General features: G+C 49.4%; 7 protein-coding genes across 11 annotated transcripts; 5 read left to right on the forward strand and 2 right to left on the reverse strand.

Annotated features, from left to right (window-relative positions):
* The first annotated feature begins 8,856 nt into the window (after window positions 1-8,856).
* Fbxo27 (F-box protein 27) lies at window positions 8,857-14,947 on the forward strand. 3 transcript variants are annotated; one of them, XM_041653241.1, is made up of 6 exons: window positions 8,857-8,984; window positions 9,325-9,705; window positions 10,826-10,937; window positions 11,021-11,116; window positions 12,530-12,665; window positions 13,913-14,947. In XM_041653241.1, the coding sequence occupies exons 2-6, from the start codon at window positions 9,351-9,353 to the stop codon at window positions 14,054-14,056; spliced, it is 843 nt and encodes a 280-aa protein (XP_041509175.1). In that variant the 5' UTR covers window positions 8,857-8,984; window positions 9,325-9,350; the 3' UTR covers window positions 14,057-14,947. The 3 variants fall into 3 exon arrangements, with proteins under 3 accessions (XP_041509175.1, XP_041509176.1, XP_041509174.1); XM_041653242.1 differs by lacking the exon at window positions 13,913-14,947 and adding an exon at window positions 13,785-13,879 and having other exon boundaries at window positions 8,911-9,126; XM_041653240.1 differs by having other exon boundaries at window positions 8,915-9,126.
* Window positions 14,948-53,360: 38,413 nt separating this feature from the next.
* Mrps12 (mitochondrial ribosomal protein S12) lies at window positions 53,361-55,650 on the reverse strand. Of its 2 annotated transcripts, none has more exons than XM_041653910.1 (3): window positions 55,579-55,650; window positions 55,299-55,366; window positions 53,361-53,974 (listed from the first exon to the last, which is right to left on the reverse strand). In XM_041653910.1, exons 2-3 carry the CDS (start codon window positions 55,345-55,347, stop codon window positions 53,607-53,609), a joined length of 417 nt encoding a protein of 138 aa, XP_041509844.1. In that variant the 5' UTR covers window positions 55,348-55,366; window positions 55,579-55,650; the 3' UTR covers window positions 53,361-53,606. The 2 variants fall into 2 exon arrangements, with proteins under 2 accessions (XP_041509844.1, XP_041509845.1); XM_041653911.1 differs by having other exon boundaries at window positions 55,588-55,606.
* Window positions 55,651-55,674: 24 nt separating this feature from the next.
* On the forward strand, window positions 55,675-67,625 carry Sars2 (seryl-tRNA synthetase 2, mitochondrial). Its single transcript, XM_041653908.1, has 16 exons — window positions 55,675-56,097; window positions 57,540-57,635; window positions 59,445-59,474; window positions 60,860-61,000; window positions 61,079-61,133; window positions 61,588-61,651; window positions 61,903-62,008; window positions 62,451-62,498; window positions 62,677-62,785; window positions 62,995-63,040; window positions 63,123-63,210; window positions 63,293-63,402; window positions 64,752-64,845; window positions 64,936-65,028; window positions 65,130-65,195; window positions 65,720-67,625. Exons 1-16 carry the CDS (start codon window positions 55,831-55,833, stop codon window positions 65,861-65,863), a joined length of 1,557 nt encoding a protein of 518 aa, XP_041509842.1. The 5' UTR covers window positions 55,675-55,830; the 3' UTR covers window positions 65,864-67,625.
* An 8,570-nt stretch (window positions 67,626-76,195) lies between these two features.
* Ccer2 (coiled-coil glutamate rich protein 2) lies at window positions 76,196-78,947 on the forward strand. The gene is made up of 5 exons (XM_041654614.1): window positions 76,196-76,268; window positions 76,450-76,490; window positions 76,647-76,734; window positions 77,040-77,560; window positions 78,858-78,947. The coding sequence occupies exons 1-5, from the start codon at window positions 76,196-76,198 to the stop codon at window positions 78,945-78,947; spliced, it is 813 nt and encodes a 270-aa protein (XP_041510548.1).
* Window positions 78,948-79,206: 259 nt separating this feature from the next.
* Window positions 79,207-86,565, reverse strand: Nfkbib (NFKB inhibitor beta). The gene is made up of 6 exons (XM_041653972.1): window positions 86,281-86,565; window positions 82,004-82,109; window positions 81,587-81,920; window positions 80,413-80,501; window positions 80,059-80,331; window positions 79,207-79,379 (listed from the first exon to the last, which is right to left on the reverse strand). The coding sequence occupies exons 1-6, from the start codon at window positions 86,457-86,459 to the stop codon at window positions 79,278-79,280; spliced, it is 1,083 nt and encodes a 360-aa protein (XP_041509906.1). The 5' UTR covers window positions 86,460-86,565; the 3' UTR covers window positions 79,207-79,277.
* Window positions 86,566-86,787: 222 nt separating this feature from the next.
* Sirt2 (sirtuin 2) lies at window positions 86,788-113,137 on the forward strand. 2 transcript variants are annotated; one of them, XM_041653836.1, is made up of 16 exons: window positions 86,825-86,900; window positions 87,656-87,702; window positions 91,545-91,593; window positions 91,795-91,908; window positions 97,004-97,045; window positions 97,147-97,253; window positions 97,340-97,396; window positions 102,684-102,752; window positions 107,079-107,208; window positions 109,706-109,765; window positions 109,989-110,044; window positions 110,157-110,233; window positions 110,314-110,365; window positions 112,122-112,192; window positions 112,294-112,360; window positions 112,453-113,137. In XM_041653836.1, the coding sequence occupies exons 1-16, from the start codon at window positions 86,885-86,887 to the stop codon at window positions 112,606-112,608; spliced, it is 1,170 nt and encodes a 389-aa protein (XP_041509770.1). In that variant the 5' UTR covers window positions 86,825-86,884; the 3' UTR covers window positions 112,609-113,137. The 2 variants fall into 2 exon arrangements, with proteins under 2 accessions (XP_041509771.1, XP_041509770.1); XM_041653837.1 differs by lacking the exon at window positions 87,656-87,702 and having other exon boundaries at window positions 86,788-86,900.
* Window positions 113,138-114,781: 1,644 nt separating this feature from the next.
* On the forward strand, window positions 114,782-121,033 carry Rinl (Ras and Rab interactor like). The gene is made up of 11 exons (XM_041654280.1): window positions 114,782-114,953; window positions 115,057-115,216; window positions 116,688-116,790; window positions 118,022-118,094; window positions 118,177-118,241; window positions 118,742-118,891; window positions 118,978-119,436; window positions 119,740-120,033; window positions 120,153-120,284; window positions 120,425-120,588; window positions 120,674-121,033. The coding sequence occupies exons 1-11, from the start codon at window positions 114,898-114,900 to the stop codon at window positions 120,716-120,718; spliced, it is 1,701 nt and encodes a 566-aa protein (XP_041510214.1). The 5' UTR covers window positions 114,782-114,897; the 3' UTR covers window positions 120,719-121,033.
* Window positions 121,034-132,155: the final 11,122 nt, after the last annotated feature.

Here is a 132,155-nt window from a genome sequence, read left to right on the forward strand (position 1 = left end):
CATGATCAAACACATCTAGACCCAGAGGGCATGAACCCAGCCGGCCTGAACCAGTTCTAGGGTCATGCGTGTGCTAGGTGAGAAAAGTCTCTACTGATCATCTCATGCCTAGACATGACTAAGTGTATGCATGACCAAAATTATTTACACCTGGGAAGAAGGCAGAAGTTTCTGTGTTCTGATCAAAACAAAGCAAAAAAACAAACAAACAAAATAAATAAATAAAACCCACCCATGCCATTGCCCTAGCAAGCAACAACTCTACAGAATGGTCCCATAGAGAACTTGGGCTTCTAGCTGCCCGCTTGCTCTCTTTTGTTCACGCTACACTTCTTGAAGCAGGAAACTGAGAACAAAGGCCACAACTGTAGCAGGGCAGTGGTGACGCATGCCTTTAATCCCAGGTAGAAGCAGGCAGATCTCTGTGGGTTCGAGGACCAGGCTGATCTATACAGTGAGTTCCAGGACTGCCAGGGCTACAAAGACAAACTCTGTCTTGAAAAATTAAACCAAAAAAAGAAAAAGTCCACAATTGTTGTGAATGTTCTAAACATGCAATGCATTGGTAAACATGCAATACAGCGATAAACGTGCAATGCAGCAGCAAACATGCATTGCAGCAATGAATGTGCAATGCATTGGTAAACACCGGTGAGTGGGAGGGGCTGTGGGAGGAGGCTGGCCAAGGGGTTATAGAAACCTTCTTCTGCATTACCTGACACTAAGTGTGTTCTGAACCTACCTACTTGCATTGCATTTACCACGTAGACATATGGAAAGTGGGGAATTCAGAAGAGCATGATGGCCTGTGCCTTTAATCCCAGCATTCAGGAAGCAGAGGCCAATGGATCTCTGGGAGTTCAAGGTCAGCCTGGTCTGTATAGTGAGCCAGCACTCCTCACCCCATGGGGAACTGTAACTGTCCTGACAAGAATAAAAATATTCTAATGAGACCCTTGTGTCTCTCAGTCTATCAGAGGAATGAGCATTTCCTCAGGAATCTCGTGCTGGAAGAAAGAAAACGCCCCAGGCAGAGGGTGCCTTGTCTCCTGGGAAGACTTCACGGACCCCAAAGCCTTCTCAGAAGGAGCCTGAAGCACAGGCTGGGCCACACCCTGACACAGACTGCTAGACAGTGCACGTCCCTGGCCTCCATTTGAATTTTAATCTCACTTTAGGATCCCGAAGACAGATTTGGGGTTCACTGGGTCTTTGGTTCGTCTCCCTAATGCGGCTACACCGATTACATCCCCTTTCTGCTTTTCATTAATAAAAAGAGAAACGATAAAACTATCAGGAGGGGACTGAGGGACAGGGTCACAGGGGCCTGTTGTGGGGTATCCCGGTGAAGAGTGCTCGGACACAGATCTAGGTCAATAGAAAGTCTGTATTAGCCGGCCAGCAACTACACCGGTGTTCAGGATTCACTGTAGCCCCGACCCTTTCTCAGGATGAGCTTTTAAGCACAAAAACCAGGTTCTGGGTTGACATACCTCAGTTAGCAAGGGCTGTTAGCCAGAGGCAGAACTAGAGAAGTGCAAAGGTTAATACATTTAGAGACTTTCCCAGTACTATGGACTTTGAAGACTTAGGCCTTTGTTTTTATTTTGACCTGTGGTGCTGTCTGCATGTTGAGTCTTATGGCCTGAATGGCACTTCCATCTTGGAGTTAGCTGTGCTAAGGTCTGGGGCCTTACAGCACCCAGGTGAAAGGGTTAGGGGAGGGACCGCCCAGGAGCTGCAGGGGGATTACTGGAATTTGTATACAACTCATTTATTTTTCTTTTGAGACAATCGTCCACTACAGCCCTAGTTGGCCTTGAATTCACAGCAATCCTGCTGCCTCAGATTCCTCGCTGCTGTGGAATTACCTGTGGAATTAATCTTGATAATGTTTTAATTATTTATTTATTATGTATACAGTGTTCTGCCTGCATGTACGTCTATGCGCCAGAAGGGGGCTCCAGATCTCATTACAGATGGTTGTGGGCAGCCACCATGTGCTTGCTGGGAATTGAACTCAAGACCTCTTGAGGGACAGCCGGTGCTCTTAATCTCTGAGCCATCTCTCTAGCCCCTAAGTTTGATTATTTAACAGAATTCTGAGAAAAACGGATCTGAGAAGAAGGTGGGGATGAAGGCTTGGTGGTGAGAGAAACTTACAAATGGTGTCTGGGGTCCCCTGCAGACCTGCTTGGTTTCAGGTAAAAACCCGATTCCCCCAAGGGCCAGAGCCCTTGCAGAGAAAGCCTCCCTGTTCTCAGGACTCCTCTCCCACCTTCCTAGATGGTGTTGCCAGGAGCAGGTCATGGACCTGCACAAGAAGGGTCTGTGGCCAGATGTGCTGGACAGTAATGGTGTAAAGGTTGCTGCCCCTGACTGGTGAGTGCCGTGACAGGGATCGCTGGGTCCTTAGTTTATCTAGCATGAAGAAGGACCTGAGTTCAATCCCCAGCAGTGGAAAAAAAAAAAAACAACTTTTTCCCAACTTTTTCTACACAACACCCAGGGAGATTGCAAAGTTCTGATATGCAAGGTTCATAGCATACCCATTAAATCCACGTGTCCAGCCAGTGCAATGTGGCCCATGCCTGCAATCCCAGCATTCAGGCCATGGAACAGATGTACTGGGAATTCTTGAGCACTTAGCCACACATGAAGACCCTCTTTTTAAAACCAAAAGTCCTATACAGACCCCGGTGTGTGTAGTAGATCTGTGTTCCACAGTGCCCCTGGAGCCCTCCTCCCCACTCCCTGCCCCTGGAGACCTCCTTCCCCCCACTCCCCACCCCTGGAGACCTCCCTCCCCACTCTCTGCCCCTGGAGCCCTCCCCCCCCACTCCCCACCTCTGGAGACCTCCCTCCCCCACTCTCCCTCCCACTCCTGGAGCCCTCCCTCCCCCACTACCCACCCCTGGAGCCCTCCCTCCCCCACTCCCCGCCCCTGGAGCCCTCCCTCCCCACTCACCTGGAGACACCCCTCCCTACTCCATTCACCTAGCAGTGATGATCCTGCTTCTTGACCCTGTGTTAAGTTTTCAGAAGATCTACCTCCTGGGGAATGCTGGCTTGGAGATATCCCCTCCCTGCCAGCTGCCTCTGGTTCAGCTCAAGACCTCACCTCCCTGTCCCTAACATGGTCCCTTGTCATCTCCTGCTTCTGTTTCAGTTCCTCTGGTGATGACTTCCTCTTTAAAGTCTGTCACTGACCATCAAGGGACTTCTCTGGGGAAAAAAAAACGACTTTGAGCACAGTCATGATTCTCAAGGGCCTCTGTGATTATGGAATGTTTTAAAATATCTCTTCATGCTGGGCGGTGGTGGCGCACGCCTTTAATCCCAGCACTTGGGAGGCAGAGACAGGCGGATCTCTGTGAGTTCGAGACCAGCCTGGTCTACAAGAGCTAGTTCCAGGACAGGCTCCAAAACCACAGAAAAACCCTGTCTGGAAAAACCAAATAAATAAATAAATAAATAAATAAATAAAATAAAAAATAAAATATCTCTTCATTTTGGGGCCCGAAGACTCAGCAGTTAAGACTGAGTGTTGCTCTTGCAGAGCTTGGTTTCCAGCTCACAGCCACCTGCAACTCCAGCTTCAAGAACTCTGACTCCCTCTTCTGGCCTCTGCAGGCACTGCACTCACCTGCACATACCCATACAGAGAGTAAAAATAAATCTTTTGGGGGAAACATGGGAAGGATATGGCCTCACTAGGTATTCATAGCTGTCTTGAAACTCACCAAGTAGACCAGGCTGCCTTGAACCCATAGAATCTGTCTACCCCGCCTCTGCTTCTCAAGTGCTGTGATTGTTTAATAATAGGTTTATTATTAAACTTCATTATTAAAAACAACTTTAACTTATTTTTAAATGTTGCAAATAAAAAATCACCACATTTTGAAATTAACCAGACCAACTCTTTAAAAAAATATTTTCATTGTAACAAACATTGAGAAAATACTATGTCAGCAATTCATATGTATCAGTAATGTTATAATAACTGTACTATTTTGTCTGAACTATTCCCAATGTTGTTTCATTTTTGGTCTTTTTTGAGGCAGGCTCTCACTGCTTATTTACCATCCTGCCTCTCCCTTTCTAGTCTAAAATTATAAGCACGGGCAGCTGTACTCATCTTGTTTCAGACTGTGGAATCCCTCCAGGCCTTCTGGACCACAGACTGATTCAAAGATAGTAGAGAGTTTAAAATGTTGCAAATCCAGACCTGATTATCTTGTGTTGTAATACGAGTGGCAAGGCTGCGTCCCCAGCACCCTGGCTGCCTGGCTAGCTTATGCCCCGAAATAACAACACACAAATTGTTTTCATTTAAACACTGCTTGACCCATTAACTCTAGCCTTTACAGGCTAATTCTCACATCCCGATCAACCCATCTCTAATAATCTGAGTAGCATCAGTTTTACCGGGAAAGATTCTAGCCTACGTCCATCCTGGGTCGGCGCGTCTACCGGGGAGAGGGGAGCATGGCGTCTCTCTGAGCTCACTTCCTCTTTCTCCCAGCATTCTGTTCTGTTTACTCCTCCCACCTATGTTTTAACCTATGAGGCCAAGCAGTTTCTTTATTACTTAACCAATGACCTTCCTTCATCAATCTTGAACCAATCTTTAACCTCCATTGCCATTTATGGCCACCCAGGTGTGTGACCTATCATCTTTGTGACTCTTAGGTAAATATTTAGGGATGTAAAACTAGCTTCCACTAACCCAAAGGCCGAGACGTCGGGCAGCACCTGAGGCCTGTGACTGAGACTCACTTTCCTGGACTCTACTTACCTAATGTATCCATCAAGATATTTTAGGGGTGTCTTGATTTATGGTTTCCTTTGTTCTCTGCTTTTTTAGTTTTTCGAGACAGGGTTTCTCTGTGTAGCCCCAGCTGTCCTGGAACTAGCTCTGTAGACCAGGTTGGACTTGAACTCACAAAGACCCACCTGCCTCTGCCTCCCAAGTGCTGGAATTAAAGGTGTGTACCGCCACTGCCCAGCTTCTTTTGTTCTCATTTATAAAACTTCATGGAAGATCTGGCAAGACAAAGCCAGGCGAATCTTGATGAGTTTGAGGCCAGCCTGGTTTACAGAGCAATTTCCAGGACAGCCAGGGCTACACAGAGAAGTCAACCAACCATCCAACAAACAAACAAAAACTTCACGGATCTCTCATGGTATCAGAACACGCATTTATGCAAAGCCTGGATCTGAATCTGTGTCCCCAGTCAGGGACACTCGAATTTGGCTCCAGAATAAACAGTGAGAAGTGTTTTTGAATTGACTAAATTGTGTACTGGTTTGTTTTGTTTTTGAGACAGGGTCTCATGAAGCCCAATGTGCCTTGGAACTCCCTCCATAGCCAGCCAAGGACAGTCCTGAACCTGTGATCCCACTGCCTCCACCGCCCCAGAGCTGGGATTACAGGCACACACGACCACGCCCATGGGGTGCTGGAGAAGGATCCCAGGCCTTCTTGCATGCCTGGCAAGTACTCTCCCATTTCCGGCACCTACATGGCAGTTCACAACTGTCTAAAACTCCAGTTCCAGGGGATCCAACACCCTCTTCTGGCCTCTGCAGGTGCTAGGCATGCACACAGTGCATGGACAGACATGCAGGTAAAACATAACATACAGAAAAAATAAACCCCAGCACGTGGGAGGCAGTGGCAGGCGATTTCTGAGTTCTGAGTTCAGGGCCAGCCAGACCAGGTCTACAAAGCAAGTTCCAGGACAGCTAGGGCTCCATAGGGAAACCCTGTCTTAAAAAACAAAAACAAACAAATTAACTAATTAACCTCAAAAATGAAGTAATTTTTTTTTTGTTTTGGTTTTTCGAGGCAGGGTTTCTCTGTGGTTTTGGAGCCTGTCCTGGAACTAGCTCTTGTCGACCAGGCTGGTCTCGAACTCAAAAAATGAAGTAATTTAAGAGAGAGAGAGACTGCTAGTTTGGGCCGAGCTCTGTAGTAAGCTCTATGCGCCAAACCAAATGGGTCACTAAGGCTAAGGTTCCAAGACACCAAATTGAAAGTCACTTTCTTTAAATCTGGTGAGGAACCATAGGCCAGATCCCCAGTAGGCCTGTGTGAGCCAGAAGTCTCCTCTGCATTTTCATTCCAAGGAAAGCCATTGTGAACCCGCCGGTCTGTTTTCTGTCCTCTTGGCTGCGTTCCCCAGCCTCTTCCATCTCTCTGCTCAGCCCCTCGGACATCCTCTCTGCATTGTTGAGTGAGGTGTCACTGGGCTCTAGAGTTGGAAATAAAAGCCAATGAAGATCTGTACACTAGATCTGTCAGGATGGTGGCTTTCTACACATTCTCTCTGAGACGTGGAATAGGGGAAACTGAGTCAGCTATTTAGCCAAGACCTTTTGTGGGTGTGAATTCCCGAACTACACTCCCCACCAAGTTCTGGAAATTTCCCAAAGGGCCCTAGGCTGCTGCTTCTTTTTTTCCCACTCTTCGTTTTGGTTCTTGTTTCATTTCATCTTTCTAAAAAAGACACTATGTAGCCCAGGTTGGCCTGAAACTCTCATGTGCTCCAGAAAGGTTGAAGCCAACATCCTCCTGCCTCATCCTCTGATGGGATTGCAGGTGTGAGTCACCATACCCGGCTCTACCCATTATGTTCTCAACTCTGTATATTTCTTTTCTCCAGAAGAGAACCCAGGAAATAATTGCAGAAGTAACAAGGACTGTTTCTGAGAAGAGAACTGGGAAATTAGAAAGGGAAACTGGCCAGTGTTTACACTTTGCTACTATTTGTTTTATTTTATACAAAAAATTTAAGATTTTTCTTTTGACATAGGATCTCACTATGTAGCCTTGGCTGCCCTGGAACTCATTTTATAGACCAGGCTGGCCTCAGACTCATAGGGATCCACTTGCTTCTGCCTCCTGAGTTCTGGGATTAAAAAGCCCTGAGTCATCACAACTAGCTAAAATTTGTTTTGTGAGTGCAGTGCCTGAAGAGGCCAAAAGAGGGCGTCAGATCCCCAAGAGCTGGACTCACAGGTAGTTCTAAGCCCTTAGAGATGGACATGGGTGCTGGGAATTGAACTGCAGTCTTCTGCAAGAGCTGTACATGCTCTTAACGCCTGAGCCAGCTCTCTACCCACCTGCTCTTTAAAGATGGGGTTTCATGGAGCCTGAACTGGCCTTGAATTACATATTTACAGCAGTGGATGAATTTGAACTTCTGACCCTCACGCTTCGACCTCCAAAGTGTTGGCATTGCCGATGTACACCACCACAGCTGGGCCATGAAGTTGCCTTCCCTACACCCTGGACATGGCATGAAAAGTACTGCATTGTTATGAACAGGAAGTCTCATGTCTGACCTTTGCCTCAAACAGCCCAAGGAGAAAGAGTGGGTGGAAGCAGAGAAAAAAACAGCCTGGCAGGAGGTTAGCTGTTCAAACTGAGTGGTCGATACACTGATCTTCTCTTAAATGCCTTTGAATGTCTCAAGGGGAAAGTGTTTCTTGACGATGGACGCACAAAGATTGGTGGGAATAGATGGGTGGGTGAAGGTGCTTGCTGCCAAGCCTAAAGACCGGAGTACAAGCCCCAGGTCCCACAAAAGCATGGAGAAGAGAATCAGCTCCCACAAGCCATCAGGGGCCTCCACAAGTTTGTGTTTGGGGTACAGTGAGACCACAAAACTAGACTGGTATCCTGGAGGTCAGCAGGGTGGAGCCTTTGAGGTGGCACAAGCTGTTTGGGTTGGCCGAGCACTGGAAGCCCTTGACAAGGTAGTTGTCCTTTGGGAGGATTAAAGGAGTCTCTTGGTGGTCTAAGTGGGGCTCCTGGTTATCTTCTGTTTAGGACATTGTCACCAGCACGGCCACTTTGGACATAACAATGTTGCCATGAACACACACACAGACACACAGGCTGTCTATTGTGTCTACTTATTTTGTTGGTCATGCCTCTCCCTCCACAAAGCAAGCTCAGTGTGTGCAGGAAGCCAGGTTCAGTTTTATTTATTGACATTCACTAGGGAGCACATGACTCATATATATCTGCATACATCTGCATTCCACAGAGCTGATAGACTGATGGGAAGAAGAGATTCTGCTAGCAGGGTCTGGGGCGCTTGCCTCGAGCTCCCCAGCCTTCCAGAGGCAGAGGTTCAGAGTCAACGCTCACTCTGCTACAAAGTGAGCTCCAGGACAGCATGGGCCCTACCTGGGACTCAGCTGCAAACCAGGGCTGGCGTGGTGACTTTGGCTGTTCTTCCAAGAGGAGCTGGGTTCTATGCATTCACATAGGAGCTCACAGGCACCCAAGTCCAGGGTGTCCCGATGACGTCCCCGCTAGCCTCCCCAGGCACCAGGCACAAAAGTGGCAGAGACGTAACTGCAGGCAAAACACCCATACAAATACAAAAAAATGAAAAGGAATTTTTAAAAAGCCGGTCATACATGCCTTTAGTTCCAGTACTCCTGAAGCAGAGGCAGGCAGATCTCTCTGTGAGTTTGCCACAGTGAGTTCCAGGCCAGCCAGGCCTACAAAGCGAGACACTGTCTCAAAGGAAAAAAACCATCTGCACCTACTAGCTGGGCGGTCACTTCTCGAGGACACTTGGCCTCTGCGAGCCTCAGCGTTCTCTCCTGTGATGTGAGGGCAGAGATGCACTAACTTGGCAAAGGGAAACAGAAAACTTTATCTGATGCTTTCGGTTGGGGGGGGGGGGTTATTTTCGTCCTCTAAAGCCTGCCTTTTCCTGTAAATCACGAATGATTATGTTTGACATTAAAGGTGACTGGCTCAAGGCGTTTAGGGGTGGAGCCTCCCACTAGGAAGCCTAGCCAAAATAATAGTTATTGCCAGATGCCAGATGCCAGGCATCTACTGCGGATTTAGGGTCATTCCAAGTGGAGGATTGTTGCAGGCTCGCTAGAACTACCCCAGAGCCCCGGCACAGTCTGTGTCATCAGTTGGATTCCCACGGTTCCTCAGCAGGAAGGAGGTGGGGTCTGGAAGGGCTGGGACTTTAGGAAATGAGAGACCGGCGAGTCTCAGAGAGGTCCCACCTGGCAACAACGGCGGCGTTAGCAGGGCTAGGGCTATGCGGTCCTCCAGGCCGCGGAGGGGAGCTGGCAGGGGTGCTGGTGAGCGTCAGCGGGCTCGGATGGGGCGGCAGCTGCGGGGTGGGGGTAGGCTTGGGGACAGCGAGGCGGCGAGGGGACGTGGGAGGCAGCGGATGGCTTTGGGGCGTCTCGGGGCGCGCGGCTGCAAAGCAGGGCAGCAGAAGCTGCGCGTCGCGGAGGCTTCTGGTCACTGACATCTGACCCCCTCCTCTCCTGCAGTCCCAACCAGGCGGGGCGCGGGGACCATGGGTTCCTGGACTTCCAGGGCCCGGGTCCCCACGCCGGAGCTCAATCCCCGGGAGACGCTGGACCTGAGCCGTCTGCCCCCGGAGCTGCTCCTGCTGGTGCTGAGCCACGTGCCCCCGCGTGCACTGCTGCTGCACTGTCGCCGGGTGTGCCGTGCCTGGCGTGCCCTGGTGGACGGCCAGGCCCTGTGGCTCATGGTGCTGGCCCGGGACCGCAGCGCTGCCGGCCGCGCCCTGTTGACGCTAGCCCGCCGCTGCCTGCCCCCGGCCCGCGAAGACAGGCCCTGTCCGCTGGCTCAGTTCTGCTTGCGAGGACCGCTCGGACGTAACCTCATCAGCAACCCCTGCGGTCAAGGTGAGGAGACCCGAAAGTGCTGCTAGGGCGGGGCCAAGAGAGAACCGTTGCGCAAGGTGAATGGCGGGGCCACGAGGAAGCCAATGGGCGGGGCCACGAGAGAATCCACCGGAAGTGATGAAGGGCGGAGTCACAAGATAATCGATGGGCGGGCATGAGAGGGCGGCTCCACGAAGGATAGGATGAGGAGCGGAGTCACAGGATAACTGTGGATGGGGTGAGGGCGTGGTCATAAGGGAACCAATGGGAAAGGATGGGGGCGGGATCACAGTGGGCCAGGTGGGGGAGTACGCAGGGCAGGGCCCCAAGAGAACCTATAGGAGGTGCGGAGGAGTGAGCCACAAGGGTACCAGTGAAAGGGGCTAGGGCGGAGTCACAAGATATGTAATGGGCGGGGCCTAAGGGACAGGTAGGGCAAGAAAGCAGAGGGAGGGGCTAGAAGTGAGGTCACACTTGACCCAGTTAGAGTGACTGGAAGGATCTGACCAACCATAAGGGAGCTTGGGAGGGGAGCGAACTCCTTATCCTGGGAGCCAATGATGAGCAATTAAAATTGGTACATAAATATATTTTGTTTGACTTTTGCATTTATTAAATGTATTTTTATTAACGTATATGTGTACTTGTTGGAGGTCAAAAGAAAAACATTTCCACTGGAATTGGGAGCTGGGAATGTATTTTAGGTCCTCTGGCAACTCCTACCTTTGAATGTTTTTAGTAGGTTTTGTTGTTGTTATTTGTGGGCTGGACAGATGGCGGTTAAGAGTACTGGTTGTCCCTCTGCAGGACCTGAATTCAGTTCTTAACACTCACCTGGAGGCTCACAACCATTTGTAACTCCAGGAGTCCAAGAGAGGTCCCACTTCCTCTTCTGGCCTCTGTTTTGGGCTCCCGAGGTACCAAGCATATACATGGTACACAGACATACATTTTTAACTTCTTAAAATTATTGTAGTGTGTACGAAAGGGCTCAACTCAAGGGTCACAGCACAGGTAGTCATAGGCCAAGCTTGTGCAGTCATGAATTCTTAATCCATTTCAGACTGTGACTGATGGGGGGCGCTTGAATTTGACACCAGTCCTAATGCCTCAGTTTCCCTGGTTCTGCTTTACTTTACAGAAGGCCTGCGCAAGTGGATGGTGCAGCATGGCGGGGATGGCTGGGTGGTGGAGAAGAACATGAAGCCTGTGCCTGGAGCCCCCTCGCAGACCTGCTTCGTGACTTCCTTCAGGTAGAAGCCCCATACCCCAAGGGCCAGAGCCCTCATTGAGAAAGGCCTGCCTGTTCTCATGATCTCTCTCTCCCCCTTCCTAGTTGGTGTCGCAAGAAGCAGGTCGTGGACCTGGAGGAGAAGGGTCTGTGGCCAGAGCTGCTGGACAGTGGCGGTGTGGAGATTGCGGTCTCTGACTGGTGAGTCTGGGAACAGCAAGAGTCATTCGCTAAACCCTGGGGTCCCATGGCACACTCTTGTAATCCCAGTAGTTGGGACAATGAAGCAAAAGGACCGTGGTCAATCCCAGGGTGGCACAGGTGAACTTAAGACCAGCATAGGCTAAATAACAACACCTTGTCTAATAAATAAATAACAACAACCAAAAAGACCTGAAATAAAATGAGTTCACATGAAACACAGCTAGGGCCTTGTAAGTGTGAAAGTGTGGGTACCCTTGTGGAGCCCTGATCACATGGCCTCTTTCCCAGGGGTCAAGTGTTACCAGCCTGATAATCCTGTGTCTCAAGATGCCTGGAACAGGGCCAACTCCCTGTACACAATTTTTATTGGTGCTTCATGGAATGCCTGACCAATTGACTGCTTGCCCACGTGGTTAACCACAGCCCCTGAGTGAAGTGACATTCACAGGCAGCTCTAAATTGCCTTATGGATCTTTCTAAGGTGGCAGCTCTCACCCACGCCTAGCCATGGCAGGACTAACCTTTATCCTGTCTGGTGGACTGTTTGGTAGGTCTGGAGTCTCCAACAAAGACACAACCCAGGGCCTCGTGCGTGCCAGGAGACGCCTCCAACACTAAGCCATGTGTACCAGGTCTCTTTTTTAGTTTAATTTTGAGGCGCAGTCTCACCAAGGTGCCCAGGCTGGTCTTAGCCTCAGTAACAACTGGAATTACTCGCCTAAGTCAGCAGGCGCATCTCATAAGATCTGGACTCAGAGCAGATTCCATATGTGTGCCTTTGGTGGAGGGGAGAGGCCAGCCTAGTAGCATTCCTTAAGAGTGGTCCACCTGCCTCTGCCTGTCCTACGCTGGGGTTAGAAGCTTAGATCACTCTTTCTAGCTTTTCGGCTTTTTTTTTTCTTCTGAGACAGGGTCTCCCTATGTACCCCTGGCTGACCTGGAGTTCTCTGTAGGCCAGGCTGGCCTCAAACTCACAGAGATCCACTTACTTCTGCATCCAGAGAGTTTAAATCTGTGTGCCAACATATCTGGCAACACCCGGCTTTTTTTGGTGGGGGGGAGGGGGTTCATGACAGGGTTTCTCCATGTAGCCCTGGCTATCTTGAAACTTGCTGTGTAAACCAGGCTAGCCTTATACTTGAAAATCTGCCTGCCTCTGCCTCCCAAGTGCTGGGATTAAAGGCAAATGCTGGGATTAAGGGCACGCAACACCACCGCCTGGTTTAACACCCAGCTCTTCCATGATTTCTGGGGTTCAAACCCAGGTCCTCAGCCCCCTGTGGCAAGCACTTTCCTGATTTAGCCGTCTTGCCAGCCCCCAAAGACCCCTTTGAGGAACTTAATTTGTACCCACAGGGAGGCCAGCTACCCCAAAAAGAGGTGACACATTCAGACCTCCCCTTCCCACAGGTGGGGAGCTCGACACGACAGTGGCTGTAGGTATCGTCTCCTTGTTAAGCTTCTTGATGCTCACCAGAACGTCCTAGATAAGTTCTCGGCTGTGCCAGACCCCATTGAACAATGGAACAACAATATCTACCTGCAGGTGAGCCTCTGCCCAAAGACGAGCCGCTCACTGGGTGGGGAAAGGGGTGGTGGGGACTGGGATGGTCCCATCGCGACAGTTGGAGCTGCATGACCAGTTGCAGTCATTTTACAGTCTCTCGTCTTTGTGTTTTAGTGTGTGTGTGTGGGGGGGGGTGGCTATGCCTGTCTGTGTCCTTGATATGTGGAAGGCAGAGAGATGGATGTCATATGTCTTTCTAGAATCCTCCACCTTAGTTTTTGAGACACTATCACTCACTGAACGAGGAGTTCATTGATTGGCTAGCTGACTGGCTGACAAGCTGGAGCCGCCTGTCTACCCCCGGCACTAGAATCATAGCTAATGCCAGCACAGCCAGCATGGACGTGGGTGCTGGGGATCTGAACTCAGATCCCTTATGCTTGTGTACCAGGCCCTTTATCAACGGAACCATTTCCCTAGCCCTGCCCTGGCAGGACGTGGAGAAAGCTGGGCTGGGCAGGTCTGGCTGAAGTGTCTCTTGGCCCAACAATAGCTCTCAGACCGTGACATGAGCTGAAGAGCCGGCTGGTGGCGGTGGGTGACCATGACAACCAGCAGTCTGCAGGCCTGGGGCAGCCATGATGTGAAGAATCCCCTCCATGAGATCTCTGGGCCAGTTTACACTGAGACTCCTCACATCATGGCTGCCCCAGGGCAGGCAGACTTCTTCTATGGCGGTTAGGGGGCCAGGAGACATAAGCTTCAGGCACTTGGCCTGTTCTGATCTATTTGGGAGGTCACTCAATAAGCCCACTCAAGGTCACTTCTGTAACTCTCTTTTTGAGACATGGCCTTATGTAGCCCAGGCTGGCCTCAAACTCACTATGTAGCTGAGGCTAGCCTTGTGCTCCTCCCGTATCTCAAATGCTGGGAATAATGGCCGATGTGCACAGCCACACCTAGAATTTCTGCCACGTTCTTGCTGATAAAACCTCTTTTATTTGGTTGGGTTTTTGTTTGTTTCTTTTTGTTACTGTTTCTTGCTATATAACCCAACTGTCCAGGACCCCACTGTGCAGCCTAGGCCATCCTCTAACTTTCCATCCTCCTGCCTCAGTCACCCATGATGACAGGGGCTTGTCACACACCTACCCTTAGATTCCACCTGTTAATGAGAGCATGGCAAGATTTCAGAAGAAGAGGACTAGGCAGTGACATGGCCGCCATCTGGGAAAGCGCTGTGGCCAGGACTGTGACACAGACTGATTGTCTCCTTCTGCCTCCAGGTCAGCCATGTGTTCTCCAACATCAGGAGGGGTGTCCGTTTTGTGTCTTTCGAACACTGGGGCCAGGACACACAGTTCTGGGCTGGCCACTATGGGGCCAGAGTGACCAACTCCAGCGTGATTGTACAAGTCTGTCAGTCCTAGTCAAAGGCCACCACCATTTTGACAAGACAGCCTGACTGTGCCTTCCAGGAGCTGGGGCTGCTGACTGGAATCCTTCACGAATCAAGCGCTCAAACCTTCCTGGCACATGTCACTCTGGGATCAGTGGGGGCTCCTGCTTGGCCACGCTCAGAGTCTCGAACACTGGAGTCCTCCATCAGCTCTGCCCACTGCTGCTGCTTGTAGAGCGGGGGGTGCCGGGCGCATGCTCGTCTCAAGGAGGTCACAAGCTGCCTCTGTTTCAGTCTGCTTGGGTAGAGCGGGGTGCTAGGCGCATGCTCGTCTCAAGGAGGTCACAAGCTGCTCTGTTTCGGTTCAGTCTCTCTCTGCCCTGTCCTCAGTACTGATCCCCAGCCCTTTTCTGAGGCAGGGTCTCGGGTATCCCAGATGAAAACCAAGGATGACGTTAGCCTCCTGTCCTTGTCAATCAGTGCTGGGAGTGCAGGTATGCACCAGGACCTCCCAGGCTGGTGCGGTGCTGGGGCGAGCAGGGGCTTAGTGCAAGCCAAGTGTATATTCTACCAACCAAGAAGCATCCCCAGCATTGCCTCCTTGTCCCTCTGTTTCTGCCTCAGGGACTTTCGTTGTCCCTTCACTGATGCCCTCCGCTCGTGTCTGAACTTAACAGCTAGCAAAATTCCAACTCCCGTGTGAACCCAGGCGCACATGGCTACACCCAGATCTTCTCATTGAAGGGGGTATCTGCCCACAGATTGTCCCCCCAAACAATGAGGAAGGGCCTAGAGCCCCAGCCCTGATCCTCAGGGACCTCTGTAATTGTGTAATATTTAAAGTTATTTATCATTTTCTCAAACAGTGAGAGAATAATATACTGGCAATATATGCCTGCCAACTGCACTGTAATAAATTGATTATTTTACCTAAACTGGTTCATATTTTTTTCTTTGTTGTGGTCTTTTTTATGCTTTGTTCTGTTGTTATTGCTGTTTTGAGACATGGTCTCACTATGTAGCCCTAGCTAGCCTGGAACTCACTGTGTAGGTCAGCCTGGCCTCAGCTGCGTTCACCTGCCTCTGCTGCGTATGTGTGTGTGTGTGTGTGTGTGTGTGTGTGTGTGTGTGTGTGTGTGTGTGTGTACGTGTGTGGTGTGTGTGTGTGTGTGTGGTGTGTATGTGTGTGTGTGGTGTATATGTGTGTATGTGTGCGTGTGCATGCCCATGAGCACGCATGCTTTCTGTGCTTGGTGGAGGTGCATGTTCACCGCAGCAAGCACGTAGAGCTCAGAGGAGCTTGAAGGAACCAGTTCTTCCCACTCTGTACACCCCAGGGACCCAACTCAGGCTCTCTGGCCTGGTGGCTGGCATCTTTACCCACAGAGCCATATAGGCAGCCAATTATTTTGATCCTTTTATCAGACAGAGTCTTGCTATGGTATGGCTGGCCTGGAACTCATGACAATCCTTCTTCCCAAATGGTAGCATTATAGGTCACACATACCCAGCTTCTTTCAGGTCTTGGTTTTGTTTTTGAGGCAAGATCTTGCGTAGCCTACCCTGGCTTCAAACCTCTGTCTAGCCAACCATGACCTTGAACTTCTGATCCTCCTGCCTCCACCTCCTGCTAGGAACTGAATTCAGGTCCTCTATAAGAACAGCACTCAGTTTTAATCATGGATATATCTCTGCAACCCCCAAATTTTCTTTTTAGGTAGGAGATTTGTTTATTTATTTGTTGTTGTTTGGGTTTTTTTGTTTGTTTGTTTTTCAAGATAGGGTTTCTCTATGTGATAGCCCTAGCTATCATGGAACTCACTTTGTAAACCAGGCTAGCCTCAAACTCATTAAGATCTTCTGCCTCCTGAGTGCTGGGATTAAAGGCGTGCACCACCACTGCCCAGCGAGATTTATTAATTTATTGTCTTTGTTTTGTTTTTCAGAACAGGGTTTCCCTGTATAGCTTTGAAGCCTGTCCTGGAACTTGCTATGTAGACCAGGCTGGCCTTGAATTCATTTTCTTTTAATTTTATGTGTATGAGTATTTTGTGTGTATGTCTGTGCATCGTGTGTGTGCAGTACCTGCAGAGACCAGAAGAGGGCATCAGATCTAGAACTGCAGTTAGATACAGCTGGAAGCCACTCTGGAAGAGTAGCAAGTGCCCTTAACCTCTCACCCATCTCTCCAACCCCAGGTATATTACAGAAGTTGTTAATGTCACAGACAAACAACAGCCTGATGGGGGCTCTGAGGACAGCACAGGTCCATGTGGCTAAGTTTGGGTTCCTTCTTAAGGGCTTCACAGGAAAGGGGAGGTTCTGGACCATGTAACTGATGAGTACCCACAGTCTGGATTGTCAGTCAGGCTGTCTACATAAGCAATGAGGGTGGGTCCATCAGAATCTGGAAGCCAAGCTATTGTAGCTTCAGAAACTGGCAAAAGTTTAACCAAATGAAGGGGCTTTACAAACTAGCCTGCCCCTTGTAAGAGGAACCACAGTGAATCCACCAAACCAGATCATCCCGGGGTCGTTTACTGGAGATCAAGCTGCCAAGGCTGTTTCCCTCCCAGGCTGGGAGTGGGCAGAGGTGAAAAGCAAGCGGATTCTACATGACCGCAGGGTGGAATCTCTGAGTGGGTCCAGGTCTTTCAGGACTGACCCGGAGCCAGATGCCCTAGCCACAGGCAGACCTTGGAGGGTAGAGTAAGGGAGGTTCCTGTTAAACAAGCCCACCTTTAGGCTTCTCTTTACCCAATAGCAGTCCTTCTGTTTACCTGGTCAAAGCCCTTCTGTTTAGGATATTGTCACCAGCACTGTCATGGGGGGGGGGGTGGTATTTTGGCCCTTACACACCTGGGTAACAGTGATCAGGTCCACGTCTATATGGGAGATAATTATACTTTACAGCATTGGGACGGTTTCACTATGTCGTGACGTCCAGTCCATTAAACTCAATGCATTTTGAATTATGTTTTAGATCAGCCTCATCACAGTATTTGAAGAGTGTGTGTTTTGGAGAGCGTGGTTAAGGCAGCACCCAGGTGAGGTGGGATCTGCAAGGGGCCAGAACACTGCAGAGGGAAAGAACCTGGGACTTAATCCCTGTGTTTAGAAACAGGAGAATGAGAGCCAAGATCATCCTTGAGAGATTGGGGCCAGCCTGCACTACATGAGAACCTGTCTCAAAAACATATCAAAACATTTCAACCAGGACACGAAGTTCCCACCATTGTGCCTGTGTTGTGAGCGCCCCAGAGACCACTAGGAGTCAGAGTTTGTACGCCAAAGCAAAGAGCCCTTATTGCTAGCTCGAGCTTGGGTTCTTCTGTTCCAACACAGTGGCTGGGTCAGGGAGAGCACTGAGCTCAGCTGGTCAGGGGGAGCACTAAGGGAGAGCACTGAGCTCAGCTGGTCAGGGGGAGCACTGAGCTCAGCTGTGGCAGGGCTTTTAAGGAGCAAAGGATGGGGGATGCGCTGTAGAGAAAATCCGGATTCCTGACTGGGCAGGAGCGGGGGGTAGCAGGAGTCTTGTCAAACAGAGATTGGTGCTGGCATTGCTGTAAGGAAATTGGCAACTTATGTACAAGTTAGGGAAGCTGTTCTTGATGTTCTGGAGCATCTAGTACTTGCTTATCTCAATTCTGATTAGTCCCCCTCAGGGTGCAGTTTGTAGCTTTTCCTGGTTATTGTAAGGGTGAGGCCAAGTCCCAGTATTGCTAGTCTGCAGCCTGTCATGGCTGCACTGATGCTAAGTTAGGTCTCTTCACCCACCACCCAGCATGAGGATAGGGGATTGATCTCCAGTTGTTAGAAGTAAGTTTGGGGGGCTGGAGAGATGGCTCAACGGTTAAGAGCATTGCCTCTTCTTCCAAAGGTCCTGAGTTCAATACCCAGCAACCACATGGTGGCTCACAACCATCTGTAATGAGGTCTGGTACCCTCTTCTGGCCTGCAGGCATACGTGTAGGCAGAATATTGTATACATAATAAATAAACAATTTAAAAAAAAAGAAGTAAGTTTGGGGTCACAAAATAAGAGAGCACAGCTCCAGCTGAAGTAACTGGACAAGCAAACTTTACTCTTGACCAAGAGAGCTTGCTCCGAAGGTCGACACAGAAACAGGAAGTCCCTTTGGTTTTTGTTGTAATTCGGGGAGTGGCTGTGTCTTTTCCCCATTGGCTGAGTCTTACTCAGTCTTCGTTCGGTTGAGTAGTCTGAAAAGAATTGGTGAGCAGAAGACCAGGGAAAGGGATCACAGGAAAAGGTGGTCCTGACCACCAGATCCCTGGAATGCAGCCGTGAGCTAGCTTTTGTGTAGAATTAAGATATTAGCATAGAAGTCTTACAAGGTATTGGGGGCACAATTTTAAATTCCATATCCTAAACACAAGTTTCATAGTACTTGATAGAAAAGACTCATGTTTGATATTTCTTACACTGTGACCCAGGAAATAATAAAAAAATAACCATTCTAAGTATGGACTGGTCATGGTAGCATACACACAAGCCTTTAATCCTAGCACGTAAGAGACAGGTGGATCTCTGAGTTTCAGGCCAGCCAAAGCTACATACTAAGACCTTGTCAAAGAGAACAACAACAAAAAATTTAATCCAAATCTGACTTCTACTAAATGCATATTCTTTTCCTACCATCATCAAGTCAAACTAAGGTAGGCAAGCATAGGGAATAGCTTAGCAACGTAGGACTCCACTTGGCCTGGACTATACACAATCTCCTTTTCTAATGATGCATTTGGCAGCCGGGCTTCTTTACCTGCATGTACGATGCCCGCGCACCCATCTCGAAACCTCGCTGTTTTGGAATTCCACCTCTGTCCAGCTCCATGAAAGCCCCTCTGAAAAATGGGATGAGTTTTCCCCTCCCCTAACCACCAAATCTAGTCAGATATTATTATGTTTGGGTGGAAGAATAGAAAAGTTGGTCTAGCCTGGACTACTTCTGAGTGTGTGTAAAATAAGACAAAACTCGTGTTCTTAGAGAGAATATTCTATCTTAAGCATGCAGAGGCCAGAGGACAACTCTGAGTTGGGTTCCTCTAGAGCCCCTGCCTAGAATCCCCCAGTGAGGGGCTGGGGTGTGGCTCAGTGGTAGAGCCCCTGCCTAGAATCCCCCAGTGAGGGGTTGGGGTGTGGCTCAGTGGTAGAGCCCCTGCCTAGAATCCCCCAGTGAGGGGCTGGGGTGTGGCTCAGTGGTAGAGCCCCTGCCTAGAATCCCCCAGTGAAGGGCTGGGGTGTGGCTCAGTGGTAGAGCCCCTGCCTAGAATCCCCCAGTGAGGGGCTGGGGTCGTGACTTGGTTATCCGTAGATTCAATCCCTAGAATTGATGAGGGGGAGTGAACCCTGATTAGCTATGGCCTTTTTGATAATGATGGGCCCAACAGCACCAAATGCAGCGTCCTAGTGAGACGTATCAATAATGGGGACAGTTACTGGTGTGGCAGCAGGGGTAGGTGGGAACTTAGCACAAACCTGAAATTGCTCTGAAACAATGACGTCTAAGACGCATTAGAATGTTAGAGATGAACACAGGCAAAGTGCGCTCTCCGACGAAACAAAACATGGAAGGGTGAAGGGCCGGGCCCATTACCTAGCTCCATGCTGCTTTTCAGAACTACCGAAGTGATTTTCACGTGGAGACTGTCTCCCTGGCCCCTCAGACTCCAGACCACAATCATAGTAAAAGCCACGTTATGGAGACGTACACGTTCTGCCTTTTCAAGTGCCATGCTCTGGTTCCGGTGGCAGCGGAGAGCGAAGGTGGCTTTTACCCAGGTTATAATTTCACAGCTGTCTCTGACCAGATGGTCTCTAATGCACATTCAAGGTGGTTTCTGCATGTTTGTTTGTTCTGCGTTTTAGTTCAGAGGGCTGGAGAGATGGCTCAGTAGTCCAGATCACTGCCTGCACTTCCAGAGGCCCTGGATTTGATTCCCAGCACCCACATCTATCCACGACCCCAGTTCTAGGCAAACTGAAGGCCTGAGGCCCTCTTCTGACCTCTGCAGGCACCCATGACTCACAGACACGTGTGTAGGCAAAGCACCCATAAACATAAAATAGAAATCCACCCTTTCCCCTCTAATTGCGAGTGTGTTGCCATAAATTCAGCTAATGTAAACCGCACAGCTGCGGCAGAGAGTGGGACTGTGGCCACAGCCGGCGGGCTGGTGCTTGGACCCTCCTCCTCCAGTCCATTCAACCTCACCAAAGGCTTTGCACAGAGGTCCTTAGCCTTTTCAGCCCCTAGGGAGAAACAATCAGATGAGGGAAGAATGAAAACTGGCTCAGCCCAATTTAGATGACTGGTACTGCGCCAAGACTCATTTCTTTTTGCCACACTAAACACAATGTTGGGAAAAGAAGCTTTCAGATAGCAATTAACTCAGCCCCGTGAGTACTACAGAGCTGAAGACATGTTTCTGTGGAAGCGCTTTACAAAGTCATCCCTAAAATGGCTTCTTGCTGACTTAGAAACTGTTACGCCCAGATCTGCGAAGTCCCCAAAAACCAACAAGAAGACTGAGTCCCGTATGTAAAAGCAAAGAGCCTTTATTTAATATAAGTTTGCAAACTCGGTCTCTCTGCAAGTCCAATGTATTGGAATAATCAGAGAGCCCTGAACTCAGTTAGAGTTGGGTTTTTATAGTAGTAAAGGTGGGGATGAGGGATTACTAAGGCTTAGGACCCCTGATTGGCTGACATTTGTCTAGGGGTGTCCTGATGAGTATGTGCTGGCAGGTGATCCTATCTACAGTGGTTGGAACATTAGGCATTTCCTTTGGATGGTCTGTTCTTGGGTGGTGCTCAGGTAATCTCAGTTTGTGGTTCTTCCTGCAACCAGGTATTGCTTCAGGGTAAAATACTGAGACTCAGGCCTCCATTAAACTTATCAATGGCTGAGTCCTATTCTGGCTGGTGATAATGGTTGGGAATAAAGAACTTCCTTTGGGTGGTCTTTTCTATTTAGACTATCACGGCTGGTTCCTACAGAACAGTGCTCAAGTTAAAGTTCTAGGGAGAATGACCAAGGTAAACAGAACGCCTGCGGGTGTCAGGATTGGTCTGACCCTCAGATAGCACCGAAGCCACTGGGGCACTGAAAAGTACAAAAGCACAAATGGCATCTCTCACAAGGATGAGCTTTAGCACTGCTCAAAGTTTTAGGGCATGTCTGGGAGGAGCAAAACATAAATCCTGGGAAATACAGGTGGAGCCTGACTCAACAGGCAGCAAAAGTTTACCAAGTTGTGAACTTCATTCCGGGAAAACAGCCAAATACCTTCTCCATTTGGAGAGAGGAATCAGCTCCGCGGTTCCACTCTTCCTGGCTTCTCCAGTGCCTATCTGTGTGCGCAGGACCTTTGTGCCCTCGGCAGCTTTGCTCCTTGGAAACAGAGTGAACCGTGCTGAGGACTCCCTGGATGTGAGCAGCACCGTGGTGTATGCATCTTGCATGTGGTTCTCTTCCAAGCAAAACCCATCTGTTCCAAACCTCGTCTCTGAGTTTCTTTTTTAGTCTGAGGAGGAAGTAATGGAAACAGCTCCTCTGAAACTCACGTGACGCTTTGGGCTTCCTTCCCACCTGGGCACAGGGCAGCTATAAGGTAGAAGGTCTTTCCTGGGCCTGGTGGAGCCCCATGCAATGCCAGCATTCAGGAAGCCGAGGTCTGTAGAAGGATGGGAAGTTCTAGGCCAGCCTGGACTGTGTAGCCAGACCCAATCTCAGAAAACACAGCACTGCTTTTGATCCACCGCACTCAGTTTTGGAATTTCTGGGCCTTTGTCATCTCCTTCCAAGGTAAGAAAGGAAAGAATGAAAGTGCTACCACCCAGCTCTGTAAATTCTGTCGCACTGACCTCCAGCAGTAGCCAGAGGCTCAGCCAGACTTTCAGGCCACTGCAAAAGCTGCAGGTACAAGATGGAGTCATGCCTGTCCACCTCTAACAATATGGAGGTGAAAACATCGCTTGTGTGGGGTGCAGGGGAGATATTGGGGGTTGGAATTAAGACTTGTATGTTAGGCAGAGGCTCTACCACTGAGCCACACCCCAGCCCCTCACTGGGGGATTCTAGACAGGGGCTCTACCACTGAGCCACACCCCAGCCCCTCACTGGGGGATTCTAGCCAATGCTCTAAGTCATGATCCCAGCCCCTGGCTGCTGAATTCTAGTAAGAGTTCTTCTGCTGAACACCAGTACTTCACTCTGGACTCCAGGCCAGTGCTCCACCACTGATGCACAGCCTCAGCCCTTGGTGTTTTGAGAGGAGGGCCTACCAGCTGGCTCAGGCTGGCTTTGAAGTCTCAATGATCTTCTGGCCTCAGCTTTCAAGGGCTTGAATTACAAGCGTGTGCCGCTGGACCTGGCTTGGCTCTTCTCAAGCTTTCTAGCTTATCCTTGCCAGATCTGCAGGTGTTCAGGTTGTGACATAGCACATCACGGGCTGTGACATCCGGGCCACACCTGACAGACGGGACTCTGAAACTCCCAATGACTTTTCCCACTTCTGTTGCTGTAGTCACGTATACTGGTTACGGCTGTGACAGTGGCCTCGTTCGGCCTGCTCCAGGATGGCACTTTAGGAAGACGTTTTGAGTCCCTGCGAGTGACTGATAATTTCCAGGCTGCTTGCTGGGTGTCTGAGCCAGCGGAGCACGACACGACACCACTCTGAAATCATCGACAATCCAAGATTTTATTGTGGCTCTTCCCTCGACAGCCTCTGAGTTTCTATTTAACTTAGAGAAATGTGCCTCCCACCCGGATGGCTTTTGTCTCTTTTGTACCTAAACCTTAGAGACAAAAAAGTTTGGCTAAGACTATGAAAACGATGAGGTAGGCGGCCTGGAGAGATGGCTCCCTGGGTAAGAGCACCTGCTACCTTTCCAGAGGACCCAAGTTCAGTTCCCAGCACCCACCTCAGGTGGCTCACAATTCCCTGTAACTGTAGCTCTAGGGGATGTGACACCCTCTTCTGTGTTCATGGGTTCATGCACACCTGGTGTGTCCCCCACATACACAAAAATACAAATAAATATTCTTAAATAATGGGATGAGGCCAAGGAGATTATGTGTTGTTAAAGCCCTTTTTGTTCTCACAGAGGACCTGGGTTTGGTTCCCAGTACACACACTGAAAGACCCCCGGTGTGGAGACTCTCACTCAAGTCTCAGGATAACACGACCCCTCCCCACCCCCAGTAACTCATAAGAGACCGTCCTTGCTGCAATCACATGAGGTTTATTGACAGGCCCCAGTGCACTGGGGCCGAAACTCATAACCCTTGCAGGCGAGGAGTTTGACCTTGAGTAACTGGGAGAAGGGGTTTTTAAGGGAAGAAACCACAGCCCAGTAATCCGAAGGGGGTAAGGAGGGCATCATAGAAAATTCCGAAAATACCAGTGATGATCACAAGGGAGCAACTCCCTGTTTCTCAAGATTACTCTCAAGATTACAATCTAACTTTATTTTCAGCTAGTTCCTGAAACACAGTCACTGAACCGGCTAATCCTAGATTTCTGATTCTTCCCTCCCTGCTTAGATTTTTGGCTCTATTTTTTCCTGCTAGGGGGTGTCTGGATTTATTCAGTTCTTTCAACACTGCACAGTTTATGACTTCCTATGACCCCAGTTGCAGGCGATCTGGTGCCCTCTGCTGGCCTCTGCAGGCACTTGCACATACACATGGTGCACACACATATACTTATGTGAACACGGACACATAAAATAAAACAGACAATAAAGTATTTTATTTTTATTTATTTATTTATTTGGTTTTTCGAGACAGGGTTTCTCTGTAGCTTTGGTGCCTGTCCCGGAACTAGCTCTTGTAGACCAGGCTGGCCTCGAACTCACAGAGATCTGCCTGTCTCTGCCTCCTGAGTGCTGGGATTAAAGGAGTGCGCCACCACCACCACGCACAATAAAGTATTTTAAAGTGACAGAGGGAGACTGGGCATATAGGTACACAACTGTAATCCCAGCACTTGGGTTAGAGAAACAGGAGGATTAGGAGCTTGTGGCTGGCCTCTGCTACACAGAGATCTTGAGGCTGGCCTGGGATACATGAAAATTGTGTCAACTTATTTTTCCCCACCTACCCCAAAAAATTGTGTGATTGGGACACAGTTCAGTGGTAGAGTCCCGGCCTAGAGTCCCCCAGTGAGGGGCTGGGGGTGTGGCTCAGTGGTAGAGCCCCTGCCTAGAATTCCCCAGGTTGGCTCAGTTGCAGTGTTGCCTGTGCTGGAATGATTGTTGATAAAGCATGTTCCAGACCCAAATTTTCATCTCCAGCATGGAGGGATATAAAAAAATGTTGGGCTGGGGACTTTCAGACTGTGAACTCTGCTGACAGATGATGCAAAATGATCCATCCTAGGGACAACTCTCCATGCCCAAGGGACCCTCCAAGATCTGACCATCTACCATGATCTCCAATTTCAGCTGGCCCAGGCGCAGAGCCAGACAAAGGGCTTGAGACACACCATCAGCACACTGCGTGCCTTTCTGCTGTCTACAGGGGCTTTGGTCAGGCAGGGATGCAGAGGAGAGCTGAGCAGTGCTCACACCGCCCACACCAATGCGAGCTGTGCAAACAGCTCCCAACACTAGTCACTGGCTGGAAAACCGAGAAGCTAGGACCCCAGAACCTGAGATGCAGGCCCTTGTAGGCCGTGACAGGGTGTTAGGGAGATTGCTGATGAAGCGCTCAGGGGTTGCTCGAAACTGGATATCAAAGCATCCACCCCCACATTTCTAGCCAGGACGGCTGACTTCTGCTCACTAGGAATTGTGATTCCCCTCGCCTGTGTGTGTGCGTGTGTGCTGTCTGCCTATCTGTCTTTGAGTCTCACCATGTAGCCCAGGCTAGCCAAAACCTGAGAAGTTTTTCATCTTCCTTAGTGTTGTGATCACAGATGTTCACCACCACGCCCAGCTGTGACAATGTTTTGGTAGGAGTAAGATCTCCTGACGCCCAGGCTTACTCTGAACTGGCTATGTAGTTGAGAATGACCCCGACCTTCTAATCCTCCTGCCTCTGTCTTCTGACTGTTCAGACTGCGGGCATGTACCACCACTTTGGGTTTTAGCACTCCTGGGAATTGAAGCCAGGAAGGCCCTTGGCAAACCAGACCTATCCTCAGTCCGTTTAATGTGTCTCGTCTTTGTAAGCATCTTTTCAGGTCAAGCCCGGAAGGCTTGTGAGTGAGCAGAGGAAGCAAAGGGCCAACCCCAGAGGTAACACTTCTGTGTGCTATCTAAGGATCGCTGGCTGGGGCTAGTGGGAGGGCTCAGTGGGCAAAGGTACTTGTTGTGCCCGGCAGTGGTGGCACATGCTTTTAATCCTAGCACTCAGAAGGCAGAGGCAGGCCAATCTCTGTGAGTTTGAGGCCAGCCTGGTTTACAAAGCAACTTCCAGGACAGCCTGGGCTACACAGAGAAACCCTGTCTCAAAAAAACAAAAAACAAAAAAAAAAAAGAAAGAAAGAAAGAAAAAGAAAGTTGTCTTCTGACCACCACACACGTGCTATGACATGCACCTGTGTACATGTATGTACAACAAACACACAAATAAATAAACAAATGTCTTTCAAAGTACTTTTAAAAATAATTAGAGCCAGGCATGGTAGCATGTGGCTATAATCCCAGACAGAACTCAGAAGCTGAAGGCAAGAGAATTCAAGCTTGCAGTCTACCTAATTATACAAAGAAAGGAGAAAAAAACTAGGCACTGTGGTGCACATCTTTAATCCCAGCACAGGAGGCAGAGGCAGGCAGATTTTTGTGAATTCCAGGCCAGCCAGAACTATTTTGTGAGACCCTGTTTCAAAAAAAAAGGAAAGGAAAGAAAGAAAAAAGTGAAAGAGGGATCCTCAGTCTCAATAAATAAAATCATAACACGACTCCTGCACATAAGGCTCAGGCAATGTCTCGGAAGGGGAAGCGGAAGACTATGATAGTCAAAGGACCCGGAAATTTCTAGCTGTGACGGGAAACCTCAACAGCATGGCGACCTAAACAAGACCTGACCAATTTCAGCACCATTCTGAGTTAGATGGGGAAACCGCATAGGCCCAGGCCCCTAGATGAAGAGCCGCAGTCAGTTAACAGCAGAGAGGGGGAAAATTAGTCTCCCCCAGGGACGGCTGCCCATTGGTTATCCAGCAGCAAATGGTCAGCGCTGGGTACACACGCAGGTTGGAGTTACATGTTTGTTCATATATATGGCTATAACAGCAATGGTGAGCGAGGAGAAGGCAATGGGAGAGAGTAGGGAAGAGACGCATGAGAGGACAGGGAAATTATGAAATTGTATTTTAATTAAATTTTAAGAGAGAGAGGAAGGGGAGAAAGGGAGGGAAAAAGAAAAGAAAGGAAGAGAATGAACCATGAGGAAATAATTGTAGTTAGCATTTAACACCTGATTATTAAGATTTTGTTTGTTTGCTTTTTTTTTTTTTTGAGACAGGGTTTCTCTGTGGCTTTGGAGCCTGTCCTGGAACTAGCTCTGTAGACCCAGCTGGTCTCGAACTCACAGAGATCCACCTGCCTCTGCCTCCCGAGTTCTGGGATTAAAGGCGTGTGCCACCATCGCCCGGCTGTTTGTTTGCTTTTTGAGACAGGGTTCCCTGTGTAGCCTTGGCTGACCTGGAACTCACTTCATAGACCAGGCTGGCCTGGAACTCACAGAGATCCACCTGCCTCTGCCTCCTGAGTGCTGGGATTAAAGGTGTGTACCGCCACACCCAGCTGTTTTCATCATTTTCAGTTGTGTGTGCATGTGTACCTGTGTGTGTGTTTAGACCACAGACACATGGCTGCCCTTGGGGGCCAGAGGAGGGTGTCTTCTGGAGCTGGGTTACAGGCAGTTGTGAGCCACCAGATGTGGGTGCTGGCAACTGAACTCAGGTCTTTTGCATGAACAGCAAATACTGTTAACTGCTGAGCCATCTTCCAGCCCCCGGCTAATTGCTTTTTAATGTTGAAAGAATCCAGCGTTTAGAAGGTATGACAAACGGGTCCAACACAGATCGTGTCATTGAGTAATTCGTTGTTTTTCACTGAACTGCGGGGCAAGAAGGAGTGTTCCCAACCGACTCTGTAGTAGTGGGCTCTTTAAAGATCGCACTGTGTTTAATCTATTACAAATGCTAAGAGCTGGAGCTCCTTGCGCTTCTATTGAACTTCTGAAGAAAATCGAACAGTTTAAATGTGTAAAAGCAGAATATTTAGAGAATTTAATTAACTTCCATTCTAAGTGGGTCATAAAGTTGTTGAGACTGGATTTGGCAGAACATTAATCAAACAAGTCTAGAAAGTGGATGTTACAATTTCCTAGGTTTGTAGATACAATTAATACTTGTAAGTAGAACTCTGGAAACTAAGGAAGACAAAGTTTCTTTTTCTTTCTTTTCTTTCTTTAAACTCTGGGCCTTCCTGCCTCTGGGGGTGCCTGTACCCAAATGCACAAACCCACACACATATACTCATAAATTCTTTTTTAAATTATTTAAATTTATTTTATGTGTATGGGTGTTTTGCCTGCATGTGTGTATATACACCATGAGCATGCAGTGCCCACTGTGTCCAGAAGAGGGCATTATATCTCTGAACTGGAGTTACAGGTAAGATTTTTGGCAGCTGTGTGGATGCTGGGAATGGATCCTCTAGAAGAGCAACCGGTGCCACTAACTGCCAAGCCATCTCTCCAGCCTCAGCATACATATACATTTTAAAAAAAAAAAAGGAAAAGAAAAGCAGTAATCCTTTTTTATTTTCTCAATACAAAGCTATGGGTGAGCCGGGCGGTGGTGGCGCACGCCTTTAATCCCAGCACTTGGGAGGCAGAGGCAGGCGGATCTCTGTGAGTTCGAGACCCGCCTGGTCTACAGAGCTAGTTCCAGGACAGGCTCCAAAGCCACAGAGAAACCCTGTCTCAAAAAACAAACAAACAAAAAAAAAAAAAAAGCTATGGGTGGCATCCCTAGCACCCCAAAACAACAACAATAGAGGAATGAATAAAATTAAACAGAAAGCAAACATCAGTTGGGTTTCATGATAACATCTTCCTAATGTCCTAATGCATTGTTTGTACAAAAAAAAGGCTACTTCAAGAGCTGCAAACACCAGTTTGGGCACCCCTCACACTGCCTTTATGGGGGCAGTACACCCAAGTCACAAGATCCTTCACCAAGCACTTATGGAAATCCCAAACATAAGTCAATAATGCAACAAGGTTTGGTTCATGATGTGGGAGTGATTTCTTATTAATAAAGAAACTGCCTAGACCCATTTGATAGGCCAACCCTTAGGTAGGTGGAGAAAACAGAACAGAATGCTGGGAGAAAGAAGCTGAATCAGAGAGTCGCCATGATTCTCCCACTCCAGACAGACGCAGGTTAAGATCTTCCCTGGTAAGCCACCTCGTGGGCTACACAGATTATTAGAAATGGGTTAGGTCAATATGTAAGAGCTAGCCAATAAGAGGCCAGGCAGTGTTTAAAAGAATACAGTTTCCGTGTAATTATTTCGGGGCATAAGCTAGCCATGTGGGCGGCCAGGTGCCGGGGACGTAGCCCACTGCTCCTAATACAACAGGTTCACCCAGAGGTGTATTGGCTAACATCTCCCTGATCCCTAGGGATAATCTTGGTAGATAACTGGAACGTGGGTACCCCAGGGTGATTGCTGAGAACCATGCTGAACTCCTAGGATCCTGGAGTTGTTGAGTGCCCATGGTTATAGGGAAGCACTGTTTTTTTTGTTTTTTTTTTTTGTTTTTTTTATCCCTGACACTGCTTCATTTTACACCTTGCTCCAACCGGATGACAATCTGTAATCTTAAACACTCAGGTGGTGGAGGCAGGAGGATGACTCCCTGTACCGGAAGTTCAAGGCCAAGTTGGGTTCCTGGAGACCCTGTCTCAAATGAGAAAAGAAGAGGAGGGGGAGAAGATGAGGAGGAGAAGGGGGAGAAAGAAAACAGTTGTAGAGGAAAAAAGGAAGGATAACCACCGGCTAACACAAAGACGGGAAGGTGGAGGTAGCAGAGCTTTGTTGAGGTCATCAAAAGAAGACCAATTTGGGGCCACAAGAGGGCTCAGTGGGTAAGAGTGCTTGCTGACAAGGCTGAGGACCCAAGTTTGATCCCTGACATCCACACAGTGAAAGGAGAGCTATTGGGGACTGTGGACCCCCAGACCCTGAGTTTCTTATAAACAGCTTGTTTTCCTATGCTTGCAGCTGCTCTGAGCACGAGACCAGGGAGTGGTTTCTGGTGGGCTTGCAGCTGAGAGTTGGGTGCGACCATTGATCAAGGAGACTCTGTATAAGCTGCCCTGGAACACAATAAAGTTGGCATTCTTGATTCAAGGGGACATTCTTGGCATTCTTGTTTCAGGGATGACCCATGTCTCTGTCTCTGTGTGTTTCAATCTCCAACCCCTTGCTGGCTTGCAAACTGTACCTTACCATAGCATGTAGAGCAGTCAGTGTTTTACAGAGAGAACCAACCATTGTTTTCTGATCTCCACCTATAACCGTGGTGTGTGCCAGCCCCAAAATAAAAGTGTTTACAAGTTTTTAAATGACTGCGACCCCTGAGTATTTCTATTTATAGATTACTTTTATATTCTCCTTTCTTTTAATTCTTTCTAATCTACTCCAGTTCCTGATTTCTGGTCACAGGAATGAACAGAGGACTGGAGAGAGGCCTCAGCAGTTAAGAGCAGCTGCTGTGCTTGCCGAGAACAAGAGTTTGCTCCCAGAAGCTGACGCCCGTACCTGCAGCTCCAGATGGTTTGTCTTACTTCCTTTTCCCACTTCCAAAGGCACACACACATATGAACATACACACACAGACACAAATCAGGCCATCTGGGTCTACAGAGTGAGTTCCAGGACAACCTGGAACTACACAGAGAAATCCTGTCTTGAAAACCATAAATAATAATAATAATAATAATAATAATAATAATAATAATAATGATAATGATAATAATAAAGTCCAACCTGCTTGGGTGATATAGCTCAGTGGCAGAGCACTTGACCAGAATTCTTAGGGTTATAGGTTCAATTCCTGGTAGTGGCAATAAACAAATAAAGGCCACCTAAGCGTGTAGTTTGACACAGTTGTCTTTCTGGTCACTGGCCACTCTGATTGAGTTGGCATCTGTCCTCTGCAATGGTCTCTTGTTTGACCAGGGAGGCCAAAGGCTGAGAGGTAATGGTACCAGATCACTTGCATTCTGTTATTCTTTCTTTGAGAGGCAGCGTTTTCTGTATCGGGCTGGCCTCGAACTTGAAATGATGCTCCTGCCTCAGATCTGCTGAGATCTGTGATCACAGGCGGAGCCACCATGGCCTGTTTGTTTATTCAGTGTTGGGATGGAAGCCAGGGTTTTGTGCGTGAGGAGCGGGCACTCTTCCAAATGAGCCACACGCCAGCCTTCTGTGTCTTTTCCTTTTTTCCACTTCAGCACTTTTCTCTCACAGACCAGATGTCTCCCCTCTGGCTCCTTCCTCAGTTCCCCGCTCTCCAGCCTTTTTTGACTTTCTCCATGTTTCTGCAGACTAGTGCCTGTGTAGCCGGCTGTTCTCTGTAGAGCCCATACAGCCCGCCGCGATAGAAAGTTTCTTTTACTCGTCATGTATGGTAAGTTCACACGCTCTGCTCTTTACTCGTCATGTATGGTAAGTTCACACGCTCTGCTCCACAGAGAGGGGGCCCGTGGGCTGGGGCAGAGACCTGGAGGGGAAGTCCCTGTTCCATTGCCGTCTACAGACACCATCCACCTTGCCCTCTCTAGACCTGGCACTGCAGAACATACTGCACGCTCGGCTTAAGCAGTGCTGGGGCCTGAACCCTGGGCCTTGTGCATGCCAGCCAGGCACTCTGCCCACTGAGCCATATCCACAGCCCCGGCTGGTTTGACAGGGTAAGGTTTCATGTAACTCAGGCTGGCCTGAGACCCACTGTGCAAGTCCAGCTAGCCTCAAATTCAGTATCCCCCTGCCTCCACCTCCACAACGCTGGGATCATAGACATGCAGCACCACGCCCAATCGTTCTAGCCTATTTATAACTTCCATGCACAGCGTGAGCACCGCCCCTGCACTGCTGGAAACACGTCCTAACTTACACTGCGCTCTTCCTCCTCTCCCTTATGTTAGCTATATTGTGTTTCTAGTGTTTGCAGTCCAGTGGATTTTACACCACTTAACTCACTACCTTTTGAATGACAGTCGTGACTTATCCTCCCCAAAGGTTCCCCTGGACGATTCCGTAGAATCCCAGGAGTTGGCAGTGAGTGAGCCACAGGCACAAGTTCCATTTGTATCCTTAGAAACACACACACAAGCCGGGCGGTGGTGGCGCACGCCTTTAATCCCAGCACTCGGGAGGCAGAGGCAGGCGGATCTCTGTGAGTTCGAGACCAGCCTGGTTTACAGAGCTAGTTCCAGGACAGGCTCCAAAAACCACAGAGAAACCCTGTCTCGAAAAACCAAAAAAAAAAAAAAAACACACACACACACACACACAGACACACACACACACACAGCCGGGCATGGTGGCACAAGCCTGAAACCAGAACGTTCCGAAGGCAGAGGCAGGAGAGTGGCATGTTTGAGGCAGCCTGGGCTACAGAGGGTGAGCAGTGTTTCAAAATAAAAAAAAGGGGCTAACACTGTAGCTCAGTGGGTAAAGCGCCTGCTGTACAGGAATGAGGACCTGGGTTCGGCTCCCCAGCACCATGTACAAAGACAGTGTGGCAGCCCCTGTTGCTACAGTCCTGCCGGGGTGGAAGACGGAAGGATCTAATAAGCCAGCTCCAGACTAATTGAGAGATTCTGTCCCGAAAATAAGGTGTAGGCTTAGCAAGACAGTTCAGTGTGTAAAAGAGCCTGTTACCGAGCCTGGCAAAGCCTGAGTTCAGCCTTCGGAATCCACTGCTTGAAAGAAAGAACCAACTTTTGAAAGTTGTCCACTGACCTTCACAGGTGCAGCGACACACACACGTGTTTGCGCTCACTCACACACAATAAATAAACGTAAAAAAGGAGATAAATGAGTAGATAGAAAGGTGGAACGTGATCTAGAAAGTCACCAGAAGAGGCTGGAGAGGCTCGGTGGTTAAAGGCACTGGCTACTCTACACAGGCCGCAATGACGGCTCACAGCCATCTGTAACTCCAGGTTCAAGATCCCACTTTCCATAGTCTCTGTGGGCACTGCAGGCACGTGGTACATGCAGGGAGGCAAACACTCATATACATAAAATAAAAATAATCGATCTAAAGAAATAATAGTAGCCAAGAGATAGTGTCTGCCTTGGAGTCTATCACTCAAGAGGCAGAGGCAGGTGGGTTTCTGAGTTCCAGGCCAGCCTGATCTACATAGCAAGTTCCAGGGCAGCCATGGCTACATAATAAGATGATGATAAAAATAATAATAAATATATGCTTAATGGAATCGTAGTCATATAGCCCGCCCGGGTCTGAAGGATGCTACTCCTCACGAAGGGGAGAAGCTTGCTAAAGCTAAAAAGCAGAGTGGCAATTGCTGCAGCGGAGCCCACTTGCTGGGCGGTTCTGCTGCGGACAGACAGAGCGGGCTTCGGAGAACTGCACCAACAGAAGTCAATCCTGGCTTGGCTTTCATCCTCGGGTTTCAAATCCGGCTGCGGTCAGAATCAAGCAGAACCGTTTCCTAGCGACAGGAGGACGTGCCCAGGCGTCCTTGTTAGGAAAGGCGGGCTGGGGCAGAGGGAGCAAGACCCGGGGGGGGGGGGGGGGGGGGGGGGTGAAGGGAGGTGCCCCGGTTGTGACCAGGAGGGTGGGAGATGAGGCACGGAGGGATTTGGCTCAGCGGCCTTGCGCCGGGCCCACTCTGGCTGGAACCTTGCCCGGCGTCCCCCTCCTTCCTCACGGGAGAAGCCAGGATTCCAGGTCCCAGTGCTCCCTGGACAGCGGAAAACCCTTCGATTGCCTTCAACAGCACCGGCGGCGACTGGATCCCCTGCCACCTCCCAGCAGGCTACCAGGTGAGCGCAAGGACGAGTAGAGCCTGAGGTTGGTACCCTTGGGTCACGTCCACACTGCAGCTGGGGCAATCCGGAGAATGGAGGAGTCTCTCCACTGGCTCCATGCCTCTGGCGGGGTCTCCTGAAGTCCCTAATTCCCGTCCCAGACTCTCTCGCTATGCAGAACTTACGCTCCGCTGTACACACACAAGGGACAAAGCTACAAGTCTCAATGAAAAGACTTTATTTTATGTGTGTGCTTAATTTTTTGTTGTTGTTTATTTTATTTATAGGAGACAGAGTTTCTCTGTGTAGCTTTGGAGCCTGTCCTGGAACTCACTCTGTTGATCCGGCTGGCCTAGAACTCACAAAGTTCCACCTGCCTCTGCCTCCTGAGTCCTGGGATTAAAGGCGTGCGCCACACCTTGCTATTTTTTTCTTTAATTAATATTTTATTTTATTTTTGGTTTTTCGAGACAGCGTTTCTTGGTGTAACAGCCCTAGCTGGCCTTGAATTCAGAGATCCTCCTGGCCCTGGCTCCCAAGCGCTGGGCTGTAAGGCGTGCGACACCACCGCCAGATTTTTAATATTTTAGAATAGCATACACGGGGGCGTGGTGGTGCATGCCTTTAATCCCAGCACTCGGGAGGCAGAAGCAGGCGGATCTCTGGGAGTTTGAAGTCATTCTGGTCTACAATTGAGTTCCAGGCCAGCCAGGACTACACAGAGAAACCTTGTCTCAAAAAACAAAAACAAACAAAATCAGAAAAGAAGCAAGCAATTCGTTTCTCAAGTTTTATACTTCGTTTTCATGGAAATGGATCTACGGGGGGCGTAGGTGGCTAAGCAGGTAAAAGAGCCTGGCTTCAAGCCTGTGGTGACCCTCAAGACTCAGAGTAGAAAGGGAGAGAACCCACTCCCACATTGTCCTCTGACCTCCACACCCTACCACACAGACTCATCAAACACGTACGCAACCATAACACCTAATTTTTTTTTTTACTTAAATTAAGGAAGAAGAAAGAGCTCTTCCCACACCCGTTCTTGCCCCCCTACCTGTGCCATCCCACCAGGAAAAGACAATCCCGCCCAGCCTGGACCTCGGAATCTTTCCTCTGCAGCCACCAGAAACCACGCCCCTGCCATCAGGGTCTCCTGCTCAGAGCAGCTGCAAACACAACAAGTTGTTGACAAGAAATTCAACACAGCCCCCAACAGAACTTAGTCTGTCTTTACTCTAAGATGGTTTTTAAGTCTAAAATGGAGGCAGGTTAGTTCTACACTACCAAGCCAGATGACCGGGGTTCAATCCCTGGGCCCCACATAGTAGAAAAGGAGCTCATGTTCACACAGTCACGTACACACGCACACACACACACACACCAATCTCACAACAATGTTTCTGTTTTTTTTTTATATTTGTTTTTGTTTTTTCAGGACAGTATAGTGATATTTTGTGTTTTAATAGATAAAGCTTGCCTGAAGATCAGAGTGCAGAGCTAGGCCGCTAAAGTCCACGCAGTGGTGACACACACCTTTTATCCCAGGACTTGTAAGACAGAGATAGGCAGATCTCTGAGTTCAAAGCCATCTTGGGCTACATGAAATTGACCCAGTCTAAAAGAGAAACAGCACCCACACAAAGGTGATGGCAGCACTAGGGAGGTGGAGACAGGAGAGATATGGCTGGGCAGAGAGAGGAATATAAGGTGGGAGGAGACAGGAGCTCAGTGTAGTCTGAAGATGCAGTCTCAGGAATACTAGAGACAGGCAGATCTCTGTGAAATTTCAGCCTGCGCCTTGGTAGAGGTAAGAACTAGTGGCTGGCCGCTTTGCTTCCCTGATCTTTCAGCTTTCGCCCCCAAAAACTGACTCTGAGTTTTTATTATTAAGGCCAATTAGAATTCATGTTACAAGGCAGGGTTTCTCTGTGTAGCCCTTGCTGTCCTGGAACTCACTCTGTAGACCAGGTTGTCCTCAAATTCACAGAGATCTGCCTGCCTCTGCCTCCCAAGTGCTGGGATTAAAGGCGTGCACAATGTATTATTTTTTCATTTAAGGAAGATTGTATATGGCACAATATGGAATGGGTCCAGTAGCCCAAACTCTGGAGTTCTGAGCACCAGGTTTTACATCCTAGCTATGGAGTGACATCACGGGAGGCCTCTATAGCCATTCCAGCCGGAAGCCACATAAGCCATGAAAGCATTGGGGAAGCCACCAAATGACAAATTTCCAGAAACAGTACACCTGGGTCATCATTAAAGAAGTCTTACCTCACTGGTGGTGGCGCACGCCTTTAAGGCCAACACTCGGGAGGCAGAGGCAGGCAGATCTCTGTGAGTTCGAGGCCAGCCTGGTCTACAAGAGCTAGTTCCAGGACAGGCTCCAAAGCTACAGAGAAACCCTGTCTCGAAAAACCAAAAAAAAAAAAAAAAAAAGAAAAAAAGAAAGAAAGAAAGAAAAGAAAAGAAAAAGAAAAAAGAAGTTCTCTATTTCCTGCAGTAGGAAACCAGATGGAACTGGGTTTTAACTGGTCAGTTTTTCCCCACTTCTGTTTCTGGGATGGCCTCTTATGAAGCCTGCCAACTGCTCGCTGTCTTGATTTCGAGTCCTCCATCAAAACCCATCAGATCCGAGGCCAGACATGGCGGTGCCTCCCTGCCATCTCAGCACTCCGGAGGTTAGGGCAGAGGGTCACGAGTTCAAGCTCAGCTTGGGCTAAACAGTAAGCGCTTGTCTCACAATGAAAACAGAGCCTGGCTTGGTGACACATTATTTCAGTCCCAGCACTCAGAGGAAGAGGCAGGTGGACCTGTTTGAGGCCAGCCTGGTCTACAGAGTGAGTTCCAGAACAGTTCAGAGGGTTGAGAGAGACCCTGTCTCAAAATAAACAAGAAAGAGAAATAAAACAATCGCCCATTCAATCTGTGAGCTTCCTGTGATTTTGTGTTCTACCCTCGCTCTGCAATTTACTTGCTTAAGGGAAATTAAGCATATCTTCTATCTTCTCAAACCTCAGATTCCCCTCGGTAGAGAACAGCATCTCCTTCCTGGGGTTAACAGTCTCTGTGTGAGTTTCCAAACATGGCCCAGAAACCCATAGTAAAGTGGATGTCAGTCAGCAGGATGTTCACTGTGTTCTTGGACATGGTGCTGTGCTGTGTGAGGACGTGTGTGTGTGTGTGTGTGTGTGTGTGTGTGTGTGTGTTTTAAGACTCACTCTGGAGTCACCCATGCATCAGGATCTGTGTGTGGGTGTGGGTGTGCCCATGCAAATTATTTTTTTATTTTATATGCTTTGGTATTTTGCCTGCATGCATGTCTGTGTGAGGGTGTCAGATCCCCTGGAACTGGAGTTACGTCAGTTGTGAGCTGCCATGTGGGTGCTGAGAATTGAACCTGGGTCCTCTGGAAGAGCAGCCTGTGCTCTTAACTGCTGAGCCATCTCTCCAGCCCCTCCCTCCTTCCCTCCCTCCCTCCCTCCCTCCCTCCCTTCCTTCCTTCCTTCCTTCCTCTTTTCTTTTCTGAGACACAGCCTCACTTGGTCAGTTGGTAACCTAGATATGGTTTTGAACTTAGCCTTCTCTGAATTCAGCCAAGACTCAGTGGGACTGTAAGACATGCTCTGTGTCAACGCTGTTCCCCACGCTGGTCTCCACCCACATTCCTCTTGTCCTGCATGGAGGCTGCCATATGGAGCCCACACTCTGGCACTGGCCATAATCATAGTGGGGCTTTCACAACTGCCGCGAGCTCTTTGTCAAGAACCCTGAGCGCATTTGCCTTCTCCACAGCTGTTAGGGTCAGCAGTTATTAGACACCCACCGTCTCCAGCACATCCAAGCCAGATGCTTTAGGAATCCAGACAATTTTTATTTTTAAAGTTCATTTATCTATTTTTTTATGAGACAGGCTGCCCTCTAACTGTGTAACTAAGGGTGACCTTGAATATACGATCCTCTTGCCTTTTCCTCTAGACTGTTGTGATTGTAGACATGGGCCACCGTGGCCAGCTCTCGTTTGCTATCTTGAAGTAAGTGTCTAAATGAGTAATTGTGAGCGTGAGCTAACAATGAGATAATGGTCTAAACGCATCCTTTGAAAACCTTCTTTTGCAGCTGGGAGGTGGTGGCACATGCCTTTAATCCCAGCACTTGGGAGGCAGAGGCAGGAGGATCTCTGAGTTGGAGGCCAGCCTGGTCTACAAGAGCGAGTTCCAGGGCAGCCAGGACTACACAGAGAAACCCTGTCTTCAACCTGCCGTTGCCCCCTCTCCCAGGGAAATAAGAATGCAGAGCAGACTAGGGAAATGCTTGGCAGGCAAAGGCTGAGTCAGAGCCCAGAACCCGCCTGCTGCCAGGAGAGGACAGTTCCACAAACTGCCGTCGAGTCGAACGCCACACCTGCACCACACCTGCACCACAGCTGCACCACAGCTGCACCACAGCTGCACACTCACACGGTAGACCAACAAGTAAATCGGTCTTAAACGGAAAACTTTCCTATCGGTTTGGCTTGCAGCTGTTAACTGATTAAACGTCCTTAGCTCTCCTCCCTTTCATTTTGTGGCCCTTGTAAATAAATTTACATCCATCTTAATCTTCCTTTTATCACTAATAGCTTTCATTTCTCCTTTTATTTACTTCCTTCTGGTACTGTTTATAAATACATACTGTTCATAAATCCATGGCTGTGGGCATGCTGAGCTAGCACTCTACCACTGAGCCACACCCCAGCCCCTCACTGGGGGATTCTAGGCAGGGGCTCTACCACTGAGCCACACCCCAGCCCCTCACTAGGGGATTCTAGGCAGGGGCTCTACCACTGAGCCACACCCCAGCCCCTCACTGGGGGATTCTAGGCAGGTGTGCTAGTACTAAGCTACACCCCAGCTCCTCACTGGTAGGCGGGTGTGCAAGTGTGTGTGTGTGTGTGTGTGTGTGTAACAAACACAACTTATTTGTTTCTTTTTGTTGCAAGGGAAGGAGCTGCTTGTTTGTCCCAGCTGCCCAGAACTGAAATAGTCACACAGAAACTGTATTAATTAAAACACTGCTTGGCCCATTAGCCCTAACTTCTTATTGGCTAACTCTTACATTTTAATTTAACCCATCTCCATTCATCTGTGAATTGCCACGTGTCCTGGCTTACCAGCAAGATTCTAACTGGCATCCGTCTCAGATCCATGGCTTCTCCCTCACTTTGCTTTCTTCCACCCAGAATTCAGTTCTGTCTTCTCCGCCTAAGTTCTGCCCTGTCAGGGACAAGGCAGTTTCTTTTTTTTTTTATTTTTATTTTTATTTTTCGAGACAGGGTTTCTCCGTAGCTTTTGGTTCCTGTCCTGGAACTAGCTCTTGTAGACCAGGCTGGCCTCGAACTCCCAGAGATCCGCCTGCCTCTGCCTCCTGAGTGCTGGGATTAAAGGCGTGCGCCACCACCGCCCGGCAAGGCAGTTTCTTTATTCATTATCCAATACAAGCAAAACACAGAGGGGACTCCCACATCATATTTTGGTTTTTGAGACAGGGGTTCCCTGTGTAACAATCCTAACTGTCCTGGAACTATGAGTAGACCAGTCTGGCCTTGAACTCGCAGAGATCTGCCTGCCTCTGCTCCCAAGTGCTGAGATTAAAGGTGTGCTCCAGCACATATGACTCAGAGTTTATATTTTAATTAATGCTTATTTAAGTTTAATTAATGTTAATTTTAAGTGTGTGGATGTTTAACTTCATGTGTGTACATGCACCACATGAGTACAGTACCTGTATTGCTAGAAAAGGGTATCAGATCCCCAGAAATGGAGATATAGGTGGGTGTGAGCCACCATGTGGGTGCTGAGAATTGAACCCGGATCCTCTGGAAGAGCAGCCAGTGCTCTTAGCCACTGAGTCATCTCGCCAGGCCCCTTGAGCATTCTCTTGTACAATGAAATGTGTACTTACCCTACGACCCAATAATTCCATTCCTAGGTATTTACTCAAGGGAAATGCAGCCTGTTCCTCACGGATCTTCATACATGAACACCCATAGCAGTTTCATTCATGACAGCTCCAAGTGGGAACAGCTCAAGCGTGCATCATGGCGAGTTGATAAACAGATTTCGGGGCATCTGCTCACTGGCATATTACTCAGCAGTAAAAAAGGAAGGAGGCCCTGACGGATCATCCAGCAAAGCAGATGAGTCACGTAGGAGCTGTTCTGAAGGAGGAAGCCAGGTTAGGGAGTATGTGACAGACGTGTCCAGGAGAGACTAATCAGGAGCCTGGAACCATGTAGTCACTGGAAACATGAATGTTGGTGACTCGGAGCTATTAAAGTGTAACAGGGGCCAGGCAGTGGTGGCACATGCCTTTAATCCCAGCACTCGGGAGGCAGAGACAGGCAGGTCTCTGAGTTTGAGGCCAGCCTGGTCTACAGAGTGAATTCCAGGACAGCCTACACAGAGAAACCCCGTCTGGGGATAAAAAGTTCAGTGTGTAAAGGTGCTTACTGCTAAGGTTGATGACCTGAGTTTGACTCCCAGAGCCCACCAGGCAGGAGAGAACCAACTCCTGCGAGCTGTTCCCCAATCTCTATATGTGCACATCCTTGCTTAACACACACATGCACACACACACACACACAATCAAAACATCATTTCAGGGCCTGGAAAGATGGCTCAGTAGCTAATGGCACCTACTGCTCTTGTCTAGGACCCTGGTTCAATGCCCAGCATCCACATGGTGTTTTACAAACATCCTTAACTCCAGTTCTAGGGGGTCCAATGCCGTCTTCTGACTTCTTCAGGCTCCGGTCATGACTGTGGTACACTTATCACATTCACGCAGGCAAAACATTCATAAACATTGAAATAATTATTTTTTAAGAGTCCATTTTATATTCTGTAACATTTATTTTATTCTCTGTGTGTGTGTGTGTGCCTGAGTGCATGCCTGTAGTCTTAGCTCCCTGGGAAGTTGAGTCAAGAGAATAATTTAAGCACAGTAGTTGAAGGCTAGTCTGAGCAACATAAGGAAACCGTTATTCAGAAATGGGAGGAAGAAAGAGAGGGAGGAAAGGAGAGAAAAATGACAACCATAATCCCAGCACTTCGGAGATGATCTCAGAATGGTAAGAAGTTCAAGGCCAGCCTTGACAGCCTGAACCCCATTTCAAAAACACCAAAAAGGGCCACTGAGGCACCTGAGGGTGGGGCACTTGCCACCAAGCCTGACGGTCTGAATTCATCCTCAGAAATCACACCGGTGAAGGTGAGAACTGGCTCCTACAAACTGTCCTCTGAGTGCCACACAGGTTCACACACACGCACACACACATGCAAGCACACACACAGACACACACACATACCACATACTAAATAAACAAAAGTTAAAAACAAAATTTTGAATGAAAATAACAACAAAAAGACAGGAGCCGCAGGCTGGGATGGAATTTGCCAGAAGTGCACATCCTGTAGGATGCCAGACAAAACCACATACAGGGAAGTGTCTGGGGAGAGGTGGTGCTGTCGGCCACACACGTGGCAGGAGCCAGATGCTGGAGAATCCTGGCAGTGCCAGAGACTGCAGCCCGCAGGCACAAGCCACGGAGAAGCCCGAAAGCTGCGAGTCCAACCGTGCCGCCTGCCACGCTCCTCCAGCGCCCCCTACTGGAAATCCGTGGCAGCCGGCCGAGGAAGAAGACTATTATTAAAAGGATCCAACTTCAATTCAAACTGACATGTACTAACAGGAGATTAGGGCTGTAATCACAGCAAGGTTGAGGCGGGAGGACCACCGCATATTTTAGGCCGACTTTCACTAGAGTGAGCCCCTGTATAACAACACCAACAAAAATAAAAGCTACCACCGATTTCTGGAAAACTCGAGGGTTGGTGACAAGACCCAGTGGGTAAAGAAAGGCGTTTGGCAAAAGCATGATGACCTGAGTTCTGTCCCCTGAGACCCATGTGGTGGGAGAAGAGACCTGACCACAAAGTTGTCCGCTGAGCTCCACACATATGCAGTGGAGCACACTCACACACACAAATATAATTTTTAAAAAAAGCCGGGCGGTGGTGGCTCACACCTTTAATCCCAGCACTCGAGAGGCAGAGGCAGGCAGATCTCTTCTGTGAGTTCAAGGTCAGCCTGGTCTACAAGAGCTAGTTCCAGGACAGGCACCAAAAACTACAGAGAAACTCTGTCTCGAAAATAAAAAAATAAAAATAAAGCTTTTTAAAAAGCCAAGCACACACCTTTGATGCCAGTATTCCCAAGGCAGAGACACAGATCTCTGTGAGTTCAATCAAAGCCTGGTTTACATAGCAAGTATCAGGTCAAGCCATGGCTACACAGTAAGACGTAACCGAGAGAACAGTTGGAATTAGAGCGGGCTAATGTAGTTGCCTTGTCTCAGAACAAAGATGGATGGTTGCATAGACAGTGATTTTGTTTTCTTTCAGTGGCTAGTCACTAACGGGGCTCAGCGAACTGGCCCACCTTCGGGGGTCATGTCATTGCTATCTGATGGAAGAGGAAGCTGCGTCAGCGAGAGCTTCTCCACGGGTACCTGTGTTGGAAACATGAAGATAGCTGGGCTGGAACAGCTGGGCTGCCTAGGCCACGCCTCCCTGTGGTCTCTCCAGTCCACTGCCCTCAAAGTAGCTGTCTCAGGCAGGGATGTGGTGGAGGCGGCTTGCTCAGCCTGGGGACCTCACTCTGCCTACCCTACCAGCCAGCTATTAACCACTTAGCAATATGCTAGGACTCCAGAGAAGGAACTAGACCTCAGGGGGAGTCAGGAGGGACGGTTTTTAGAATGCCACCTGGAAATCCCTTAGCAATGTCACGTCTCCAGTGCTATGACTAAATATATATGTCCCTATGACTAGCACAGTTATGGAGCCACGTGCTACATAGGAGGAACCATCCTAGTCCTTTTCGGAATGTACAGTCATAGGTTCTTGCAGATGGAATGTTAGCAGCATCCCCAGTTACCATGCCAACCAGTGATAACCTCCCCCAAACACGGCAGTGACTCAGCCTTGCTCCCCAGTGGCCAGCAGCAGTCGGGCAGTATCTGATTTCTCCCACCCAAACTGGTCTCAGCTGGTGATTGACATTTGGCCTCTAGACCACGTGAGTGAGGTCCCATGTGCAGAGAGAGGCCTGGAGTTCCCACATGCAGTAGACAGGTCTCAAGCTTTGCTTGGCTTAACCTTGCCTTTTCTTTCTTCTCTTCATTTTCTTCTTCTCCATCCCTTCCTTTCCTGAGGATCCAACCCAGGGCATCCTGCAAACTAGGAAAAAGCTTTATGAGCAAGGCTCACTCTCTGAGGTCCCTAGTCCAACAAGTGACCTCAAACCTTCATTTTTATTTTTATCTACTTGTACTTTCTGGGAAGGGGCATTTTGAGACAAAGTTTCTCTGTGTAACCCTGGCTGTCCTAGAACCCGCTTTGTAGACCAGGCTGGCTTCGAACTCACAGAGATCCGCCTGCCTCTGCCTTCCAAGTGCTGGTATTAAAGGGGCACACCACCACTGCCTGGCCTGTACTCTTTTTTAAAAAAAAAAAAACATTTATCTTATTGCAGGGGTGCTTTGCCTGCACGTATGCCTGTGTGCACGTGCACATGTCTCGTGACCTCAGAAGCTAGGAGGGGCCATGAGATCCCTGCAGCTGTAGAGTGCAGCAGCTGTGAGCCACCGTGTAGGTGCTAAGGGATTCAACCAGTCTTCTGCGGGAACAGCAAGTGCTCGTGATCACCCGTCCATCGGTCCAGCCCCATTTGTCTGTCTTTCCTCTTCAGCTTTCTCCTCCTTCTATTCTTTTTTTTTAAAGATTTATTTATTATGTATACAACTTTCTGCCTCCATTTATACCCACACGCCAGAGGAGGGCGCCAGATCTCTTTACAGATAGTTTGGAGCCACCATGTGGTTGCTGGGAATTGAACTCAGGACCTCTGGAAGAGCAGACAGTGCTCTTAACCACTGAGCCATCTCTCCAGCCCCTCCTCCTTCTATTCTTAAGACCAGCCCTGACTGGCCTAGAACTCTCTGTGTAGACAAGCTGGTTCAAACTCACAGAGATCTGTCGGCCTCTTCCTCAGGAACACTGGGATAAAAGGCATGAGCCACCACACTTGGCAAGAAAAATAAATTTCTTAAAGGGAAAGTTTAAGGAAAAGCGAAGAGGGAGGTTAGGTTTGGTGATGAGGTCCTCAAGTGATAAAGCAGAGATATGTGACGACATTTGAGCAAAGACCTGAAGGAAACACAAATGTAAGCAACCTGCTCCCCGGAGAGGGGACAGCCAGACCAGGGGCCGTGAGGTGGCAGAGGGAGGGACATGAGAATAGAAAGACATGGGCTGACAGTGTGGGACCTTGTGGCCTCCAGGGACTCTGCCTTTAGCTTGAAAACATGGCAACACTTGATCCAAATGCTTCCCCTGCATGTGAGGAAGGAAGCACAGGGCCAGGAGGTGGTGTGGTGTGGGGGAGAGCCCCTGAGAACTAAGGTTCAAAGGTCATCTCTGACGCGGCTAACAAGGAACCCAGGTCAAAGCCTAGAATGGGGAGATGGTTCCTAGAAGCTCGATGACAACAGTGAAGTGTTGCCAGTGGGGCCAGCTTAGCTATGCACCATATTGATGACCTGGACGTTGTAGGGTACCTATAAAAAGCTCACCAGCTGGGTATGGTGACAACACACCTGTAATGCCAGCATGTGGGAGGTGAAGGCTGGTGGATTAGGAGTTCAAAGTCAGCCTTGGCTACATAGCAAGTTTGAGACTAGCCTCGGCCACGTGAAACCCTGTCTCAAAAAATCAAAAGGAAGGAAGAAAAAGAAAAGATTCAAGAGATATTGTGGGTGAGAACTGTAGCATGAATAATAAAAACCCAGAGACAGATATTGGGGTTCAAGCTGAAGATCAGAAAAGCAAAACAGCCAAGCTACTAGAAAAGTCTTACCTCTACCAAGGTTGGGTGACTGCAGACTGAGCCCTGAGTCTCTGTCTCCTTCCCTCTTATATTCCCCTCTAGTGTTAGAATTAAAGGCTTGTGACTCCCTAGTACTGAGATTAAAAGTGTGGGCCTACACCACCTGGATCATTTCTGCATTGATATTGTGTAGCCCAGGGTGGCCTTGAGCTCATAAAAATTCATCTGCCTCTCCATCACAATCCTTGACTTCAAACTCTACCACAGAGCTACAGTACTGAAAACAGCCTGGTACTGGCATAAGAACAGAATAGAGGACCAATGGAACTGAATAGAAGACCCGGATATCAATCCACACATCTTCGAACACCTGATATTTGATAAAGAAGCAAAAAATATCAAATGGAAAAAAGAAAGCATATTTAACAAGTGGTGTTGCCATAACTAGATATCAACATGTAGAAAAATAAAAGTAGACCCATATCTGTCACCATGCACAAAACTCAAGTCCAAATGGATCAAAGATCTCAACATAAAGCCAGCCATACTGAAGTTTATAGAAGAGAAAGTGGAAAGTACACTTGAACCACAGGGAACCACTTCCTAAATATAACCCCAGCAGGACAGCCACTGAGAGAAACAATTAATAAATGGGACCTCCTGAAACTGAAAACCTTCTGTAAAGCGAAGGACATGGTCAACAAAACAACAGCCTACAGAATCGGAAAAGATCTTCACTAACCCAACATCAGACAGAGGTCTGATCTCCAAAATATACAAAGAACTCAAGAAATTGGACACCAAAAGAACACATAATCCAATTTAAAAAAAATGGAGTACAGACCTAAACAGAGAATTCTCAACAGAGGAATCTAAAATGGCTGGAAGACACTTAAGGAAATGTTCAACATCCTTAGTCATCAGAGAAAAGCAAATCAAAACAACTCTGAGATTCCATCTTACACCTGTAAGAATGGCCAAGATCAAAAACATGGTGACAACTTATGCTGGAGAGGTTGTGGGGAAAAGGGAACACTTCTGCATTGCTGGTGGGAATGCAAGCTGGTACAACCCCTTTGGATGCCAGTGTGGCGATTTCTCAGGAAATTAGGAAACGACCTTCCTCAAGACCCAATAATACCACTTTTGGGTATATATCCAAAGGATGCTCAATCGTGCTAAAACGACATATGCTCAATTATGTTCATAGCAGCTTTGTTTGTCATAGCCAGAACCTGGAAACAACCTAAATGCCCCTCGATCGAAGAATGGATAAGAAAAATGTGGTACATTTACACAATGGAGTACTACACAGCAGAAAAAAAATAACGGCAGCTTGAATTTTGCAGGAAAATGGATGGAACTAGAAAACATTATTTTGAGTAAGGTAACCCAGTCACAGAAAGACAATTACCACATGTACTCACTCATAGGTGGTTTTTAAACATAAAGCAAAGAAAGTCAGCCTACAAATCACAATCCCAGAGAACTTAGACAACAATGTGGACACTAAGAAAGACTTACATAGATATAATCTATATGGGAAGTAGAAAAAGACAAGATCCCCTGAGTAAATTGGGAGCATGAGGACCTTGGGGGAGGGTTGAAGTGGGGAGGGAAGAAGAAGGGAGGGAACAGAGAAAAATGTAGAACTCAATAAATATCAATAAAAAAATTTTTAAATTTCATCTGCCTCTCTCTCCCACATCCTGAGATTAAAGGTGTGTGTCACCATTACCTGACCTCTAGTGGCTTAGTTTTATCTTCTGATTGTTTATTAAAACATAAATAAAATATCACTATATTTCCTCTTTTGTATAAAATAATAAAGGTTATAACAAGAAAAACGATACACAATAAGTACAATAACAATATACATTATATACAGGCAACAAATACATCCACAATGTCTAGTCCATTTGCATTTGACAAATTCAGAGAAAATACTCCATATCTATCCTATCTTATGAGTCCAAAGTCTTGTACCTAATTTACTTTCTATCATAACTTGCTTTCTGCACCTGGTAAACAAGGAATATTGTATCTATAACTATCTGGTCTTCAACTCCCTCAGAGACCCAAGAAGGAAATAATATTAACTGAGTAAGCAGGAAGTGCATGCAAGTGACTTCCGAAAAATGTGAGAAAAGACAGAAACAACTGGCTGTCTGGACAATTACCCAAAGTTGTTCTACAACATTGGGACATTCATCTTCGGCCTACAGGCCTAGCATATTCAACAGACTTTTCTGTGAAGTACTCTGAAGGGGCTGCCATGCCTTGTCTTGACAATGTTTGGCAGTCACTTTCTTTTGTGTCCTGCTTGTTCAGTTAGGATGGCACAAAGGGTGTGGGGTAGGGAGGAGGTCTGGGCCGAAATGGTTCCCTTCATTGAGCTTTGTTGTTTTTTAAAAGGTTTCACTATGTGGGACAGGCTGGCCTCAAATTCACGGTAATCCTCCTGCCTTTGCCTTAAAAGTACTGTGATTACGGGCATGCTCCGCAACACCCCGCTGGGACTGGATTAGATTTGGAGGGGTCTTTGGCTTCAGAGGAACCGATTTGCTCCATCTTGTCTGCAGTCGGGCAACCTGAACCCAGTTCGTGACCCAGGGAAGCTGACCCGCCGACCCCTCTTCACCCAGAGGACGCAGGCGGCGAGACATGGGAGCCCGGACCTCGCGACGGCAGATGACAAGCTCCGCGCGTGACTCTGGAAGCGCTGCCCCCGGATCTGCTAGTGCAGATGCTGAGCTACCTGCCTCCCCGCGCCGGCCCGTGTGCCGAGCCTGGCGCGACGGGGTGGATGACTCCCGCGTTCTGGCCGGCTCCTGCCTGCGCGCACCGCTCGGCCACAACCTCCTCTTCAACTCCCGCAGAGAGCGTGGGTCCAGGGGGTGGGGCCTAACACCTGAAGGCGGGGCCTTCAGCCTGGTAGGCGGGGCTTAACGCCTGGAGCGGCTGGCCTGTGGGCGGGGCCTACTCTTGGGGAGATTCTAACACTTAGAAGGCGGGGCCTAAAACACGGGTGTCCCAGGCAGGGAGCGGGACTGAGTGACAGCTAGGGGAGCTAATCCGGGTCAGGGGGCGTGACCTAGAGGGAGGGGGCCCGAGGAGGGAGTTGCATAAAACTTTAAGCTGAGGGTGCTAACCTGAAAGGGTGGGCGGGGCAAGGCTAAATGTTGGAGGCGCAGAAAGGTGGGACCGAGGGACTCTGAGACCCAGTGCATCAGAGAAAGTCGAAAGGAGAAGCTGGTTGGGTGACGGGTCCGTGGCGTCAGGATACAGGAACTTGAAAGATGGGTTCAGTAAAACGCCCCAGATTGAAGTGTATTGGAGAGTATAGCTGATGGGCAGGGTCGACCGCGAGGCCTCGGCCCCTACAGGGTGCAAGCGAATGCTTTTATTCTGCCACGTTGTTTTCTACAGAGGGCTTCAGAGGCTTGAACTGCTAGCCTCCAGCATGCTGGGACTCCACGTGTATGCTACCACATCGTATCTGACTTTTGTCATTGTTTTGGTTTCGGTGCTGGTGGTCTTTGTGATATAATGAAAGCTAGGTCTTCAGGAATGATAGGCAAAGCATGCTTCCACTGAGCCATGCCCTGCTGTTATATCTGTTAAGTCTGTCTCTTTACCCCATTTATGAGAAACTAAAACATAGAGGATAGCTAACATCTAATAATATTTGTGGGTTGGGAATACTGACACAGGCCTTTAATCTTAGCACTCTCACGTGATCTCTGTGAGTTTAGGGCCAGCCTGATCTACATGAGTTCTAGGACAGCTCAGATCCACATAGTGAGATACTGTCTCTAAATAAATAAATAAATAGTAGAGTTAGAATTTGAACCCAGATAACCTGGCTCCAGAATATGATTTTTTTTCTCCTGAGGCAGGGTCTCACATAGACCAGGCTGACTTTGAACACAGTCAAAAGGTGAGGTTGGCCTTGAACTCCTGATCTTCCAGCTGCCACTTCCCAAGTACTGGCAATACAGATCCACACCACCATACCTACACTTCCTCATTTACAAAGTTCCCATGCATACCGAGGTTTGTCCTGACACAGCTCATTCCACTAACAAGCTTCTGCGTTATCTTTTGGGCCCCAGAACTCCCAGCTCAGAGGTCTAGTGAGTTGCCTTATTTATGCAGATAACCTGGTCTCCACCAGCATCAGGAGTAAGGGGTCTGGCATGAAGACCAGCATCCTGGAGCCATAGCAAGATGGAAATGGGGAAGGGGATAGTGTGACAGGAGATGCATTCTTGTCCCAAAAGACAAACCTGAGCAGCTACTTTAAGCAGGGTGATCAGGAGAGGCTTTGTGGAGGAAGTGGTTTTAAGACTGTGTCTCAGCCCCAGCATCTCCCTTCCAGACAGTGCTTCAAGAGGCAACTTGTAGACCTGGTGATGGAAGGGGTGTGGCAGGAGCTGCTGGACAGTGCCCAGATTGAGATCATCATAGCTGACTGGGGAGCGAAGACAGAATGGGCCACCGAGAGCCACAGCAATGTAGCTGGAGCTGGCTGCAGGGATAGCACTGTCTCACCCCCCATCAGCCCACTGTGTCGGGCTCCCTTTCTTGGGAGATACAGCAGCAGAGCTAGGGAGGGGGGAACCCTGTTGCATCCCAAGCCCCTTCCCAAGCGTACGGGGTGTGCACACGAGCCCACTGACTGGCACCACTCAGCGCCAGCCCTAAAATCCTGTGGATAGTCAAGGCTTCTGACAAGTTGGCAACACTGACCTAAGAACTCTAGCTGGAGGCACAAGAGTCTTTCGAAATGCATTTGGTCTCTTCTCTTGGGCTCTGGTTCCTTCCCCAGGTCAACGCTTTCAGCCTGGGCGTGGCTCCTCCCTGGAGCACTGTAGTTCCAACCCCCCCACCCCCAAAGTAGCAACAGTCTTCCAGGCCTGGCCCCGCCTCAGCACCTAGGCCCATCTTCTTGTAGTGCCTGGATGCACCAGATGCTGTGCAAATGGATAGGACTTTGTTTCAGGTGCTGGAAAGCTTAGCCCTCAGCCTCCTTCCTCCTGACCCAGAGAACTGGCTGGGTGGCAGGGACCTGAAGACACACTGCCACCTGGCAGGTGGGGCACCCGGGAGAACTGTGGCTGCATATACAGGCTTCAGGTCTGCCTACTGGATGACTATGAAAATGAAGTGGCCTCACCCAGCCCAGTCCGTCAGTGAGTTCAGAATCTCCACTCAGCCCTGGTCAGCTCCAAGCTGCTGTGCCCAACAGTCACCCTGCTGGGTTTCTGGTTTCATTGATGGGGTCTGTGATATTAGCTACCAATGATCAAGGTCATACTACAGTAATCCAGACCCTGCTCTAAGAGGCTTACTGAGTAATCATTTTATTAAAGCATTTACTGAGCAGCTACTGTGTTCAAGGTACTGTTAAAGGTGCTGTAATGCATGAACCAAAGTCCTAGAGTTGAGAAACTGAGCCACAGAAAGGGCATGCAGGAGCCTGGCCCAATGGTGCACACTTCAAATCACAGCACTTGGGAGGCTGAGGCAGGAGGATCAGGAGTTCAAGGCCAAGCTGAGCTACCTGTCTCAAATAAGTGTTGGCACAGGCCTTTAATTCCAGCACGAGAGGCAAAGGCAGGTGGATCTCTGAATCTGAGACTAGCCAGGGCTCTATAGAATCCTTCAATCAACCAGTAACAAATGGGTGAAGATAAAATTGGGAGAGGGTGCCAAAGTCTTGGGGCTCATTACCTACCTGAGCCCATTTCCTACTTCTCCCTCGGTCTGTTGCAGGCACCCTGACCTCAGGATCTTGGCATTGACGGTTCACCATCTGCAAGGCTCTTTTCTCCAGAACCTCATGTAGCTCCCAAGCCTTCTCATCTCTCCTCCCATATCTTCACCTCCTCATACCTGTTCATGCCTGCCTCCCTCCTGAAGAATGCCCACTGCTCTCCCCAATAGTATTCAGCATCTAGCCTCTTCTTTCATCACTGTGCCCCCAGCACCTAGAGTATGGCCAGGTACCACTGGTGCTCGGGGAGCCTGCTAAGGTGGAGGAAGGGGGCACCAGCCTCACTCCATCACTCTCTCTCCCACAGGTCTTTCACGCCTTCACTGACTTTGGCAAGGGCATCTGTTATGTGTCTTTCGAGCAGTATGGAAGAGTCATACATTCCTGGGTGAGACACTACGGTGTCATTGTGGCCCGCTCTAGCATGTGGGTCAGGATTTGTCAGTACTAAATGATCAGCCCCTTGGGACTTCCAGGATACACTGCCTTCTCCTGGATGGTGTTAAAGTCAAAAGTGGCTTTGCAGTCCTCAGCTGAACAAAAAAAGGGGGGGGATCCTGTGTGGTTCCCCTACATACTTGCTGTTTCAGCATCACGGCCCTCCTGCTGTGACAAACCAGAGGCCTAACCAGCTTGTTTACATCTTCCTTCTCTCAAGCAGGAGCCACCATAAAGTGACAGACATCTCTAAGTCAGGAAGCCTGAGAACTGCCTCATGTATGGATGTCAGTGGGTAAACTGTGTAAAAAATAAAAACAGAAACAAAAACAGGCCGAGCCAGACCTGATAGCACACGCATCTAATCCAAGGCAGGAGGATCAAGAGTTCAAAGTCATCCCCAGCTGTATACTGAATTCCAGACCAACCTGAGGTACATGAGACTCTGCCAAAAAACAAAACATCCAATGGACCAATCTCAGAATTATGACAAAAAGAGAAAGCTACTTATAAGGAGACAGTGACTTAAAAAAAAAAATCTTAATTGTGTGTCACTGTGTGGGTTCGTGCATGTGAGTGCAGGAATCCACAGGAAGAACCGGAGTTACAGACAGCTGTGAGTCAGTGTGGGTGCTGGGAACTGACCCGAGTTCTCTGAAAGGGGTACAATGGTGGGCTGGAGAGATGGCTCAGAGGTTAAGAGCACTGATTGTTTTTCCAAAGGTCCTGAGTTCAATTCCCAGCAACCACATGGTGGCTCACAACCATCTGTAATGAGATCTGGTGCCCTCTTCTGGCCTGCAGGCATACATGCACTGTAAACACCATAAACAAATTAAATAAATAAATAAATCTTAAATTAAAAAAAAAAAGAGGCACAATGGTCTCTTTAGTTCCTGTAGACCAGTGGTTCTCAAGCTTCCTAATGCTGTGACCCCTTAACACAGTCCCTCATGTTGTGGTGACCCCAACCATAAAATTATTTCGTTGCTACTTCATAACTGTAATTTTGCTACTATTATGAATAGTAATGGAAATATCTGTGTTTTCTGGTGGACTTAGGCAACCCTTGTGAAACCTCAAAGGGGTCACAACCCATGGGTTGGGAAACACATGTGGTGAGGTCAGCACAACTTGCAGGGGTAGCTTCTCTCCTTTAACGTGGATCCAGGGGATCAAGCTCAGATCATCAGGCTTGTTGGCAGCCACCTGCACTCACCGAGCCTCTCTAGTCCCGGACATTGTCTCATCTGCACATTAGGGAATGGGTTGATTGCTAGCAGGGGACAGAGGTCAGCTAGGGCATCAGTCCTTGAAACCAGCACATGCCTACAAGGAAACCGTGATGTTCTGAAGAGTCTCAGTTCCACCTGGGGACAATGTCTTTACTGCCCTGGGGCACCTCACCTTTGCCAGGCTAGTTCTCAGTTCTCATCAGGTCTCAGAGACCCCACTCCTGCCAGGTAACATCTTCCTCTCTACAGCACTCTCCCTCCTACAGAGTCGCCTGACAGCGGACAAGCTATGGGGGCAGTTTCCCTAACGCCTGCTCTAAATCCTCCCAACTGCCCAATAAAACTAGTGTTAAGGGTCTGGAGAGATGGCTCAGTGGGTAAGCGTACTGCTGCTTTTCCAGAGGACCCGGGTTCAGTTCCCAGCACCCATGTGGCAGCTCACAACTGTCTGTAACCCCATTCCAGGGGATCCTTCACCTTCACAGTCATACATACAGGTAAAACATCAATGCACAGAAAATAGAAATAAATTTATTATAAAAAACAAAAACAGCTGGTGTTAAGGAGCTGGCAGATGGTGCAGCAGTCGGGAGCACAAACTGCTCTACAGAAGACCCAGATTGGGTTGCCAACACCAACATCAGGCAGCTCACAACACATACCTCCAGCTCCTGGGGGATCCAACACCTCTGGCCTCCGAGCGCAGCTGCACTCACAAGTGTGCGCATGCACACACACACACAATTTTAATCCAGAAAAACAAAACAAAAACTGGTGCCGAGGCAGAGGTCACAGCTCAGTGGTGGAACACTTGGCCGGCATGTGAGAGGCCCCATGTGTCCATCCCAGCATCACTTAAGAGTGGGCATGATGATTCATGCCTGTAATGCCAGCACTGGGGAGGTGGAAGGAGGGCCAGGAGCTCAAGGGCATTCTCAGCTACACCCGAAGTTCTGAGTTGGCCTGGGGTATGAGGGATTCTGCTTCCATCAAGGACATATGAAACTCAGGAAGTCTGTCTGCAAGCTGTGCTCCTGTCTGGCTCCAGCCCTGATCCATGTACATACGTGTGCACAATCGGAGGCTGTCAAGAGGCTGCGTTTGCACCAAGTATTAGCTGCAAACTTCCAAGATCCAGATCAGTTGAGGTTTTGCTTTGTTTTTCCTTCTTCTTCAAAGACTCACTCCATAGCCCAGACTGGCCTCAAACTCAAAGCAATCTCCTGCCTCAGCCTCTACAGTACTGGAATTACAGGTGTGAGCCATGGAGTCCAGCTGTCAAGGTTCTTTATCAATAAATGTCATGTACATTTGAATATTAGGCAGGAACGTGTGTGTGTGTGTGTGTGTGTGTGTGTCCAGTTGAACTCCAGAGCCTAATAATGTGAGCATATCTCCCACAGCTTAAAACTGTCATGGCCACGCCTGTGATCACAAAAGGCCAAATTCCAACTGATGCCACTATCCAAGGCAGGAAACTGAAGGCCAGAGGTAAGGGGCTCCCAGGGGCTGGAGAGGGCTCAGTGGCTAAGAGCACTTGCTGTTTTGCTGTTCCTCCACCCTCCAGAATAAATAACAGCACCTAGGCAAGAATCAGCAAGCAGAGGCACAATCCCCTCCCACCCCCAGGAGAGTCTCCGGCCATCACTAAGAATCTAACCATTTCAACGCCCTTCCAGTATCAGCCTTACTGTTACCTGGCACATGGCCACATGTAGGCCAGGCTTCCACAGGGCCTGCACCCCATCACCACCACACACATGCACTAAGCATGTGGAACATTTGGCTAATAATCATCAGCACCTAGAACAGTCCCTCTGTCAGGGAACTTTCTTCTGGAAGAAGGAACTGGGGTACAGGGATGCGTATTTGTCACCACAGCCAGGGAGACAGTACACGAAGGTCGACACCACAAGCTGCAGGTGTTTATTCAACTCCCACCCAGCAATGAGCTCCCACCTGTGGATACTGAACACACAAGCCAAGGGAGTGGGTAGAAGGGCGCTTCTTTCCAGTTCACCTCCAGAACGTTGGCAGATTTATAGCAGTCTTGATGAGTCGGAGCAAGATTTGAGTCCAAGAGTAGCGGTCCCTAGAGCAAGAAGAAGTGGTTTCTGGGGACCCAATGCCTGACCACTGTCAATCACGGTCACTTCTTTTGCACGTGGCCACAGTCATACTTGCCCCTCACAACTTTGAGTTTAACCCCGGGCAGGTCTTGAGTCCGACCGCCCTCCACGAGGACCACATGGTGCTCCTGCAGGGTGTGGCCCTCCCCGGGGATGAAGCAGACAGCCTCTTTGCCTGTGCTGAGGCGCACTCGGCAGCACTTGCGGTTGGCCGAGTTGGGCTTCTTTGGCTTTCTGATGAATGTGCGTAACACCACACCCTTCAGCTGGGGCCGGCCCTCTGTGGGACCCAGACGCTTAGGGGGTTCCTTCGGGCGGCCTGAGCGGTGCATCTGGTTCAGGGTGGCCATGGAACGTGTGGCCCAGAGCTGGGGACCTAGGGCCAGGCCTGGAGAGACACAATGGAGACTACTTGGTTACCATGTTCTGGGGAGGGATCCAAACCCTTTACAAGGTCAAAACTGCAGACGTCTAGAGGTTTTAGTGAGGATCAACAGATGGCTCAATGGTTGGAACCTCTTGCAGAAGATGGGGTCTGACTCCCAGCACCCATGGTGGTGGCTCACAATCCTCTGTAACTCTAGTTCCAGGGGTCTAACATGTGCACGTAATGCACTTACATACATGCAGGCAAAACATTCATACAGGGGCTAGAAAGATGCCTCAGTGGTTAAGAGCACTGGTTGCTCTTACAAAAGACCCAGGTTCGATTCCCAGCACCTGCATAACAGCTCGCAGTCATCTGTAACTCCAGTCCCAGGGGATCTGATGCCCTGTACAAATGCCAAGCAGAGATGAACAGATATACACAGGCAAAGCTTATACACACAAAATTGAACATTAAAAACAAAACAGGTGGTGGTAGCACACGCCTTTAATCCCAGCACTTGGTTGGCAGAGGTAGGGGGCTCTCCGTGAGTTTGAGGCCAACTTGGTCTACAGAGCGAGTTCCACGACAGCCAAGGCTACAGAGAAACCCTGTCTCGAAAAATCCAAACAACAAAACAAACAAAAAACCCAGGGTCTCACTATATAGCTGTCTGCCCTGGAACTCCCTATGTAGACCAGGTTGGATAGTGAACATCTAAGTGAACGAAATCCCCAATATCTCCCCAGGTCACTGCAAGATACCTGATGTCTGGGGAATGACTACAAACACAAAAGTTCCCCTCCCGTGGGAGGCATATCTCAGACTTAGATCGCACTCGAATGAATGACTGAAATACCTGGTTTGGATCTCTCACCCATAGGAGCCCACCAATAAATACTTGCTGAGGGAATAAACACAATGGCGAGACACCTAACCAGGGCCGAACATTTGTTGGTATGATGGCTGCATGAAAATCAGACTGTACTTACACACTCTAAGACAGAGGATCACTAGGCAACACAATCCCAGGGATTCACCACTATCTATGTGTGGGAGCCATGACCATGACTGACTTAAACTGCTGGACACAAGGAGCTTCCCACCTCCTGCCCTTTGAGCCGGGGGCGTGGCAGAGAACCCCTGTAATACTCGGGAGGTTGAAGCGGGCGATCAGAAGTTCAACGCCGTCTCGCTACAAAGCGAATTAGAGACTAGCCTGGACTACAGTGAAACGCTGTCTCCAAAACAAAACAGGCACCGTGTTTAAAGGTATTACCGTCCTCACTCTGGCAAAAGCCACACAAGTCACCCGTCCTCGTCCCTGCGGCCCAGGCTCACTTACCACGACTGAGGGACGTGGTGAGGCCGCGGAGAAGGCCGGCCCAGGACATCTCGCCGCCTGCTGCGTCCCTATAAGGGCAGAAGTTGCTCAGGACGGAGGTGGGGACGAAGTCGCCCTCTCAGCGCCGCAGGGGTCGCCTCTTCAAGGCGACAGAAGTCGCCCCGCAGATCCAGCCCCACTCTGAGTACCCCCAGGAACCCAATCGCCCTCTCCCCGATACTGGAAGCGGAAAGTGAGGAGAGAAGAGAGAGGCGTGCAGAGAAGAGATAATCACACTCACCACACCAACCTAGTAGGGTCGCACACTTGCTAAACCCTATCTCCAGCCCCTTCCGGGGACTCTCTTTCGTGATTGGCTATTTCTTTCCTGCGGCCCACAAAGGGGCGGAACAAAGGTGACCATTGGACAAGGACACAGTCTATCTCGCTTCGATTTTTCCTCATTGGAAGGGTTTCCGAAGCTTGGGCGGGAAATCTCTTTCCGCGTCTGATTGGCTCGTCCCGGTGAGTGACTCCTGGTTCCCAATCCAAGATGGCGGCATCCATGGCACGGTTCTTGCGGCCTTTACTGGCTCGCCAGGGCCTCCGGTCCCGAGGACGCTGCGTGTGCAACCAGAACCCAAGGAGAAGCTTCGCTACACAGAAACGAGTTCGGAACCTCCTGTACGAACACGCACGTGAGGGCTACAGCCAGCTTCCTCACTTGGACATGGAGTCACTGTGCGCATGCCCAGAAGCAACCGCGCGTGCCCTGGAACTCCGCAAGGGGGAGCTGCGGCCGGCTGACCTGCCTGCGATTGTGAGTGTGCCTGCGCCGGCTGCGGGAGCCGGCTGCTGGCTTTACCAAACTGGGTTTGCCCGAGGCTTTCCAGAAGTGGGCGGAACTACTTACAGGAATTTGTGTTCCTTCCCGAGTCAGGCAAGGTCTTGTACGTGACGCCCACTTATGGTCCACTGAGAACTAAGGCCCCACTGAACGTCATGCATGCCTTCTGTGGCCTGCACGACCTTTTACGTGTTATTCCTGGAATTTAAATACCATTGTCTTCGGTGCTCAAACTTCATGCCAGGCTCGCCCTAAGGCCACAAAGAAAAATGAGGAGTGAGGTTTGGGGATCAGATTGGAGAGGTTTGGGGAGGGGCTCTTGGAGACACCTCTGCATCATGCTCTAATAGAAAACGGATAAATAGGGGTGAATGAATAAAAAAATACCTGCTGAACAGATGCTTAAGCAACACTTATGTATCCAGATGTTGAGACCAGATGCAAATGATAAACTCATCAGTGCTTGCATAATGGTACCTTATAGGGAACTGGAATTGGGGGTTGCCATGTCGGTGGTGAGTTCTGAGTGTAATGGATCAGTCAGGACATCCCAGCTCCATCTTGAACCCTTCCGACTTGGTCACTTTTCTGTTGCCGTGAGGAAACACCATGACCAAACCAGCTGAGGGAAGCATTCTCTGGGGTTGGCGGGGACAGAATGGCAGCGAGTGGCAGAGCTGTAAACCGAGAGCTCACATCTTTAACCACCAGCCTAAGGCAGAGAGCAAACTAGATGTAGGGCGAGGCTTTAAGCTCTCAAACCCCACCTCCAGGGTCATAGTTCCTCCAGCAAGACCGCATCTCCTAAACCCCCACATCACCAGCCACTGACCTGTGAGCCAAGGAGCCAGACATTGTCAGTTGTGTACACTTTGACCTTGTTTAAATTTCTGTGGGCCAGGTGGCCCAGCCCAGAGGGACACTTGCTACCAAGACTGCCAACCTGAGTTCAGTCCCTGGGATCCACATAGTGGAAGAAGAGAACCAACTCCTATAAATTGTCTTCTGACTTCCATGCCATAGTCACATACGAAATAGCCAAAATAAAAAAGAAAGGCTAATCACCTTTAAAGAGGTTACTTAGCCAGGCCTGCCTCTATAGTCCCAGCACTCAGAGAAGGGACAGGATGGTTACAAGTTCAAGGCCACCCTAGACTGTATTTCAGTACACTGTCTCTCACAAAACCAAAAAGAAAAAAAGAGTCACATGTCCACGCTCATTGCTTGGTTGGTCTGGATCACACCAGCAGAAGTGACTGCAAAGTGAGCTGGGAAATGTGTTGGTTCAGGGCAGCCGTGTGCCCGCCTGGGCTTCTGGGAAGAGGCACTGAGGCTCACCTGCTGCCCTCCAGGGGCCAGTAGCTGAGGCTCCAGCAGTGGCCATCCCCCTTTCCTCTCGCGGTGTCCTCCCACAGATCTCCACGTGGCAGGAGTTAAGGCAGCTGCGGGAGCAGATCCAGAGCCTGGAGGCAGAGAAGGAGGCTGTGGCGAAGGCAGTGCGAGCCCTGCTGGTGAGCATGGGGACTGCGTGGGCCAGGGCAGCCTGGAGGCGGCAAGGGTGCCTCTGGCTGGAAGTAACAGGAAATATAGTTAAAGGGGCTTGAATTGTGTAGAGAATTGTTACCTAATAAAACAAGCCACCTAGGCCTGATGCTCCTAAGGCTGATGAATTAGCTCTCCTCAGCATCCCCAGCTAGATTCTTTTCCTCCACGTGCCCAACTTCAATACATAGATTGGACCCCATCCCCATTCCAAGATGTCTACCACTGTGTCAGAGACAAAAAGTGAGCTTTTCTGCCTCAAGGTCCTTTCCAGGAGCAAAGAGGCTGCTCCCTAAGTAGACTCCCTTCTTGTTGCCAGGGCTCAGACACCCACCCTCACAACAGTCCTGACTGTTGCTAGGTTAAGGCCAGCCTGCAGGGGGCCCACCTGTTCTGAACTGAAGGCTTCCTAGAGAAGGACAAACTGAGTCACGGCTGTGGGGAGGAGAGAGCCTGGTTAGACCTGAGCTTCCTCACCTTCCCCACTCACCAGCCCCTTTCCCAGAAGCACTCACATTTGTTACATTTGATTTGTAATTAATTTCCATCATTGCGCATTCAGAAACCCCAACTTTTTGCAGCCCTGCATTCCATTACAGCACCCCACATAGATGGCCGCTGCCAAAGTTTTTTGTAACCCCAACATTCAATTACAGTGCCCCATCTAGCATGACACTTCGACACTTAGAAAGCTTGACAACCAGTAGCACAGGTGGCCTCATAGAAGTCACAAAGGCTGTGATGGCACACAGCTGTAATCCCAGCTCCTGGCAGGTGCAGACCCAAGAGTTCAGTATCATCCTTAGCTACTGCCTGTCACTGTGCTATTGCTGTAGAGAGACACCATGACCAAGGCAACGCTTAAAGAAAGTATTTCATTGGGACTTCTTACAGTTTCGGAGCATTGGTCCGTTATCAGCATGGTGGGAAGCAGATAGCCATGGTGCTGGGGCGGTAGCTGAGAGCTTTACATTGTGATATGCAAGAAACAGGCAGAGAGCAAGAAACTAGACCTGGTGGACGATTTTGATAGCTCACAGTCCAACCACAGTACCTCCTCCCAATCCTTCCAGACAGTTCATCAGCTGGGGAATAAGCAAATAAATGAGCCTATGGGGCCATTCTCCTTAAAACCACAACAGCTACATACCAAGTTCCAGGCCAGAGTGCCCTGCACGATTGCTCAAAAGGTCATTTAAACAAGAACAAAAGCCTGAGCCGAGAGATGGCCCAGCGGGTCTTGCAGAGGATCTGGGTTTGGTTCTCTGCACCCACATCAAGAGGCTCACAGTCACCTGTAACTGCAGCACCAGACATTCTGAGACCCTCTTCTGGGCATCCATCCACACATGCAGCATCGCCACAGACGCACAGAGACTCCTAAATAAAAATTAAAGTAGAAACAATAGGGCCAGGGATGTAGCCGAGTGCTAGAGTATTGGCTGCAGTGGCAAAGCCCTGGGTTTAAATCCAGACGCACAAAGAGATAGCTCTAGGAAATAAACACGGAAGCTCATGTACGAGCCTCGTCTTCCCCCACAGAGCCCAGGAGGAGGGGACAGTTACCTCAGTGGTGGGTGTTATTACTGCTGTATTATGTTGCCACCTCATGGCTGTATTGATAGAGAAACTGAGGCAGAGTGGTGGAGGGACCCAGCCAGGCACTGACAGTGAGAGATTCAGATGCCGGTCCTGTTTGAACTTTGACCTCTTCTGTCTGTGCTCCAGATCCCCAAGTTCATTACCTAATCACCATCCCCTTCCCTCTTCTCCACCAGGCAAACCAAGACAATGAGCAAGTGCAGAAGGTACGCCTTAATGTCCACGCCCCACCAGGGAGGGTGGGGAGGGCTCCATGTGGTCACAGTTCTTCCACTGTCGTGACAGCACAGTTCAGACAGGGTTAGGAGGTAAGATAAAAAGAGCAGCTTCCTTTGGGGCTGGAAAGGTGGCTCAGTGGTTAAGAGCACTGGCTGCTCTTCCAGAGGTATTGAGTTCAATTCCCATACCCACATAGTGGCTGCAACCATTTATAATAGGATCTGATGCCCTCTCTAGCATGCAGAACTCACATACATAAAACATAAATAATTTTTTTTTAATTTTTGTTTTTCAAGACAGGCTTTCTCTGTAGCTTTGGAGCCTCTCCTGGAACTAGCTCTTGTAAACCAGGCTGGCCTTGAACTCACAGAGATCCACCTGTCTCTCCCTCCTGAGTGCTGGGATTAAAGGTGTGTGCTACCACTGCCCAGCATAAGTAAATTTTTTTTTTTTAAAAAAAAAAGAAAAGCTTCCACTGGATCTGGAGAGATGGCTCATGGTCATGAGTGTGTACTGCTCTTCCAGAGGGCCCACATTTGTTCTGGATCTGGAGAGATGTCATGGTCATGAGTGTGTACTGCTCTTCCAGAGGGCCCACATTTGTTCTGGATCTGGAGAGATGTCATGGTCATGAGTGTGTGCTGCTCTTCCAGAGGACCCACATTTGTTCTGGATCTGGAGAGGTGTCATGGTCATGAGTGTGTACTGCTCTTCCAGAGGGCCCATATTTGTTCTGGATTTGGAGAGATGTCATGGTCATGAGTGTGTGCTGCTCTTCCAGAGGACCCACATTTGTTCTGGATCTGGAGAGATGTCATGGTCATGAGTGTGTGCTGCTCTTCCAGAGGACCCACATTTGTTCTGGATCTGGAGAGATGTCATGGTCATGAGTGTGTGCTGCTCTTCCAGAGGACCCACATTTGTTCTCTGGCATATGCACACAATTAAAAAATAATAGTCATTAAAAACAAAAGCTGCCTGTCGCTTTGTGAAGATAAAGCTGACTTCAGGCACAGCTGGCACCAGCTGTTGGCTCCATATCCAGGTTTATTCTGAGCCCAGCTTTCTTCCTTTCTGGCAGAGGAAGTAAGTCAGAGCCATACACACCTTCCTCATAGTTGCCTCTGGAGTCCTCAGGCTGATTATGGGTAGCTCAGCTTGGCTCCTATCTCCTCACAGCCAAAACAAGAGAAAGTTCCCATTGGCCAGGCCTGAAGCCTGTTTGCATGAACTTGCTGATTGAGCAGAAATCCAGGTTGCTGGATGGAAAGAGGTGGCAGGTGTCTATGTGGTGTCCTGCCAGCAAGGACAAGCCAGGCTGGTGAAGGGATCCCTGACCTTCCCCAAAGCTAACCCTGTCTGCCATGTCCAGGACCCTCAATATCAGGGCCTCCGGGCCCGTGGCCGGGAAATCCGGAAGCAGCTCATACCGCTGTACCCCAGAGAGACCCAGCTGGAGGAGCAGTTCTATCTGCGGGCACTGAGGCTGCCCAACCAGACCCACCCAGACACGGTAAAGGCCATTCGAGCTGCAAGGGAAGCAGGGTGTCCGAGCTGCTGCCTTCCATCTGACACGCTCCTCTTCCTGCAGCCTGTTGGGGATGAGAGCCAGGCTAGAGTGCTCCGCGTGGTGGGAGACAAGCCAGGTGAGTCACACTCCAGGGCCCGAATCCAGTGTCCCTCGGGTCTCAGTCTGGGAGTGGTGCATGGGTAATCTTGTGTGAGGGTAGGGCTGGGGGCTGCAGCTGGAGCAGCCCACCTGACTTGGGCTGAAGCTGAGTCTCCTTACCCTTACTTGTGGGTAGCCCTCCCTGGCATGGTACAGCGTGTCTGCCTGGCTGGATGGCTGTCTCTTCTCCACTCTATGGGGCTTTTCTTCTAGCTCCTGTGTGTGTCTGTTTCTGTCTGCTCTCATCTTGCCCCTCTCTCTCACCTCACTCACCTGTTTCCTTCCTTCCTTCCCCTCACCTCCCTCTTCTCTCCTCTCTCCATTTTCTTACCCCCTTCCCTGTGTCCCTCTCTCCTCCTTGCTCTCTGATCCCCCTCTCTTCAGTTAATCTTTCTTCTTTTCTTATCCCATTGTTTTTTACATACAACCAGTTTTCTCCTTCCGACCCCGAGGCCACCTGGAAATTGGCGAGAAACTCGACATTATCCGGCAGAAGTGAGCCCCCACCCCACCCCACCCCTAGTATCACCCCCTCTTACTGGATCCCCACACACTAACAGCTGGCAGCCAGCTCTGTCCTGCAGCCTTAGGGCACAAGGTGGAATACTGGGGCTGGGCCTGCCCAAGATGAATATTTGATGCCAGGCCCGCCTAGCATCTGGGCCTCTGCCCCCTGGGCATGCGAGTCCTTTCCCCACCCACCTGGCCCATAGGCACTGCTGGTTTGTCTGCCTGTCTGTCTCTAGGCGCCTGTCTCACGTGTCTGGCCACCGGTCCTATTACCTGCGCGGAGCTGGGGCCCTCTTACAGCATGGCCTGGTCAACTTTACCCTCAGCAAGCTTATCAGCAGGGTATGGCCTACCTGAGGACTGCCTGGACAGGGTGCCATTGGTACCAAGCTTAGAGGGATTAAGGATGTTCAAGGGGGCTAGGAATGTAGCTAAGTTAACTGGTGGAGCACTCGCCTGTCATGCAGAAGGCCCTGCTTCCATTCCCTGGGACACACACACACACACACACACACACACACACACTTTATCCAGCACTGGGGAAGCTGAGACAGGAGGATCAAAGTTTCAAGACTGACCTGAGCTACATAGTGAAACTCTGTCTCAAAATACACCCAAGAGGGTGGTTCACATCTCTGTATATTATCAACACGCTCATTTCCAAGTCATCTGTGCTTGGTGTCCTGCAGTGGGGTGGACTGCAGATGGCCGGGGGCAGCCACGGTCTCCCTCCTCAGGCCTGCTCTTAGGTTTCTGTGCCTCACTTACCCCTCCCCTCTTGCAGGGCTTCACCCCCATGACGGTTCCAGACCTTCTGCGAGGAGCTGTGTTTGTGAGTAAGGCCTGAATGCCAGGCCCTCTCTGCCTGAGGAGACTGCCCTGGGCTGGGTCATGGAAGTTAGCCATAATGGGGGGAGAGGGAGCAATTCTGGAAGCTTCTAGAGGAACGGCTGGGGTAGCTCCAGAACGGGGGAGGCCAAGGTTACCTGAACCCTGCTCCCGTCCCCCAGGAAGGCTGTGGAATGACACCAAATGCCAACCCATCCCAAATTTACAATATTGACCCCTCCCGTTTCGAAGATCTCAACCTGGCTGGGACAGCAGAGGTGGGGCTGGCAGGTGAGCATCTGCCTGGGTGTGAGGGGCACAGCTCCCTGAAGAGGACAGATCACAGCCCTGCAGCTAACACATGCAGTTGTGTGGGTTGTTGACTGCTCCACAGTACAGTGACTAGCCGTGTTCTCTGACCTGGGTTCTCTAAATCTCACTCCAACTTCTGTGGAGATGGTAAGCCTGGCTAACCCCGTCCTGCTTCTTTCTCCTCCCAGGGTACTTCATGGACCACTCTGTAGCTTTCAAGGACCTGCCAGTCAGGTGATGCCCAGTTTCTTTAACCCTAGACCCCGCTGGTAATATCTCCTGCCCTCCCTGACCTGGCCTCACATGCTCCTACTAGGATGGTCTGTGCTAGCACCTGCTACCGGGCGGAGACCGACACCGGGAAGGAGCCTTGGGGGCTGTACCGAGTCCATCACTTCGCTAAAGTGAGTGGCGCAGACCTAGCTGGCCATGCACAGGTCGCCACCACCCAGAACCTCCTGACCCGGTGTTTCTGCTCTGTCCCAGGTGGAGATGTTTGGGGTGACAGCCCCTGGGCTAGAGCAGAGCTCACAGCTGCTGGATGAGTTCCTGTCCCTGCAGGTGGAGATCTTGACTGAGCTGGGCTTGCATTTCCGGTGCGGAGATGGGTGGGCCCGTTGGAGTTGAGGAAGGGAGTGGGGCTGACTGGGCTGTCCTGCCACCTGCTCCTTTGCCTCCTTTCCCCTGGGCGAGGCCTCTGGATGGTATAATCTCTGTCTGCATTTTCTTGCTTTATAGGAGTTTGAAAAGTTCGCATGGTAGCATGGTAAAGCTGTTCCCTGACCCCCTGGGGCAGCTCACCATCCCTAGAGTGAGGTTCAAAAGACCTCCTCGTCCTGCAGAGTGAAGCAGAGGTGGGAGAGGGAGGGACCAGGTATCACAAGGGCTACTCATCCTTTAGGGCACACAGCTTTCCAGAGGTCTGAAGAAGGCCAGTTCTTCCCCAAGTGACTCATTGTGCAAAACAAAACATAAAAACTTAAGAGTGTGTAGTCAGGCAGGGCATCACACGGCTATAATCCCTAACACTTACGAGGCTGTGGCCAGATTTTCATGAGTTCAAGACCAGCCTGAACTATAGAGGAGGATTCTGTCTCAAAATAACTAAGTAAATAAAACAGAAAGGGTTTGATGTAGTGGCCCATACTTAAAATCCAAGCACTTGGAAGACTGAGGCAGGAAGATTGCTATGAGTTTGAGGCCACCCTGGACAACATGTGGCCCTATTTCAAAGGGAACAGAAAACAAGCTCAGAAAAGTGCCTACTCTGCGATCATGAGCGCTTCATTTCTGACACCCAGCACCCGTATAATAGGGGTGATGGCATGTATGTAACCCCTGTACTGCAGAGGCAGAGACAAGTGGATCCCCAGAGCTCGCTGCCCAGCCTGTCCAGCGCAGCCAGTGAGCACATACAAAACAGCCTAGAGGTGCACACCTACCTAGAGTCCGGTCGCTTGTGACCATTCTCAGCTACATAGAGAATCCTAGGCCAGCCTGGGCTACATGAGATGCTACCTCAAAAAAAAAAAAGAAAAAGAAAGAAAACAGAACTCCAAAACTGGAGATGCTGTTCTAGACCATAAGAATGGTTGGGTGAGTAGCCCATAGACTGCTATATGGCTGTCCTTCCATCTCCTCTGGGTATCACCACCTCCCCAGTGCCAGGTTCTCTTCCTCCCTGCCCACCATACAGGGTTTCTCTGTATAACAGTCTTAGCTGTCCTGGAATTCATTCTGTAGACCAGGCTGACCTCGAGCGAGCTCAGAGATCCACCTGCCTCTGCCTCCCGAGTGCTGGGATTAAAGGCGTGCGCCACCACTGCCCGGCCTCTGTGTTCTTCATATCCCTTTCTCTCCTTTTTACCTCCATATCCTCCTCTCCCACTGAGCATCCTTTACCCTGGCCCAGTGACCTCTACCCTGTTTCTGACTTTGACCTCAGGGTGCTGGACATGCCCACCCAGGAACTGGGTCTCCCTGCTTACCGCAAGTTCGACATTGAGGCCTGGATGCCTGGCCGAGGCCGATATGGAGAGGTGAAAGCCCTGGCTTAGTGGGGATGTGTGGTAAGACACTGGAGGGTGGGCCGGTCCCCCAAGACAGCCTCTCAATTGCCCCTGCTCCAGGTCACCAGCGCCTCCAACTGCACAGACTTCCAGAGCCGCCGCCTGTATATCATGTTTGAGACGGAGACTGGGGAGCTGCAGTTTGCACACACGGTGAGGCCCACACTGCGTCTCCACTTCCCCATCCTCTGCAGCACCTCACCCCGCTCCCAGGGCCAGGACAGAGCCTGGTCCTGAGCACACCCTTCTCCCAGGTGAACGCCACGGCTTGTGCTGTTCCCCGAGTCCTCATTGCCCTCCTGGAGAGCAATCAGCAAAAGGTGAGAGATCCCCAAGCCAGGACTCTCATGCTTGACAGAAGGACTGCAGGTTCAAGCCTGTCTGGGAATCTTAGTTATCTCAGTGTAAAAGTAAAAATAGGCTGGGGTGTGGCTCAGTGGTAGAGCCCCTGCCTAGAATCCACAGTGAGGGGCTGGGGTGTGGCTCAGTGGTAGAGCCCCTGCCTAGAATCCACAGTGAGGGGCTGGGGTGTGGCTCAGTGCTAGAGCCCCTGCCTAGAATCCACAGTGAGGGGCTGGGGCCTGGCTCAGTGGTAGAGCCCCTGCCTAGAATCCCCCAGTGAGGGGCTGGGGTGTGGCTCAGTGGTAGAGCCCCTGCCTAGAATCCCCCAGTGAGGGGCTGGGGTGTGGCTCAGTGGTTAAGAGTTTGCTTGGCATCAGGGAGATCCTGGGTTCAACTGGCAGTACTGGAAAGAGGAGGAATAGTGTCCAAGTTTGAGACGTGCACTAGCAGCAGAGAGGACAGTTGGGGGAAGAGTAGCATCCTGATACTGCCCTGTCCACAGGATGGTTCTGTCCTCGTGCCCGCTGTCCTCCAGCCCTACCTAGGCACTGACCGGATCACAGCCCCCACCCATGTGCCTCTCCAGTACATCGGCCCCAACCAACCTCAGAAGCCCAGGCTTCCCGGCCAGCCTGCTGCAAGCTGACAACTGTCTGCCCTGGAGGTTGGCACTCTAGAGGCCCCAGACGCTAGAACCTCTACCCTCCCCTCCTGAACTCCTGGGTGTACCTCTCTTCCTTCCCTGCCACTGAATTATTGACAGTGACCCCTGCTGTCACTGGGCTGTCAGCCAGAGGCATGTCTCAGCCGTGATAGGACAAAGGAGATCTGGAGAGAGCCATAGCACGCCATCCCGTCTTCCTGCCTCCGTGCCGAGCAGAGGACCCACAATAAATGGTCACAGAGCAAAGTCTTCTGGATCTGTGAGTGAGAGAGGTGTTAGGTGACATGCCACATCATTCAAGCGCCTGTGGCTGCCTGCAAGGCTCAAGATGGGTGACTTGAGGATCCCCAGGGGACCTGAAAGGAAGCCAAAGCCTCTCTTCCTCTGGGACAAAAAGCCGTCATCCTCGGGTGGCTCCCTCAAACTGAGCCAGCTTTATCCTATCCTTTGGTCAATGGTCCCAACTCCTGTATTGTCCAGAGTGTCACCTCCTTTGCACACCCCTCACCCCTTCACAGGCACTCCAGGCCCCTTGTCTACACTGCCAGCTTTGCTGGTGGATTTCGCTCAGCACCTTGAGCAGCTCCAGCCACCCTTCGGACTTCCCTCGGTATTTTTCCACCTTCAGTGGGTTAGCAAACCTGCAGCTTCGCCTTCAGAATGTTCCAGAACTGTGCCATTTGCCCTCTCCCTCCTCCTTCCTTGATCCTATTCTTCAGCTGGCCACTTTGTCTCCCACCTCCCTGTCTCTGCTCCCTGCGAGCATCGAGTTTGGGTGTGACCATCCGCTGCCCAGAGTTGTCAGAGTAAAAGGCAACAGTGCCATGCCGTCTTCCTCTGCCAGAGTTACTGTCACCGTGTTCTCTTCTACATAGGCTGTATCTGTGAATGTTGACTGTCCAGCTTCTCACCTGTCAGCTCCAGCAGGACTGGGACGTTGGCTGCTTTATTAGCTGCTGTAGATCCAGGTCTGTGGAGAAGAGTTGGCATACAGTGCAGGTTACTGGGGGAATCTGCTGCAGCTCAGCTGGCAGAGTGCTTGCTTGGCATGCACAAAGCCCTGGGCTCAATTCCCTAGCTTAGAATTACTGGGCATTTTAGTATGTGTCTGTAATCCCAGCATTTGGGAGGCAGAGGCAGGTGGGTTTCTGTGAGCCAAACCTGGTATGCATAAATTCAAGGCAGCCTGGTCCTGTCTCAAAATATAAACTATGGTATGGTGGCACCCATCTCTGGTCCCAGCATGGGGGATGCTGAGGCAGGAAGATCAAGAATAAAAGGCTTGCAAACTGTGGTATTGCATCTCTTTCATGTCAGTACCTAGGAGACAGACAGGTGGATCTCTGAATTTGAGGCTAGCCTGGTCTACATAGCAAGTTCCATGCCAGCCAGGGCTGCACAGGGAGATCCTGTCCTAAAATGAGCTGAGCCAGGCCATGGTAGAGCACACCGTTAGTCTCAGCACTCGGGCGGCAGAGGCAGGCGTTTCTCTGAGTTTGAGGCCAACCTGATCTACAGAGTGAGCTCTAGGACAGCTAGGGCTACACAGTGTAGCGAAATTTATAAAAACCTAGAGACAAAATTGGAGTCCAACCTGAAAGCCAAAAAAGTAAAGCAGCCAAGCAACTAGAGAAAAAAGTCTCTATGAAGGCTGGGCGACCATTTTTTTTTTTAAAGATTTTATTTTTTATTATGTATACAGTATTCTCAGTATTATGTCTGCATGTCTGCCTGCAGGCCAGAAGAGGGCACCAGATCTCACTACAGAGTGTTGTGAGCCACCATGCGGTTGCTGGGAATTGAACTCAGGACCTTTGGAAGAGCAGGCAGTGCTCTTAACCACTGAGCCATCTCTCCAGCCCTCTGTTCTCCCATTTTATGTTTCCTCTAGTGCTGGGATTAAAGGTTTGACTCCCTAGGATTGAGATTAAAAGTGTGAGCCACCACCACCGGGATTTGTTTTTGCAATGATCTTGTATAGCCCAGGATGGCCTTGAACTCAGAGATTTATCCAAATCCAAGGTGTGTGTCACCATTGCCTGACCTCTAGTGGCTTTAGCTAGCTTTGCTTCTGTTCTTCAGGCAAAATTTATTTATTAAAATACAAATAATATGCTGCTACAACACAGATTCTGTCTCAAAAAGAAAAAAAATAGGGCTGGAGAGATGGCTCAGCAGTTAAGAGCATTGCCTGCTCTTCCAAAGGTCCTGAGTTTAATTCCCAGCAACCACATGGTGGCTCACAACCATCCATAATCAGGTCTGGTGCCCTCTTCTGGCCTGCAGGAATACACACAGGCAGAATATTGTATATATAATAAATAAAAAATTTCTATAAAAATAATTTAAAGAAAAAAAGAAATCAAGATTTGAAGAGCTGGTCAGCAGTTGAGAGCACTCACCCACTTCTCTCGAAGGGCTCAAGTCCACTTCCCATGAGCCACTTCTGGTAGCCCACATCCACCTGAGACCCCAGTTTTAGCTCCTTTAATACACTCTTCTAGACTCCATGGCCTCCTGCACTCGTGTGTACATGCCCACCACACACATACCTGCAATTTAAAATAAAGGACCCTGTCTCAATGAAACAAAATTAGACTTTTGGATATTATCTGTGCTGGTTCACTCTTATAACCTCAGCATTTTATTTATTTATTAAAGATTTCTGTCTCCTCCCCGTCACTGCCTCCCATTTCCCTCCCCCTCCCCCAATCAACTCCCCCTCTCTCATCAGCCCAAAGAGTAGTCAGGGTTCCTTGCCCTGTGGGGAGTCCAAGGACCTCCCACCTCCTTCCAGGTCTAGCAAGGTGAACATCCGAACAGCCTAGGCTCCCACACAGTACATGCAGTAGGATCAAAATCCAGTGCCATTGTTCTTGAATTCTCAGCAGTCCTCATTGTCCGCTATGTTCAGCGAGTCCAGTTTTATCCTATGCTTTTTCAGACCCAGTCCAGCTGGCCTTGGTGAGTTCCTGATAGAACATCCCCATTGTCTCAGTGTGTGGGTGCACCCCTCGCAATCCTGAGTTCCTTGCTCGTGCTCTCTCTCCTTCTGCTCCTGATTTGGACCTAACCTCAGCATTTTAGAAGCTAAGGCAAGCTAAGGCAGAAGGATTGCTACAAACCTGAGGCCAGCCTGGGCTACATAGCAAGACCAAGACCCTGTCTTAAAAAAGTGGAGAGCAAGATGCAAGCTGCGGACACCTGCGCGCAGACGCGGCGGATGCGGGATAGTCCAAGCATAAAACAGTGAAGACCACACTGAGAGCAGATCGCCCCACTACAATTAAATTTTTGGGGGCCTGGCCTGTAGAGCGGTAGGGCTTTTATTGGTGAGGTCCACGGGCAAACGGGGAGCCTGGTCCTGTCCCTGAAGACTCTCCTGAGTGGAGAGAGTGTTCTTGGCCTGCACGAGACACAGGAAATGGAGCGGGGGCATTTCCCGACCCCCTTGACACCCTCCACCCCTACCACCACCCCCCTTCCTCCACCCTCCACCCCCGGTTATCCAGCGAGGGTTGGTATCTTCTGCTGGGGCTGCTCCTCTGCTGCGACCTCTCCCTGGCACATCCCAGCTTGTGCCCAGGGGCCTCCTTCACTCCCCCTCCCTTCCGCTGGGCTGCGGGATGACCCAGTTTAGCCTGTTTGGGTGCTGGGTCGGGAGCTCGGGGCAGAGGGCAGCAGGAGTTTCTCTGTTTTAGTGGCTGGCCTGCAGAGGGGTAGGCCTTTTGTTGGCGAGGTCCCTGGCGAACAGGGAGCCTGGTTCTGGTCCTGAAGACCCTTCTGAGTGGTGAGAGAGATCTTGGCCCGCGGCGGGAGCCAGGAAACAAAGCGAGGACATTTTGTAAGTGGGGCCTCTGGCCAGCAGGGAAACCTGTTCCTGTTTTAAAAGACCTATTAGATAGCATTGACAGAGGAGATGGGCAGGCGCCAAGGCAAGAATTCACCCAACAATCTGAAAAACAACATGAAAACACCAGAACCCAATGATCTTACAACAGAAGGACTTGAACTCCCTAACACAGAAGAAGTGGAAAAAATTGACTTTATGAAAGCAATAGAGTCCCTTAAACAACATGTAAAAACGCCCTTATAGAAATGGATGAGAAGTATAACAAAAAGTTTGAAGAAATGAGTAAATACGTAAATAAAACCCTGGAAAACCAAGAAAAAACGATCAAACAGGTAATGGAAACAGTTCAAGAATTGAAAACTGAAATGGAAGCAAGGAAGAAAACAAACTGAGGACCAGCTGGATATGGAAAATCTAGGTCAACGAGCAGAGACTACAGAAACAAGCATAATCAATAGAATATAAGAGATAGAAGAAAGAATCTCAGATTCTGAAGACACCATAGAGAAAATAAACTCACTGATCAAAGAAAACAGCAAAGCCAACAAATTCTCATCACAAAACATTCAGAAAATATGGGACACAATAAAAAGACCAAACCTAAGAATAATAGCAATAGAAGAAGGAGAAGAGTCACAGCTCAAAGGCCCAGAAAATATATTTAACAAAATTATGGAAGAAAATTTTCCCAACATAAAGAAAGATATTCCTTTGAATATTCAATAAGCATACAGAACACCAAACAGACTAAATAAAAAAAATCCCCTTGCCATATAATAATCAAAACACAAAATATACAGATTAAAGAAAGAATATTAAGAGCTGCAAAGGAAAAAGGGCAAGTAACTTATAAAGGTAAACCAATCAAACTTACACCTGACTTCTCTATGGAAACCATGAAAACCAGAAGGTCCTGTAGAGGTACTGCAGAAACTGAGACCATGGATGCAAACCCAAACTACTATACCCAGCCAAGCTATCGTTCACTATCAATGGAGAAAACAAGTCATTCCAGGATAAGAACAAATTTAAACAATACGTAGCCACAAATCCAGCACTACAGAAAGCAATAGAAGGAAAATCACAACCCAAGGAATCCAACATGGCCAACACTGCCTACAATAACTCAGGCATCTAGTGACCCTTCACCAGCACAACTCAAAGAAGGGAGACACACAAACTCTACTACCAAAAACAGTAAGAATAACCGGAGTAAACAACTACTGGTCATTAATATCACTTAATATTAATGGTCTCAATTCACTTATAAAAAGGCACAGGCTAAGAGATTGGATACAAAAACAGGATCCCAACATTCTGCTGTTTGCAAGAAACACATCTCAACCACAAAGACAGGCATCTTACTCAGAGTAAAGGGTTGGGAAAAGGTTTTTCAAGCAAATGGTCCTAAGAAAAAAGCAGGTGTGGCCATACTAATTTCTAACAAAACTGACTTCAAACTAAAATCAGAAGAGATCGAGATGGACACTTTATACTCATAATGGGAACAATTCATCAGGATGAAGTCTCAGTCCTGAATATCTACACCCCTAATATAAAAGCACCCACTTATGTAAAAGAAATATTACTAAAACTCAAGGCAGACATCAAACCACACACACTAGTAGTAGGAGACTTCAACACACCTCTTTCACCAATGGACAGGTCAATCAGACAGAAACCTAATAGAGAATTAAGAGAATTGTTGGAGGTAATAAAGCAAATGGACTTAACAGACGTCTATAGAACACTCCACCCAAATAGGAAAGAATATACCTTCTTCTCTGCAGCTCATGGAACCTTCTCGAAAATTGACACATACTTGGAAATAAAGGAAACCTCCACAGATACAAAAAAAATATCATAAAAACCACTTAGAGAAAAAAAAAATATCAGTGTCCACCTGTGTCTTATCAGATCACCATGGATTAAAGTTAGAAGGCAACAACAGGGAGCTGGAGAGATGGCTCAGAGGTTAAGAGCATTGCCTGCTCTTCCAAAGGTCCTGAGTTCAATTCCCAGCAACCACATGGTGGCTCACAACCATCTGTAATGAGATCTGGTGCCCTCTTCTGGCCTGCAGTCATACACACAGACAGAATATTGTATACAAAATAAATAAATATTAAAAAAAAAAAGAAGGCAACAACAATGCTACCCCCAGAAAGCCGAAAAACTCATGGAAACTGAACAGTCAACTACTGAACCACACCTGGGTCAAGGAAGAAATTAAGAAAGAAATTAAAGTCTTCCTTAAATGTAATGAAAATAAAGAGACAACATACTCAAACCTATGGGACACGATGAAAGCAGTGCTCAGAGGAAAGTTCATAGCACTGAGTGCCCACTTAAAGAAAACGGAGAAAGCATACATTGGGGACTTAACAGCACACCTGAAAGCTCTAGAAAAAAAGAAGCAGACGCGCCCAGGAGGAGTAGAAGACTGGAAATAATCAAACTGAGGGTGGAAATCAACAAAATAGAAACACAGAAAACAGTCCAAAGAATCATTGAAACAAAAAGTTGATTCTTAGAGAAAATCAACAAGATTGACAAACCCCTATCCAAACTAATTAAACGACAAAGAGAGAACACGCAAATAAATAAGATCAGAAATGAAAAGGGGGACACAACCACAGACACGGAGGAAATTCAGAGAATCATTAGATCTTACTACAAAAGCCTGTATGCCACAAAACTGGAAAATGCAAAAGAAATGGACATTTTTCTAGATAAGTACCATATACCAAAGCTAAACCAAGACCAGGTGAACGATCTAAATAGATCTGTTAGTTGCAAAGAATTAGAAACTGTTATCAAAAATCTCCCCTCCAAAAAAAGCCCAGGACCAGATGTTTTCAATGCAGAATTCTACCAGGACTTCCAAGAAGACCTAATACCTATATTCCTTAATGTATTTCACAATATAGAAACAGAAGAGTTATTGCCAAATTCCTTTTATGAAGCTACAGTTACCCTGATACCAAAACCACACAAAGACCCAACCAAGAAAGAGAATTACAGGCCTATCTCACTCATGAATATCGATGCAAAAATTCTCAATAAAATACTGGCAAACCAAATCCAAGAACACATTAGAAAAATTATCCATTATGATCAAGTAGGCTTCATCCCAGAGATGCAGGGCTGGTTCAACATATGCAAATCTATCAATGTAATCCAGCATATAAATAAACTGAAAGAAAAAACCATACGATCATTTCATTAGATGCTGAAAAAGCATTCGACAAAATTCAACACCCCTTTATGATAAAGGTCTTGGAGAGATTAGGGATACAAGGGTCATACCTAAATATAATAAAAGCTTTTTACAGCAAGCCGACAGCTAACATTAAATTAAACAGAGAAAAACTCAAAGCCATTCCACTAAAATCAGGAACACGACAAGGATGTCCACTCTCTCCATACCTCTTCAATATAGTGCTTGAAGTTCTAGCAATAGCAATAAGACAACATAAGGGGATCAAGGGGATTCGTATTGGAAAGGAAGAAGTTAAGCTTTTGTTATTTGCAGATGATATGATAGTATACATAAGCGACCCCAAAAACTCTACCAAAGAACTCCTACAGCTGATAAACACCTTTGGTAATGTGGCAGGATACAAGATCAACTCCAAAAAATCAGTTGCCTTCCTGTACACTAAGGATAAGGAAGCAGAGAGGGAAATCAGAGAAGCATCACCTTTCACGATAACCACAAATAGCATAAAATATCTTGGGGTAACTCTGACCAAGGAAGTGAAAGATCTATTTGACAAGAACTTTAAGTCTTTGAAGAAAGAAATTGAAGAGGAAACCAGAAAATGGAAGGATCTCCCTTGCTCTTGGATTGGGAGGATCAACATAGTAAAAATGGCAATTCTACCAAAAGCAATCTATAGATTCAATGCAATCCCCATCAAAATCCCATCAAAATTCTTCACAGATCTGGAGAAGACAATAATCAACTTTATATGGAAAAACAAAAAACCCAGGATAGCCAAAACAATCTTATACAACAAAGGAGCGTCTGGAGGCATTACCATCCCTGACTTCAAACTCTACTACAGAGCTACAGTATTGAAAACAGCTTGGTATTGGCATAAAAACAGACAAGTCGACCAATGGAATCGAATAGAAGACCCTGACATTAACCCACAAACCTATGAACACCTGATTTTTGATAAAGGAGCTAAAAGTATACAATGGACAAAAGAGAGCATCTTCAACAAATTGTGCTGGCAAAACTTGATGTCAATCTGTAGAAGAATGAAAATAGATCCATATCTATCACCATGCACAAAACTCAAGTCCAAATGGATTAAAGACCTCAATATCAGTCCGAACACACTGAACCTGATAGAAGAGAAAGTGGGAAGTACTCTACAACACATGGGCACAGGAGACCACTTCCTACGTATAACTCCAGCAGCACAGACATTAAGAGCATCACTGAATAAATGGGACCTCCTGAGACTGAGAAGCTTCTGTAAAGCAAAAGACACTGTCACTAAAACAAAAAGGCAACCCACTGACTGGGAGAAGATCTTCACCAACCCCGCAACTGACAAAGGTCTGATCTCCAAAATATATAAAGAACTCAAGAAACTAGACCGTAAAAGGCTAATCAACCCAATTATAAAATGGGGCACTGAGCTGAACAGAGAATTCTCAACAGAAGAAGTTCAAATGGCCAAAAGACACTTAAGGTCATGCTCAACTTCCTTAGTGATCAGGGAAATGCAAATCAAGACAACTTTGAGATACCATCTTACACCTGTCAGAATGGCTAAAATAAAAAACACCAATGATAGCCTTTGCTGGAGAGGTTGTGGAGAAAGGGGTACACTCATCCATTGCTGGTGGGAATGCAAACTTGTGCAACCACTTTGGAAAGCAGCGTGGCGGTTTCTCAGGAAATTCGGGATCAACCTACCCCTGGACCCAGCAATACCACTCTTGGGAATATACCCAAGAGATACCCTATCATACAACAAAAGTATATGCTCAATTATGTTCATAGCAGCATTGTTTGTAATAGCCAGAACCTGGAAACAACCTAGATGCCCTTCAATGGAAGAATGGATGAAGAAAGTATGAAATATATACATATTAGAGTACTACTCAGCAGTAAAAAACAATGACTTCTTAAATTTTGCATGCAAATGGACGGAAATAGAAAACGCTATCCTGAGTGAGGTAAGCTAGACCCAAAAAGAGGAACATGGGATGTACTCACTCATATTTGGTTTCTAGCCATAAATAAAGGACATTGAGCCTATAATTCATGATCCTAGAGAAGCTAAATAAGAAGGTGAACCCAAAGAAAAACATATAGGCATCCTCCTGAATATTAACCTTCATCAGGCGATGAAAGGAGACAGAGACAGAGACCCACATTGGAGCACCGGACTGAAATCTCAAGGTCCAAATCAGGAGCAGAAGGAGAGAGAGCACGAGCAAGGAACTCAGGACCGCAAGGGGTGCACCCACACACTGAGACAATGGGGATGTTCTATCGGGAACTCACCAAGGCCAGCTGGCCTAGGTCTGAAAAAGCCTGGGATAAAACCGGACTGGCTGAACATAGTGGGCAATGAGGACTACTGAGAATTCAAGAACAATGGCAATGGGTTTTTGATCCTACTGCACGTACTGGCTTTGTGGGAGCCTAGGCAGTTTGGATGCTCACCTGGATGGAGGTGTGTGGTCCTTGGACTTCCCACAGGGCAGGGAACCCTGATTGCTCTTCGGGCTGATGAGGGAGGGGGACTTGATGGGGGAGGGGGAGGGAAATGGGAGGTGGTGCCGGGGAGGAGGCAGAAATCTTAAATAAATAAATAAATAAATAAATAAATAAATAAGTGGAGAGCAACAGAGGAAGATACCAGCTCCCACATGTACACACACACACTCACACGTGGTGTTGGGGTGCCATGCAGCCCTGTGAAGTTCCCAGTGGAGAACACTACCCAGCACTCCTCATATCCTCACCCAACAGCTCTGGAGCGTGTTGTCACCAAAACTTCCTAAAAGTAAGAAAGCTTAAGCAATTGTCCCAGCACTGCACAGCTGGTGGCCAGCGGAGCAGGGACTTTGTCAGAAGGAGCGTGCACCTCTTAGGAGGTAGATTTGGGAGGATCTACTTTCCAGATGTGGAAAGAGTTGAGAAAAGGAGAGTTGCCCGTTTCCCAAGTAAGTCTCTGGGAGAGCCTTTCTCCCACCCCCACTCCGTGTTCCTGGGCCAGAAGCCTGGAGGGGTGTGTATGTTTGAGTGTGGGTTCCCATAAATAATTGAGGGTCCTGGAGCGCCCCACAGCTGTCCCCTCTCCCTGAACCAGGGAGGGGGTGGTGGTGACGTCATTTTCTCCCCCCCTGGGGCCACTTCACCTGGGTTATAAGGCTCTGGCACTGGCTGGCTGCTCAGCCAGCGGAGAGGTCCAGGGTCCGGACTCCCCACCATGCCGCGCCATGCACCCACCTCCGCAGCGCTGCTGTTGCTGCCCCCGCTGTTGGCACTGCTGCTGGGGACTGGTGAGTCCAGAGCCCACAGAGGGATTAGGTGGCAGGCCAGTATACCTGGGGCCGGGCTATAGACAGGCGGCTGAGCTTACACACGGGGGCAGCTCAGCTGGTAGGTGCCAGGCTGGTGGGCTGCGGTAACGGAGGAGTTGGGATCAGTACCACGGACAGTGCCTGTTTCATCCCTCCACAGCCTCCTCGGTTCCCCTGGCGCCCAGACCCTCCAAGGAGGAGGTGAGAGAGGAGCCCTTCTTTGCCCACCCCATCCTGTTGGGTCCCCTCTGCTCAGCTTCTCCCAGGATCCCCACCTCTTTCTTTTCTCGTGGAGCCACTCTGTTTGCCCAACTCCCTTGCCCTTGACCTCCCTCTAACCTTTCATCCTTGCCCCAGCTAACCCGCTGTCTAGCAGAGGTGGTCATGGAGGTGCTGACCCTGGGCCAGGCCCAGAGAGGCCTCTGCACAGCTCTGCTCCACAAAGGTAGGGATCCCTTAGTTCCCCTCGGGCTCCCAACATCTTTCCCCACCTTCCTACTGGCCCACAGTGCATGGTAGGAAAGTTCCCAGGCCCCAGGGTCAGTGTGGTGCTGCTTACCCCCCCCCCACACACACACACGTGAAAGAGCCTGGCTACAGCACAGGGACTGGAGCCGAGAATATACAGCCTGTGACACCCCCTCCCAGTGCCAAGCAGTCCCTTTCATGATGTCAGGAAGGACCCAGAACTCCTGAGCAACCCCATTTCTCAGTTGGCTGCACAACGAGAACCCTATTTTTCCCTGCCAGAGATATTCGAGACAGAGCCCCATGGCTGTGTATCCCTTGAGGAGAAGAGGTTACTGGGTGGGGACTTCAACAAGCAGGAGACTGGAAAGATGAGGTCCAGCCAGGAGATAAGGGACAAGGAAGAGGAGGAAGCAGCAGAGAGGACCCACAAGTCTGAGGTGCAGGAACAGGCCATCCATACACAGCTCCACAGCCAGCTTCACCGGGAAGAGGAGAAAGAGGAGGAAGAGAAGAGGCAGCCACAGAAGACCTTCGAGCACATGTGGGAACATCTAGAGGGTGCCAGGGGCCCCCAGAAGCAGGTGGCTGAGAAGGCCAGCAATGCGGAGACGGCCCGGTTTCAGGCAGAGGAGAAGGGCATGCACCTGCTGGGTGGAGGCCACAGTCTGTGGCAGGGGAGTGAGATGGCAGGGGGAGAAAGGCACGAAGAGTCCTCGAGCCATCATCACCACCTGGAGCAGCCGGGTACCAAGGCCAAGCAGGAGAAAGAGGCAGAGGAGGAGGCGGCTTCAGAGCAGGAGGTGAGTGGCAGGGCCACTCCAGGGTCACCCAAGGAGGTCTCTTCTAACACCTGCTAGTGTTGGGCCACAATGAAACCCACCATGAAGTGGGTCAGTGACCAAGTATGCACCAAGACTAGGTAGCAACGTCCAAGCAAGGACAGTGACCAGGAAGACACCACTAATTACCCAGAAACATCAGCATCATCGCCAGTCTGTACCAAGTAAGTCAGCTCCCACTGAAGCCAGCAGCTACTCTCCTGGTTCACTAGGCTAGTGACAGATACCATTGGCTAAGCCATGCAAGGTCCAATATATTCCACATGCCAGCAAAGATGGCTCAGTGGGTAAAGGCACTTGCTGCCAAGCCTGGTGACCTGAGTTCAATCCCTAGGTCCTGCATTGCATGGCGGATGGAGAGGACTGACTCCCACAGGTTGTCCTCTGACCGCCCCACACATGCTGGGATACACATGTGCACATACACGCCCACAATAAATGTATAAACTTGTTTTTTAGTTATGTGCTGGAGAGATGGTTTAACAGTTCAAAGCATTGGCTGCCCTTTCAGAGGACCCAGGTTCAATTCCCAGGATCCACCTAGTGACTCTGCAACTCCATTTCCAGGGGATCCTATGCCCTCTCCTGGCCTCCAGGGGCAGCAGGAAGACATGGTGATATACAGACACATATGCCGGCAAACACCCATACACATAAAGTTTTTTTTTTTTTTTTTTTTTTTTTTTTTTTTTTTAAATATTTATTTATTTATTATGTATACAATATTCTGTCTGTGTGTATGTCTGCAGGCCAGAAGAGGGCACGAGACCCCATTACAGATGGTTGTGAGCCACCATGTGGTTGCTGGGAATTGAACTCAGGATCTTTGGAAGAGCAGGCAATGCTCTTAACCTCTGAGCCATCTCTCCAGCCCCATAAAGTTTTTTTTTAAGTGATTAAATATAACCTTAATTGGGAGCAGCAATCAAAATGGCCATCACATCACTGATGGATCACCCAGAGCTGGGATGTAGGTCTGTGGTAGAATGTATACTTAGCATGCAATGCCCTGGTTCATTTCCAAGCACTACATAAACCAGCTGTGATGATACATATCTGTAATCCCAGCACTCAGAGAGCAGAGGCAGAGGATCAAATGTGAACCTCCACGCCAGTCCAGTGGGCGAACAGAACTTTGGGGTTTGGGGGAACAAAGATGGTAGCCATCACTAACCATGACAGACAGCTAGGAAGGGACTTCAGGCCACCAATGATTTACAGTGGTCACAGAGGTAACCATATTTCTGATCTCCCCCAGGAAGACGATGTGAAGCAGCTAGAGCGCATGAAGGAGCAGCTAAAGAAGGCCACCGCCATGCTGGGAGAGGCACTTGGGAGGGAAGGCTGACCCCATCCACTCCCCTCCTTTCCTGTATGCCCTAAGGCTCAGGACTGTTGACCTCAGAGCCCCCATCCCACCAACTGGCAGGGGCTGGGAAGTAAGGGTGTGCCTGAGAACCAAGCCTGAGACAAGTCTGAGTGGGGCGAGGGCTGGTTCAGACTCGGGACCCACCCCACCCCTCCATCCCTGAGTGAATAAAGCACAAAGCAAACCGTGGCTCACATGTGGCTCTGTGGACGGGACCTGAAATAAGCAGAAGGCACTATCAGGCTGAGCGCTGCTTGTCAGCTTTAAAGTTTTATTAATCTGGAAATTATATTAATATTAAAACTTAAGTCAGGTGGGGTTGGGGTCATCAGGAAGAGGTTTGGGTGCTGGGGAGGGAGGTAGCCGGTTTCGGCTCCTGCCACTGTGGACCACGATGTCGTCATATTCATCCTGGGAAAAGAGAGGGACAGCACAGGAATCAGGTAGCTGCCACCTTGCCCACTGCCAAGGCCACAGCACCTAATGGGGTCTCGTCGTGATGCCTGCGTTCCCTTGCCCCTCCTTTAACACCCTGAATGCACCATGCTGGAGGTCATGGCTCTCAGTACCACCTTCTCCCACCACGACTCCTATATGCCCTGGGTATTAGTCACCTGACACAGCTCTCTCCCCACGCCCCTCTGCCTTCACCCACCTTCAGCCCTCCTCATGCTACGCCGGCCCCTATACAAGGGTGTGCTGTTGTCTGTGTTCTTCAGTAATGCTCCCTCACTGCTGGCGGAGGTCGTTCCCGACCATCAGTGTCCCGGCCACTCTGACCATGCTCCCTGCCTGTGCTCATGACTGCCTCTGGAGGAAGTCTAACTTAGCTCGTCTTTGTGCAATTTTGTTTTTCCTTTTTGACAGGGTCTCACTATGCAGCCCTTGCAGGCCTCAAACTCACAGACTGCCTCTGCTTCCTGAATCCCAGGATTCAAGGCTATGGTGTTTGCCACCATGACAGATTGCCAAGTCTATGGCAGTTTCCCCTCATCTCTGTGTCCCTTGTCTGAGTCCCTGGCAGCATCTGCCAGGTTTCTGGTTGTCTGTTTACCCCGACCCCTCAAGGGGATACCCGTTCCTGACTCACGCCCTCATCTCTGTCATCGCTGTCATTGTCGCTGCTGCTGCTGCTGCTGCAAGGGCCAAGCTTATCATCCTCCTCCTCAGGCTCAGGGGCTCCATGTGCACGGAGGAGGCGAGCAAGCACGGGGTTGGGCCGAAGCAGGGCGCTACCAAGTGGGGTGCGGCCCCCATACATGCGGGCGGTAGGGTCAGCACCAGCTTTCAGGAGAAGCTCCAACACGCTGGCTGCCTGGGCTTCCACCGCCAGGTGCAGAGGGGTCCGGCCACACGTGGGTTCCTGTGGGAGGTGCCAGAGCAGTCAGTGAGAGCACACAGGGGACAGTGCCTTCCCCCACACTGGCCCACCACGGTGGCTCACCGGTTTATTGAGGTCAGCTCCAGCATCCCGGAGCAGCTGGACCATCTCTGCATCTTTGTGGATGACAGCTACGTGGAGTGGGGTGTGGCCTGGGGACAGATGACAAGTTAAGGAGCCTCAGCTCTGTCATGACCCGAGGGAAGGGTACCAGGTTTGGGGCCTGAGCTCAGATGTCAGCATGCTGGCAGGGTAAGCCTGAGTGGTGAGGTGTCTGGGATCTACAGGGACTCGGAATGAGAGCACTCACTCTGTGGACCAACAGAACCAAGTCTGAGGTCTTCCTTCACAAAGAACAGCTCTTGAGTTCCATCCCCAGCATCATAAATAAAACAAACAAGGACAGTAACAATAGATGTCCCACAAAGGACCGGGGACACTGGCTATCAGGTGACCTCGGCCTATTTATGGAGAAGCCAGGTTCTTTTCCCATGAGGCCTGAGTAAGGAGGGTGAACTCTGCACCCTCTGCCCAGGGCTAGGAGCGTGGGGTGGATCCTCTCATTCCAGTTAGGCTGAACTAGAGGCTTACACTTGGGAACAAACAGTTCTGGAGGGAAGGAACCTTGCAGGTAGGTAGTCCAGGCTCAACTACTGTATCCGGGCATTTCTGAATCTGTAGGTTGGCCGTCTGGGATGCAAGTGGTTTGAAGACCAGATCTGGGAAAGAGGAGCCCTGTGTATCAATTCTTAATACTCCTGGGGGTCCTTGGTCCAGAAGCTGGGACTTCTGGGGACTTAGGATGATTTTGCTTTTAGGAGCTGGTTTTGCTTTCAGGTTTTTTGTTTTGTTTTTGTTTTTTTTTTTTTTTAAACAGGGGCTCACAATGTAGCACAGGCTGAAGCTGACCTCATGATGTTTCTGCTTCAGGCTTCTGCCACCCAAGTGCTGGGATTATAGGCACATATAGCCTTGCCCTGAGAAGGGTGTGTGAGACAGGGTCTCCTAAACCTAGACTGATCTAAAACTAGCTAGATAGCACCAAAGATGACCTTCAACTACTGATCTTCTTGCTTCCAACTTACAAGGGCTGGTATTATAGGCATGTGCCATCACGCCCAGTTTATGCTGGGGATTGAACCCAGGCTCTGTGTATGCCAGATAAGCACAGCGGCTGGGTTTCAAGTCAGGTAATAGCCAGGGAGTTTTCGTCCTTCCCAGGGCCCAGGGCCCTCACCCTCATAGTTTTCTGCTTCTAGCTGCAGTTTCCAGTCTTCATCACTTGGCTCCTCTTCGTTCTCTGGGTTAGGTTGAGGGTTCACAACAACAGGGTTTTGGCTGGTGCCTGGGGCATGGTCCTGGCTCTGAGTGAGGTAGGTATCTGAGGCATCCCTTGGACGTCTGGGGCGGGGCTGGAGCAGCACGCATGCGCACGTGTGTGCCCTCATGCGGCAGGCCAAGTGCAGCGCGGTGTGGCCCCCTCGCTCAGTCACCAACACTCCTGCGCCAGCTGCATACAACTTTTCTACCGTGGATGCCTCCCCCAGGATGGCTGCTAGGTGCAGGGCTGTCTACAGGGAGAGAGAGCAGGGGTTAGGGCCACAATGACAATCCTGGACCCGGCTCCCTAAAGTGACCATCCCCAGTGGCTCACTTGGCCTAGGTCATTCTGCAGGTCCAGGTACTCAGTGCCGGCGGAGAAGCCCAAGAGGAAATCCAGGAAGGGTTCATGCTGATGTATCACGGCCAAGTGCAGGGCCCTGGGGACAAAGGGAGAGGTCAATAAACAAGGAGCTACAAACAGTCAGGGATGGGAGCTACTTTGGTTGGTTGGTTGGTGTTCTGAGATAAGACAAGGGTCTTCAGCCGGGCAGTGGTGGCATATGCCTTTAATCCCAGCACTTGGGAGGGAGAGATAGACTGATCTCTGTGAGTTCGAGGCCAGCCTGATCTACAAGAGTTAGTTCCAAGACAGGCTCCGAAGAAAAAGAAAAAGGAAAAAAAAAAAAAAAAAGAACCAGTGTTTACTAAGGAAATTAGCCAGCTCAAATTCCAGTACCTGGAGAAGCTGAGGCTGGAGGATTGTTACATCAAGGCCAGACTGGGCAACATGGTGAGTTCTAGACCAGCAGGGTCAAATACTAAATAATGAGATTTGGTCACCAAGAACAGCTGGGCATGGTGGCATGTGTGAAAGAGGCAAGGCTGGTGGGCTCTGTGAATTCCAGGCTAGTCTGGTCTGCAGGTGAGCTCCAGGTCGGCGAGGGCTACATTGTGAAGCCTCATCTCAGATAATAACAAAGCGAAGAGCAAATGAGGCAGACAGCGAACACCGACCAATGGCCTCCACACACAAATATATACACACAAAGACAAACTAGGTATAACGTCCCCAGCTTCTAATCTTAGCACTTCAGAAGCTGAGGCAGAAGGATCACAAGTTTAAGACCAGCCTGGGCTCCACAGTGAAGCCCTGACACAAAAAACAAAATACAAAAAAAGGGGAAAACAAGGGCTGGGGCTGGGATGTGGGTTGGGGAGCACATGCCTAACATTTGCTCCTCAGGCTTGACTGACAACACACACACACATACACACACGCACACACACACACACGCACACTATGGCTCTAATAATAGACCTCCAGATTACATAAAGCAAAAGCTAACAGAATGAAAACCAACAGATGAATCCACAGACTTGGAGATTTCAATAGGTCTCTGTCACAAATTGTTCGAGGAAACAGAAAACATCAGCAAAGAGACAGCAGACTTGGAGAGCAGGGTGTGTGGTTGTTGCTGTCTTGTTTTTGCAGTAGCGGATGGAACTGAAGGCTCCATGCATGCAGGGAAGCACACGCTCATCAGTCTCTTTGTCCCCTTTATTTTGCGACAGGGCCTTGCCATTCATGTTTCCCAGGCTGGACTTGAATTCACTCTGTTCCTAGGCTGAACCTGAACTTGAGAATCCTCCTGCCTCAGTCTTCTTTGGAGCTGGAATTACACGCCCAGCTTTGAACATTACACTGCTAATCAACATTACCTCTAAATCACAGATTATTTATTTATTTAGTGTATGTGTGCCTGAGTGGATGGATGCACATGACATGCACGCGGAAGCTAACTAACAGAGGCCAGAAGAGGGCATCAGACCCCTGGAAACTAGGGTTATAGATAGTTGTTAGTTGCCATGTGAGTGCTGGGAACTGGACTGGGTGGGTCTTCTGCAAGAGCAGCTAGTGCTCTTAACCAGCGAGCTACCGCTCCAACCCCATTTTATAAACTCTTTATAAGTACTCACATAACACTCAGGGTCAATTTCTGAGCCAAAAAACCGAGTCTCAGTAAATCAAAATGAATTGGCATGGGGACACCATTCCTGATGGAGTACTTGCCTGGCACCCAGAAGGCCTGGCTTTGATGCCCAGCATGGAAAGAGAAACTAGAGAGTGCAAATCAAGCAAAGAATTTTCTCTGCCCACAGTGAAACAAAACTCAAAACCGGTAACAGAAAGACATCTGGAAATTCCTCCAAGGGTGAAAAATGAACATGCTTCTTCATAATCTACTGGCCAAAGGAGAAATCAAGAGAAATTAGAAAATATACTCAAATAAGTGAAAACAAAAACACAGCATATCAGAAGTTCTCTACAGGGAATATTTGTAGTGCTCAAAGCTCATTAGCAAAGTGGAAAGGTGAGTCGGTAGAGCGCAGACATAGTCAGTCCCCAGCAGAGCAAGAGCCGGGCACACACCACATGTGTAAGACCAAGAGTGTAAGGCTAGAGGCTGAACCAATGGCTCACCAGCTAAGAGCACTTATGGCTCTTGCAGAAGACCCAGGTTTGATTTCCAGCACCTACATGGTGGCTCACACCATCCATAACTCCAGTTCCTGTGGATCCAACAAGCACATATACAATTCACACACACAGGTGTGCAAGTGAAAAACATCTATACACATAAAGTAAAATAATTCAGGAGGCAGAGGCAGCCGGATCTCTGAGTTTCAGGCCAGCCTAGTCTACTGGTCTACAGATTGAGTTCCATGACAGCCAGGGCTACACATAGAGAAACCCTGTCTTGATTAAAAAAAAAAAAAAAAAATATATATATATATATATATAATTCAAGGCTATCCCAGGCTGTACAGTGAGGCACTGACTAAAAAAGGGGTTAACGGAGGGGGGATTGGGGGACAAGGCTGGGAAATAGTTGGTAGGTAACGCACAGTGACCTTAGTTCAGAAAAGAAAAATTTGGTTGTGGTTTTAAATGCTTATAATTCCAGCACTAGGGAGGCAAGGGCACACGATCCCTGGATGGAGCGTGTAGGCATACATCTTTGATCTCAGCACTCAGGAGGCAGAGGCAGATGGATTGCTGTGAGTTTGAGGCCAGCCTGGTCTACACGGTGAATTCCAGGCCAGCCAAGAACTATACAGAGAGACTTGGTCTCAGAGAAGGAGAAGGGGTGAGGATCCCTGAGATTCTCAAGCAGCTAATCTAGCCTCTGTGGTGAGTGCTCGGCCAGTGAAAGGCCCTGTCTCAAAACAAATCAACAGCTCAGGGTTCTCCTCTAGTCATACACACACACACACACACACACACACACACACGGCATAGTGATGTATACTTGGGAGCTAGAAGCAGGAGGATGAAAAGTTCAAGGCTATCCTCAGCTGAATAGCAAGATCAAGACCACCATGGGTTACATGAGACTGTATATCACAAAACAAAAAAAAGCAAAGAGGAAAAAGAAAATTACAAAATCTACATCTAAATCTAAAGTGATCAGAATGAAATAATAAAGGAACAAGAACCAATAAAATGGAAAGTGAAAAATAAGAAAATTAAGGAAACAACACCTGGTTCTTTAAGATTCGTGTTTATTGTGTTCCCCTCATGGGTCAGGCACTGAGTCACTGGGCACACGCAATAAGCACAAAGGACAAAAAATCCCGGGTACAATCCCTTACACAGACCGTCACCACAGCTGTCCCTTCTCCCCAGCTTAGCGACTAAGCACAATTTCCTGATTCTTAAAATTATTTTTCAATCTCCCTCTCCTCCTTTTCCTCTCCCCTCATTTTTGATACCAGGTCCTCCCAAGCTATCCTCAGACTTAGAGATCCTCTTTGCCTCAGCCCCTTGGAGGGCTGGGATTACAAGTGTGTACCATCACACCAGCTCAGCTAAAAACAGCTGCTGGAAGGCGGTGGTCTGGGAGGAACATTTGGTTAACAGACAAATCTATCCTCGTGGAAATGAGATTCTGATTTTTTTATTTTATTTTTTTGGTTTTTTAGTTTTTCGAGACAGGGTTTCTCTGTAGCTTTGAAGCCTGTCCTGGAAGAGATTCTGAATTTTATGTAGCTCTGGCTGGCCGGAAACTCACTTCGTAGATCAAGGAGCCTCAAACTCAGAGATCTGCCTGCCTCTGCCTCCCAAGTGCTGACTGCCACTGCGCCCAGCAGCTCAATTTCTTATTTGCAGATCCATGCTGGAAGTAGCAGAGTTGTAGACTCAGGGCCAAGGACTAATTTTGGAAGTCAAAATCTGGCTTATTACAAGGGTAGCTAAGATCAAAGACCACATTTGGAAGCAAGGGGTCAGAAGGTGTGGGAACTAGAGGGCTAACAAAGGTCCGGGGGCCTGGTGTCGGGAAGGTTCAGATCCGGTTTGGGGATCAGTAGGTAGGATATGGATTACAGGAGCACAAATTTAGAATTCAAGAAAGGTGAGACACTTGACTGTGGGTGAACGTAAGACTAGTCTTCTCACAGTTTAGTATTTGGGAGTTAGGGGTCAGGAAGTCCAGCATCGGAAGTCAAGAGTTAGGAACTAGAAGATAATAAGCCACAGGAATCATAGGCTAATGGAGACTCAGGTAGGATCCTGGGGCTCCGTTTAGTAATTTAAGGTTTACTCACGTGTCCCCATCCTCAGTGACGTAGCCAAAGACCAGGGGCGCCCACGACAGCTCCGGGCCCAGCTCTGCGCACAGTCCTGGTCCTCCGGGAGCCGCTGCGTCGGGACCTAGAGAGCCTAGGCCGCTGTCGCACCATTCATCGGCGTCCGCAGTTTTTCCCAAGCAAGCGACCCCGGCCATGGCCCCAGCCACCTCGGGTGGCCCCCTGTGGTCGCCCGCCTGTCGCTGGGCTTTGCCGTGCGTTCCAGTGCTTCCGCCCTGCCGGGAATTCCCCAACACGCCCCCTCATCTACCCAATCAGAATGTGTTAAATAGCTACACTCCGCCCCTATACAGCACCAGAACCAATCAGAATAATAAGGTAGACACTAGCTCTCTGAGTTTCCCCACTTTTTCCAGACGCCCTTTATCAATATGGCTACTTAAGGCGCCAGGCCTTTTGGGATTTGTAGTTTTTTGCCATGAGAGGCGCAGTGTACGAAAGCATTTGCGGGACTGCGTTGGTTGCCGGGAGTTGTAGTCCTATAGCTTATCTGGACCTTGTTTCCGGTGCCGTCACGGGACAGAGCAGTCGGTGACAGCTCCGAGTGCCCCCACCCGCTCCCATGGCCGAGCCGGACCGTGAGTCGGGGGCCCAGGTGGGAGGGTCGGGCCGCACCGGGGCCTGGCTTTGGGCTGCAGGCCCCGGGGCCCGAGGGCAGGCTCGGTAGGGTGGGAGAAAGGGGCTGCGTGAAGGGAGTGGGATTTGGAGGACCGTTGCTAAGTGGTCGGTATTGCTAGGATGGTGGGATTCTGGGTTGTGAGATTTTTAAGGGTCCGTTTGCCAAGTTCTTAATGATCGCGTTTCTTGCACTTTGGTTGCTGAGGACCCTCGTTGCTAAGGACCAAAGTTGCCACGATCCCGGTTGCCAAGGTTGTTTGGTGTTAGGGGCAACTGTAGGATGTTGGGGAACCCCTGCTGCCCCTATCTCTTTCCTTCGGTTCTTGTGCCTCTCCTAAACCTCCACCTCCACTGCATCTCCTCGCCCACACTTAACTCTGAGCAGAGGTATCCCTACTTACTTCTCATGAAAAACTTCGCCCTCCTTCGTTCTCCTGCCTGGCACACACACTACCATGCCCTGCCTAACTTTGAAGTCTTCCTTCAGTCCTGTTTCGCCTGCTTTCTCCTCCTAAACCTTCCCCTCCGCCTTTCCTCCTCACACAGTCTTCCTTTCTAAAATAAGCCTTTCCCCATCTCTGACAGTCTTATTACCATCCCCGACTCCAGGAGAACTAGGTTGGTGGGTCCTCTTGTTGCCTCCACCACTATGAACCCTTCATCCCTTTAACTATTACCCCGCACTGTAACCACGTCTGCTCCCCCTCCTCCCCAGCCTCTGACCCTCTGGAGACGCAGGCAGGGAAGGTGCAGGAGGCTCAGGTGAGATGGGGAAAGGGGTGGAGGGAAGGAGAGAGATGGATTTGGTTCCTCATTCCAAACTGGGGGGGAGTGGCAAGGGGAGGCTTTTACCCAAGGACCCTTGGCTTATGGTCCTGATTTCTAACTCCATCTGGGGGATTAATACAACCTCCTGGGGGAATGGTGGCTTCTGGGGACTGTCAAGGGAAAATATACAGCCTCAACCACCGGTTGCCCTTCCATATTGTCCTCTTGTCTTTCTGTTGCCCACCCCTTCCTCAATTCCTTCTGAACCTCATTTGTGCTGGACCTGGAAGAGAGTTTTCCAGTTTGATTCCCAAACTCACAGATCTCATGGGGTGGGGGAAATGACCTTATAGGGTTGATTGTAAAAGTGGCACCGAAGCTGGGTATGATGCCATCTGTACCCCCAGTGCCTGGGAGGCTGAGGTAGGAAGATGGAGAAATTTGAGACAGGTTGGGCCATATAGTGAGACTCTGTCTGGGGGGGGGGGGGGACTCCAGGAGTGCACAGCAAACTTTGTGGGTCAGAGATGATAGACGGGTCTAGCGAAACTCATCCCTGGAGGAGCTCGCAGGCTAGTGAACAAGACCAAGATATAGCCATAGTGTTCTAAGTGAAGTGATTTCGAATTTTCTTAAATAAGATCAGCTATGGTGTTCCCTGCAGAGTGCGAAGACCTGAGGAGCAAGGAGGAGGAGGAGATGTTTTTGGTAGTTGTTGCGGGGTGGTCCTTCATTGGTGTTCTGACTGCACTCCAGTCTCCGTGACCTCATTTAGTCTCTCTGGCATCCCAGTGAGCGTGAGGCCTTTCATGGACACTTTACAGATGCGGAACTCGAACCAGTGTAGAGGGAAAGGGGAGGGCTTGAAACCTATAGGAAACGGGTCCACTAAAGTGGGGAGGTAGATGAGCCATCTCAAAGATGTGTGGAGACACTTGCCAATGCCTGCAGAACCCCCAGGGGCCAGGTTGTCTTCCTGTACTAGACCAGTGGTTTTCAGCCTTCCTAATGCTGCAACTCTTTCATACAGTTCCTCAGGTCGTGGTGACCCTCAACCATAAAATTATTTTCATTGCTACTTCTTAACTGTCATTCTGCTACTGTTATGAATTGTAAGTATTTGATATGCAGGATGTCTAATCCCCGACCCCTGTGAAAGGGTCGTTCAAGCCCCAGGGGGTCACCACCCACAGGCTGAGAAGCATTGTGCTAGACAGTGCCTACCGCCACTGAATGCCAGCATGCCCATCGCTATGAGATCACTCTCCAAAGGGAGGCAGGTATGGAAGCTGTGGTCAACAGTACTCCCATAAGTGCACAGCAGAACTGGGACAGCCTGCTGTGAGTCCCTGCTATCTTACTTGTCTGGCTCCTAAAATAAGACTCAATGCCAGACCAAAAGATTTCAGTCAGAAGGGGTCTCAGTGACAAAGATGATGTGGTGGTATCAGTTGCGGCATTTTCCAGACAGGGCAGCGCTAAAAAGGCCCCAGTGGCCGTCAGGAGAGGGAGTCAATGAACTGTGGTTCATCATACAATGTGTTACTATGGAGCCACAATAAAGAATGAGGTGGGTGGCTGGAAAGACAGCTCTGTGGCTAGGAATGTATACTGCTACTCCAGAGGACCCGAGCTCCATTCCCAGAACCCATATCGGGAGCTCACAAGTCAGGAGCTCACAAGTGGCCGTAACTCCAGTTCCAGGGGCTCTGACTCCACATGCACAAACATACACATATACACATATTAAAGTAAATCTATAAAAGAATTAGGTAGGTCTGTGAAACATGATGAAGTATCATACTCTGGCAAGACCCACGTCTACCATATCAATGCGTAAAAACTCATGCAGGGAAAGCCGCTGGAGTTCTTTCTGTTTAACTGCTGCTTGACTTTGCTTCAGCATTTGTTCATTCCGTAAAGGCTCAGGAGGCTGAAAAGGGAGGATTGTGGGCTGGAAGCCAGCTTGGGCGAAATAGTAAGACCTGTCTCTTTTTAATTTCTATTTGTTTTGTGGGTAGGATGTACAGTGCATGTGTGGTCATCCGAGGACATCTATCCTCCCCTCCCACCGTGAGGAACCTGGGAGCAAGCTCAGATGGTCAGGCTGAGTGGCGAGGATGTCTCCCTGGTGCACCCTCTTGCCAGCTTTTTAGCTTTAAAACTCAGGAAGCAATCATTTGAGAGTCAGGCGTGGTGCTGCCATACTCCTGCAGTTTCAGCCCCCCAGAAATAAAAGTAGGTAGCTCAGGAATTTGGGGTCACCCTCAGATACATAGCAAGTTGGAACCAACCTGGGTTACATGGACCCTGTGTCAAAACAGCAGTAATGACAAAAGAATCTTTTCTAAAAAGTGATTTGAAAAGGAGGTTTGGAAGCATAGTAGGGAAGGGGTAGTCTGGGGACTTTTGAGCAGTTAGTTGATTGAGTTGGTCAGACTGTCTCTGACACTTACTGCAAGACCAGCCCTAGCCTAGCACCCAGTCTGCATGCATTTAGTGGCAGATGGTTCTGGAAGTCCTGTTATCTAGGCTGGGCATCAAGCCCCTGCCCTTGTGCGGCTGATGTTATGGCACTCAGCAGATGTTTGTGATTTGAGGGGGCTTAAAGGAAAAAGGGGTGGACTGTCCTAAACAGGCCAACACATATGGGGAAGAGGAGGTCAGAGATGGAAACTGAGTCAAGGAAGCCAGAGCAGTACCCCAGGGGAGAGAACTGACTGAATCAGGTGGAGCTCTGGAATGGAGAGATAGGGGTAAGAGGAGGGCTATCAGGAGCCTGAGTGGGTACGCGGGAAATTGGCATGAGGGCAGGGTGGGGTAGGGAAGCCAATTAAGGGACAGTAAGGCCATTTGGCAAGTGGACTAGGAGCAGGAGCTGGCTTTGGGGAGATGCTGAGGCCACTCTGGAACATGGTTGGAGCAAGGTGGGGTCACCTTGAGAGGCTCACATATGGGGACAGAAGCAGCATCACCATTGCCTAGGCTGTAGCATAGCTGTGGCAGGTGGCCCAGGGAAGTGGAGAGGACCAGCTGAGAGGCCAAGGGATTCACTGTTCAGTCTCACAGCAACCTCTGATCCGCATGGACAAGTTGAGGCCCCCAGGCTGGAGGCCTAGCTCCAATGGCGGTGGTTACCCAGTGTGCATGAAACCCTCGTTTCAGTCCTAACCTTATCAGGCTGTGATGGCCAACTGGTTAGAATGGTAGACATGATCTAAAGCATCACACTGTAATGCTAGCACTGGGGAGGTGGAGACAAGAGGATCCCAAGTTCAAGGTCATGTAGACCTCATAGCAAGTGTGAGGCTAGCCTGGGCTACATAAAACCCTATCTCAAAAAGCAAGTCAGGCATGGTGGCATGTGCCTTTAATTTCAGAAGTCAGAGAGAGGCAGAGGCAAGTTGATCTTTGAGTTCAAGGGCACCCTAGTCTACATAGTGAGTTCTAGGCCAACTAGGGATATATAGTGAGACCCTGTCAAAACAAAAAAGATGGGGCAGGCATGGTGGTTCATGCCTTTTAAGTTTAGAAGACAGAGGCAGGTGGATCTCTGGGAGTTCTGGGTCAGCTTGGTCTACATAGCCAGTTCTAGGCCAGCCAGAGAGACCCCATTTCAAAAAAGATAAGGCCTAGAAAGTCAGATACACGAGGAGATGTGAATCCCCTCCCTATAGGCCACCTGTCCCGGAGCCCTCATGCTGGCCCTCTGCTTCTCAGGCCACCTCCTGGTCAGAGCCCTACTCTCTTTGAACCAGGCGTCACCCCCATCCCTTCCCCCTCCCTGCCTCCCTAACCCCACTTCTTGGGCTTGGCCATCCCACTGCCCCTTCCAGGACTCAGACTCGGACACTGAGGAAGGAGCTACTGGTGGAGAGGCAGAGAGTAAGTGTCTTCCTGGAGGAGGGCTGGGAGGGGGTCTGGGGCCTGGGGGTCTGGGGCAGGACTCCTCCAGGAGTGATGTCTGAAGCGTGTAATAATGAACTTGGTACCTGAGGCTGCTGCCTGTGGGAGACACCGGGTGGGCAAGGCCCTTGGGCCCCGGCCCGATGCCTACCTGGCACTGTCTCTCTTGTTGTTGGTCAGTGGACTTTCTGCGGAACTTATTCTCCCAGACCCTGGGTCTGGGCTCCCAGAAGGAGCGTCTGCTGGACGAGCTGAGCCTCGAAGGAGTGACCCGCTACATGCAGAGCGAGCGCTGTGAGTCCCCCACTCCCAGCCCAAAGTGACTTCCAAGTTGTTGGGTATGAATAGTAAGAAAAGCTGCCGAGTATGGTGGTCCATACCTGTAATCCCAACCCTGAGCAAAGGGATTGCCTTTCAAGGTTGGCCTCAGCTGTGTTGTGTGTTTAAGGCTAATCTGAGCTACATGAGAGCTTTCCTAAAATAAAAAATGGGAAGAAACCCCACTCTTGAGATGTAGAGATGGCTTACTAGTTAAGAGCACTGACTGCTTTTCCAAAAGACCTGGGTTGGATTCTCAGAACCCACATGGTGGCTCACAACCATCTGTAACTCCAGTTCCAGGGGATTCTATTTATAGCCACCATGCGTGTCAGTTATGTACCTGGTACACAAACATTCACACAGGCAAAACACCTGCACGTTTAAAAAGAAACTCAGCTCTTCAGGAAATTTAGGCAAGAGGATCATGAATTTGAGGGTAGCCTGGACTACATAATAAGATTGTAAGCAGTTAGCCGGGCAGTGGTGGCGCATGCCTTTAATCCCAGCACTCGGGAGGCAGAGGCAGGCGGATCTCTGTGAGTTCAAGGCCAGCCTGGTCTACAAGAGCTAGTTCCAGGACAGGAACCAAAAGCTACAGAGAAACCCTGTCTCGGAAAAAAAAAAAAAAAAAAAAAAAAAGATTGTAAGCAGTTAGTGTGGTGGAGTGAGGCGCTTGGATGTTGTTCTCGAGCCCCACGAGTCTGACAGGTTTGTCTGTGTGTGCTGTGTGTGTGGCTGGAGCTGGGAGGGCAGCTGCACACACGAGACCAACCTAGCTCCTACTCCAGAGGGCACGTTTGCACAGAGAACCAGGCCACACTGGCCCAGACCGAGTCACATGACTGCTCTGAACTCTGCCTCCTCTGAGTTCCCTGTCTCTGATTGGCCACACCTGAGTCGCTGCTTGTTTTTGAGGGATGGCTCAAGTAGGTGCTGAGGATGGAGCCCAGGGCCCCCACAGGCTAGGCAAGCATCACTGAGCTGCCGGCCCAGCCTCTTTTCACGGTTGTATGCTGGATGGGTGTGAGTTTACGTTACAGTCCCTGAAGGTTGATCTGCCCACCTCAGCTTCCCAAAGAGCTGGGAATATAGACCAACAGCACCAGGCCCTCTGGGGTGACTCAGGGTGAGGCTCATTATCAGGAGTGTGACTGTGCCCAGCGCGCTGGCACACCTGCAGTCCCAGACAGTCTGGAAGCTGAGGCAGGAGGGTCTAAACTCAAAGTCAGCTTGGGCTTCATAAAACATGAGGTAACCAGAGACTGAGGAGCTATGTCAGGCCAGAGTGCTGCCACACCAACGTGAGGAGCTGGGCTGAATCCCCAGTACCGGCCTAAGATGTTCAGAGCTTTTATGCCCAGGGCTGGGGGATAGAAGCCCCAGGTCCCAGAGAGACCCCGCCTTAACAAATGCAATGGGGATGGGGATGGCTTAGCAAGCAAAGGTTACCACCAAATCTGGCATCCTCAACTGGATCCCTGGAACCCACATGGTAGAAGAGAAAAGACTCAGAGGTTGTCCTTTGATTTCCACACCTTTGCTGGGCACACACACGCCAATAAATGTGTGAAAAAAAACAAAAACAGGTGGACAGCTCCTGAGAAACATCACACACACACCCCAGAAGAAACAATGATTAAAGCAGGACTATCTTGAGAGCTGTGGGTGTGTTTGCTGTGCTATTATTACAGGAAGCTTGTCTCAGATGCCAACTAGCTGGGTCACCAGCTAGTGATATTTGTATTTCTCGTTGAGCAAAGTCTGAGAAACCAGGCCCTGGCGGTCCTCAGCGGGAACAATGGGGCTTTGAGGGTCTTGAACAGCCCTTTGTTGAGGCCGTCTTCTCCAGTTTCCCCCTCGTCCAGCTGCTCATCTCCCTCCTTGGCAGCCAGGCTAGGCGGCTGAGCCTCCCTCTCCTGCCGCAGGCTGGGCAGTTGCCTGCAGAGAACCCTGGCAGTGGCCAGGAGCCGTTGTCTTTTCTTCTCCGTACACTCAGATCTTAGAGTCACAGGCCTAGAGGGCGAGGGATTTAGGATAAATGTGATTAGTCAGCCCGTGGTTGTTAGCCAGGCTCTGGGCTAAGAACTTCCCAGACGTCTTTGTGCCTGGTTATCACAGGAGAGCTGTGAGGTCTCTCTGGCAGTAAGCTAAACAGGAGAGGAAACAGGCACAGAAAGGCCATGACTTGGTGCGGACATCTGGCAAGTAGCACAGTCAGAATTTGATACCAGGGCCCTTGAAGCAAGGTCCTGCCCTGTAGCTGTGACTATCTCGCCTCAGTCCCCCAAATGTTGGTATTATAATCATACACTACCACACTCAGGCCCTGGAATCTAGAATGTGTTCCCCAGTCTCAGTGCCCGTGATCTGCAGCCAGCCTAGGGACAGTTACATCCTAAAGAAGCTGAGTGCCCAGGTTGTAGCTTTTGTTTTTTGTTTGTTTGTTTGTTTTTAAACATTTTTGTTGTTTCATTTTGTTGTTTTTCAAGACAGGGTCTCTGTGTAGCCTTGGCTGCCCGAGAACTCGCTTTGTATACCAGGCTGGCCTCAAACTCATGGAGATCTTGCCTGCCTCTGCTTCCCAAGTGCTGGGATTAAAGATGTGTGCCAGCACACCCGGTTTAGACATTTTGTGTGTGATTATGTGTGTGTGTGTGATTGTGTGTGTGTGTGTGTGTGTGTGTGTTGGTGTAGGTGCACGTGTGCTCAGCAGAGGACAGTTTTCAGGAGTTCATTTTCTCCTTCCACCATGTAATTTCTTGGAATCCATCTCAGGCTTGGCTGCACGTAAACGCCTTTATCCACGGAGCCATCTCACCAGCCTTGACCTTTGTTCATACTTCTTGTCCTTTAAACAGACACCCCAGGGGTGCCCAATTCATGGGACACCACACTTATGTCTGTCTATCAGCTAACAGACAGATGCCAGGGCTGTGTCTCTGGGCTGCCTGCCAGCCAGCAGCTGAGGCCACAAACAGGGCTATTTCTGCCCAGCTATGTGCTTATGAATGGGTTCGATCATATCACCCATCTTCTTTTCTTTTTGTTTGTTTTGTTTTTCGAGACAGGGTTTCTCTGTGCAGCCCTGACTGTGTCTTGGAACTAGCTCTGTAGACCAGACTGCCCTTGAACTTACAGAGAACTGCCTGCTTCTGTCCCCCGAGTGTCCTCCACTGCTGCCCAGCACCCATCTTCTTTTCTAATAACTATTAAAAGCCGGGAGCCCCAGCACTCGGGAGGCAGAGGCAGGTGGATCTCTGTGAGTTTGAGGCCAACCTGGTCTACAAGAGTTAGTTCCAGGACAGGCTCCAAAGCTACAGAGAAACCCTGTCTCGAAAAACCAAATAAATAAATAAATAAATAAATAAAAATGAAAAAAACTGGGAGCAAAGCTCTCACAAGGATACAAACCATTGAGGTAGGAGTAGTGGCACACACCTTTAATCCCAGCACTGGGGAGGCGAGGGGAGGCAAATCTATGTGAGTTCGAGGCCAGCCTAGTCTACAGAGTTCCAGGACAGCCAGGGCTACACAGGGGAAAATCTGTCTTGAAAAACAAAACAAAAGAAGAATACAACCACGGGTCTGAAAAAGTTCAGTACAATCGAGGACCTAGAGATGTGCTCGGTCAGCAGAGTGCTCCTTGAGCATTCGCAGAGTGCTCCTTGAGCATGCGCAGAGCCCCGAGTTCAAATGCTGGGCGTGGGCAGACTTGGTGGCAGACAGCTTTCATGCCAGTGCTCAGGACGCAGAGGCATGTAGGTCCCTGTGCGTTCAAGGACAGCCAGGCTCACAGTGAGACCCTGTCTCAAAGAAAGCAAAGAAAAGCTGGCCATGGTGGTGCACGCCCGTGACCCAGCACTTAGAATCAGAATCAGAACTTCAAGGTCACCCTTGGCTGCTTAGAGAATTGAAAGCTGAGATACAGGAGATTCTGTCCTAAAGAAAATAAAAGGTTAGTGAGTGTAGTGGACTCAAAGGAGCAGGCTGACGGGCGGCTTCTGTGTGGATAGAGCAGCACGGTGAGGGGCTGTGTATAACACTCTGGAAACGGGTCGTCTGAAATTGAAACTTGTCACCCCAGCACCTGGAGGCTCAGGATTCCGGGCTATCCTGGACTGCATAGGGAAACACTGTCTCAAAACCAAGGGAAATGACAGCAGGCACGCTGGTGCACACCATAGCTTCAACTCCGAAGAGATATAGAGGTATCCTCAGCAGCCAGAGGCATTGGACCACATGGCACTGGAGGTAGCAGGTGGCTGTGCGCAGACATGGGTGCTGGACACTGAACTCAGGCCCTCTAGACAGACAGCAAGTGCTCCTAACCTCTGAGCCTTCTACCCAGCCTCATCTTTCTGTTGTTTGTCTTATTTTTGAGAAGGATCTCACTTCTTTGCACCAACTAGCTGGAACTCACTGTGTAAACCAGGATCTCTTACAGAGATCTGCCTGCCTCAGATTAAAGAAAGAAAGAAAGAAAGAAAGAAAGAAAGAAAGAAAGAAAGAAAGGAAAAGAAAGAGAAGAAAGAAAGAGGAAGGAAGAAAGAAAGAAAAAGAAAGAAAGAAAGAAAGAAAGAAAGAAAGAAAGAAAGAAAGAGACTTAAAACCAGCAGTGATGGCACAGTTTTAATTTCAGCACTTGGGAGGCAGAGGCAGGCAAATCTCTGTAAGTTCAAGGCCAGTCTGGTCTACATAGCCAGTACTAGGCCAGTCAGAACGACATAATGAGACTTTGTCTCAAAAAAGAAAACTAATTAAAAATAAGTTTTTAAAGTCATACAATATTGTATCCAGAAAGTAAGCTGTTACCCGAATTTGGTTTGGGTTGATTTTCAAGGTTGTAGGGATGTGACTCCAGCCTTCAAACTAGCCAGCTTTGTGCCCCCGAGCTGGCCCTGCAGCCTTCTCCCCAAGACCTCACCCGCTGCTGTCCACTCCCTCTGCTGTCCCTTCTGGTTAGCTGGGTTTCCTCACCTGTAATATGGGGTTGCCAATACCATCCTCCCCACCAGCAATACGGGTGGGAGGAGAAACCTTATCACATGATATAAACTCTCTCCTCCAGGTCGCAGGGTCATCTGTTTGGTGGGAGCCGGAATCTCCACGTGTAAGTGTTCCCTCCTTCCAGCCACTCCTAGAGGTGTGGGGGCCCTGGAAGGATTCCTGCATGCATGGGGCTAGAACCTCTGACTGAACGCTCCTCCATAGCTGCGGGTATCCCTGACTTCCGCTCCCCAACCACTGGCCTCTATGCGAACCTGGAGAAGTACCATCTTCCTTACCCGGAAGCCATCTTTGAGATCAGTTACTTCAAGGTAGTCTCCTGAGATATGGGGAGGGAGTTCCCAGCTCCAGGCCTTATCTTACCTGTCCTGTGGCCCTCTGCTTCTCTCTCCTACAGAAACATCCAGAACCTTTCTTTGCCCTTGCCAAGGAGCTCTATCCCGGGCAGTTCAAGGTGAGGTCTTTTTTTGCCCGGGGAGATTGGGATGAGCAGACAAGGGAAAGAGGCTCCTTATAGGCCCCTCAAACAAGCATTATATGATTGTTGAGAACCCAGGCTCTGGGACTGGCACAGTGGTTCAGTGGATAAAGGCACTTGCCGCCAGGCCTGATGACAGATGAGTTCAGTCCCTGGGACCACGTGATTGAAGGGGAGTACTGACTCCCACGTTTGCGCCATGGCAAGTGCACACCCCATATAAGTGTGTAAATAAGAAATACTGTTTACGGTGGGGAGTTGGTAGATATGCCCATAATTGTAGCATCTGGGGGGCAGACAGGAAACTTTCAAATGCAAGGTCAGCCTAGACTACATAACCTTGTCTCAAAAGTTAAAAAAAAAAAAAAAAAGGATTGGAAGAGGTGGAGGGTTGTGTGATGTTTTACTCTTTTGGCTTTTTGGGGGCTTGCCACCTAGCTCCCAAATAAACCACACACAGAGACTGATTCTTAGTTATGAATGCCCAGCTTTTTTTTTTTATTTATTATGCATACAATATTCTGTCTGTGTGTATGTCTGCCGGCCAGAAGAGGGCACCAGACCTCATTACAGATGGTTGTGAGCTACCATGTGGTTGCTGGGAATTGAACTCAGGACCTTTGGAAGAGCAGGCAATGCTCTTAACCACTGAGCCATCTCTCCAGCCCATGAATGCCCAGCTTTATCTTGACTTGTTTCTTGCTAGTCTTTCTTAAATTATCCCGACTACCTTTTGCCTCTGGGCTTTTATCTTTCTCCATCTTTTATCTTTCATTCCTTCTTACTCCGTGGCTGACTGGGTGGCTGGCCCTGATGTTCTCCTCTCCTGTTCTCTTCTTCCTCATTTCTCCTTCTATTTATACTCTGGCCAGCCCCGCCTATCCTTGCTCCTGTCTTGCTATTGGCCGTTCATCTCTTTATTAGGACCATCGGGTGTTTTAGACAGGCACAGCAGCACAGCTTCACAGGGTTAAACAAATGCAGCGTAAACAAAAGTCATACACTTGAAAATAGTATCCCCAACAGTTCCTTTTTTTTTCTAGACAAAAATGAAAAAGTTTAACATGGTAAGACTGTGTACAATACGAACAATTATCAAGTAAAGATTACATTCACAATATAATGGATTCCAGTTCATTTATAATCTGGCAAATTAAAAGCAAATACCCCATTATTGATCCTATTTTATTGAATCTATAGTTTAATAACTAATTTACTCTATTATAACTAAGGAAAACTTCAACTATAACTATCTGGTCTTCAACTCCATCAAAGACCCCAGAGGATAATATTATTTTGAATAAACAAAAAGTGCATTGCGAACAACTTCCGAAAATTGTATAAATGACAGACACATCTGACTGCCAGACAGTTCCTTTGCAACACTGGGGCATCCATCTTCAGCTTGCAGGCCCATAGTGTCTGAAGCAGGAAACTTGAATGACTGTTCTGCCTGTATTGGCAATTTGTCGGTCACTTTCCTGTGTCCTGCAGAATGTCTGGAAGTTTCTTCTGTGAAGCAGGAACCCTGAAGGACCCGTCCAGCCTTGTTTGGGCAAAGTTCAGTGGTCACTCTCCTGTGGGTCCTGCATGTCCAGTTTATACAACATCTCGTCAAACAGTCCAGGCAAGAACAGTTTCTTTGCTCAGTGGCTAACCTTGCCACATTGAAAGCAAACTCCGGAAGGAGTTTCTTCAGTGCCCATCATCTCTGAAGTAAATGGTGCTGCAGGAGCAAATGTGTCTCATTGTCATAAAAATCACTAAATTATCTCTGTGAGTTCTAGGCCAGCCTGGTCTACAAGAGCTAGTCCTTCGAAACCCTGTCTCGAAAAAAAACAAACAAAAAAAAATCACTAAATTAACAAAACATTTTTAAATGCCATATTTTGTGGCTCTTTGAATGGTTTGAAGACCATCTATCTAAAATATATCTCCAGGGGGCTGGTGAGATGGCTCAGTGGTTAAGAGCACTGACTGCTCCTCCAGAGGACCCGGGTTCAATTCCCAGCACCCACATGGCAGCTCACAGCTGTCTGTAGCTCCAGTTCAAGAGAATCTGACATTGTCATACCAATGTGCATGAAATAAAGTTGTATTCTTCAAAAAAAAAATAAAAAAAATAAAATATATCTCCATATAATCTGTCAAACATACCTAGACTATCTACAAATTTGATTATTATAGATGACTAACTCCTGGTCTGTGTTTATTTATTGTCCTATACAGTTCATAATAATAGCTTTCGAAAACTAGAGTTTTATCTTACATTTTAAAATGAACTGGATAGGTACAATACCTTAAAAAAGAGTAAAACATATAAAATATGTTGTAACAAAAATAACCTTAAATTGGTGTTAATATACAAAATATCAATAGACAAAATCCTTTAAACAAGAGTAGAAACATATATACAGTGTTGTAACAAAAATGACCTTAAATTTGTGTCAGGACACAAAAGTCCTTTAAACAAGAGTAAAACACATATACAGTGTAACAAAATTGGCTTTTAAGTTGTACCCATATACCAAAATCCATGCTAATCCAAAATATCCGAGATTAATAGTTGTCTTTTTATCCTATATTCCTCTAAATTATAACAAACGTTCACGACCACCAAATAACCAAAGACCCACCCACACCCATTCTTGGGAATGTGGACATTGTTTTCTGTAGACTGCTTCCTGCTAAATGTGGGTGAAGGCATCTTTAGGATCCCAGAGAGAAAATTTGAGATAATGGCCAAGTCCTGGGAAGGTCAGTGATAACCTTTGTTGATAGATATCACCTGTCAATCTCAGGCAGTCTCCCCTGATCAAACCAGATCCAACTCAACCTGGAACAAACCCACAGCCTCTTGTTTCCTGTGGAAACAAAAACAAAACCACTTCTCCAAAGCATTTTTGATTTCCATTTGACAAATACATTTTTTGACTTTTTTTTAAAGTTAGGGCTTTCTTAAAATATCTAGGCTGCTTTATTTCAACAGTCCCTTTTTTTCAATTCCAGGTCTCTTAGCAACAGTTCTTTGTTTTTCCGCAAACAAAAAATTCAAAATCAACACAATACTATACAGGATCCAGATTCCCTGTGTTTCCCAATTTTACATAACTTTTTTCTTTCATATTACTTTTACTGTCTCTTTAAAAGACTATTATTTTTAATGTCTCTTTAAAAGACTATTATTTTTAATGTATTTTTTTTCTATGACTGCCTATGCCCATTTTCTTTCTTAAGCCTACACACATTATAAAACACACTGGAACCTGTTTAGAGATTTTTTCCATTTGGATCTTTTTTACTGCATATCTTTTAGCCTTTTTTTGACCACACAAGCAAACTGTAGACTGCTAAGCTATACCTGGATCCTCCGGTGCTCTGGCAGCTGGCTTTGCTCGGGTCAGGTAGTGAAAGCTAAGCCAGAGTTTGCAGCCTGTTGGAGGTTCATGCCTGAGAACTGTATTAAACATTTCTAGCTGTGGAAGTCGAACATGCATTGCCACAAGCGGTTTTTACTTGCTGTTTCTAGTTTCTGTTTAGCGCTGCCAACTGAACAACAGCGCCTGTTTTGAAGGGGCTGTGGACTGTACCCCCTCCCCAGCTTTCTCAGGCTCGAGATGGATATAGAGCCTTACATTGGAACGCCACAATGTTGTGTGATGTTTTACTCTTCTGACTTTTTGAGGGGCTCGCCATTCAGCTCTCAAATAAATCATATACAGAGGCTTATTATGACTGCCCAACCTTAGCTTGGCTTGTTTCATGCAGGCTTTTCTTAAATTATCCCAACTACCTTTTGCCTCTGGGCTTTTATCTTTGCCTATTTCTATATACCTTGCTTTCCTTCTTTACTCCGGGACTGACTGGGTGGCTGACCCTGATGTCCTCTCCTTGTTCTCTCACTTCTCTTCTTCCTCCGTTCTCCTTTTATTTATCCTCTCTGCCTGTCAGCCCCGCCTATCCTTGCTCCTGTCTCGCTATTGGCCGTTCATCTCTTTGTTAGGACCATCAGGTGTTTTAGACAGGCACAGCAGCACAGCTTCACAGGGTTAAACAAATGCAACATAAATGAAAGCCACACACCTGAAAATCATCTCCCCAGCAGTGGCAAGCTACGTGTAAGAGCACATAGTGCTCTTGTAGAGAAGCAGACTTCAATTCCCAGCACCCATGTCAGGCGCTCACAGTCGCCTGGACCCCCAGCTCCCCGGGGCTCTGACACCTCTGGCCTCAGTGGGCCCTGGAAGTCACATGCATTTGCCCACGCAGACCCATATACATACACATAATTAAAAACAATAAAATATTTTTTAAAAGAAAGGAAGGCCTGGTGTGGTGGTGCACACCCTAGTCTAAGCACTTGGTGGGCTGCAGCAGTAGCTCAGCAGATCAGATTGGCTACTCTTCCAGAGGACCCGGGTTCAATTCCCAGCAACCACATACTGTCTGTAACTCCAGTTCCAAAAGATCAACACCTTCACACAGACACACATGCAGGCAAAACACCAATCAATGCACATAAAGTAAATAAATCATTAAAAAAAAATCCCTGCAGCCAAGCAGTGGTAGTACCCGTCTTTAGTCCCAGCACTCGGGAGGCAGAGGCAGACAGATCTTTGTGAGTTCGAGGCCAGCCTGGTCTACAGAGCAAGTTCTGGGACAGCCAAGCCTATACAAAAAAACAAAAAACAGCCGGGCGGTGGTGGCGCACGCCTTTAATCCCAGCACTCGGGAGGCAGAGGCAGGCGGATCTCTGTGAGTTCGAGGCCAGCCTGGTCTACAAGAGCTAGTTCCAGGACAGGAACCAAAAGCTACGGAGAAACCCTGTCTCGAAAAATCAAAAAAAAAAAAAAAAAAAAAAACCAAAAAACAAAACCTTGAAAACCAAACAAAACCCAAAATTCCAAATAAATACTAAACAACTTTAAGAAAGTAGAAGAAAGGAGGAGGAATGGGTTGCAGGCCTGACCAGCCTGGCCGCCCTCCTCGCCCTCACCTCGTTACCTCGTGTGGCTCTGAGCCTCAGTTTTCCCAAGTATAAGAAAGCTGTTGGGATCCTCAGAAAGAGCTGCAGCCCAGGCCTGGTGGGAACCTCACTGTGCAATTAACTGGCTGGTGAAGGCCGCGAGCCAGCACCACACCCTCGAATGGGTCTCCTCGTCTGTGGTATGGGAGAATGCTGTGCTCATCCTCACTGGGCCTTGGCGTAGGGTGGGCATGTGACAGCCCGTGGGTATTTCCATCACACTGTTACTCTCCTCAGCCGACCATCTGCCACTACTTCATCCGCCTGCTGAAGGAGAAGGGGCTGCTGCAGCGCTGCTACACGCAGGTAGGTGGCGGGCGGGGGCAGGGCTGGCCATGGCTGGTGGGCAGTAGGCTGGATGGGTTTGGAACCCTCTGTCAGAACTGGGGGTGGCACAGGCAGGCACAAGGCAAGTGACCAGGGCTTAGCTAGTTTTAGTGAGTGACCTGCAGTGAGCCTCTTCCTCTTAACCTCAGTTTCCCCTTTAGAAAATAGGGACCAGAAATTTGGTAAGTGGTTACATAAAGGAGTGAAGGCAGAAGGGGCAGAAATCCACAGTCATCCTTGGCTACAAAGTGAGTTTGCTGCCAGACTTCAGGCTGTGAAATCTTGTCTTTAAAATCATTGGATAGTCAATTACTTTATTAAAATATAAACTAAATGCACATGAGAATTTTTGATAATAAAAAGATCCTAAGCAACTTCGGGCCCTCTCCAGTCTATTGTGAGTTGACAGTGAACTCCCATCAGATCATCCCACAACACTGCAGAAGGACTCTTGTCTGAGGGACACCATGTGTACCACAGCCATCCCCAGTCAGGACACTGGGACAGTTTCCTAAAGGTGACACTGTATCATAAAGGAGGTTTGCTTTTTATGACTGTGCAAGCCTGGCCTTGGCTACAGTGGCTAACAGGATATCATGGCCACACTGGAGTGTTCAGAAGCGTGTTCCAGTGGCTGACGTCTAGATGAGTAGCCAGACAGAAGAGTTTGGGCCTCTCCCTCACTCGTCAGTGTGCTCCAGTTCAGACTGCTCTGCGGCAGTGTCCACGCGCGCTATAAATTACACCTCAGAACACAAGCTGGCCAAGCACGGGAAAGCCTGTAGTCCCAGCATTGGGAGGCTGAAGAAGGAGCACCGTGAGTTCAAGTCCAACCTGGGCTACATAGTGAATTCAAAGTCAGCCTTGCTCGTTAGCCAAGCCCTGCACACACACCCCCACACACAAAATAAAAAATAAAAAGGAAAAGCAGAACTCCAGATTGTACAGAGTTAACACTTGAATACTAATAGGTATTGTTTTCCTCTGTCAATCCTATGAGGCACCTGCAGTGTCAGAAATGGTCACCAGGGGGAGGATGAATGGAGGGCAGGTGCCTGGAGGTCCTAGTTGGGGAAGGGACAGCTCAGTCCTTCAGGGGCTGCCCATGCTCAGGACATTCCTAACTCAGAATCAGTCTCATTCACAGAGCAAGGCTCAGGACGAAGGCTGCGTGTGGTTCTTTGTGTCTCTGGCACCTTTGTTTGCTAACTTCCATGACAGTAGATGTCCACCCAGGAGTGGCACTGCCAGAGCAAGCAGAGCAGACACCCCTGCAGTCCTGGTGCTGAGGGTCTCATGTGTGACAGGACAGGAGGGATGTGTCACAGACACACCTAGCATGTCAGAGGGTCCCAGGCCGAGGCCAGTTGGAGCTGTGGGAGTGGGTGCTGGCACACATAGGGTAGGCATGGAAGCCTCACCAAGAGGGTTGACGCTGAAGCAAAGACCTGAGACCTGGGAGGGAAGGAAGCTTCAGGCAGAGGCTCACTATGAGTGTGTGTGGGGACAGGAGCAAGGGAGCCTCCGAGAGCAGGCAGGAAGCTGCCATGTTTGTCCAGCCAAAGTGGCTGGAATACGGACCTCTGATGAGGGCCACTGAGGAAGAACAACAGGAAGGTCAGGCATCTCTTTGGAAGATGAAGCATGGATGGGAAGGTGTTGAGGAGATGGCATTCTGCCTCGAGGCCCTGGGAGATAGCTCCATAGAGAGTGAGGGCAGCTGGACATGGAGCCGGGGCTGAGCGGAAAGGCTGCTGGAGAAGTCTGTGCGTATTGATTCAGATGACGGAGTGAGAACATGACACCCAGACAAAGCTAGCTGGGAGTGAGGGCTGCCAAGTGCCCTGGCTGCTGGCACTTTCAGATATCATCAGAAAGCCAGCAGAAACCTGTTCAGTGCGAAATGTTCAGATAGCTGACAACTACCCCCAGTATTCTGTAAATTTTAATTAATTTAATTGGTGTGTGCGTGTTTGCAAGTTTGCCCACACATGTGCAGGCATGCCACATCAAAAGTTTGGAGGTCCCAGGACAATTTATTTTTTTATATTTATATTTTGTATATTTATTTTATGTGTGTTTTGCCTGCATATATGTCTGCATACCAGTGCATGCAGTGCCCATAGTGGCCAGGAGAGGGCGTTAAGAGGTGGTGTGAGCTGCTATGTGGGCACTGGGAACCAAACCTAGGTCTTCTGGGAGATCATCCAACACTCTTAACTGCTGCACTCAAGCCCCCGCCCCCACACATTTTTGAGTGACTTATTACGTAAAATGTCTAAAGGTGGAAAAAATGTCTCACTTGCCCACTTCGTGACCGTTTCCTTCCTCGGGCTCTTTGCCCTCTTCTCCTCAGTCACTGTTTGAGTCACTGGCCCGCTTTCTGGAACACAGCAAACCTCCCTTGTGATTGTGCCGACCCAGCAGCTCTGAAGTTGTGTGGTGCTGTTCTCAGCTCAGGACACAGGAGCCCATCACACATTAGCAGTTAGGATCGCCCGAGCCGCTGTGGTCCCACAGAAGAACGGCTGCAGGTCTTCCAACTGTATATGTGAAATTCACAATATAGAAGGTTCCCTGCATGCTGCTTTTTCCACCCAGCCACTTGTCTGGGACCCTTCCATGCCCACATTACACAGCAGTACCGTGCTTTCTAATAGCTGAGGATTGATCTTTTTCTCCTCCCCTCCCCCCAGCCCATGGGTCTGGGGGGTGGGGTGTGCTGGGATAGGTGAGCCCCAGGGCTTCCTGAGTGCAGGGGTATTGCTCTACCACTGAGCCACATCCTCAGCCCCGCCCCCTTGCTAGAGTCTAGGCAAATGCTTTCCTGCTGAGCCATGAGCCAGGCAGGCCTTAAACCTGTCATCTTTCTGCCTCCCATCGTTTGCAGTCCAGATTACAACCAGTGCACCAGGCCAGCTTTACTCTGGTACTGAGGAGAGGCAGCAGTCCTCCATGTCATCATCCCGGGGCACTTAGCTGTGATGTGCTGCAGGGTACCTATGTCAGAGGCACTTCCCTCTCGCGGGGTCATCAGGACATAGCCCCATTGTACGGGTAGGATCCAACCGGATCTGAGATCCAAACATCCCCTACGGTCCTGAGCCGGGTTTCCCATGGATACAGGGCCTGTGGTAGTTCTATGGGCCCTTAGTGAGTCATTTGCTTGTGGGTCGCTACACTCCAGTGAGGGACTTGGTAGACTGAGTCGGCTGCAAAGCTGATGCAGGAAGTGTGACTTCCAGGTGTGGCGGTCAGCACTTTAGTGGGAGGTTCTCAAGGTTGGGGATGTCTCAAAAAGACATGACTCCCCGCAAAGAAACAAATAAGCCATTCTTTCATTTTATTTATTAACGTGAAAAAATCGGATGACATTTATTTAGTGCATGTGTAGAGTTTAGAGGACAACTTGGGGGCATTGTTCCTACTATCACGTGGTTTTCCGGGGGGTCAAAATCAGGTTGGTGGCAAATACCATTACCTGCTGAGCCCTCTTGTCAGCCCCTCGTTGTGGTGTTTGGAGATGATCTCACACTGTCACCTGGGCTGGCCTGGAACTCACTGTGCTGTTTACACTAGCCTCAGACTTGTAGCAATCTGGAATTATAGGCATGATCCACCATGCCTGGTCTTATTTATTATTTATTTCAGTTTTTTTATTTGTTTGTGTTTCAAGACAGGGTTGTAGGCACTGTGTAGCTCTGGCTGTCCTGGAACTCATTCTGTAGACCTGGCTGGCCTCCTATTCACTGAGATTGCCTACCTCTACCTCCTGAGCACTGGGATTAAAGACGTGCACTACCAGTTTTTGAGGTGGGGTCTTCCCTTGTAGCCCTGACTGGCCTGACACTAGCTGTGTAGCCCAGGCTGACCTTTGCTTCCAGCAGTCCTCCTGCCTCAGGCTCCAAGTGCAGGGATGCAAGCAGCCACCTTGATTCCTGAGTAGATTCATTTATTATACCAGTGCTTAGCCAGAGCTGTTGCGTACGCAGGTTGGGGCCTGCATAGGTGTAGTTGCTTTAATAACTTGTGACAAATGGTGGGAAGCGTGGCTGTCTAACACAAGAACTTCTCTGAAGAGTGGGAGAAGTGGCCTGAGTTTACAGAAGGTCAGATGGGGCTGATGATCATTGGGTCTGGCCTTATTGAAATTTGAGCCTGGGCAGACTTTAAGCAGCCCTGACTGTTAACCCTTTGGTAGCCCCACTGGAAGAGTGTGAACTTTGTACATACCCTCGCCATCCCTCCTCTCAGAGCCCACAAGGGCAGGCTGTCTTCCTGACCTTCCCCTGTCTCCCCATCCAGAACATAGACACGCTGGAACGAGTGGCGGGGTTGGAGCCCCAGGACCTGGTGGAGGCCCACGGCACCTTCTACACCTCACACTGCGTCAGCTCCTCCTGCCGACAAGAGTACTCGCTGAGCTGGATGAAAGGTGAGGCCCTGGACAGCACGGACAAGGCCATGCCTCCCACTCCTTGCCCGTGCTGTAGCCAGGTTTCCATGGGCTTTGGCACCAGTGTGGTCCTCTTGAGCTTCTTAGCCCTTGCTAGTTAGTGAGTTGCTTGGCGTCTTTTGAGACTAGATTTGTCTGTGTAGCCCAGGCTGGCCTTGAGCTTTCGCTTCTGCCTCAGTCTCCCCAGTGCCGAGACTGCAGGCACTCAGCTCTCCTGCTCTTTATAGATTCTAGGTGGCGGCCAGTCTCTGCTCCCTTGCCACCCCTTCTGCCGGGCTGTGGTACATATGAACTACGGCGCACGGCCAGCTGCACAGAGACCCAGTGTCGGCTCACAGCCACCGTGTCACAGTCACTGAAGTCATGAGCATTTAGCTCTGTGACCTGCAAGTGTTTCGCCATTTTACACTCAAGTCCTTACATCAAGGCAAACACAGCGTCATCCTAAAGACAGCGCTGAAATGAGGGAGACCTGTGTCTGTAGCCATTATGGGGCCACTGCTCCATTCATTCTCTTTTAACACCAGACAGGGCCCAGGGAGTGAGCTTGACCTGTTAGATTTGAAGATGGCCTTGCCTTTTTTTTTTGGGGGGGGGGGAGTGGTTTTTCGAGACAGGGTTTCTCTGTAGCTTTGGAGCCTGTCCTGGAACTAGCTCTTGTAGACCAGGCTGGCCTTGAACTCACAGAGATCTGCCTGCTTCTACCTCCCAAGCGCTGGGATTAAAGGTGTGCACCACCACTGCCCAGCTGGCCCTACCTTCTGAACTAACTTGCTGGCCCAGAACATTTTAAATTTATTTTTGAGACAGGGTCTCTAGTTTTATAAGATTTTTGTGTTTATTGATTGTGAGATAGAGGTAGGAGAATCAGGAGTTCGGGGCTAGCCTTGGCTACATAGCAAGTTCCAGGCCGGGCTGGGCTACATGACAAAAAATAGTAGTAAATTTTGTAAGTTCCGTGTAGCTCAGACTTCCACAGTAGACAGGGAAATGTGTAGAGATGGTGCTAGAAGCACACGTGACAGGGCTCACTACTGTCACTACTGCCACTGTCCCGCTTACGTAAGGACAGAGCATCCAAGAGAAAGAGCCAGTCCCATGCCCTCAGTGCCAGCCCCAGCCTGTTTCTGGCAGCCATTGTGCTGAGTCTGAAGCTGCTGTGTCACTCTGCGAAGCTATGTTCTTTATGCTGACTTCACAAAGCTCCTGGTGTCCCCTCAAGATCAGGACAGCTGTGGCTTTTGTGGCAGGACCCTGGAAGGTGACGCCTTTCTGACAGAATGCCAGCCAGCTGCCCCCAGACTGAGGGCTCCTGAGCAGCCCAAGTGTGCACAGCTGGGGTGGCGGACAATGGGCATCGCCCCCGTATGTCCCTGTGGAATGGCGTCTGCCACCTGCAGAACAGCATGTTGTTTGTACAGCAACACCCTGAGTGGTGGCGGCTAGAGTCGAGCTCTGTGAGCCAAGAGATGAGGGGCTGAGCAGCTGAGGCCAGTTCTGCGGGCTGCAAATGACAGACATGCTTTTGAGCTCCCTGCTGTCCTAAGGGCAGGACTGGAGAAGGCTGTCATAGAGTCCACGCCCCCCGCCCCCAGGCAGATGAGCTTGAGGTTGGCTCCATCCCAAAATTATCTGAATGTCCTTTCCTGACCCAGGGGCAAATAGGACTGCCCCAAGACCCATAGGAAGGGCTTGACTCCCATTCCCCAGATGGGGGTCTGGTGGAGTCCAGGGTGCCTGTCAGGAGCATGTGGGTTTGCTCCAGTGTTGCTGGCTCATTCACTAGCTGTAGGCAGTGGTGCTTGGGGCCACCCCCTGGATGCCTGGAGATGAAGGTGACAGCTCTCTAAAAAGGGAACACTTCTTTGATAAGCCGGAAGGATACCCCAAGAGATCCCTTAGTGGTGGGGGGCACTGTTTGTTTTGTGGTGCTGGGACTTAGGCATGCAAGGTCAAGGGCTCTACCACTGAGCCATGCCCCAGCCCCTCACTGGGGGATTCTAGGCAGGGGCTCTACTGATAAATCATGTCCCAAGTCCCATAATGTTCCCCCATTGAGCAACATCCTTAGCTCTTGGGTTTGTTGCTGTTGTTAAATATTTTCGCATTTATTTGTGTGTTTGCATGCGCATATGGATGTGGTCTATACATGCACAGCATGCCTGTGGATGTCACAGGACAATCTGCAGAAGTTGTTCCTCTCCTTTTAGCATGTGAGTCATCAGGCTTGGCAGCAAATGCCTTCATACAGTGAGCTACTTCCCTGCCCCAGCTCTGGGTTTTTGAGACATGGTGTAGCCAAGGCTGGCCACGAACTCACAGCCCCTCCCTCCTGAATTCTCCCAAAAGCAGGCTTAGTGGCATGCACCACTGTCGCCCGGGATGCATTTCTGTTGACAGTAGGGAAGGACAGAAGAGGGCTGCTCCAGTCCTGGAAGGTCTCATACCTCCCTCTCCCTCCTTCTTTCCCACCCAGAGAAGATCTTCTCAGAATCAATCCCCACGTGCGAGAAATGTCAGAGCGTGGTAAAGCCTGGTGAGCCTCAGGGCCTGGGGGGACTGGAGCTGGGCCCCTCTCCCCCACTGTTCCCCACACTTCACCTCTGGTCACCTCTGCCTTGTGGCCCATCCCCTACTGTCCTGCAGAGGGTGGGTATCTGTGCCGCCTCAGGCCCCAGTCTGCCCCTGACTCCTGCCTTTCTAGCTCTGTCTCCCATCCTCCTCTCCTGTCTCTGTGTTTCTTTGTCTGTCTACCCCAGACATCGTGTTTTTTGGTGAGAATCTTCCGCCGCGCTTCTTCTCCTGCATGCAGTCAGTAAGTGTCCACCCTGGGCATGGCCCACTTGGGCTGCCTGCTGGGCTGGAGTGGAGGCGGAACACAAAGCCCAAGCAGTGGGGTCCAAGTCCTTCCTGGCTGTTCCCTGCAGGACTTCTCCAAGGTGGACCTCCTCATCATCATGGGCACCTCCCTGCAGGTGCAGCCCTTCGCTTCCCTCATCAGCAAGTAGGTTGAGGGCGTAGGTCTGGGGTCAGCTGGGAACAGGGCACCAGGGCAGATCTTGAATCCCAGCTCCCCATTCCCAGGGCACCACTATCTACCCCACGCCTGCTCATCAACAAGGAAAAGACCGGCCAGGTGAGTCTGCCTCAACTTCCCGCTCTCCCTCTGCACTGGGGGCTGTTTCGCCTTCTTCCTCAGGAGGATGAGAGCTGTCTCTGTATCCTACCTGGAGAGCGCCAGTGCTTTAGACTTGCCAGCTCAGGCTGGAGAATATGGGAATGGGGTGCTGGGCCAGCTGGATGCTGCAAGCCTCTGCACCACTATGAATTCCTTTGAGCCAATGACGGAACCATACCTTGAAGCCACTGAAGCCCGAGTGCTTCCTGGGATCCAAGAGACCAATCAGTGCACAGCTGACTGCCAACTGAGACTGCCCAGGCCTGACTCACCTCTACAGGGGAGGCCTTAGTCCTGAGCAAGAGAGAAGATGCATAGGAAGGGGTGTGGCCAGCCTCTGACACAGCCACCAGGGGCATAGTCTCTCCATGGGTCACAGAGTTCAGGCATTACTATTCTAGTACCTTCTTACATATCAGAGTCGGGGGATAAGCCCCTTGTAGGCAGTGGCTGACTGTTTATTTGGAGCACACACATCCTATGCTGTGTCTCCCCGACATGTGGCTTGATGCTGTGTGAGCTCTGGAGATAGTTATGAGACAGGCTCCCGTGTAGCCCTGGCCTCTCAAACTCACCCGGTGGTTACAGATGGTCTTGAACTCCTGCTCTTCCTGCCTCTGCCTTCCAAGTTCTGGAATTACAGGCTTGTGCCCCACACCTGGCTGTGTTGTTTTGGAGGAGCTTTTTGTTGTCGTTTTGTTTTGTTTTGTTTCAGGACAGGGTTTCTCTGTAGACCAGGCTAGCCTTGTACTCAGAGATCCACCTGTCTCTGCCTCATGCTGGGATTAAAGGCTTTCGCCACCACTGCCTAGCAAAGGTCTAGAAATGTAAACATCACCAAGTCCCATCCCTAGGGAACTCCTGTGTCTAGGTACTCACTACCAGCAACCGCTGACAATACAAAAAGAGGGGACATCTCTGGTGGATGGAAGGCTCTGGGGGAAAAAGCTCAAATAAAATGATAACACCTTCCAAATCAGATACTGATTAAACATCTGTGACAAATCTGAGTGGACAGGAAACAAAGGGCACAGAAGAACACCTGAAGTGACACAAGAAGGATGGTGGCCTGTGTTTGCGATCCACACTGGAGAGGCAAAGATTGGTGGTCCCTGGGCTCACTAGACAGCCAGTCTCACCAATTGCTATTCCAGGCCTATTGAGAAACCTTGTCTCAAAAATAATATGTTTGGGCTGGGGAAATAGTTCAGTGGCAGAGTGTTTGCCTGGCATACACAGAGCCATGGATTCAAGCTTCAGCAGTGACAGAAAAAAATAATGGTTTTGAACAGGAGAGCTTGCTCAGTGGTTGAGAACACATTCTGCTCATCCGGAAACCTAGGTACAGTTCCCAGTACCTGTGTTAGGTAGCTCCTGACTACCTTAAGCCCCAGTTCCTGGGATCTGACACCTCTTCTGTCCTCTGAGCACCCTACACAAAGGGCACACATATAGAGACACGCATGCATACTACATACACTTCAGAAATAAAAACAAGCCAGGGGTGGTGGTGCATGTCTTTAATCCCAGCACTCAGAAGGTGGAGGCAGGTGGATCTCTGAGTTCAAGACCAGGCTGGTCTACAGAGTGAGTTTTAGGACAGCCAGGGCTACCCAGAGAAACCTTGAGTGGATAATAAATGTAAGCCAGGTCTGGTGGCTCTGGGAGCTGTCCTGTCCCCACAGACACGCTCTTATCTGTCCTGTCCCCACAGACAGATCCCTTCCTGGGCATGATGATGGGCTTAGGAGGTGGCATGGACTTTGACTCCAAGAAGGCTTACAGGTGAGGCCTGGGCATGGGGGGAGGGGGCAGAAACAGCTTGGGAAGGAAGACAGAGGCCAGCCAGGCCTCAGCCCACTCTCTAACTCCTGCTCACACTGCAGGGATGTAGCCTGGCTAGGTGACTGTGACCAAGGCTGCCTGGCCCTTGCCGACCTCCTTGGATGGAAGGTGAGGAGCTAGGCCACCCAACCCATCCTGAGCCCAGCCCCATGAGGATATATTATGGTAACCTTTGACTTCTCTGACCTTTGCCCCTGCAGAAGGAGCTGGAAGACCTTGTCCGGAAGGAGCATGCCAGCATAGATGCCCAGTCAGGGTCCCAGGCCCCCAACCCCAACACTACCACCTCCCCTAAAAAGTCCCCACCTCCAGCCAAGGAGGTGGCCAGGACCAAAGAGAAAGAGGAGCACCAGTGACCACTACCTCCCAAACAGGACAGTGGAGTCCCAGCCAGCACGGTCCCTCTAACGTGCAGCTGGTGTGGGGCTCAGGAGATCCTTCATTCTCTTAACCACTTTCTTGAAACCAGGGTCCCCAACTCAATCCCAGAAAATTCTAATATTCCTGAGGCTGAGGCCTGCACAGCCCTTCTCTAACAGCTCACAGCCTCTAACCCGCCCACCCCAGGGCAAGAAGCAACCTTCCCTAACTTCTAACTACTCCCAGAGATCAGGTTACCCCCAAACTCCTAACTGTGCCAGAACAAGGTATTTCTCTATTGTTCTCAGGGGACCTGTGGCTAAATCAAATTAACTTACCCCACACAGGGGCTGGACTTCTTTAGTGAAATATGACTTCACCCAGAGGATGGGGCCTGTGGGGTCTCTGCCTCCCACAGACAAAGTGGGTGCTGTCTCCCCTTTCCTAGCGACCCACTTGCCAGCCAGTGGGGGATGGGCAGGGGACCTTGCTTATTGGAAACAAACTAAAACCAAAACAAACTAATCAAGCTGTGTGGCCTCTGCTTCTTTTGTGGGTACCTGCGACAGCTGGGGGGAGGGGGAGGGGTGGACCCTAAAGACACCAACTGACCATCTCTGGCTCCTGGATCTTAGGAGTGATAGTGGGAGGGGCCAAGAGGATGCCCCTGGAAAGGGCGGCCTGGTAACTTTCACCCTGGCTCTTAGCCTGCCAGAGGTCCACTCCAAAAGGGGAGCACTTAAGACTGATCCCCGGAAAGGGAGAGGAAGGCGATTTCAGATGCCCCCAGCCCCGCCTCTTCCCCTGCATGCCGGCTTCCTCTCTAGAGAACACTTTCACTTCCTGCTGCTCAGGCTCCCCTCGGAACAGGTAGGGCCCCTAGGGACCCAGCATCTGGCTTTTGTACCACAGCTGCCTCCATCCAACCCCTTCCAGCACCACCCATGTCTGGGTCTCCTCCCAAGGGTTCTGGAGGGGAGAAGCACCCGCCCCCTCCTTCCTTGCTTATCCCTGAGGTGTGCCTGACACCTGCCCCCATGACACTTGGGGCCTCCGTCAGCAGCTAATTGATTTAGATAGCTGCTGATTATCGGGCCTGCATACAACACCCTGACAAATGGAGCCTCCAGAAAAGGGCGCTTTTCAGCCCTCCTCCCAGCAGTCACCTAAGCTGGCCTTGGCTAAATATTTCAAATGGGAAGATGGGGGTTGGGGCATATGGATAGATGATGGAAAGACACATTCCCCACTCCTGAGACTGCTGTGGGGGAAATATCTAGAAGGGCTAACACTGAGCTGAGAACCCTTTATAGGGTTCTTTATAAAAAGTTCTTTATATAAAGTTCTATATAACCCTTTATAATCCCACCTCCACTTCCCATGTTCCGGATCACAGCTCTTCTCTGTGAAGAAGTCAGGGTATAGTGTGGGCAGGTTGGCACATGCCTGTGATCCGGAACATGGGAAGTGGAGGTGGGATGGTCAAGAGTAAGAGGCTATGGATGTGGTGAAGAGGGCCTTGGACCTTCCTCTCTTAGGATTGGATGGGGTGGGGTGGGAGGGTGTGTGGAGGGAATGGGAGGAAGGGAAGGAGTAGGAATTTGGATTGTTATTTTTTTTTAAAAAAAAAATTCTAATTAGCTGGGCAGTGGTGGCGCACACCTTTAATCCCAGCACTCAGGAGGCAGAGGCAGGCGGATCTCTGTAAATTCGAGACCAGCCTGGTTTACAAGAGCTAGTTCCAGGACAGGCTCCAAAGCTACAGAGAAACCCTGTCTCAAAAAATCAAGAAAAAAAAATCTAATTAAAAGAAAGAAGAGTAATAGGCTAGCCTCTTAGTTACTAAAATACACAGCAGGTATGAGACAAGCCTGGCTACACAAGGAACTGTCTCAAAAAAAAAAAGAAAGAAAGAAAGAAAGAAAGAAAGAAAAATTAAGGTTGGGCCAGTCAATGGTGGCGCACGCCTCTAATCCCAGCACTCGGGAGCCAGAGGCAGGCGGATCTCTGTAAGTTCGAGGCCAGCCTGGTCTACAGAGCTAGCTCTAGGACAGCCAGGACTGTTACACAGAGAAATTCTGTCTTGAAAAACAAAACAACAAACAAACAGGAAAAGAATGTCTCTTGGCATAGTTGGGGACATCGGAGGTCCATTTTAATCAGGCCAGATATCTGAGGCAGATATAATAAAATTAAAATATTGCCCTTGCTCTAGCTGGAGCAGCCTTGAGTCTTGTCTTCCTCCATGCCAGAGGTCAGAGCATGGCTCACTGGTGCCTGGCAGCATGAGGGTTGCTCAGCCAGAGGACATGGTGTCTGCAACCCCTACTGAGGGGCACAGGTGAGGCTACCCCCACTCCCAGCTCTATCCCTGCCTCTTGGACCCCACACCAATGGCCAGCTTCTACTATGACCCTTGACCTCCTGGAACCTGTACATCCCAGGCTGGCTTGGCCACTAACAGATGGACCTGGCAAGAGCCCACTAGGGGTCCTCAGTACCCCAGAGCCACTTCTTCGACTGCAGAGGACACAGAGGGTGTGGCAGGTCCCAGAGTTGGATGCTCAGCATGCCAAGGCTTTTCTGAAGCTGTGGCCACTGGGGGTGAGTACTCACTGCTGGGGATCACTTCTGACCTTACCTGTGTAAACTTGCATCAGGTGGGTGACCCAAAACTTAGGAATTTGTTTCGGGCAAAGGTTTATGTAGCCCAGGCTGTTGCCCAACTCACTATACAGCACTAGCCGACCTTGAATTTCTGATCCTCTTCACTTCCCATTCCCGAGTACTAAGATAATGTGCGTGTGTGTGTATGTGTGTGTGTGTGTGTGCTCGCGCGTGCATGCGTGCATGTGTGTGACCACACCCAGCATATGAAGTGCTGGGGATTTGACCCAACATTTCGTGCATTCAAGGCAGACACTCTACCAACTGATTTTAATCTCCTGTCTTGTTCTATAATCTTAAAAAAAAAAAAAAAGATCACCTGGGAGTTCTAGAGTAGCCACACCAGCGCTGAGACTTCTCTGTCACTATGTAACCAGATTATCCTTGAACCCACCACCCCCTGCCTCCAAGCTCAGATGTCAATCATTATTTCTCATAGCTCAGCGTGCTGACGCCTTGAACAAGACATTTCATAGGGGTGTGCGTGGTCGTACATGCCTGTCATCTTATCAGTAAGAAGTCTGTTGCAAGAGGATCAGGAGTTCAAAGCCAGTTTTGGCTATTTAGCGAGTTCAAAGCCAGCCTGGGCAACAATGAAACCTTGTCAAAATATAAACAGACAAACAAACAAATCTTCAGGGAATATAGGATAAATTTGAAGAGGACATCTAGCAGGGTTTGACAGACCACAGCTACCCCTCTTATAATGGTAAAAATGTCTGTCAGATAGAGAGAGAGAGGTAAAAGTCCACAAACAAATAAACAACAAAAATCAAAGCTCTCCAGGAAAAATCCTGTGATAGATGTTTATTAGTGAGGCTTAGGCCTTTGACCATCCGTCAACCAGTGGCCATCCTATTGGCTAGTTCTAGTCCTGGACCCACCCACTAGGGTCCCATCCTCAGGAACTAGGAATAGAGAGAGGGTTGCCCTGAAACAAGCAGTGGTTCTCAACCTATGGGTCCTTCAGGAGGACACACATCAGATATCCTGCAAATCAGATGTTTACATCACAGTTCATAATCGTAGCAGAATTACAGCTATGAAGTAGCAATGAAAATGGTTGGGGTCACAGCATGAGGAGCTATACTAAAGGGTCCCAGCACGAGGAAGGCTGAGAAGTATGGCCTTGAAGGGACGCGTAACCAAGCAGACAAAAAAGAAACGTCTGCAGCCGGGCGGGCTGTGGTGGCGCACGCCTTTAATCCCAGCACTCAGGAGGCAGAGGCAGGAGGATCCCTGTGAGTTCGAGGCCAACCTGGTCTACAAGAGCTAGTTCCAGGACAGGCTTGATAGCTACAGCGAAACCCTGCTTTGAAAACCTCCCCCCCAAAAAAAAGAAAACAGAAAAGAAACATCTGCATATACCTGCGTCATGCTGATTCTTGCCCTTGCCCCTCCTCTCTAGAGTTTCCTGGTCATAGGACACGATCCTAGGCAGGTCCTGATGCTGAAGACAGGGCCTTCATCAGGAGACGTCAACACCTATCAAATTCACAAGCTGTCTGGAGGTGAGGTACCTATCCTATCATAGGTTTCCAGCCCACACTGCAAATGGATCAAGAGCTGTCAGCTTTGATCCCCAATATCTCTTGACTCTCTGCATACCATCTGCATCCATCGCTTAGGTTGAGCTGGCCCATCACTTCTTGGCAAGACCACTGGGGTAGCCTCCTCTCTGGTGCCTTGGTGGCTACCCTTTCCTTACGATCCATGTTGAGCACAGTAAACAGGTTTTCTCACACAGACTGCATGTTGTTCATCCCTTCCCCAACCCCTGGAGAGACTGGGTAACATCCTCGAATACAAAGTTTGGTGGTCCCTGCGAGCCACAGTGCTGTGTGCCTCAGCTTGCCCTTACTTCTGGCCTTCGCTACTGCTCAGACATGGGGCTCTCTTCTCTGCCCCTGCTAACCCAGCAGCAGTGTGTTGCTCTTGGTCTTCCTGCTTGAGTGACCTTCCTTCAGTGCTTGGCTGACTTAGTCTTCAACCTTGAGAGCCTCCATAAAGAGGTATCAAGAATGCAAGGTCTGGGACTAGAGAGATGGCATCATGGTTAAGAGGACTGGCTGCTCTTCTGGAGGTCCTCAGCTAGAGTCCCAGCACTCATGTCTAATGTCTCAAACCCCCTGTAACTCCAATCCCAGGGCATCCAGTGCCCTCTGCTGGCTTCCGTGGGCACTGCATGCGTGTAGTACATGTGCATGCAAAACACCCACACATTGAAATGAATTTTAAAATAGAAAGTAAAATTAAAAAAAAAAAGAGTTGAAGTCTAGTCTGGGCTACATATAAAAGTCAAAGCTAGCTTGGGCTCTATAGCAAGACCCCGTCTCAAACAGAACAAGAACAAAAGAAAGAAATGTAAGCCAGGCATGACGACTCAGGACTATAACCTCAAGCAGAAAGATTGCTTACAGGTTTTGAGGCCATCCTGGTCTATCTAGTGAGTTCTAGGACAGCCAAGGCTACAGTGAGACCCTGCTAACAAAACAGAAAATACTGAAGACATTTTTGATGACTTCTATTTGGTATCAGAACTGGGATGCAAACATCAAGAGGGGAAATGATGTCACCTCTCAGAGATGGAAACCTCCCTTCTCTGAGAGAGGAGAATAGGAATAGAGAGATCCCCTACCAAGAGGTAGGGGGTGGGAGTGGGGTAGGAGGAGCCTGGGCCAGAGAGGCAGAGTGGAGGTGGCCTAGTTACTCCATGACTTTTCTTTTCCATTCCCTTACCAGGTGTGTCCCTGGAGTCCTCCAACCTCTGCATGCCAGACTGTCCCCATCTCTTGGCCTTCCTATCAGCCAGCAGGTACAGGTCCCCTGGCACAGTGGCAATGGGGACCCTTCCCTGGGATACCCCATCCATACTGAGGGTTTTTTTTTATCCTCAGGGATGTTTTGCCAAGGACACTGCTCTTGCCCACTCCAGCTGTAGGGCCTGGGGACAAGGACACAGGTGAGGCACGCTGCTCCCAGGGAGGGAGGGGACGTCAACTTGCTGGTCTCTTAGGTCCAGAGAGACTGGATATAAATTAGGACCAGATAACTGGATTTGTGAGAAAGTGAAGCTGGACTTGAAGTAAGTATGAAAAGAAACTGGTGGACCCGGTAGGGGTGATACACGCCTTTAATCACAGCACTTGGGAGGCAGAGGCACGTGGGTCTCTGTGAGTCTGAGGCCAGCCTGGTCTACGGAGCGAGTTCCAGGACAGGCCCCCAAGCTGCAGAGAAACCCTGTCTCAAAGAAACAAACAGGAAGGGGAAGAGGGCAGCAGAGGAGGAGGAGAAAGCAGCAGGAGCTGTGGCAATAGGGGGTGAGACCACTCCTGGATCCTGGGCTGGAGCCCCTGGGAGCTGGGACTGAATTCTCGGTCCTGAAAGAGGAAGGTTGGGGCTGAAGCCTCCTGGCTGCCCCCTACAAACCTGGGACACCTTGTCTTTTCTGCTTGCCCTTAGATCCTCTGCGACTTGGCTGCATCCAGGTCAGCACCTCAGGGAGGGTGCTGTCTGTAGTGAACCAGCTCTACCTGGAGACGCATGGAGGCTGGGGCACAGAGCAGACTCCGCAGCAGACAGAGCCAGAGACTGACCAGAAATACAGTCTAGGTTAGCTGGGCAGGGCCCGCGTACCCTGAGGGATGGGGGAATGAGTGCCAGCGATGTAAGAGACCCGACCTGCTTCTCACATCCAGCCCCTAGGAAGCCCACCCCACATCGCGTCTCCTGGGTGGAAGAGCCACTGAAACCGGAAGTGCATCATCCTGGACCAGACGTTCATCACCTGGAACCCGAAGTGTCCCTTCCTGGAGCAGATGTACACTCGCCTAGGCCTGCTCTAGACAGTGTGGTGGAAGAGAAGGAGGAAGTGAGCTGTAAAGATGAAGAGGAAGGTCGCGAGGACCTGCTCACTGCCCACATCAGCGCTCTGGCCAGGGCCCGGAGCAGCTATGTAGCCAAACAGTACCGATACCTTCGGGCACGCCTCACATCAAATTCTGGAAATCCTTACAGGCCTGGGGATCCGGCCACGGAGCTGCTTCAGGATGTGCGCCAGCTTCTCAATGATCTCCAGAATTACCTGGCAAAGGATCCCGACGTCAGAGCTGTCTTTGGGAACAGGGAACCTAGGGTCCCTGGAGACGAGGATCTTGGTAATGAGAATTAGAGGGAAACTTCCCAAGGTTTGGGGAGGCCATGACTCGGTTCAGTATGTGTTCACATCCAACCCCTCACTTCCCATGGGCAAGCACACTCTTACTTCTTATAGCTACTGCATCGTAGCTCCACCAAACACGTGCATTGCCGGTTAGACTCTCCCATCTTCGGAGCATTTACACCCCCACGCTCCCACCCCTGTCTACACTTGTAAGTGTCCTGGAGCAGGAGACAGGGTGACTACGGATCAGAGTGGGTCACCACGACGGCACTGTCCTCACATGCCACACGCCCCGCAGGCCCCGCTGTGGAAGTAGCCCTGTGTCGGGCGGTTCTGGAGCCCCTGAAGCCGGCCCTGTGGACCAAACTCCGAACTCTCAGAGCCCAGGAATTGCGGCTACTGCGCCGGCGCCAAACAGCCTTGAGGGCAGGGGCGGGGCCCGAGGGACAGAGCCCTGTTCCAGCCTTGCGGAGCCAGATCCATGCGCGCCTCGCGCATCTGCACGCCGCATGCGCCCCGCGCCGCAAGGTGGCACTGCTGCTGGCGGTGTGCAACGACGTCTACGCGGGCCTGGCCGGAGGCGAGAATCAAGGTAAAGAACCTCTGAACCTTAGAGTGGTTTAATGGTGGGTACCCAGGCCTGGGGACCCGAAGCAAAGTGTGTGTATGTACTCCTGCAAACACTCGCGACCTGTCCTTGGTCTTCCTTAGAGCCCCTAGGGGCCGACGCCTTTTTGCCAGCCCTGACCGAGGAGCTGATCTGGAGTCCACACATAGGGGAGACGCAGCTGGATGTGGAGTTTCTTATGGAGCTCTTGGATCCAGAGGAACTGCGGGGAGAAGGTGAGCTCCCACCTTCAGGGTGTCCAGATACTGAAAAGGGGGCACCCTCGGCGAGCCCCAGCTTCTTGTGCCTCAGAAGGGGTGACAGGCAGTAGGGAGGAGCCCAGAGAGCCATGATGATCTCCCCTTTTCTTCCCCAGCTGGCTATTATCTTACTACGTGGTTTGGGGCTCTCTATCACATTGCTCACTACCAGCCCGACGCTGGCCGTGCACCCCAGGATCTCAGCTCCGAGGCCCGAGCCTCCCTGCGCCAGTGGCACCGCAGGCGGACACTGCACCAGCAAGCCCAGCCCACAGCCCAGGTGATGGACTACCTGTGTGGGATCCAGATCAAAGGGAGGGTGGGGTCTCTTGCACCTCTGACACAGCATCCTATCTCTCCCACAGGCTGGCCTGCCCTTTGAGGAGCCATGGGCCACAGGGGACCAATGATGGTTGGGTTCTCCAACTCCAGTCAACTCTGGGCCTTTTGGCCCACTTCCCTGCTAAGAGAGATGCTGGAGGCATCTGGAGCAGCGTGGAGGGTGGGGCAGGAAAGGGGATGTGCCTTTTGCACTGGCTGTTCCCAGTTAATATCAGCCCTTCCCTAAAATCCACAGCACTCCTCCCTCCCCTCTATCCCCTCCTGGTCTGCTCCGATGTTACCTCAATGAAAGTCTCCCCAGCAAATACAAACCCCCAAACAGTACTAAAACTACAACCCTTGCCTGACCGTCTTTGGGGCAGGCAGAATAAAGGCACAGTCTCCCAAAGGTATCCACGTGTGGATCCTATCTGTGACTATGGCACTTCACCTGGTCAAGAGAACTTTACAGAAAGGACGGCATGTCTGGACCTGAGATGGGAGCTTATTCTGGATTCCTCTGGAGAAGTGTGGAGAGGTGTGGGGATGCCATGGGCCAGTATCCCCAGCTACTCTGGAGAATGGGGTGGGAGAATTACTTGAGCACAAGACTGTGAGGACACTGTGGCATTGCAACATAGTAGGTATTCAGGACAGTGGTGCTGGAACATAGAAGGTATTCAGGACAGTGGCGCTGGAACATAGAAGGTATTCAGGACAGTGGCATTAAAACATAGTAGGTATTCAGGACAGTGGCACTGGAACATAGTAGGTATTCAGGACAGTGGCGCTGGAACATAGAAGGTATTCAGGACAGTGGCGCTGGAACATAGACTTTAGGAAACAATGGGATAGGCTTCCCATCTGCCCTGAAAACATGGCTGCCCTAATCTCTGTGACCTATCATCCACTGCAGCTTTAGAAAGCTGAAGCAGGAGGATTCCCCAAAGTTCTAAGCTAGCCTGGGCTACATAGTAAGACCATGTCTCCAAAACTGAACTAGACTGGGGAGGTGGATAAAGAGCTTGTTGTGCAGGCATGAGGACCTGAATTCAGGTCCTTGGTGTAGCAACAGGTGTCCATAACATCTGGGCAGAGGTAGAGACAGACAGATGTTGGGGGTGGGGACTGTCACTGGCCTGCCATCTAGCCAAAACAGCAAGCTTCAGGTTCAGTGAGAGACCCTGTCTTAAAACACAGTGTGGGGGACTGGGGAGGTGGCTCGGTTGTTAAGAGCACGGGCTACCCTTTCAGAGGACCTAGGTCAATTCCCAGCATCCACATGGCAGCTCCCAACCATCTATATCTCCAGTTCCAGGGCTCTGACACCCTCACACAGACATACATGCAGACAAAGCATCAATGCACATAAAATAAAAATAATAATGAAAGATAATATGGATGCTAGAGAGATGGGCAGTAGTTAAGAGCATTCTGCTATTCTTGCAGACCCAGGTTCAATTCCCAACACCGACACGGCAACTCACAACCTTCTGTAAGTCCAGTTCCAGGGCGTCCAATGCCCTCTTCTGACCTCCATGGGCACCAGGCACACATGCGGTGCACATTTATACATGCAAGCAAAACACTCTTACATAAAATAATTAAATATGGTGCTGGCAAAAAAAAAAAAAAAAGTGAGCCGGGCGGTGGTGGTGCACGCCTTTAATCCCAGCACTCGGGAGGCAGAGGCAGGCGGATCTCTGTGAGTTCGAGACCAGCCTGGACTACAAGAGCTAGTTCCAGGACAGGCTCCAAAACCACAGAGAAACCCTGTCTCGAAAAAACCAAAAAAAAAAAAAAAAAAAAAGTGGGTAAAGGTATCCGCCGCCACACCTGACTTGAGTGTAAAGCCCAGAGAGCCCACATAGTAGCAGAAGAGAATCAACTCCTGATCCTCTTACCTTCACACCTGCGTCCACACATTAGGCCAGCAAGCAAATGCCCATAAACACACACAGATATAAATAAAATAATGTAGGGAAACACACACTGGAGAGCATTCCAGTGTCAGCCTACGCTAGACACACTGGAGAGCATTCCAGTGTCAGCCTACGCTAGACACACTGGAGAGCATTCCAGTGTCAGCCTACGCTAGACACACTGGAGAGCATTCCAGTGTCAGCCTACGCTAGACACACTGGAGAGCATTCCAGTGTCAGCCTACGCTAGACACACTGGAGAGCATTCCAGTGTCAGCCTACGCTAGACACACTGGAGAGCATTCCAGTGTCAGCCTACGCTAGACACACTGGAGAGCATTCCAGTGTCAGCCTACGCTAGACACACTGGAGAGCATTCCAGTGTCAGCCTACGCTAGACACACTGGAGAGCATTCCAGTGTCAGCCTACGCTAGACACACTGGAGAGCATTCCAGTGTCAGCCTACGCTAGACACACTGGAGAGCATTCCAGTGTCAGCCTACACTAGACACACATGCACACAGACATATACTGGAGAGAGACAGAGACAACACACTATAAAACGGAAATGGTGCCAGGTGGTGGTGGCACACACCTTTAATCCCAGCACTTGGGAGGCAGAGGCAGACGGGTCTCAGTGAGTTTGAGACCAGCCAGGGCTACACAGAGAAACCTTGTCTTGAAAAACAAAAACGAGAATGGACAAGGTGTGCAAACCTGTAATCCCAGACCTTGAAAGGCTGAGGCAGAGAGCCAGTTTGGAGTTACATAGTAAAACCCTAACTCAATAAAAACAAAACAAAATGTCTGTTTATGTTTTTGTCCACCATTCCTGAATCGTGACCCTGACTTATTTCCTGGAGTAGTAGGTCTCAATGGTACTATAGAAACTGAGAGTAATAAATTGACATTACAAGGATTCACCAATAAACTTGCTTAGGAAATTCTAGGTTGCACAAGGTCGGACTCACTTACAGCTGTGCTGTCTCTAATATGATAAGATAGTGGACTAGCCTGACTTGTCAAACTGTGGGGAAAATGTTGGACCTTCAACATAATTGCAGTTTAGGCTTGCTCAGACTGTTTCTGTTGAGATTTGTCCACTAAGATTGCTGCCTGTTCGGCTCTATTCCCATATCAAAGGCTATGCCTCTACCTGGCAGTTCAAAGGGAAAGCAACCACCCTTGAGTTCTAGTTTGCCATTAAGTCCTGGTTCTCTTATCGGGATGAGGTAATTCTGCCAGGCAGTGCCCTGGGTAACACCAACGCACAAGGAACCGTACAACCGTACAAATATATTTCAAAAGGAATTGTGACCATAACTTTGCTATGTAAATCTTTCAATTGCTGAAAATGGTCAGGTTTATAGTCTCTTGTCTCTGTTTAATTGCTGGGCGTAACTTGGGGTTGGACTTAGGGAGATGTACAGATAACAGTGTATGTGGGATGTTAAAACCTAAATCCTGTGTAATCCATTACTAATGTCTGTTTGGGACTGGTTTGGGACTTTTTTTTTGTTTTGTTTTTTTGAGACAAGGTTTCACTGTAGCTTTGAAGCTTGTCCTGAAACTAGTTTTTGTAGACCAGGCTGTCCTCGAACTCACAGAGATCCGCCTGCCTCTGCCTCCTGAGTGCTGGGATTAAAGGTGTGCACCAACCACTGCCTGGCTGGATTGAGACTATTAAAGAGATTTTTATCTTATTCTCTAAGTGTTTGGAGTAAATTCTCACTGGGGGGACTTAACCCGGTGCTTCAAAAAGACCTTGCATCCCTGCACATCCTGTCCCTTTCCCTGTAGGAAGGAATGCTGTGAGGCAACCAGGAAGAAACTGACCCAACAGGTTTTTCGTGGTTTCCCCACCCAATCTGCTAACAATCCTGCCTGTGCAGCCTTCATAAAACCTCAAAAGGACTGAACTGGGAGAGCTTCCAAACAGCTGAACTTCCTGGGGGCGTGGCCCAGCAATAGTCCACTTGCTTGGCAAATACCTTGTACCAGGAAAACACACACACACACAGACACACAGACACACACACACACACACACACACACACACACCAGCAGTCAAATATACCACACAGAGTGGAAGTTACAAGATTCCGTCCCTAGCGCTTGTTTTGAGTCCTATCAGTTGCTTAGCAAACTTAACAAGGCTGGGAGGCCATGGTAGTGTACTGGATAGCTTTAACTGTCAATTCGACAGGGCCAAGAGTGCCCTGAGAAGGTGTAGTCTCAACTGAGATATTGCCCAGATCAGGTCAGTCTGTGGGCATGACTATGGGGGTTATCTTGTCAAGAGGGCACCATTCCCTAGGCTGGAGGTTCAGGGTTACATAAGAAAGCTAGCTAAACAATACAGTGGTGGTGCATGCCTTTTATCCCAGCACTTGAGAGGCGGAGGCAAGAGGAGGCCAGCCTGGTCTACAGAGTGAGTTCCAGGACAGCCATGGCTACACAGAGAAACCCTTTCTCTAAAACATCAAACAAAACAAAACATAAATAATAAAAAAGAAAGAAAAAGAAGGACAGAATGAAAAGCAAGCTAGCTAAGCAGAAGCCCGAAGGAGCCAGCTGCAGTGATCTTCCACCGTTCCGGCCTGAGCTCCTGCCCTGACTGCCCTCGTGGACTATGACCTGTGAAATGACCCCTTTCCGCCTACTAGCTTTACTGCAGTGTTTTATTGCAGCATCAGAAAGGAAAAGAGAACAGATGGGACTCCTGACGTTTAGCCTGTGCTCACCATTTCTGAGCCACGGCAGCCAAAATACCCAACAGGTATAGCTTAAAGACGGGAAGGTGGATCTGGGCTCAGGATTGCAAGATGGTGCACCCCATCCTGGCCAGAAGACTGGGAGGAGGTCCAAGTGTGTAGTGGAGGCTGTTCACACACCATGGGCCATGGAACAGGCAGAACATAGGAACCGAGGGCAAAGTCTGACTTTCAGAGGCTGGCCCCCAGTGACCCTCTTCCCTCAGGTAAACCTCAGCTTCCACAGCCTCCGCCAGCCAGAGAACAGGGACTGCACGACAGGAACTAGTAGGGGACATCGGCCAGCAGAGTAGAAAGGAGCTCAGTTCTGCATGACTAAGGAGCCAGGCAGTGTTGGTTCAAGCTTAGAAAGTCTGACCCCAAGTCACTTTTTTCAGGCAAATTTAAGCACAGCACATTTTTGTGAAATCGTTCCTGATGACAATAACTCAATCCCATGTGCACAAAAAAGCTTAAGATGTGACCACATTGAAACCCTTTGTAAAGTACATGTGACATCTTCCATAAAGATGGGGTCAGTCTACTGACTACATGTGACATCATAAAGATGGGTTCTCAGATTGACAAGCTTATGATAGGGTCTAGGGGTAAGATTGGGTGTGGTCTCAGCCACACAGATCAGATGGCTCACTGGTCACCAGGCAGTTCACCACATCTGTCCCCAGTCTTCTGGGCTGAAAAGGAAAATCTCTCCCTTTGAAGCGACAATGTGTGTTTGCTATTGTAAGCAGTACAGTCACCCTAGTACTGCTCCGTGCCTCCCGCATACATGTACACATGCATATGCATATGTAGATTTATATTTACACTTTTAGATAAAAAAATTACTTTAGGTGGATGGCTGTTTTGTCTGCGTGTGTGTGTGTGAGTACCATTTGTGTGCCTGGTGCCCACAGAGGCCATAAGAAGGTGTTGGATTCTCTGGAACTGGAGTTACAGATACTTGTGGGTCCTAGGAATGGAGCAGCCAGTGCTCTCAATTGCTGATCCATTCCCCAGCATTTATTTATTTTAAAGACCAGGTCTTACTATGTAGCCCAGGGTTACCTGGGACTCAAGATTCTCCTACCTCCTCCGCCTCCTCAGTGCTGGGATTATATATAGGTACACACCATCACAGCCGTCTCTTTCTCATGATTTAGTTTGAATCCCCTGGTGGTTGGAGATTTGACCAGTGGAAATGTCTTTCAGGTATGTTCATATGCTCATATGCTCATATGCTGATCGGATGCTTTTTCAACATATCTATGTTTTCTGCTTCAACAAGATATTTCAGGCAATATAATCTTAGGGGGTCATGGGGTTATGTGCCGTCCACTGCGGAGCACTGTGTCCTTCCACAATGCATGACTAAACTTATCCAGCCCCCAAAGAGCCCAGGTTCTGGACGGGGTCTACATGCAAGGAAATAAATGTTTGGTGTGTTAGTTACTTTTGTCATTACAGAAGGTACATTAAAGGGGGAAGGACTCTTCTGTGCAGTTTGAGGGGAAGGTCTGGCAGCAGGGGCAGAAGGCTGACCAGTCCCCTTGCATCACCAAGCAGGAAGCAGAGCCATGATGACTTGTGTTCAGCAGCTTTTTCCTTCTGACGAAGTCTGAGACCCCTGTCCATGGAATGATGCCACCAAAAATTAAAGTAGTTCTTCCCACCCTAATTAACGTCATTTGGGAGATCCCTTCCAGGCACATCCAGAGGCTAACCTGATGTGGGTAACTGGAGGACCAGCCTGCCTCCATTTTAGGCTTAAAAGCCATCTTACAGTAAAGATGAACCCGGTTCATTCCTGTTTATGATTAAACCTCTGTTTCTCAAGGATTGGACAATGCCCCACCTGTGACCTTAACTACAAACGGTCTGGACTGCCTGTTCCAGGAATAGCAATCATGCCTGTGTTTCAAAAATTTTTGATAGCCGGGTGGTGGTGGCGCACACCTTTAATCCCAGCACTCAGGAGGCAGAGGAAGGCGGATCTCTGGGAGTTCGAGGCCAGCCTGGTCTACAAGCTAGTTCTGGGACAGGCTCCAAAGCTACAGACAAACCCTGTCTCGAAAAACCAAAAAAAAAAAAAAAAAAGTTGTTGATAACCATCTTGCAACCGTACTTTTGTTTCAAAAGGTTATATGACCACCTAAGACTACCTGTTGTTATGGCTACCTTGTTGAGCCCACGCCCACCTTGCAACCATGTCTTTGTTTCAGGACGTTGGTAGGACTAACTTGTTAGGGCGTTCTGCTCCTTTAACTCAATCTATTTTGTTCACCAAAGCCCCAAAGCCCCAACCCCTGAGCTATAAAAGCCTTGTCTTTCTTACATCCAAGGCTGACCTTTCAAATCCCACCTTAGGGGTAGGCAGTCAGTGTCCAGGAATAAAAAGTTTGCTTTAATTAATTACTTGCTTTAATTAGTTTGGCCATGATGATTTAGGTCAGTGGTCTTTCTTCTCCCATCTTTGGGATGAACATAATCACTTACGACATGCCAGAGTTTATCTCTTGAGATTCTAGATCTGGTCAAGTTGACAATATTAACGTCATAGCAGGTGAGCAGGAAACTGTAATACCTTCAGGCTAGCTGTGCTGGGAAGGCTGTGGCCTACACAGAGCAAAGCTGCCTCAATTTGAGCCCCATATTGGGGTTGCATAACGGAATGTGGGGTTGGGAAAATAAAGTTGGCAACAATAAAGTTTCTAAACATGCTGTGGCTGCAACCTCCTTTCTTTATTTTTGATTTTCTGAGACAGGTTCTCTATCTTCCTGGCCAACTTGGAATTCATTATATAGACCGGGGCTTTGGACAGAGATTAGCCTGCCTCTGCATCCCGAATGCTGGGATTAAGGTGTGCACCACCATGCTTATCATGGGCACATTTACCTAGAGTAGAGAAAGAAAAGTTTTCTAGGGAACGCCAAGCACAGTAGCTAGTGCCTGTAATTTCAGCACTGGGGGAGGCAAGGTCAGGATTGACACCAGGTGAGGTCCAGCCAGGGCTATCCATAAGAACTGTCACAACCACCTAGAACTAGTTCCCGGGATTCAACACCTTCTGGATACAGAGAAACCCTGTCTCGAAAAATCCAAAAACAAAAAAAAAAACCCACCTTCTGGATTCTGAGGGCAGCTCCACTAATGTGCTGCACACAAACCACGCAGCTACATATACACAGAGCACATAACGAATCATAACGAATAAATAAAAATGTAAAATAAGAAAAAGAAGGAAAATTGGGGGTTAAAAAGGAATCACAAGAAGTCCCGGCCTACAGATCAATTGGATGTTTTACTCAAAGGCTTTGTGGAAATAACCAGGGAAGTTGGACATGGTGATGAATGCCTCTAATGCCAGCACTCGGGAGGCAGAGGCAGGGAAATCTCTGTGAGTTCCAGGCCAGCCTGGTCTACATAGTGAGTTCCATGTCAGAGGTATATAGTGGGATCCTGTCTTGAAATAAACAAAACAAAACAACAAACAAACAAACAAAAAAGAGCACTGACTGCTAGCCCGGAGGACCCAGGTTTGATTTCCAGCACCCACTATGGCAGCTCACAACTGTGTGTAGCTCCAGTTCCAAGGACCTAGTCAATGCCCTTTTCTGGCCTCTGTGGGCTCTACACACCCATATGGTGCACAGACATGCAGGCAAAACACCTATATACATAAAAATAATTTAAAAAAATCAACAGGGAAGCTGAGCATGGTACAGGCTTTTATTTCCATAATTCAGGAGGCAAAGGCAGAAAGTTCAAAACCAGCCTGTCTGCATAGAGAATTCTATGTCAGCTTAAATTCTAATGCAGCTTGACATAGAGTTTTGGGAGCACATAAGTGTTGAAGACACTTGCTTCGGATATGTCCCTGACGGCAGCAGCCTCTACAGTGTTCCGAATGACGGACTTCTTAATGGCCTTGTCCTTGGGCAGGCATTGGGTGCAGTGAATTGGCTGCACATGGCCGCAGCCCTTTTTGGAACGACCGTTGTTTCTCCTTTTTTTGGTCATCTTGGAGCCAAGTCCCGAAAGCGCTATTACTTTTATTTTTAGTGTGTGTACATGATGTGTGTGTGTGTGTGTGGGGGTTGAGTGTCGTGGCACATGTGTGGCAGTCGGGACAACTTTGTGGAGTCAGTTCTGTCCTTCCACTTTTACTGGGTTCTGGGATTGAATTTAGGTCATCGGGCTTGTGCCCCAAAGCAGTTTTACTTATCTGTCTGGTCAGACTGCTTGCTGGCTGTATTTCTTCTTCTTCTTCTTCTTCTTCTTCTTCTTCTTCTTCTTCTTCTTCTTCTTCTCCTCCTCCTCCTCCTCCTCCTCTTCTTCTTTTAAAAGTTATTCTTGTTTCTTAAGAAGATAGGATCTCATGCAGCCCAAGTTTGCCCGAATCCATTAGGAACTGATCTTGTACTCAGTTTCCTAAGAACTGACAGGCAAGTGTGGTGGCAGCGCCACGGATCTGGCTAGGAGGGAGGGTTTAGAGGTTGGACTACAAGCAGTGACCTCGTTAGCTTAGCTTGCTTTGTTCCTGCACCACTAGCGTGGATTAGCCAATGTAGCTGGCCAACAGCAAGCAGGGTCTTTTCACAACCCTTTCTACCCCAGGGTAGTTCCAGTATGAGGGGGGTACCCGTGGCGCTCCGGGTGGCCTTGCAGCTGTGTTCCAGTTCCCACCTGACTGGCACACTTTCAGCACTCCTTTCTTTGGCTAGAACCTTGGGAATAAAAACGGAGTTTGGGACAGGACGGTTGTTGTCCATGCTCCGTTTCTCTCATGGATTGGGCATGGGCCCTGATTAAACTGTGTGTGGAGGCTTACTGAGCTGAGATGGAGTCAAAGGCCCTTAGGTGAAAAAGAATATGATTGGAGAGTTGGCTCAGGCGTTTAAGAGCACAAAGTTGCTCTTTCACAGGACCCAGGGTTCAATTCCAGCATCCACCTGTCCGCTCAAAAGGTCGGTAACTCCAGACCCTGGGGATCCGGAGACAACCCTCTACTGATCTCGGCAGGCAGAGAATCAGCAGATTCGGGTAGGGATTTACTAGAGCTGCGAGAGTCAGATGCCCTGCGTGCATATCTGTGTGCTTTAGTTATATAGCCCAAGCTGTCTCTATCTCCGCTGGGTAGCTGAACCCGGCCGTGGGTTCTAGCCTTAGTTAGCTCTACTCTACCATTCTCCAATGCTCTCCGATAAGCACACAGACAGCATCCTGCATCAGTTCCGATGTCAGACACTTAGCTGTGGCACCTTGGGTCCTCTGAGCCGGCTTACTCATTTGTACAACAGACATATCTACATTTATCTCTAAAAACACTCAGCAAATGGGGAAAACTGCCACGTGAACCACAAGCAACTGGGGGACTTTTTTTTTCCTGGTTAAGGTGGAAAATGGGACTGAGGATGAGCGGGAACGCGGAGCCAGCCAGAACGAACGCAATAGCTTAACGTTCCTCCCATTCCGTTCCAGCTTCGGTACCTCCTCGGTTCCCCCCACTCCCCTAGTGAAAAGAGGTCGTGGTCCCTTTAAGGCCCGCCCCTCCCTCCCCCAAAACTTCCCAGTGTCTGCTCTTTTCGATCCTGGACGGCCGGCCAGGCTCGCCGCCGAGCTGGTAGGGGACAGGGCAGCGGGGTCGGGGAGGGCCGCGGGGGGACCGGAGGGACGCACGTCGCCGTGCCGGAGGAAGGGCGGGGGACTGGTTGCGGGAGCAGCTGGCATGGGCGCCACTCGCTGCACCGGGCGCGCGTGGTCGGCCAGCGGCTCGCTCTATACAGGGTCCCGCCGATTGCAGTCGCTGCGACCGAGTGAGGGGCGACCGGGCCGGGGGCGGGGGCGGGGAGGGGACCGCCCGCTCCCCTCCCCCACAATCGTCTCTGACGTCGGCGTGGGACCCCGCCCTTCCGCGGGAGCGGCCCGCCCCTCCGCCGCGCGTCACCTGCTGCGCCGCGGCGCGCCCCACGTTGGGAGTGCCAGCTTTGGAGTGTGTTCAGTGAATAGGGTGCAGGTTCGTTTAGATCATCAGACGCCTCCAAACTTTTTTTCTAATTAGAAAGAATCCTTGTGTAGCCCAGGGTAGCTCTGAAGTCAAGGCAATCTTGCCTCTGACTCCAGAGCACTGGAATCTACCACGCCATGCTCAAAACTTTAGTTCCCCAAACAAATGGGGTTTCATTTCCTATCTTTACTCACATTTCAGACTTAGTCTTAAAAGGATCCTGCTTTGGGGATTCCACTGCCCTGGAGGAAAGGTGTCCCATCACGTTTGGGGCGTCCTGTGAATCTTCCGCCACCTTAAGACTTTCTTTTGTGTGCGTGATGGTGGGGGTGTAAAGATGCGCCTTGTCTGTGCTACGCAAGCGTCCCACAGCCTGTTTGACTCTTTGTTGTCCCCATAACGCCTCAGGACCGGACCGTGGCCGGGACCCTGGCTCAGTACCTTCCCTGCCCGCTCCCCGATGGGCTCTGGGCCGAGTTACAGCTCTCGGGCTTCGGAGGAAGGAAGACCAATCCCTCCACAAAGCACTCCCAAGGACGCAAGGGGCAGTTGCCACGTGCGAATCAGTTAAACTAGAGAGATCTACCGTGGTTGAATTTAAAGTGAAATGATGGCGCCTGGTAGGGTCCGAAGTCAGTTGGCAATGAGTGCTTTTATAGTTAAGTGCTAGGACTTGGAGGTTCTTTTTTAAAGAATAACAGCCCTACCGCTCGATAGTCAAGGTGAAATAGAAACGTACTAATGGGTTCATAGTTGCAAATTGCTGTCTTAGTCTAGATTTCTGGAGCTATGAAACAGCAGGCACGGAGATCATCCGAGTATAGTCCAGCAGTCGCTTCCTT

This window comes from Microtus oregoni, unplaced genomic scaffold, assembly GCF_018167655.1.
Source record: "Microtus oregoni isolate MIOR12 unplaced genomic scaffold, Mior012 000006F_ref0000085, whole genome shotgun sequence".
In the NCBI taxonomy this organism is placed as follows: Eukaryota; Metazoa; Chordata; class Mammalia; order Rodentia; family Cricetidae; genus Microtus; species Microtus oregoni.

Coding starts and splice junctions, on each gene's coding strand:
- Fbxo27 (XM_041653240.1), top strand. CDS start 9,084: ATGCGGTCCTCCAGGCCGCGGAGGGGAGCTGGCAGGGGTGCTG. Junction 9,127..9,324: donor GGGAGCTGGCAGGGGTGCTG/GTGAGCGTCAGC, acceptor CCTCTCCTGCAG/TCCCAACCAGGCGGGGCGCG. Junction 12,666..13,912: donor ACAACAATATCTACCTGCAG/GTGAGCCTCTGC, acceptor TTCTGCCTCCAG/GTCAGCCATGTGTTCTCCAA.
- Mrps12 (XM_041653910.1), bottom strand. CDS start 55,347: ATGTCCTGGGCCGGCCTTCTCCGCGGCCTCACCACGTCCCTCAGTCGT. Junction 53,975..55,298: donor CACCACGTCCCTCAGTCGTG/GTAAGTGAGCCT, acceptor GTGTCTCTCCAG/GCCTGGCCCTAGGTCCCCAG.
- Sars2 (XM_041653908.1), top strand. CDS start 55,831: ATGGCGGCATCCATGGCACGGTTCTTGCGGCCTTTACTGGCTCGCCAG. Junction 61,001..61,078: donor ACCAGACCCACCCAGACACG/GTAAAGGCCATT, acceptor CTCTTCCTGCAG/CCTGTTGGGGATGAGAGCCA. Junction 64,846..64,935: donor GCCGAGGCCGATATGGAGAG/GTGAAAGCCCTG, acceptor CCCCTGCTCCAG/GTCACCAGCGCCTCCAACTG.
- Ccer2 (XM_041654614.1), top strand. CDS start 76,196: ATGCCGCGCCATGCACCCACCTCCGCAGCGCTGCTGTTGCTGCCCCCG. Junction 76,735..77,039: donor CACAGCTCTGCTCCACAAAG/GTAGGGATCCCT, acceptor TTTCCCTGCCAG/AGATATTCGAGACAGAGCCC. Junction 77,561..78,857: donor AGGCGGCTTCAGAGCAGGAG/GTGAGTGGCAGG, acceptor GATCTCCCCCAG/GAAGACGATGTGAAGCAGCT.
- Nfkbib (XM_041653972.1), bottom strand. CDS start 86,459: ATGGCCGGGGTCGCTTGCTTGGGAAAAACTGCGGACGCCGATGAATGG. Junction 82,110..86,280: donor GTCACTGAGGATGGGGACAC/GTGAGTAAACCT, acceptor CTTTGTCCCCAG/GGCCCTGCACTTGGCCGTGA. Junction 79,380..80,058: donor GCGATGACAGAGATGAGGGC/GTGAGTCAGGAA, acceptor CTCTTTTCCCAG/GATGAATATGACGACATCGT.
- Sirt2 (XM_041653836.1), top strand. Junction 109,766..109,988: donor TCAGAGCGTGGTAAAGCCTG/GTGAGCCTCAGG, acceptor TGTCTACCCCAG/ACATCGTGTTTTTTGGTGAG. Junction 110,045..110,156: donor TCTTCTCCTGCATGCAGTCA/GTAAGTGTCCAC, acceptor TGTTCCCTGCAG/GACTTCTCCAAGGTGGACCT.
- Rinl (XM_041654280.1), top strand. CDS start 114,898: ATGAGGGTTGCTCAGCCAGAGGACATGGTGTCTGCAACCCCTACTGAG. Junction 114,954..115,056: donor ACCCCTACTGAGGGGCACAG/GTGAGGCTACCC, acceptor TGTACATCCCAG/GCTGGCTTGGCCACTAACAG. Junction 116,791..118,021: donor AATTCACAAGCTGTCTGGAG/GTGAGGTACCTA, acceptor TTCCCTTACCAG/GTGTGTCCCTGGAGTCCTCC.